The sequence below is a fragment of the Phyllostomus discolor genome, chromosome 8 (genome assembly GCF_004126475.2).
Source record: "Phyllostomus discolor isolate MPI-MPIP mPhyDis1 chromosome 8, mPhyDis1.pri.v3, whole genome shotgun sequence".
Classification (NCBI taxonomy): Eukaryota; Metazoa; Chordata; class Mammalia; order Chiroptera; family Phyllostomidae; genus Phyllostomus; species Phyllostomus discolor.
This window is the reverse complement of record NC_040910.2, coordinates 86,827,368-86,950,427: the sequence shown is the minus strand read 5'-3', so window position 1 is coordinate 86,950,427 and position 123,060 is coordinate 86,827,368. Positions and strand designations below refer to the sequence as shown.

The 123,060-nt window shown below is 39.8% G+C and overlaps 1 protein-coding gene and 1 pseudogene across 1 annotated transcript; one reads left to right on the top strand and one right to left on the bottom strand.

Moving 5' to 3' along the window:
* Positions 1 to 47,490: 47,490 nt before the first annotated feature.
* On the bottom strand, positions 47,491 to 97,593 carry LOC114503806 (ATP-binding cassette sub-family A member 8-like). Its single transcript, XM_028521410.2, is given in 38 exon segments — positions 47,491 to 48,387; positions 48,525 to 48,580; positions 49,908 to 49,987; positions 51,337 to 51,477; positions 51,689 to 51,808; positions 53,547 to 53,641; positions 53,717 to 53,792; positions 54,269 to 54,429; positions 56,365 to 56,456; positions 57,107 to 57,224; positions 58,301 to 58,421; positions 59,496 to 59,587; positions 60,038 to 60,103; positions 60,896 to 61,015; positions 62,655 to 62,768; positions 62,960 to 63,133; positions 66,307 to 66,411; positions 68,449 to 68,586; positions 69,075 to 69,208; positions 71,103 to 71,269; positions 72,557 to 72,755; positions 74,829 to 74,948; positions 76,308 to 76,447; positions 79,781 to 79,871; positions 80,471 to 80,609; positions 80,857 to 80,976; positions 81,435 to 81,610; positions 82,365 to 82,475; positions 83,227 to 83,285; positions 84,999 to 85,167; positions 88,044 to 88,191; positions 89,460 to 89,645; positions 89,954 to 90,095; positions 91,737 to 91,963; positions 92,577 to 92,680; positions 93,745 to 93,909; positions 97,415 to 97,444; positions 97,447 to 97,593. Coding segments are annotated over 38 exon segments (4,689 nt in total). The 5' UTR covers positions 97,541 to 97,593; the 3' UTR covers positions 47,491 to 48,288.
* LOC114502508 lies at positions 52,500 to 52,869 on the top strand (annotated as a pseudogene).
* Positions 97,594 to 123,060: the final 25,467 nt, after the last annotated feature.

The following is a 123,060-nucleotide window of genomic DNA, read 5'->3' as shown; positions in this document are numbered from 1 at the left end:
TCAACCTGTTCCTTAAGACCAAATGTTCCTGGTAGTTATCCATTCCAGAAAAAAGGAAAACTACAAACTGAGGTTTTCACATACAACTTTGCGAAGCAGTTCAGGAACCCAGCCCAAGGACCCACAACTCAGGTACCTATTTCGGCCTATGCGTGAATATGTCTTCACATCATACTCCTTTTTCAAACCATCTTTGATGTGTTTCATAGGGAATAAACAATTCAGGCTGCTATTTTTCCTACTATTTTTGAAAGTGTATGTATTTCTCAGAAGGCCTGAGTCAGTTCGGGAGCCTGTGTCTCACCGCGGACGGGACCTCCAGTCGCTGCGCTTCAACTGTCGGCAGGGCGCCGCCTAGGGGCAGCACTAGCAGTCAGGGTGCATCACAAGGCTGACCGAGGTCCGACGCAGTGCGTGCGGGCGAATTTTGTCCTGGTGGAAGCTCCCGGTCCCAGGAAAGAAGGGAGACTGTCCGAGCATGCTGCGGTCCTCCACCCTGTTGTCAAGAGGGCCGCTGAACGGGGTGGGGGAGGTCGAGGAGGGTGAAAGGGGCATAAGTGGTGATGGAAGAGACAACTTGGGGTGGTGCACACACAACGCGATATACAGAGATGTATTATAGAATTGTACACCTGACATCTGTATAATTTTATTAACCAGTGTCACCCTAACACATTCAATTGAGAGAGAGAGAGAGAGAGAGAGAGAGAGACATCCACTGACTAGAGGCCGTTTTCAGGCACCCAGGGTTCCAGAGATGGATCGAAGCTGCAGATGAGACTGGCCTGGGCATTGGAGCCCTTCGGTTGGGATGCAGAGCCTTGGGCTTGTCCTCTCCTTAAGGATTTGGTCTTTCATGAAGCTTAAGTGCCTGGTAGACAGGGGGGTGTCTCCCTCCTGGGTAAGCCTCCCTCCTATCACCTCTATTCCACCCTGAGAGGGCCTGAATGGGCGAGTTAATCCCGAATTTTCAAGCTCCAGGAAGGAATTTCGTTATTTTGGGGACTCTTTAACCTGGGTTCTTTTTCCTTTGCCTCTTCTTTCCCTTCAGATGTTGGCTTAGATTAAGATGTGGGTCCAAGGAGCTCACTCAGTATTCTGTCTGCGGGCTCAGCGCACAGGCGTAAACGGGGTCCTGGAGGTTTATATGCAGAAAGCGTTCCTCCCAGGGTTCTGGGCCCAGAGCTCATGGCGATAAACAGCAGGGTTTGCCTAGAATGTCTCCTTTGCATCCCTGGTCAACCTTCAGTCATAGTAAGTAGATTGGGGTGCCAGAGCTGGGTTCTCTCTCTTCCTCTCCCAGTCTCTCTTTATCAGAGTCACGGAAAACAACAACAACAACAACAACAACAACAACAACAACAACAACAAAGCCAAACGGCTTATCCATCTGATGGCACTGGCAGCCCAGAACTTTTAGAAAAAGTCCTCATTCTCGGCCCCTTTCCAGAGAGCATATGAGTCACCGCGCTTTGGTAGGAATATGTGCTTCCAAATAAGTAAGCACTGAACTTTTGAAACTGTTCTGTAGTGTAATTGCAATGCATTTCAAGCTGTCGGGTCCCAAGAGACCCTGATTAAATTCTGGGGAAGGAGATGGGCACGGACTTGAGGTGCCCTAACAGCAGACTCTGCCACATTGGTTTCCACATTTGACCAGAAGGTGGCGCAATCTGAAAACTTATGTCCACATCTCGGTCAGCACAAGGGGTTTCTGTTTTTCACACCAACGCAGAACTGGAAGACAACCAAATATTGTAAAAGACCGTAATTCAGATCCTGCAGCTTCATACAACTCTTGAGTATATTTCCTTGGGAAGGCTTGGGAAAAAAACACGGACAAAAGAAATCTTATTTGTACATTCTGGGAATTTTAGAGATAGTTTCCCATGTTCTTTTAGAGAAAGGTACAAAAACAAGGCACTTTTATGCTTTTGTAAATAACGAGCCAGAGTTCAGAATGGGAGACGGACTTCTCATTTCCTTTCTAGAATGAAACAGCTTCATAATTCCAGTTCTTTGACCTTTCTTGCTGCCCTGAAGGAAAAGAAATTTCCTGACTTGTACAATTGGACCATTTGACAATTCTTGTCCTCATGGAATTTAAGAATTGGAAGGGATTGTTGAGAACCTTTGGTCCAAGCTCTCCCCAGCGCAGGAATTGATCTTGTTCATAGAAACGCCATCTGTTTGCACACCTCGCCGGGGTCAATAGTGCATTCCCCTCCGTTCCTTCTCAGACCTACAGGTGACGGGGGTGTTCTGGTCAGGCACTGACCTGGCTGCTACTCCTAATACCGCTTATTGAATCCTTCGTCCACTCAGAATCCACTCATTAAGTGGATATTCAACCATTTAATTGATATTTACCCATGGCTGCACTGAATGAAACAGGTTTCCTTACCTAATCCTATAAGCAATATCTGAGACAGGTACTACTAGTATCTACCATTGCAGGTAAGAAAGCTGGCACTCAGAGAGATTAAGGAATTTATCCAAGGAAACTCAGCTAATAAGTGATGGTGGTCATGGCAGGGGGCTTGTTTTGAATCACATTGACCTGACGCAGAGTTCATACCCCGAACTACAACGCTCTCAAGTCTTCCCAAGCGTGTCCGTAAGGCTGGCCCCTTAGGGATTCCGGCTTCTCTCACCACGTTGGGACCTCAGTTGACCGTCTGCCTTTCACAGCACCTGAACTGATCCTGTGTTCTTCAGCTCCTCTGTCTAAAAGCAGGTCCCTTTGTCAAATGATAATCCTTTAGTTGAACACCATGAACATGTCCTGGCACTCGTTCCACTATTCTTTTTAGACTAAAAAGACCTGGTTTTCTGCTTGTTCCCTAAAAGACATGGCTTGCAACCTTTCAGTCTGCAGCTCCTCATCTGTCACTATCTCACTTTAAACATTGTGCCCAGGATGCTGGGACCTGGCCAGAGAAGAGAGTCCGTGATCATTGCTTCCTTGCTCTGCTTGCGTTCTGTCCAGAGTGTGAGCATGTGGGCTTTGCTATATCTCTGCAACCCAACCAGCCACCACGTGTCCCTGTGCAAACCACTTGATCCCTCGGGGGATTCTGTTTCCTTGTTCATGGGCCTCTTTGTGCCCCTGGTAACCTTCTGAGATTTGCTATTCCTCTTTTGTGGGACATCTGCCTTCCGCATTTGACTGTGCTCTGGGAGGCCAGAGGTCAGGGCTGTTCTGTTCACCCCAGACCTCTGTGCAGTGCCTGGTGCCGAACAGCTGGCGAATTAGTAAAGTAAGGATACTACCACGTGGGGGTAATTATACCCTCTCATCCTCCTTCACAGGGTTGCTGTGCAAAGCAAATGAGAAAATACACTTTGTCACGCTAAAAATAATGCTGCTACCATGACCAACAGACACCATTGCACATACTTTTTTAAAAAAGTCAAACAATTGTTTTGCATGTGACACAAAACTCCCAGGCCTTTTATTCATCAGTTTATTTGGTTGTTATTCATTCTTCATTTATGAAGAGTCTACCCTGTGCTTGGTAAATGTAATTTTGTTTGAAGTCTTACTTACAAGCTAAGCAAATTCTTCCTGTCTCCTCGAGATGCACTATTTTCCTTGTTTCTAATCCTGGCACTTTTTCTATTGTTCCACCTCCTTCTATCACTTACATGTGCACAGTGTAAACCTATTACATGCAATGGATTAATTGGGTTTCGACTTGCATTGGTTAGACACCTAGAAGGTGTATGTGTTTTGCTTGCTGGAAAAATGGTACGGATAGGATAGGAGGGTGCTGATATGCTTTAATCTGTTTCTACTGATGGGCAAAGAAAAAGAAAGCATGGTTTAGGTAACTTACTTACACCAGGGAAAATTATATTGTGATTGGAAGTCGTCGGTCCTCCCGTAGTTTGTCCAGTTTTGGCTGAAAGGAGTCCAAAAAGTAAGGAAAGACTATAGGAGAAATTGTTTCTGGTGATGATGGTGTATTTTTTTTTCATTAGAAGTCATTAAAAGTGGGTGAAATTCCCTTTTGCTTTCTAATGTCCTATACAAATGTGTTCTATGGAACTTTAATTTGATTCTCCACAGAAGACTTGCCTAATAGTGCCCTTCTGGGAGATTTATAATGTATAGTCAGGAAGCCAATGCAAGCTGGCTCAGAAGAACCGAGAGGAGCTAGACAAGCACTGGTCCCATCAGATTGAAGAGAGCACCGCAGTGGTCACCTCGCAGACCGCTGAGATAGGTGCTGCTGAGACGACAGTCGTGGAGCGTATGGTCCAGTCCTTGGAAACCGACCTGGACTCAATGAGGAATCCGAACACCAGTTTGGAGAGTGGCCTGAGCGAGGTGGAGACGTGCTATGCCATGCAGATGGGACAACTCAGTGGGATCCTGCTGCACCTGGAGTCAGAGCAGGCCCAGACCCGGGCAGAGGGGTGGTGCCAGGCCTGGGAGTATGAGGCCCTGACGAACATCAAGGTCAAGCTGGAGGCTGAGATTGCCACCTACCGCAGCCTACTGGAAGAAGGGGAGGGCTTCAATCTTATTGATGCCCTGGACAGGAGCCACTCCTTACAGACCATCCAAAAGACCACAACCCTGAGGACTGTGGATGGCAGAGTGGTGTCTGAGGTCAACGACACCAAAGTTCTGAGGCATTAAAGGCAGCAGAAGCAGGGCATCCCTTGGTGGGGCAGGAGGCCAATAAAAAGTTCATTGAAAGAAAAAAAAAGAAGCCAATATAACATTGTTTGACCGGTTGTATTCCAATCTTGACTGCAGAATCCTTTGTTCCTAGGTTGCCTGCTTATCACCTTGGGACATGCAGGTGTGGAATGATTTCAGCCTGATCTGACTCTAGGAGCCGAGGAGTCTAGCTCAAACTCTCGTGGACTCTTCTGCCTAGACTTCTTTATTCTTAGACCTATGCTCTTCGCAACACTCTCCAGCAAATAGGGAAAGAAGCTAAAAATAAGAGTCTCCTTCCTGTAATTTGAGATGCAACTGTTAGATGAGGCCTCAGGATTCTCTACTACAGCAATAGTTCATATGAAGGTCAGAGCCAGCCCTGCCCATGGTCCGAAGGTGTTCGTTGCTTGGATATCCAGAGGACAGTCCCTGGAGTTCTCTGAGCCACAGAGGCTCTCTCCCATAAATTTGACCAACACAGTAGGGGATGTGCCTCTGTGTGAAGAGCCAGCTGAGCAGAGGGGGAGTTCCTTGCATCCCAGAGATTCTGCTTCAGTCCCTACGCAGAAGGTTGAGGTAGAAGCAATGACCACCCAAGAGCCATGTTACTGAGAAATCTAGATGTTTTCAATGTTGAGCATTTTTACATGCTTATCGACCATTTGTAGACACTGTTTAGAGAAATATCTACTCAAATCTTTGCCTATTTTTAAATTGGGTTATTTATCTTTTTATGTTTGAGTTACAAGATTTTTTAAAACATATTTTTTGGATACTAGATCCTTGTCACGTTTGATGTGCAAAAATTTTCTTCTGTCCTGTGGGTTATCTCTTTACTTTCTTGATAGTATCTTTTGATGCAGAAAGGTTTTAAATTTCAAAGTCCAAGTTATAGATTTTTCCTTGTGATTTTGGTGTAATATTTTAGAAATCATTGCTTAATCCAAGGTCCCTAAGATTTACACCTTTTTTCCTTTTCAAGAGTTTTGTAGCTTTGACTCTTACATTTAGGTTTTCAATCCATTTTGAGTTAATTTTTGTATGTGGGTTGGAAGGGGTCCAATTTCATTCTTTTGCATGTGTATATCCTAGAATATACTCTTACTTATTTATTTTAGGGAGAGAAAGGGAAAGAGAGAAAGAGACAGAGAGAGAGACATCGATTTGTTGCTCTACTTATTTATGTGTTAATTGGTTGATTCTTATATGTGCTCTGACTGGGGATTGAACACTCAATCTTGGTGTATGGGCTGATACTCCAACCAGCTGAGCTACCTGGCCAGGGCCTCTTTGAATATACTCTGGCCTTGTACATTTGTGCTGGGAGAAGACCTAGGAAATCTTGGCATGTATGCAAATTCCAAATCAGAAACCAACCACTTAATTCCTGTTGCGAGTATGTGCAGCTGGAGCTGTGATTTGGACGCCAACTGTGAAGGGACAGAACCTCATTCTAACAAACCCCAAGGGGCTCTAAAATTATCATGATGGTTTTTTCTCTGTAGAATTCTACAGCTTCCAATTAAGTACCAGTGAACGACATTACTGCCCAAGATGAAGACATCTTTTCGGCAGATGGAGATTTTGGGCGTCATAGCATCTGGCTGGCAAGGACCTCGTGGCATGGAGTCCTGGGGCCGAGGATGGACAGTGTGATGACAGGGGCAGTTCATGCCCGATGTCAGGAGGACAGATGGCTTTCCTCTAATGATTGTCTCTCTTTGTGTATGCCATATGCTCTTAAAAATACAAGCCACACAGAACCAGCAAAATTCTAAAAATTTTACCCTTTCCACAAAGGGCATTCAGAGAGTAAAATAATTGGCATACAGAATTTTTATTCCTACTTAGCAATGGATAAACTTTTATTTTTTCATTGAAAAGTCACCCTTCACCCTTAATGAAAAGTCAGGCTTCACGGAGCTGTAGTGGGGATCCCCTCATTTTTTGAGCCATCTCTCCATTCTTAGATTTGATTACTAGTAAGTGTCCACAGATTTAATTAGGATCAATATTTATGACAGTCTCCCTCCATCATTTCTGACCTAAAATTGATACCGGGGAGCTGTTAAAATGGGAGCCCCGCCCCCTTATTCTGGGGTTCTGGCCAAACGGTCTCTCGTGGACAAATCCTTGGAATGGGTTCAGGGGTTATTCGTTGCTCTGAGCTGCTGTGTTTGGTATGACACAAGTGTGGACTGTGCTGGCCCGTGTGCAGGGTACGGACTGGAATGCTGTGTCACCGGTAGGGGACTGGAGTCGGGTTTCAGTGTAATGAAGACTGCCCGGCTGGGACCAAATGCCAGTGCTAAGGATGTAACCTTCCTAGAGAAGGGACTGCTTGTTCCCTTGTTGTAAATAAAGCCCATGCTCTTTGTGTGGCCTTGTGGGCCAGTCTCCAGTGGCGCCGAGGGACTGTGTGCGTACCGCCGTAGGACACAGTCCAGGACTCCAGCAGCCAGGATTGTGGGACCATTCTGTGAGCACAATGGCTTTAAACACTGGCTGGAAGGGGACAACAGAATGAGGGGCCAAGGTTTTTTTTTTCACATGAAGAAAAGGAAGCCCCTGTCACTCTGCATACTTGTCCCTTTGGCACGGAACCTTTTTTTCCACTCTCTGTATCCTGTTCACTTATTTGCTCCTTGCAAGGAATTTAAGGATAACAAACAACCGAGGGGAATTTGTTCCGATTATGGTTTTGAATTCCTGATAGAAAACACAGAATTCCAGCTTCAATAGGCCCCTGCTGGGGAATAAGGGTGTTCATTATCTTTATTTGAGGTACCGTGAGACTCCAGGTCATGGTGTATGGACTTGAATGCAGGGGTTGCCCCAGCCACTCCATGCCTAAAGCAGCAGGAACTACTGTCCTGTTTTCCAGCTGAGTATAAACCACAGTAATGACTTGGACTGGATGTACATTCACTCCCCCTTCCCCTCCCAAGTGAGGTTACTAAAGAATCGTGCTCTGGGTATGGGGCACGTTATTGCAGAACCAGGACACTTACAGGCATCCATGCCCCACAGACCCACCCTGCAAGCTGGGCGAAGCGAGCCTGCACTGTGCCTGTCAGCGCCTTTCCCCCAGGGCACTTGCAAAAAGGAGCCCAGGACCGACTCTTTGTTGATCATATTAGATGTTCACTCCTGACTGTCATTAATTTGTAAGACACAAATCAGAGGTAGTCAGTGATCTTTATGAACTTTTTTTATGCTTTAGAATTTTACATTCTGTGCTAGAATTCACTGCTTTAGAGCCCTGCGGGGCTTGGCTTAACACACAGGCGGCAAGCACACGGCCCTCCACCTTGTTTCATCCGGCCTGGCACCGGGCAGCAGCACCGAGCTCCCTGCCCCTAGTTAAGGAGTAGTTACATTTATACAGTCCTAAAATTACATCTGGCCCTTTGAAGGCAACCACAGGCTGATGTGGCCCCCGCTGAAAATGAGTTTGACACCCCTGGTTTAATATTTATATTTTGTCCACTTTATTACATACAGCTTGAAATACTTTTCTCCCCCACCTTTTTTTTCTCAGATAGATTTACTAAATTAAATTAAAGCAAGTTAAAAAGCAGCTGCCTCCTGGGCTTGTGTGGCTCAGTGGATTGAGTGCTGGACTGTGAAGCAAAGGGTCACCAGTTCGATTCCCAGTCAGGGCACATGCCTGGGTTGTGGGCCAGGTCCCCAGTAGGGGGCACGTGAGGGGCAACCACACATTGATATTTCTCTCCCTCTCTTTCTCTTTCCCTCCCCCCCTCTCTAAAATAAATAAATAAAAATCTTTTTAAAAAAGCACCTGACAATGGAAAAAAAATATTTGAGACAGTGGTCAAGCAGTAATGTCTATGATGATATGTCACTAATAATGGTATTTCCATAGTAAAAGCTTTAAGTGTCCGTGAGTTGGCCTACTTTTATCTTCAGATCTGAGGTGATAATAATGATGGGGATGCTTCCGCTAACATTTATTGAGTGCTTACTAGCAGCCAAATACCTGCCAATAATAGGCTTTCCGGTCATTATCTCACTTAATCAGTGTGATCCAATGATAAGAATGGGTGCTCTTACCAGCCACAGAGCAAATGCAAGGAGACCCAGGCCGCACAGCCTGGGGACTTCCCCCGAAGTGCCCGGGGAGTGGATGACCAGGCCAAGTCATCTGACATCAAGGGCCTGGCTTCCTGACCGCCAATGTCTCACGTGGTTTCCAAACTCTGTAGTTTATAAAACGTCCTCTTCTCTGTCTATGCCCTCCCCAAGGGATGACGTTCAGCATTTTGTAAGCCAGTTTTGGTGAACAGGAACCACACAGGTATTTACCATTCAAAGGATTACAGGAGAGGAATCATTCCAGTAAGCTGTGACGTGTCCTCTAGACAAGCTTCATCTGCGAAGGATGATGGATAAGGACACACACCCGGGCCAGCTCCCCTGCAGCACACTGACGGGGGGCTAAGGTCCCTGCCACCATGGGTAGCAGGAAATGGACTGAAGCTGGAGAGTGTGAAAGTGACATTGGTGTATTAAGTGTGTTCTGTGGAACTTAAAGTGACCCAGTGGCCGATGCATCTCAGGGGTGAGTGGCCAGGCTGGGCGAAGTGAAGCTTGGGCCCCAAATTCGGAAGCATGCCTAGGGGCTGGAGAGGACGCTGGTACTGGTCTCGTGGCTCTCACTTACTCGGGGCCGTGAATGTGAGTGAGCACGTGGGGAAGACATCTCCACACCTGTGAGTGAAGACGTACCAGCAACTTCTGCAGGCTCCAGTGTAGCTATCAGGCGACTGCATTTCCCCGTCCACAGTCCTTTTGGTTTTCTTATCTCAGTCAAACCAGGGCAGAATAGCTTTAATACATAGGCATGTATCTTTTATTTTCCTTTTCTTTCTCTTTCTCTCCCTCCCTTCTCTGCTTTCTCCCTCCCTGTCTCCCTCCCTTCCTCCCTTCCTTCCCTTTATTTTCTTCAAAGGCACAGTGGAAAGATCCTAGACTTTGGGTCCAGACAGACAGAACTGAGATTCGTCTCAAGCTCAGACACTTACAAGCTGTTTACTTTCCTTCTCTGAGCCTTAACTTTCTTCTTTGCTAAGCATGGAATTACGCAAACCACCTTACTAGGCCATCAAAGAATGGAACAAGACAGTACCTGGTGCATTAATTGTGCTTTTCCTTAAAAAAACAAAACCCAAAAAACTTTATCATGAGAAATCTGCAGTAAATAGCAACTCTATTTCATTCAAACGAAGACCATTTAGTTGAACATGTACTGAGTGTCCACCGAGTGTCAGACACTGGGGTTCCAGAGATCCTAATAGTCAGCAGAGAGAGACACAGAGACACAGAGCAGCCAGGTTGTCTTCCCAGCGTGTGATGTGCGTGGGAGCCCAGAGGACGGGGCTGAGTCCCTCCTGAGGGGTCAGGGGTCCTCGTTCAGCGTGAATCACTGAAAATGAGCTGGAGTTGGCAGGGAGTGGGGGAAGGAAGAGGATGAGAGAGGAGGCCGCTGGGTGGAGAGAATGCCACCAGCAAATGCCTGGAGCTCTGAAGCAGCAAGCTGTGTGCTCAGAACGCTGGCAGCTGGAGATGAATGAACACTATTGTCACACTCTCACATCACTAAGAAAAAGCTGCCCCCATCACAAAGTCATGCCAAAAGACGATCACACAAGGCAGGCAAGGGAGGCAGACAGGCAAGGGAGTAGGCAGGCAATGGAGTAGGCAGATCTTCAGCCAGAAGAGAGGGCATGGGGAAGGAAGATAAGCTTCATCAGAGAGAAATATGCGGAGTATATATGAAGTCAAATCCTGGGTTTGGGCATATAGGTTTGTAGACAACTGGAACGGGCATCAGGCCAAAGAGGACCCCATCACGGCAGCCACAGTGGTGCCCACTAAATCAAGTGTCATCATCTCAAGTTGCATGCCTGGCCTTTCATGTAACGTTCCAACATGGGGATTAGCTCTTCTTAGAGTGAGAGTGTCAGCTGTAGCACTTGGAAATTGGCACAGCAAACAGATTAAAAGTGGGCCCGTGAAGACCCCAAATGCCTGCCCCCAGTCATCCAGCGATGGAGCAGAACCAGCCCTGCCCCCTCACCCCCCACTCCCAAAGAGAGGGGGTGCATTCTGTCGTTGGCCATGTGGGGAGACAGGGTTGGTGGTGAAGGGGCTTCTCCTTTCCCACTTTCCTCATTAAAGCCAACTGGGAGAGGGACTCCATGAGAGTCTTTAGTAAAGACGAGGGCTTGGGGGGATGCCTGCAAGAAGGGAACACTTGCATTCTATTCCCTAATTGGATTTCTGCTTGGGCACGGCACCTGCCGACCTGGTCCTAGGGGATGAGCCTGGGAGAGCTGGGAGGGTGGGGAAAGGCGTGAGGGAGGAGTGGCTGCAGTCCCATCCGTTTTGTGTCAAACATGCAGAGTTTCTGGGAGTCCTGTGCTTGGCCACCAAGGAAGGTAACTGGATTTGTGCCATCTTGACTCCCAGAAGGGTTGCCATTGGGGTGAGGGGGTCACTAGCAGCCCAAGGCTGATGGATGTGAGACTCAAGGCGAAAACTGGGTCAGAAATTGTATCTCCTCTGTGAGGGGGCTGGGCCGTGGGGAGGGTCCTGCCTAGAGCTCACATAAGTTTCTGAAGAGAGCCAGCTTGGGAAGACCTGCCTCTCAGAAAGCAGCTAGGGCCCATGTTGGCAAGAGATGCGCCCACAATGAACCAGAAGGGATCTATAGAGCAGTTGGTTAAGTAGAGATATGGGTGTGTCCCCAGTCACCTGAGTCCCTCCCTCCCCGAGGGGCTGGGCTCATACGGTGGTATTTTAGAACAGATCACATTCAGAGCAGTCAAAATCTTAGCTCAACCCTGCATCTGCGTTGGAGGGTTTTAAAGTTTATGAGAGGAAAGGATGAGTGGCTGGAAGAGTTTACACTCAAAGATAGGAGTGAGCTTGACAAGGACGTCCCGTCAGACTCAGTGTAGCACCTTATGGGACAGACAGGGGCACTCGCGGGTTGAGGCAGGCCAGGTTCATCCTAGAGTGCCTGAAACACTCTCCTTTTTAAACAGTGAAGTCCTGTGTCCCTGGAAACACCCCCAGACTTGGTCACCCAATCTGTCTGTGATTCTAGAGTGACCCGTGCCCGAGACAGCGTCACCACCCAGAGTCTGAAATCTTCTACTGCTCAAAACGGGCCAGAGACATCAACTTACATAACACTAGCACCTGGGTCCCTGGACTCCACACTACAAAGTGGGTAATTAAGAGACGAGAGGAAGTTATTTATCTCTAAAGTCTAAACTGTATCAACAGCTGCAGGGAATCAGAAACTAATACCAAACCTCACATCTACCCACAAAGTCCAGGCTAGAAGTAGTGTCCAAAATACTAACTTCTAAGCTCAACATGGAGATCCTGCTGGCCAGATACAAAGACAGTGAACTCATTGGCAGCTGCTGGTCGGTTTCTTGAACTAGATCCTCGCATTTAGATTAGTACGGCATTTCATTTGTTACTCTTGACTCATACTTTTGAGATTCAAACAAGACCTTGCGCAATACTAGATGTTCTATGAAGCAAGAGGAAAGTCAACAGCTTCTGATTGCCGCCCCCCCCATTTGTTTTTTCTCTCTTATTTCAAAACAAATATGTCAATATCACTCCAAGATCCATAGCAGATGATTGAGTAATGTGGGGGGGGGGGGGGGGGGGGGCCCGGACAGAACAACACCGGGTAGAAAGGGCCGGGCAGCTGTCATGCATCAAGGGGCAAAGGGAGGGGGAGAACACATAATGAAGTCTAGCTATGCGGGCTGTTTTATAATTCACCAACATTGTTTTTATCACACAGACTTAGAAGGACAAAGGGCAGAAAAGTGGGGGCGGGGAGAAACTCTCCATAAAACATCTAGGGCCTCATCTCTCTGGAATTCAAATATATTTAAATATAGGGCAGTGAGAACAATCCAAATCCAACTAAGAAGAAGCAGCAAGCAAAAATGCTTTCCCCGTACACCGGGTTGTTGTAAATAATAGTAAGAGGCTAATTTTCTGTTGTTATTTCTATATACATGGTAAACGGAGGCTTTTGTTTGTAGGTGGAAGATTTCAAGCATCGTGTAGTTCCCTCATTTTGTAGTTCATAGACCCCTGAACAAACTTGTTCCCATGATAAATCCTGAAGGAAAACCGAAATTTTAGCTGCACTCTTCGCCATCTCAAACAAAGCTGAGAGGAAAAAAAAAACAAACCCCCTTTTTTTTTGGCTCTACCCGTGTTGTTATCTTTTCTGCGGGCTGAATCTTGGGCTTGGGGCACTTTCTGTGGGAAAACTTGGAGCTGGCCATGCACGTCATCTTTCTGCCTCCCCCAACTTTACTCAAGCAGTCACACCAAGAAAAACATCACAAATCAAAGTTACAAAGGCCAGCCATTCCATGGATCCAGACCCCTTGCTGGTCCGATCAGGCCTGCTGGGAAAACCCTGTTCTACATCTATAGTCCCGGGGACTAACAGAATATAATCAGGTAATGCTTCCCCCAGGTCTCCAGGGTTCTGTGGCAGGTAGTGTCAGCCACATGCTGCCGACCTACGTCCTACGATGGGGTGTTCTATTGTCCTGTGCAGCAGCAGCAACTGATGATGCTAGATTCCAAGATCAATTCAAGGCCAGCCTTCAAGTTCTGTGCCAAAAGAGGATACATTTAATTCTGGAGCTATTTTTGGAAGTAAAGTTTCCTTTTGGTAATCTTAATTTATTTCAGTGGTTCTGACAGTGACAACTGGAGTGAAAAGGACATCAAAATAGTGTTACTAAATTTAAGAATAAGTAATTGGATTAAAAGTTCATTTTACAACTAATTTTTTTGAAAAAGGAAGACAAATGAGTGACTTCTACCACCACCTTCCCACAGTAAGAATGCTAAAATATTGAGTGCTTTTTTAAAAAATGAAAACTTTTCCCCAATTGAGCATGAGACTTAAGCATGTGCATCGTTGATTTATTTTTTTAGAGATAGTTTATGTCCATGTTGCAGAGCTTCCTTCCTCAGATGTGATAAGGGACTCAAGACTTGGGAAGTTTTAGCTTAAGGTAAAAAGTTATGAGTCTAGCAAATAATGTGTATGTTAAAGCTTTTGTTTCAGAAACTACAGATAAGGCCCATCCTGGCTCCTGGGAAAAACAGCCAACCTCCTGGGGCACTGATAGAAGATTATGGCCTGGGGACATCCGAACCTTTGTTCCAGGGAGAGCAGACGACCCCTCCCCCTTGGGATCAGCTAACTGCCCAGGACTGGAATGTTGCAGTTTCTGAATCTCAAAGCCCTCACTGTACCTTGTTTGTCCTCCCCCACCCCCTTATAAAAGATCTGGCCAGAAAAGAGAAGGGAAGATGGTTTATTAGGGTATGAACCCGCCATCTTCTCGGATTGCCAGCCATCTGAATAAAGTGCCTATAAAAGATTCAATCACTGTCATTGCTTATTGAATTTGGTAGTGACAGGCAGCCAGAATGCTGGTGTCTTTTCTGGTTACAAATGGACATTCTTTCTCCTGAATTCTTGAAAGCAGCATGGTGGCATTCCGGCTGCAAAAGGGGTACAGAGGATCCCCATAAGATCATGTTTAAAATTGTACCAACCTATGCAATGGTTCCCCACCCCATGGGATCCAGGTGGACCAGAAGGCTGGATCCTGCTCCCTGACCTGACAAATTACCTGATTCATAGATGAGATCCTGATGTTAAAAGTTTGCAATGCTGCTGTGGCTGGTATAGTTCAGTGGATTGAGCATGGGCCTGTGAACTAAAGGGTCACTGGTTTGATTTCCAGTCAGGGCACATGCCTGGGTTGTGGGCCAGGTCCCCAGTAGAGGGTGCAAGAGGCAACCACACATTGATGTTTCACTTCTCTCCTTCCCTTCCTCTCTCTCTAAAAATAAATAACATCTTTATAGCCTATTTTTAAAAGATTTTGCAGTGCTTAGCTCAGAAATGAAGACCCCCAACAATGTGCTTTGAACAATCTTGGAAGTAAAAATGTTCCTTGACATGTCAAAAAATTTCAAAATGAAAAATGTAACAAAAACCAGAAACATGAATAATCCCATTCTAAGCTACTTGTCTCTGGGTGGATTTGGGTCAAGTTCATGGAGCCTGTGGGGCTGACAATCTGAGTTGTTTGAATGGGAAGTTTCAGGGCTTTGCAAACAAGTCAGCATCGAACTATGACTCAGTGCACAGTGAATTCTTTGAAGCCTTTAGAACTGAAGACTAACAACCAGGAAACTGGCCCATGTTTGTAAGAAAGTGGCCTGGCTGTGCAAACAGCTCTAAAGAACCGCGTTTACCACCGTTTTGTGGGATGTTCCATTTAAACAGTAGGGTCACGGCCCCTGGCCTGCTTTCCCTCCCAGAGTCCTAATTCAAGCTTCTGTGGGTGAAGAGCTTAATACTGCATCAGTATTTTATTTAAATCAAGACTTTTGCTTGGGTGTGCAGAGAGGCCCTCAAGACAGCACAAACACTGAAGGTTGGTTGACAGAAAGGGGAGCATTTGGGACTTGGAAATAACAAAAACCATGGTTTCCCCTTTACATAACAGGGCTTTGTCTGCTTTTCTAAACCAGCGCCCTCCCCAGCGGATCCATAGCCCCAGGTGTTGTCCCTGGGCACAGAAACCCTCTGAGGCCCCCAGGTCAGGTAGTTTCCAGAAAGTCTACCTACACTCTCCCTTTCCATGTTGTTTACAAGAAGAACCCATTATTCTTTCCACCATGCAACTTGGAAGTCTGCAGAATCCTTAAGGGCAGAAAAATAAACGTGAGCAAGCTAGAAAGAATTTGATGGGAATAAGGTAAAGAGTTGGTAAATCCAAAAGCAGGAAAAGATGACAGATTCAGGTCTCAGCTTGATGTCTATACTGAGGCTGAGCCACACAAAATTGCCAACATTGACCGGTTTTGACCTACAAAAACGGCAGTCTCTCATGGTTCAACCTAACACACTCAGGTATAATAAGAGTGCAGACAGTGGTCACATTTGTCACAAACTATCTTAACCAGTGTGGTTATTACAATGATTAACTTCTTTATGGTAAATAGCATAATGAAGGTGGGGTCTTGGCCTATGGGCCTAATCTGGCATGTTTTTGGTCCATCAGCTAAGAGTGATTTTTTAATTTTTAAGGGTCACAGGGAAAAAGAACAAGCAACCAAGACCATATGTGGCCTACAAAGCCAAAAATATTTATGATCTGATCTTTTACAGGAAAAGTTTGTGACCAGTAGAATCCCCAGGAGCAACCAGCACCCTCATGGCTTTATCTCATGTTGTTTTGTCTTGTCTTATCTTATTTTTTGCTTTTATCTTTATAATCAGGACCAAGTATTTATTGAGAATTTAATATGTCAGGCACCATTTGAAAAGCCTATTTTTAAAATTATTTTTTAAAAGATTTTATTTATTTATTTTTAGAGAGAGGGGAAGAGAAGGAGAAAGAGAGGGAGAGAAACAATGATGTGTGGTTGCTTCTCATGCCACCTCCACTGGGGACCTGGCCTGCAACTCAGGCATGTGCCCTGACTGGGAATTGAACCAGCCACTCTTCAGTTTGCAGCCTGTGCTCAGTCCACTGAGATATACCAGCCAGGGCTGGAAAAGCTTTTATGTTCTATCTAATTCTAAGAAAACATTGTAAGTAGGTACCATTATTATCATCTCCATTTTATACAACTGGGAAGAGCTGAAGTGGGGATTTGAACCCAAGGGCCCAACTCTGCCAATGTAATGCAATTTCCTTCTCATGTGATTTCACTCTTTTATCACCTATTGTTCTGACAAACTATATACTAGTAATTTGTAATGTGAGAGCTGGGGAAGGGAGAGAAATGAATTCTCTAAGGACACAAAGTATTTTGAAGCATTTGAATTTCAGTTGCTGTCTCAGAGTATTGTGAGTGTTTTATTCAGTGACTGAACAAATATTTATTAGGTGATTATTTTATGTTAGGTAGCTGGGAGCTTTTGGTTGTACTGATCATTATTGCATAAAAAGATACAAATAATTAAAAACAAAAAATAAAAAATCAAGAGCCCAGCAAAACAATTATCTTAGGTTAAGCTCTAACTCCCAGACTGTGGTTGGGTGTCTTCTCATTAGGAATTCTGGTAGTTAATGGCTCATTTACCACATTTATGTAGCATTAACTTACATTTAGCCTACTTCTGTGCACAGTTTCCAGAAAGGATGAAAGAATAAGCACAAGACCCATCCAAAGAACTACTGGAGGGAACAGGATGAATTTGATAATCAGGAGGCCTCTTCCATACCTTTTATTGGAGCCATAGCCAACCTTGGACTTGGCCAGTGTGACTTTTAGGTGGAAGGAGCAGCTGAACTATGTTTGAAACATGATCAAAATGTTATATTTTCTTCTAACATTTTTATAATTTTTTTGCAAATGAATTTGTAGTTTTTATTTCTAAAAAATGTGAAGTACAGGTCTATATTTACTTTCCCAATGATTTCTGAAATAGAACTCTTCCAGGGAATTTTTCTAGCACCATTTACTAACCACTCTATCTTCTCCTCAAAATGAAATATTCATATTTGTGTAGGAACATGCAAGGGAATGTTCATAAGATTGCATTTGTAATAATAAAATTTGGAATTAAGTTTAAAAGTCTATCACTACTTAGATGTGTTTTTATTGTATTTAGGCTGCCTTGGCTTTGCTAAGGGTCTTAAATCTCGGCTTGATATTTCAATCAGTTTGGGAGAATTCTCTGCTTGTCTTTCTTCAAACACTGCTTCTGCCCCAGCCAGTCTCTCCTTGTCTCCTGGGAATCCCAACTATATGTATGTTAAACCATTTGACTATATCACATGTATTTCCTGTGCTGTGTCATCTTTCTTTTCTTTTTAAAATTTGTGCCTTTGGGTATTTTGTGACAACTTATGTGTGAATGCACTAATTCTATTTTCTGCTATTTCTCATCTGCTATTAAAACCATGGGTGAGTTATTAATTTCAGGTACTACACTTTATTATAAAATACTTGATTTTAATAATAAATCCCAATTCCCTGCATAATTTTCTATCTTGCTTATTTATTCTTTACTTTCTTTAACAAGTCAGGAGGGATATTAAAGACCTTGTTTGGGTATGGATCCAGCCAAGATGGAGGCATAGACACACTGTGCCTCCTCGCATAACCAAAAGGACAACAAGAATTTAAAAACAAAAAGCAACCAGAGCTGACAGAAAATCCAACTGTATGGAAATCTGACAACCAATGAGTTAAAGAAGACACATTCATCCAGACCGGTAGGAGGTGCAAAGACAGGCCTGGTGGAGAGGACTCATGGGAAAGCAGCAGCTGACAGATCCAGTGAGGCAGCAGCTGGTGGAGCAGGAGGTCCCACATTTGCATGCAGATAAACTGGGAGGAACAACTGGAGAGTGAGACAGAACACGCAACCCAGGGCCCAAGCTTGGGGAAATAAAGCCTCAAAGTACTGATTGAAAACACCTGTGGGGTTGAGGCAGCGGGAGAAACTCCCAGCCACACAGGAGAGTTCATTGGAGAGACTCACAGGGTCCTAGAACATGCACAAACCCACCCACCAGGGAATCAGCACCACAAGGGCCTGTGGGAAGCAGGGGAAGTGACTGAAAGCTGGCAGAGAGCAGAGCAAGCACCATTGTTCCCTCATGGACCCGTCCCCCACATACTGTATCACAACTCAGTGACTGGGTTGCCCCACCCAGGTGAACACCTAAGGCTCTGCCCCTCACTACCTACCAGGCTTGTTGAGACAAAAAAAGAAAAAAGGTCCAAATGAAAGAACAGATCAAAGCTCCAGAAAAAACACAACTAAGCAATGAAGAGATAGCCAACCTATCCGGTGCACAGTTCAAAACACTGGTAATCAGGATACCCACAGAATTGGTTGAATTTGGTCGCAAATTAGATGAAAAAATGAAGGCTATGCTAAGTGAAATAAAGGAAAATGTACAGGGAACCAACAGTGATGGGAAGGAAACTGGGACTCAAATCAATGGTGTGGACCAGAAGGAAGAAAGAAACATCCAACCAGAAAAGAATGAAGAAACAAGAATTCAAAAAAATAAGGAGGTTATTAGGAACCTCCAGGACATCTTTAAATGTTCCAACATCTGAATTATAGGGGTACCAGAAGGAGAAGAGGAAGAACAACAAATCAAAAACTTATTTGAACAAATAGTGAGGGAGAACTTCTCCAACTTGGCAAAAGAAATAGACTTCCAAGAAGTCCAGGAAGCTCAGAGAGTCCCAAAGAAGTTGGATCCAAGGAGGAACACCTCAAGGCACATTGTAATTACATGACCAAAGATTAAAAATAAGGAGAGAATCTTAGAAGCAACAAGAGAAAAGGAGGTAGTTACGTACAAAGGAGTTCCCATCAGACTGTCAGCTGATTTCTCAAAAGAGACCTTACAGGTAAGAAGGGGCTGGAAAGAAGTATTCCAAGTCATGAAAGGCAAGGATCTACATCCAAGATTGCTCCATTCAGCAAAGCTTTCATTTAGAATGGAAGGGCAGATAAAGTGCTTCTCAGATAAGGTCAAGTTAAAGGAGTTCATCATTACCAGCCCTTATTATATGAAATGTTAAAGGGATTTATCTAAGAAAAAGAAGATAAAAAATATGAATGGTAAAATGACAGCAAACTCACAGTTATTAGCAACCACACCTAAAACAAAAACAAAAGCAAACTAAGCAAACAACTAGAACAGGAACAGAACCATAGAAATGGAGATCACATGGAGGGTTATCAACAGGCAAATGGGAGAAGGGAGGGGGAAAAGGTACGGAGAATAAGTAGCATAAATGGTAGGTAGAAAATAGACAGGGGGAGGGTAAGAATAGTGTGGGAAATGTAGAAGCCAAAGAACTTATATGTATGACCCATGGACATGAACTAAAGGGGGGGAATGTGGGTGGGAGGGGGTGTGTAGGGTGGAGGGGAGTGAAGGGGGGAAAATGGCATGACTGTAATAGCATAATCAATAAAATATATTTTTAAAAATAAAGACCTTGTTTGCTCACTGTCATGTCTAAATCTTTTGAAGTTCTAGCTTTCTTGTGGGCTCTTTTGTTTTTAGGTTACAGTCAACTGATTCTCTTTTTATCATTGACTGAATAATAAATTACAGGGATCCTGGAAGATGTTTTCCTTCAAAGAGGGTTAAATTTTATTTAGGCAAGAGATTGAGAACCAGCAGTTTACTTTGATCCTGGCTTAGTAAGGGCTTGTCTATTGAAGGTTTGCCTTTCTGGGTTTCAACAGAAAATTCAAGATGTTTGCAAAGTCCTTTCACTTGGCAGACTTTGCAAGTACAGGGTAGCTGCTGAAACTTCTGTCAGCAATTGAGTCCCCTTCTGCTGCTTTCTACTAGATTTCTTGGAGTTTGAGTCTACACATAGTTTTACATATATACCAACTATTGTACTTCAGGGGTATTGGCGTGCAGACTTTGAGGCTCGTGCTTTGTGAATCTCTTCTCTTCAGAATTAATTCCCAGCCATTAGTGAAGCCACGAACTCTGAGATCTGTCTCCTAAATTCAGTGTGACTCCTGCTTTCTGCCGAGGCTCAAGTTCCAGAATTGGAAACTTGCTCCCTTAGGAGCAAAGCTGGATAAACATGGAGCTTGCCTAGAGTGTGTCCCTTCTTTCAAGGGTCATCTCCTATCAGTTATTATATTCTTTGGCTATTCTCTATTGCCTTTGATTATTTCCCCCCAAGTTTTGTTGTTGTTTTTACCAGGAGGGTTACTCCAACATAAAGCTCCTTTGCCATGATGGGAATTAGCACATGCTTTTGTGGATTTAAGTTGTTCATTGCACTCGGAAGAGTAAGTTTAAAATTTGACATGATAAATTATTTAGTGACTCAAATAAATAAGGGAAATTGCAACATTTTGTGTTGGAATAAGCTTCAGATTCCAGGCTTGATGCCATGTTGAATATGTATGAAAGGCTGGAAAGCACATGGCTTAGTGGACTTTCGGTTCCCTTTGTAAAGAGAATTCACTATGGGGCAGCAACCTGTCCCCAGTGTACAGGCTACGTGTATTTGCAAGACATAATGCGGATACTTAAAAGCTGCCTTTGAATCTGCAGGCATTACACTTTTGCAATCCTCATGCTGTTGGAATGCATTTCCAATCAGCACTTGCCAAGAACCTTGGGTCAGATTCTCAGAAGTCTGAGACATTTGATGCCACCCAGGTGGCTGGAAGTAGAAAGCTAGTATTTCCCTATTTATGCCGGGGTCACTGAAGAGTGAGCTTCTAGAAGCATCGAGAGTCCATGGATATTTTTAAAGTCAGACCAAAAGATGGCACCCTTTGAGAATTCGTTTGGCAACTAAAACGGTACAGAAAGGTGTTTTTAAACATGTTAATTGCAGAAGTGTAATGCAGAGCTGGGAAAAGAACAGCATTTTATTAATGACCTTAAATGACATATTAATGATGCTTTGAGGGATACTCATTATTGTTAAATTGTTTTCCGTTTTAAAAAATTGGCAAAGGAATCTCATATACTTTCTGGGAAAGTTGGAGACATTTTACAATGTTCTAAAGAAAGTTGCGAACAAAGCTTTTTTTGTTGATGTTAATAACAGATGGAGTTGGAGGTTTTGGGGTTTTTTTTTTTTTCATTCTTTCTTTACTAGGTAAGAATAGCCACTGGCTAAAAAGGCAGGAAGGAAATAAGGCTCTAAACCCTGAGACTTCCTGCCTCAAGGTTACATGTAGGTGTAACTGACTTTCTGCTACCTAACATTAAGTTTAATTAGTCCTTCCCACCATGCACCAAAAGTGTCCAGGATGAAAATTTACTTAACATCCTGCTGTGTTTAGAAGTGGAAGAGGTAGGAATAGCTTTTACTCTAACCCAGTGGGTATTTGTATTCTGCATCTGTATTTTGGGATATTGGGCTTGCCATAAATTTACAATTTTAATCTGCTGTTCCAAATTTTGGGAACTCACCATCTCAGTTCATAGTCCTCAGAACTCCTTCTCTGCTCCAGGAATGCCCTTGGCTTTGCCTGGAGTATTATCAGCATATGGGGAAAGAGAATCTTAGTGTCTCTGTTATTCCTTCTCTGAATAATTCCTATTCCTTCACCTGTATACCTACCTTTGTTTGTTGCCAGGGAGCATAGAGTTATTTGCTCACAGCCTATAGGATGTGTTGTTGAGAGAGATGGGAGCAAAATCTTATGAAGAAACCAAAACAGGAAGTGGGGCAGGTAATCCAACTTGGCCATTGAGCCCAAAAGACAAGGATGAGAAAGAATGCAGTTATGAGACAGAAGACAGAGTCGGAAGTGGAAAGTAGAAGACAGAACTTGGAGGAGTCCTCTGGGCTGTAGGGACACTTTTCTAGATTTTATCAATTGCCAGGAGCCTTCTGTATGGGGAGGAGGCTCTTGTCTGGCTCAAGGTGTGATGATGACAAGGTCAGTTCATGTCCATTTTTCACCTTCTCTGAGCTAATGCCTCGTCTCCAGCTACTGAGTTTTGTTAGCTACTGGTTCACAGCTACTCTCTTCTCCAAGAATTGCCTTTGGCCAAATGGGGCCCACCTCACCACCAAATGGGACAGCCAGCACTCTGACTAACTCACATGGGGTACAAAAGATCAGCACACTTGTCTCAAACGGCACTAACTCTGCGGGGCAATTTGGTGTCCAGACCTCTTCTCAGAAGAGGCTAAATCTGTTTCCCAGCCTAGAACACTCCTGGGCCCCTGGGTCAAAGAGCCGGCAGTGCCCTTAGCCAGAGGAGGAGAGTAAGTCTCCTCCTCCCTGACCGCTGTGGCCCTAGGGTTCCAGTTCCTAACCAGTACGACAGGGGCAGCCTTGCTGGGGAAGCCATGGCTCCTCACAAAGGCCAGTGCAGCCTCGGTCTGCACCCTCTCTGTTACTGTGGACTTTGCTGCTGTCACATCTCTTCCCCCACCCTAGAAGATATGTAGAGTTCACCCCTGCCATGTGCTGGCCTAAGATCTAATGGCCTCACAGAAACAGCCTGAGGACCAAGTGCTGGTGTCACCTAATACACCTGAGGAAGTCAGCAAGCTCCCTACTAAATGGAAACACCCAATGGAACAGCCTGGACACTGCTTGGCACTCTGGTGTACCCACATGCCGAAGAGCTTGTTCTAGGTTCTGAGGATTAAGGGCCAGCCCTGGTGATCCTGCTGCCATTGTGTTAATAAAAGAGGGATCCTGATCCTAGTGAGGTAGATTGGGACACCCTGGAGACAGAAGCAGCTGCTTAAGACCAGGCCAATGAGGATACCCACCACAGATCTTTCTGGTAACAACTCATAAGCTCCAATCAATGGGAGATAATAAAGATCTAGACACTGAAACTCGAAACTTCCTGTGTCTGGAGAGTCAACATATTTTAAAAACATTTTGTACAGCAGGAGGGAGGTTCATCCTGGCTCTGAGCTATAGAGGCAGCTACCTGGTATTTCCAAAGACTGCAAAATGCATAACCTTTTAAATACTTCCACAGTCCAAGGTCCAAATTCTTCAGAGACACAGGTGACCTGCCCCCGCGCCCCCATGAGGGGCAGGCCCAGGACACATTGTGCTAAATCAAGCAAAGACTGTTGTTATGGATGTTCCCAAGGCTGTAATTGAGGCTTCCAATGACGAGGGACAGTCCAGACCCAAAGGCCTGTGAGCACTCGCGTACACACACACACACACACACACACACACACACAGCATGGTGTATTAGTTAAGCGTCCAAAGCAAGGCCGCCTGGGTCTCCTACAGTTGCCACTCTATGTTTGAGCCAGAACTTTGGATCTCATTCAAAAGGCCCCCTTTTCACCAAACCACTGGCCCTGGTCCATTGTTCAAGCTCCTCCAGGATCCTCACTTGTGACCTTTCTGCTCCGTCTATCGATTCCTTGGATTTAGATCCCATGTCTCTTTTCCCTTGTGATGAACCATAATGTAGAATTATCAATGTTCCTCAACGTATGATGGGTGGATGTCCCGATAAACCCATCATTAGTTGAAAATACGGTAAATGAAAAATATCGTAAGTTGAAAATGCATTTAATACACCTAATCTGCAGAAGCCATAGCTTAGCCGAGGCAACCTTAAACGTGCTCAGAACATGTGCAGAATCCCACAGTTGGGCAGAATTGTCTCACACAATGGCTGCAATGTGGAGCATCAGCGTTTTACCCTCCTGATCATGTGGCTGAAAGGGAGCTGTGGCCATGGCCACTGCCCAGCATCCCAAGGGAGTAGGCATATTGCTGGCAAAAAGTCAAAAAATTGTAAGTCAAGCCATCCTAAGTGGGGACCATCTGTGTATGTAAATATATATGTATATGTATAAACTTAAACAATTGTTATTAATTATATTACATATATAAAGTGTATAGTTATAGTACATATAACTATATAGTATAAGTATATACTATATTAAGTATATAATAAGTATATTATAATAAGTATATTACATATATAGTGTATAGTTAGGTGTATAGTTATATACACCTGCAGTTAAGTATTACATTGTACATAATATATAAACATATGATTTATAAATTATAATTATATCTAATTATACTACTATTAAATGTAAAAATGGATATGCAATTATATATACATTATATAAAACATATATAACATATTTATATAATTCGAAATTGTGGTTTGTTACTAGGAAAAGAGAGATGGGTATTAAGTCTGAAGAATAAAATATAATATATATTACATGTAAATATGTACTTAATCTTAACACAATATGCATAAAACAAGGATAACCTTTATCTGCTTCTTACAAATTTTATGGAATTTATCCATGAATCTATCTAGTCCTGGGTTTTTTTGGGTGGAAAGAACTTAATTATTATTTCAATATCATTAATGATTAGTATCCTATTCAATTTATTATTTGTTATGAGTGTCAATTTTGGTATTTTAGATAATTTTCCAAAGATTTATTTATTTAGTTTTAATTTTTTAAAAATAAATTTATTGGGTCGTGGCTGGTGTAGCTCAGTGGATTGAGGGTGGGCTGTGAACCAACAGGTTGCCAGTCTGATTCCCAGTCAGGGCACATGCCTGTGTTGTGGGCCAGGTCCCCATTGGGGGCCATGTGAGAGGCAACCACACATTGATGTTTCTCTCCCTCTCTTTATCCTTTCCTTCCCTTCTCTAAAAATAAATAGGTAAAATCTTAAAAAAATAAATGTATTGGGGTGACATTGGTTAATAGGATCATATACAGATTTATTTATTTAGTCTATGGTCTCATTCTTTGTTTCCCATGTTGATTAGAGTTAACCCAATAGGCCTGATACATATACTTATTTTCTGCCATCAGTTAAGCTTATCACTTCTGTATCACCAGATACAACTGGGAGTAAACCATGATACTGATCTTTCTCAGGAAGTCCCTCCCCCACTTCCTCCCCTGGCATCCTGAGTTGAGTTCCGCAATGTTATGAATGAATTTGTTGGGGTTATTCCTGCTGATTGAAACAAACAAACAAGAAAAGCACACTAAGTTACTGGCTGCTTCTTACTCTTCAATGGTTTTGGCTTCCTCCAGCACTATTTTTCTCTTCTGGTCTAACACTTTTTCCAAGAACGTTTCAAGAAAGTGTTTGGCAGACTTTGGAAGGTCTGAGATGCTTGAGTGTGGAGAACAGGGCCAACAAAACGGCATCGGTCAGATCAAGACAGCACCAACTGCATAAAACAAAGTGGAGTCACTCGTGTCAACCAAGATGGCTGCCAGTCATCCAGGACACTTTGCTTCAAGAGGGAAACCACCTAAGTCAGAGCAGACACATCTGGCAAGGAGACACACCTAAGATATCTGCATATGTGATCAGAACAGCCACGTCTGCAGAGTGGGACCACCATAGATAAGCTCTTGGGGAAACTCCACACTTGCCATCAGGGGTGCCAAGCAGAACAGCCATGTACCACACACAGGCTCCTGGGCAAATTCCACATTGTGATCGGAGTGGCAAGACACTTATCAAAAGACCCAGAAGGGTGGAGTACACCACTTTCAAGGTGTAACTGAGGCAGATTCTAGACCACTGGGGAGACAGCCGAGCTCCACATACCAGAGTGCTGCTCCATGCCACACTGAGCTCCCTCGGCACTGGCCACCAGGGGCTCTGCCCTGCTGGACTGTGGACTTCATCTGCTCTGCTGCCCACCTGGCTCCGGAAATTCTTCCTTGCAAGATGCTGACCAACTCCCTTGCCCACCTTGCTGTCTCCTGGACCTGCAGACTGAGACCTGGAACTCGGGTTCGTTATCCCTCATTGATTGCTGATTTGGATTCCTTATCCCCCATTGATTACTCTGTGTGTGTGTGTGTGTGTTCTATTTCTCTTAGATTGTTAGAGTGTGAGTGGGACATTAATGTATGCTGATGTTCTACTTTGAGTGAACCCGCATTCAGTAAAAGCTGAGTGAACAGCATCGTTCCTGTGTGTGACTCCTGTTTGTTCTTCAGTGCCGGGCTGCCCAGCAGGCAGCTAGCCGAGCAGTTGCTCAGCTGACTTACAGGAAAGACTTTATCATGAATCTACACTCGTGACACTGAGAAGATCTTAATTTCAGGGTCACATTTAAGTGATAGTTCAGCCAGTATAAAACTCTAGCTTTGGAGTTCTTTTGTTCAATGCAACAAAAATATTACGCCCATCTCACTTCATGTACAATATTCCTTGAAAAGATCCTGAACAATACGTTTTTACACTCTTGCGGTTCATCTGCCTTTTCCTCTCACACTGCTCTAAAATTTTCTTTTTGTATTTGGTGCTCTGAAGTTCCGTGACAATGTGGTTGAACGTGAATTCATTTCTCATACCTCCCCTGTTCAGTGCTTTATGTGCTTTAATTTTGAAGCTTACATCTTCTATAATTCTAGAAAGTTACAGTTTGTAGTCTGGAAATAGTTTCATTCCCTCCATTTATTTTTTTTTCCTGAGGAGGACCCTATGATATTATTTTGATATTTTCCACATTACAGATCTCTCATTTAATTTTATTTTTTTATAGGTTTATTCCTTGCTGGGGTTTTGTGGGAGAGTTCCTTGACTGGACTCATTAGTGAGCACCTGAATCTCCTCTGGGGCTCTGGAGGCAGAAGTCTGAGGTCAGGGTCCCAACCCGATGGGCTTTGGTGCGAGTTCTCTTCCTGTCTTGCAGAAGGCCACCAGCTCTCTCTGAGCTCAGGTGGCTTTCCTTCATGCCTACTTGTGGAGAGAGAGAGAGAGAGAGAGAGAGAGAGAGATCAATCTATCTCTGCTTATGAGACCACCGGTCCTATCTGATTAGGACTTCACCGTTGTGACCTCATTTAACCTTAATTAGCTCCTAAAAACTCCGTGTACAAATACAATCACCTTGACGGTAAAGCTTCTACACGTGAATTTGGTGGGGACACAGTTCACTCGGAGAGCTATCTTTTGTAACACAAGCAAAGGTAGATAATACAATCAGTAAATGCCTTTTACAAAATCACACTATACTAATTCCATTAACTGCTCTTAAAAAGGGATATAGGTCTGCCAAAATGTCATTATTTTGAAATATGCCATGTTTTGTATCAAGCTGTTTTTTTTCCTTAAAGATCACAACGTCAGTTGTTCTTGAGGTTACTGCAGATTTGTAACAGTAAAATGATGTCATTGTCACAGAGAATAATGCTTATCTTTGTATGTGCTAGGGCAGAGTTCATGCTTTACAAATTGCAACATCTGTTCGACATCTGTGAGTACCAGGAAGTGTGAGGGGATTTGAAGTTAAACAATATACAAGTGTGGCTCTGTCGCTCAGCCTCTGACCACAGGGAGAATCTTCAGGAAAAACTTGTTGAGCTGTGCCTCGGTTACTCATTTTTAAAGAAGAAATATTTACTCTTGCTTATTGGGTGATGTTGGTAATCAGATCATATATGATGCTCTCAAGAAAATATAAAATAGTCTACCTATCAGTGGGTAGGGGGTCAGGACCGTATTTCCTGTATCAAGAGAAACTGGAGAAAGTGTTCTAGTGGTGTTTAGTTCCTTCTCCCTGCATAAGATTTTGGTTACTCTCCACATTCAAACACAGAGAGAACACACTACCCTTTCTTAAAGTTTTAGTTTAATGAGCTGGGTTCTGGGGACCCAGCCAAGGGCTCATTGTGACCTATTGCATCATTTTAGCTTTCTCAGTGTTCCCTCAATGTTTTAGAAATGAAGAAAGATAGTTTAAATCAAACATTTTTATAAAACAAAGTGATTCTTCACTAACGTTGTGTCTCTCAGTCTCATCTCTACAGTAACTTCAAGAGAATGAGAATCAAGATATGAGACAAGAGGGCGCAGGCAGCTGTCACAGATCAAGCACATTCTATGTATGTTCCAGATATTTTACATATTCATTAAAAAAGTTAATTTGCTGTAAAATACACACAACATAAAACTTACCATCTTAACCATATTTTGAAGGAGATAAAATTTTAATTTAATTTAATTTTTCTTTGTGATTTCTTTTGTATACACATTTTAAAATATTTTATTGAATTTTTGGGGGGTGACATTGACTAATAAAATTATATAGATTTCAGGTATACAATTCTATAATACATCATCTGTACATTGTATTGTGTTCACCACCCCAAGTCAAGTCTCCTTCCGTCACTGTTTATCCCCCCCCATTCCCTCTTCTACCTCCCCCCAACTCCCCTTTACCTCTTCTGTGTTATTTACAATAATCAAGGTTTGGAAGTAGCCCAAGGGCCCCATCAGTAGATGAGTGGATGAAAATACTGTGATACATGTACACAATGGAATACTCCTCAGCCATTAAGAAGAAGGAAATCTTATCTTTTGTGACAGTATGTATGGCCCTGGAGAGTATCATTTTATCTGTTTTTAACCACAGAGTTCAGTAACATTAAGCTCGTCCCAACGATGTGCAATGCTCATCACCATCCAACCCCAGAACTCTTTCCATCTTGCAAAACTGAAACCCACCACCTATTAAACACTGGCTCCCCATGCCCCTTCCTCCGTCTCGAAGTCCTCTTGAAGTCAAAGGCATTTGGATCCCATGCCATGTGAGACTGGCTTCTTGCTAACTTTGTGATTAGGAGTAAGTCCACACTCTTGCCAAGCCTTGTGTATTTCTCCTTACTTCTTGCTCACCTATGGGGTTGCTATGGGACTCAAATATGCTCTAGGAGCTCTTGTAAATCTTAATATTCTTTTTACACAGTGTTTATAGAAGCAGGAATGTAACCACATAGAAACTTCATTTCTCTAATAAGAACTTTTCTCCTTTCTTTCCTTTTGATTCAATCTGGCCCCATCCAGCACCCTGACTCATCTGCCTCCCTTCTTCTCTGCAAGTCCACTCCCTTAATCATCAGACCCTCAGGGCAATGAGGCCCTGATCAGCACTAAGCAATTTCAGGAACAAAGCCTCTGGTCTGTTGACCACAGAGACAGAGTTTCAGTCAAACTAGAGATAACATCTGGGCCTCAGTTGTTTTTCAGCTTCAGAACAATATTACCAACCACATTCTTGGGAAACTGGAAGAGGCACCACCATGGGTGGCATCAGAACCAGATGCAATGATCAACCAGCCTCCACCTTAGTGCTCACCAATCAGTATACCAATGACTTCGACCGTGACCCTAACTCTCAGTTCCCTATGTAACCTATCCCCTAGAAACCTTCAGGGAGCCACATTAAAAATTTTTTTTATTATTAATTTTTGAAAGGGAGAGAAACATTGATTTGTCTTTCCATTTATTTATGCTTTCATTGGCTGATTCATGTATGTGCCCTGACTGGAGATTGAACCTATAACCTTGGTGTATTGGAATGATGCTCTAAACAACTGAGCTACCCAGCCAGGGCTGGAAGTCAGTATTTTTACCATTAGCTCATTCATGCCTCTGGCCATGGTGCCTCTCCTCCACCCTTACTTTCTTGGCTGCAGACTCCTGCCCGTGTCTTACTGGGCTTTGATGTGCACAGGAAAACAGACCTCTTTAGTCCAGTAACAGGAAGTCATACGTAGCTATGTGCAGTATTTGAAATAAACAAACCAGAGGGCCTGTCTGATAGAAACTAAACTTCATTGTCAAATAGGTTGCAGCTCGCTAAGTGTCCATTCTATTCCTGCCTATATAGAGATTTCAGACACTGGTCGATTGATTGACTAATTGAATTTTCCAGAATAAAAGATCACACTGTTCAGAGAAGAGTAGTAACACAACCAAGATCATAAAACTAACTAGTAATTAGCCCACCTGGGATTAAAACCCAGGTGGGCCTAGGATCAGCCCATGGTCTCCCTGTTACAGAACAGAGCCAAGGGGGGTGTATGATACACTATTACCGAAAGGACCCCCCATCGTTCGCAATAGGTTCGTTATGCCCGTCACCAGAGGAAAGACGTCTCTCAATGCCAGAGATTTGTGAAAAGGAAAGGAAATATTTATTTAAAGCTATACAGACTTAAAGTAGTAACCCAATGTCTTCATCAAAATATTAAAGTCTTTTAGGATACCCACAGATGCACACAGTCCTTCCTTTTCCCTCTGCCCTAATCTGGGGTACCGTATCTCAGGAATACAAGTAGAAGTCCGTGATCCAGGCTCGTGCACCATCAGCTGTGTCACTGCTAGGATCTCTAGTTAATCCAAAGCCATGTGGCATCTTCTCATGACCCACCAGCAAGAGTCCTTTCACCCCTTTTCTTCCAGACAGTCTCTCCTGCTTCCTAAGCCACATGGCAAAAGGGAGCACCCCAAATCCACATGGTTCTCACTCTTGCCAAAGTCAAAGCCTCAGGGTCCCCACTCTGCCAAAGCTGTGTGGTTCTCTCCTTGCATGGCTGCTGAGCCTGGGTTTAAATCCGAGTGCTAATCTTCCTCTGCAGCCCAGTTTCCAACTCCTCCTACAATCAGTTACACCTGCCAGCATTCCTGTATTCTTCCAAGTTTACTGGACTGCCATCGTAAGTCTAGGCAGGTGTGGCCCCATGTCACGGAGCCAATCTTCTCCAAGCTCTCACACAGGCGCTGTAAACAGGGGGAGCTGTCCCCCAGTTATATCTTGGGTGGAAGTCACTTCCATCCCCGTGACTCAGAGCATGGCCACAGCTATTTAACATATCTATGAAACCAGTTAAAGGTTATAGATATGTTAAATGACCACACCAGAGGTTAGCTGCAAAGCCATTGCTGTACAAAACAGCTCTGCATGTTCCTGCTCCATGTGTCCCTTCCTCCAGCTCACACCTGTCGGGGGGAGGGAGGAGGACATACTGTATATCTTTCTAATATGTCCTGGACACCTTGAGTTCTGGACCCCATTCCAAATCCCTATTGGGGCCCCCCTCTGGGCTGCACCCTGTTATGTCTCCACCACCCCACGCTGCTTGGACAGTTAACCAAACACTGAGTGAGGGGACAGGGGACCTAGAAAACCCAGTCTTTCCCCTCAATTTCCTCACAATTTTATCAGGAAGACAAATGATCCTTAGTGCAAACCAAAGAAGAAAGCAGAACAACATACCATCAAAGGTTTCCCTGCCCAGTGTTAAAAACAAAAAACAAAGTAACAGGCCCCAAATGGAGTCATTTTTTCCTCTGACAGCAATCAAAGACTTATTTGCAGTTTCCATCCCTCCCAGGAGTGTGACCATATGACAATCAGCACGAGATTTCCGATAAGCACTAGTGAGGTAATCTGTAAGACAAAACCCCTGCCCTGCCCTTCTCCCCCAAAAGAAGATAGTCAGGTCTGAAAGAATCGCTTACTTTCTTTTGCTAATGATGCCTGTGTGCCCCACCCTCCGGCCCATAGAAGCCCTCTGCTTTGTGCCACCCCTCGGAGCCCTCTCTGTTAGATGGGATGCTGCCCCACTGATGAATCACTCAATAAAGCCAATAAGATCTCAAATTTACTTAGCTGAGTCTTTGTTTTTTAACACTAGAACCACTAGAAGAAGTGTGCCATCAGCGAGAATTTAAAGAAGAAAAATATACTGCAATCCAGACAGAGCAAACAAAGCTTTTTGATAACTAGACATCTGAGGTTGACTTTGAAGAAAACATGTAACCTAGGTGGGGAAAAGAAAAAGATCATCTAGTTAAAGAGAAACCAAAGCGTATAAGAGCTGATAGTAATTCTTCAGTAATATTAAGAAATACTTGTTCTAGGTGTACTACAAAACTAAAGCAGGAAACAAAATTCTGATGTTAATGAGGTTGTAATCCAGGTAAAGTAAGAAAAAAAACGGTGTTCAAAAAACAATTCAGGATCCCATTGCATTACTGAATGTTTTTCTTGGAGGAACGAAGTCCACTTCCTAGTGGACCACTCCGAGAAAAGGGGAATTCTGGCCCTAGAACAACCTTCAAAAGAGGGCTAATATAATAATTATGGCAACAATATGGACTCTTTTCCACTTCCTTACCTCCATTCTTGCACCACATCCCCTGGGAGATACTTTATGAGCTTTAAATAAACTAGGAACTTCATGATGTCTCTGATTTGCTAAACTAAGAAGCCCAAAGAGGCTTTGATAGGGGACTCAAGACTTGGAAAATTTTAGCTTAAGGTAAAAACTTAAAAGTCTAGCAAGAAATGTGTATGTTAAAGCTTTTGTTTCAGAAACTACAGATAAGGCCCATCCTGGCTCCTGGGGAAAACAGCGGACCTCCTGGGGTACTGGCTAGAGATTACCGCATGGGGACAAGTTGGAGGCATCTGGGCCTTTTGTGTTCCAACCACCCTCCTTGGGAACACCTAACTGCCCAGGACAGGAATGTTGCAGCTTCTGAAACTCAAAGCCCTCACCACACCTTGTTTGTCCTCCCCCATCCCCCTTATAAAAGATCTGGCCAGGAAAGAGAAGGGAAGATGGTCTGTTAGGGTATGAACCCACCAACTTCTCTGATTGCCAGCCACCTGAATAAAGCGCTCAAAAAAGATTCAATCGCTGTCATTGCTTATTGGATTTGGTAGTGACAGGCAGCCCGAACACCAGTGTCTTTTCCCGTTACAGCTTGTTCTGCATAAGAAAGGGCAGCCAGAGCTTGTGTGTCAGGGGGAGGTGGGGCAAGGACCTGAGATATGAGAGTGGGAGCCAGGAAGGGTATGGCTGTGGTGACATGGTGATCGAATGCAAATTGATCCTGTACAAGATCATTTTCAGTGCCCCTTTCAATCAATTCCTTCTTTTACCCGCGTGTTTTTCCCGTGCCCAGCGTTTGAGAGAGTGGTGGCTGCACTGTCTGCTCAACCTGGTGTCTTCTCCAACGGTGTTTAATCTTTGTCAACATTTGTCTGAGGCACGAAGACAGACAAGCCACATCCGGACCTCAGCTGGATCATATTTTGGTTGTACAAGTTGAAAGGAGTCAATGGATGAGGATGATCATTGAAAAAATTCCTGTTGGCCACATTTGGAAAAACATGTACTGTGCCATGTATAATGCGCACCCACATTTTTGGCCCAAACTTTCAGGGAAAAAAAATCTTTCATTTTAATTTTTTAATTCATTTTTCTATTACATATAAAACCAATGATTGTATTCCAGGGTATCATTTTGCACATGGTTATCGTTATTGCTTTTGAGAGTTACATTTTTAACTCATATGCATAAATAAGAGAATTAAAAACATTTATACAGTTATGGAATTAGTACTACCCTTGTATAATGTGCATCTTTATTTTACTCTCAAAAATTTGGGCAAAAAACTGCACATTATACACAGCAAAATATGGTAACTGTCAAGGACAGGTAAATTCAGAGGATGCTATGCCAGGAATATTGGTTGCAGACATTTTAGAACAAAGAATAACAGCAAACAATAAATGCTTTCCCTCAGGAATGCTCTAAGAGCCCTGGTCATGTGACCCGAGGATGCCAATATGATCCTGATAGTGTCACTGTATTTTTTGGACTGTAAGACACACTTTTTAACCATGATTTTTGCTTCAAAAATTTTCTTTCCTATTTTCCTCCTCTAAAACCTAGGTGCGTCTTATGGTGCAGACCCTAGACGCACCTAGGTTTTAGATGAGGAGACTAGGGGGAAAAGTTTTGAAGCAAAAAATGTGGTGAAAAGTGCGTCTTACAGTCCGAAAAATACAGTATTTCCTTCAGCACCTTTTAATTTTGTTCTCACTTTCTCTAACTGTGCAACACGACAGGTCATATTTTCTCCTTCCCAGAACAAAACTTTCTTCAAGTTATTTTGAAGCAGAATGGGATGATCATTGTGTTCAACTGCCCTGTTTAATCAAAATGACATAAATTTGGATTTGCAAACTTTCAACTAGCCAAACTGGCTGGAGATGCAGATTTACTTATCACATCCACGCAGCACTGAGAAGCAAAATAAGAACAGGAGGGCAAGACCTCTGATGTTTCCAGCCAGTGTGAATTAGAGATTTTTCAACAGCTGCAGGAAGTCAACAACTTAATAAGAAACATCACAAATACTTAATCCACCCAGGGCGACCACAACGCTAAATTCCCAGATCAACAGAAAGACGAACAAAATGTTTTCTGACCCAAGCAACATGAATCTAAGCAGATGCTAGCCTCTTCCTTTCACAACAGAAATTCAGGGCTCAGGGCCAAGATGAGGCTACTCTTGACTGTGCATCAACTTGGTCAGGTGTCAGAGGCTAAGTAGTTCATTAATTTCTTGCAAGATGGAGACAACATCTAACCATAAATAGTTTCTGAATCCAATAGAACAGCCACAGAATCTTGTGCTCTTCCTATTTCCGTTCCCTTGTTCATATTCCAGACCACCAATGTAAATGGATTCAAATTTTAACAGTGAATAGTAATTGTGGATCGAGTGAGTGTTTAGGTATTTTCTGTGCAATGAAGTATCACATGGTATTAGCTTAGAGATACAAGAGAAAGAATGAGTGATAAGACTACATGAATAACAATAAGAAAATTTTATATATTGGAATTTTTCTATCCTGTGATAATTGGAGTAACTATATTTTATGGGAGCTACTGGGCAACACACTGAGTGAAAACTAGAGATAAAACTTAAGAAGGATCATACCTGATAGTATAATTATTTTTACTGCCTGTCCCAAATGCTTTGGCGATTTTGAGAATTATAAAATTACATTTAATAAGACAGCATGTAAGAACATCCATACTCTCCTTTGATACTATGGACAGTTAGGGGAAAGAGATGGTGGAGAGCAGAGGGGCAAGGGCTCTCAGGAAGCACTATTAGCCACTTCTTTGCTTTCATATGTACTAGACACATTAATTATAGCATCTAGTGTATATATATCTACCCTCACCCAAGGGTATATTTTTAATCCTCACCTGAGGATATGTTTTTATTGATTTTTGAGAGAGAGGAAGGGGATTGAGGGGGGAGGTGGGGGGAGAGAGAGAGAGACAAACATAAGTGCATTGCTACCTATTATCACCCTGACTAGGGATTGAACCCACATCCTAGGTATGTGCCCTGACCAGGGATTGAACTGGTGACATTTTGCTTTGTGGAATGACACAGAACCCATTGAACCACACAGGTCTGGGCATGTCAATGTAATTTGATGTCATGATGTCACAGGTAACCAGGTTCTTGGTGATCGGGACAAAGAATTGAACTGAACACCCAGAGTTTACAGCAGAGTTTGACCTCATGGGCTGGAGGGACTCTATTCTTATAGGGTAGGTTCTTCCTGACTAGTTTTGGTGAGCTTTTACTGTGCATGTGATCTCCCATGATTTTCCCTGATTGTCCGGCCACCAGGGAAGGGGGTCCCACAATGTTACTGAATGGACCCCCCCCTTCTCCTGAGGTCCCCCTGTAGTAGGGGGGACCCCAGGCCCATTCCTTGGTGAAAGGAATTATGTATTCAAGTTATACAGGCTTAAGAGTAATGACTTCATGTCTTCATTAAAATCCCAAAGTTCCTTAAAACATCCACAAACACACAGTCCTTCCTTCCCCCCTTTGCCTGGTCTGGGGTATCGTATCTCAGGAAAAGAAATAGAAGTACATGGCTCAGGTGGCCCCCAGCTCTTCCCAGTAACCTGTGCTCAGCTGGTAGGTCTCCCTTGGTTCCCAGCACCATTAGGTATGTCATCGGGATCTCTAGTTCTTATTCCAAAACCATGTGGCACCTTCTCATAGCCTACCAGGAAGAATCCTTTCACCCCTTTCCTTCCTGCAGCATCTCTCCTGCATTCTTCTGAGCTGCTAAGAAAGAGCTCTGAATCACTGCTACATCTTGTTTTCTGGCTTCCTATACTGTGTGGCGAAGGGAGACCAAAAGCTGCATGGTGATTCTTGTCATAGCTGCCGTGCCTGGGTTTAAATCCCAGTGCTAATCTTCCTCTGCAGCCCCATTTCCGACTCCTCCCACAATTGGCTGCACTTGCCAGCACTCCCATATTTTTCCAGCTTTTCTGGGCTGCCATAGTAAGTCGGGGCAGGAGTGGCCCCATGGTGTGGAGTCAATCATCTCCAAGCTCTCACGCAGGTTCTGTAACCAGGAGGGGGTTGCCTCCCAGTTACATCCTGTGTTGAAGTCACTCACCTCCCCCTGGCTCAAAGCATGGTCACAGCTATTTAACATATCTATGAAACCAGTTAAAACTTATAGATATATTAAATGATCATTCTAGAGGTTATCTGCAAGACTGTTGCTATGCAAAACAACTCAATGGCCCTGCTCCATGTGTCCCATACTCCAGCTCAGACTTGTGGGGATGAGGATATCCCATATTTTTAACATTTCCTAGACACCCTGAGTTCTGGACCCCATTACAAATCCTTCTTTTGGGGCCCCTCTGGCTGTGCCCTCTTACAATGATCCAGGCCCTTTTCCTATGAATGACACCATTTTGGTTAAAGGCCATTCAGGAAGGCAGAGGGGTATGGGTTCACTGACTCTTGCTGCTCCCTGGATCCCACCAGGAAGGCTTCAGATGTAAACACTCCTGTGCCCTTTCGTCCCCAGTAAGTGCGTTTACACATCATACAGTTTACAAATTCCTCTCTGTAGGGTGAGAACCATGTCTTGCCTTGTTCGGTGTCTCTCTATTGACTATACTTCCTACGGGGAATGCTCATGACTATCCTACCCACAGCTCCTGATGCTTAGCTATCTGTGATTTACATACATGATTCTATCCCTCATCCCCACGTGGCCCAGAGCTACCTGAACACCAATGTCGTGCTGGTGCAGAGTGAGCAGTGCATCACAGGATGGGAAATAACAGATGTGTAGACTATTGCTGGCTTCTACGGGCGCTCCCTCTAGTCTCTGTACTTTGGAGGTCAGACAATGATTTGGGCCAAGGTTATGCTCTGGACCAGGGGTATCAAACTCATTTTCACCAGGGGCCACATCAGTCTCGAGGTTGCCTTCAAAAGGCCAAATGTAATTTTAGGACTGTATAAATGTAACTACTCCTTGACAGTTAAGCGAGAACTCGGCTCTGCTGCCAGGTAGAAACAAGGTGCTGGGCTGGATAAAATAAGGTGGACGGCTGGATTTGGCCTGTGGGCCTTGTGTTTTCCACCCGTGCTCTGGATACTCTGAGCCTGTAACCCACCTCCACCCCTCCATCCCACCTGCCCCTGCCCCATGTGAGCTGTGTGAGCAGTGTGTGAGCTAAGGAATGCATTCAAAGTCTTCAGTAGGCTCTCAAGTCTCCCTTAGCTTTCATGTTGTTGCCAGGCTACCATGGAATTCATAGGGACGTAGACAGTCGTGCACATGTGGTGAGCTTATTTTCTCCATCTCTCTATGGCCTACTGACTTCTAGGATCTCTCCACTAAATTTCTAGCTGCCCTGAATTGAGTCCCCCACCTTCAGCAGTAGAACTGTGGGTCTTTGCTGCCAACTGTGAACTGAGTTCACCATTTCTTTCCTCAGGTGAGGCTGCGGGCCCTGCTGCCTCAGCGTGTATGGAAGGCCTGGGGACCCCTCCAGGCAAACTCACCACTGTCCTCCCAAATGTGGTAACATTTTTTTCAAGGGGGTCATGTTCACAATTTATCTTCTTCTGATCATTTTTAGTACCTCAAAATGGTTGTTTTTAACCATTCTGTTCGGTTATATACTTGTTTTCTATGAAGGAGAGTCATTTGATCGCTCATCCTGCTTTTACTGAAAGTAGTAGTCTTACAATTGCTCTGTGGTCTGTGAAAGACAAATAAATTTTTTATGTCAGTTCTTCTCGTATACCAGTGTTTATGTTTTTATAGGAAAATGAAGTTTTTCTCAATAGCATGTCTACCTAATTTCAAGCACTATTTTTTACTGCCCCTTTGTTTTGTGGAATGTTCCAGACTAATACATCTTTCTCCCAGAGGTCTTTTGCAGCTGCAGTATTTTTTAAATGTTCATTTATTGTGAAATCTGGCCAGTCAGATTAAATATTCCTTTGAGATACAGCTGCAGTCATTTTTAATGATAAAAAATTATTCAGTTCTCATTTAAAACCATTTGCAGAAATGGAATATCATTTCACATTAGCCTAATTTTTTATCCATCCCTTTTCTCCTCTCACTGAATGTTTTCTTGGTGGTGGTGTTGTTTCAGTTTTTCTGTTCTTTTACCCTGTGTTAATAGTTTGGTGATATTTTATTTTTGTTGTTTGCTACCTCAACTCCCTTTATCAATATGAGATGACATAAATAATTAATAACCAACAAGAAAATTATATTAAATAATTCTATCATTTAAAAAATCCTTGTACATTTAAGGTAAAGGCACATTCCTTGCTAAAATCTGTTGGATAATCCACATTATCTTTTCTGCATCTGATACTTTAACTGAGAAGGAATAGATAAATACTTCAATCCATGTGTCTCAATTTTTAAAAAGTCCCAGTTCCCTTTCAATATGCAAAATATTCTGTGTTTTTGATGTTAGGTGAAATGTAGAACAAACACAATACAATAATCTTGTCTAACTTAAGGATATCTCAGTCTGTCAGTTTTATATCCTTGACCCCCAAGTGAGGAGAAAGAATTCTAATATCCTCCATTAGAACACTCCCCAACTTTATGTTAATTCACAAATGTAGTTAGGTGTTCCAAGAAAAACATTTTAATTTGACTTGGTGGCATCGAAGACCTAAATGCAGCAAGAATACACTTAGATGGGCAGAGAACTCTGCCCACTGAAGTAACCTGTGACATTACTGTTAACTCTACAATTACCTGTTATTGCAGCCAAAAGGCAAGGAACCAATATTAGACAAAGCCCTTATAAAATACTTGCCCAGGAGCTTCTGGAGCTTACAATTAAGCTCCAAAAAAATAAAAACAAAAGCAATATTATTTTTGAAGTCCTGGTAAGCAGATGTGTTTAACTTGCATGGTGTTTTTGAATGGGTCTTGAATTGAGGCATTTATCCTAATTGCTCTTTCTCACTAGTCTTAAAGGCTCCAGGAGCTTAATGCACTTTCCCAGATACCTTTTCTCCAAACTTCTCAATCATCCTTCTAGAGTTCTGGCAAGTTTTTATTACCTCCCCAAATGGCAGCAGGGCAGGGCAAGCAACCCCCTCTCTAGCTCAGGGTCGCTTGGCATCAACCTTCTCTTCCCAGAGCTCATTTCCTCCCGCTCTGTGTTCTTGCCAACATCTTTCTGCCCTGCTGGGGTTTCTTAAAGAAGCCAGGCACTTCAACTTTCTGAACCACAGAACACAGTTTCTTCGAAACTTCCCATTTTTGAGTAAATACGCAGGCTAGAGTCTCAGAAATCTGTGCTCACATGGAAGTAGCAATTTCCCTATATTTGTTTTAAAGCCTCTCTGCTATTCTCTCTTCCAAGAAAACAAAGGAAGTGGCTGTGCGTAACGGAACCCACAGGGCTGATGACAAGCACAAATTGGCTGTGTCCCTGCTTAGACAGCTGCAACTAAATGTCCAGAAGCTGTGGTTTGCCTTTTGCCACAAGTCCACTAAGATATATTGAATGGCCACAAACCATGGCCATGCCCATTACATAGAAAATGATCAAAGGGCACACAGCTCTGAAAAAAGTGGCCCTGGGAATATTTCCGGTGTCCTCTTCCCAATACCCTCTCCTTCAATTTTCTAGGCAGTTAAAATAATTATCTTACAGTTTATTGGTATTGGTATTCTCCACATTGGAATAGGAACTGGATAAACCAGTGCATGACTCCCTACCATTTCACCTGCTTTTCATTCTTCCCCTTGATGACTTGCCATATTCTGACTCATCCTTTAGGACCTAAGTTTAGGGAAACCTATCCTGGAAATTTTCTTTGCTTCAAACTTTACACACCATCCCAAGAAGAGCTAAAAGTTAATTATGCAATTCTGGTATCATTTTGGTTTTATGTAATCATTTGCGTTGCCTTTGTCATATTCTGTTTTCATTCTAGATACACCAAAATGGTCATGGGGCTTTGGAACGAGATAGACTTGCATTCAAATTTTAGGTCTGCCAACCATGTGATTATGAAATGGGATGCAGAATGAGGGGTCCCCAAAGCCTCCGCAGTCCTTGGTTGGAAGATGAGGGACAGGAGACAATACAGCAGTTAAGATACTTTTCATAACAATGGCAAGCTGATGGTTAGCTAATAGCTGTGCTACCACCACAGGGCAAAAGTTGCATATATGACTTGCAGAATGTATGGTGACTTGTGATACAGCCAGGGGTTTGTACAGTACCTGCACAAGAGGCAGGGAGGCAGTTCTACCTGCAACATTGAGTCACACTTGCCCTGACTAAAGATGGCAGCCAAGAGAATGTAAACAATATGGGAAACTGGCAAATGTAGCTCAGTGTGGGAGGAGCAAATAGGAATCTCCTTAAACTAAGGATGGGCAGACAGAGAGAGGCTGATCTGCTATGAGGGCTGAGAGAGTAGGTAGCAGCTGTGCTGGTCTGTGGTAAAAAGGGCAGCCATGTGAGAGATTCAGCTATGCTGCTAGTAGTGAGATAGGAGCTATGTGGGCGGAGTGGGTATGGAGGAGGAGAAGACATGATGCAGCAGCTGGGCAGTTTGCAGTCAGGGTTTGCCCATGCGGCCTGCTGTAGTCAGAGCCGCATGCTGCTGCTCTGATCGTGCCCGTTCCAGCTGACTCAGAAGTCATCAAGAACTCTGCCTTGCAAAATGCTGACTCTTGGGACCTGGGACATACAGAAAGGCCACCCTCTTGGGACTTGTGCCTTTCCTGGACTTCACCATGATCCAGTGCAACATGGCACATGCTTTCTTAGACTATTATATGGAGAATGAGGAGAACATACCCCAGACCCTGAAGGGGAGAGCTGTTGTGTGAAGATGGCGACTTTCAGGCTTATGAGTGTACTTTCCAGAGGGACTGAGAACCGTTTGTGCAGCTAGCTTAAGATGAGAATATGGAGAACTATTGGGCTTGGCTTTGGCTTTAAGCATTTTGGGGAGCAAGGAAAGTGCTGAGTCTTGGGGAATAACAGAGCTCTGAGCAGGAGTGCTCTTAGCCCCTCCAAGGTTGGAATTTTGTAAATAAAAACCTGCTTCTCTCAACACTGATTGTTGGGTCATGCACTAAGGCACCACATAAATAGGCCCCTGTTTTCTCAGTTACAAATATAGGTGAGTTACTCAAACTCTGAAACTGAGTTCCCTCACCTGTCATCTGGTAGTAATCACCCTTTTAAGATAGTAATCTGAATGCCTAGTATATAAGAAGATGCTTAATAATACGAGTCCTCTTCCTACCCCGTCCTGACGGTGTTTTATTTATTGTGGTATTTCTGTAACTGTGTCAGTGTTTGGCACACAAGGGGTTCAGAAGTGTATAGTTATTGAAGAAATGCATCAGTTCTCTCTATGAGGTGGATTGCACATCATTTATTTTTCACCTTGAAATAAAGCAAACCACCCATCTTGTTTGATCTATTTTCTTTGTCATTGATTTTGTGCTTTCTGTTTGTAGTTCAATTTCCCAGACTTCTTTGGATCTTAGAAGCTCCCAGATTGTAACCAGAAGAATTAGTCACTACTGCTCAAATGTGAATGATCTTTGTCAAACAATATTCAGGTTCAATTTGGCCACATACTTTATTTTAAAGTAAGAACAGTTTATCTTAAATAATCCCAAGCCCCAACATCTTCTTTTGTTTTTAGTTGGAGATGGTATTTAAAGTGATGGTTTGGCCCATTTGGGGAAGTTCCTCAGTTTTGGGCATCTCCCTTGTACACATAGTTGTTTGTGTTTCTCCTATTAATATTTTTATTATGTGATGGGGTCTAGCGAAGAACCTAGAAAGGAGGAGATAAAATTATTTTTCTTCTCCTACACTTCAAATAGTGATCATGTAATGGAGAAAAACCTTTAGAGACAGGTGATTATATTTCATAGTAATAAGTGCTAAAACAGAGAAGCAGGGTTTGTATTGAGGTAGTTGATTAATTTAGTAATTACTTAGTGATTGCCTGTTACGGGACAAGTACTGTTCCAGTCCATGGGAAAACAACAGTTAATGAGACAGATAAGATTCCAGCACTCACGAAGGTTGTCTTTAACTCGGGAAGGTGGTGTGGGGCAGGGGAGAAAGACAGTTTATTCACAAATAAATAAATAAATAAATAAAACTAGATAATTTAAGAAGAATAAAGCAAAGCAAATAGCGAGAGGGACTGGGAGCGACTTTAGATTTGGTGGTCAGGGTGATGTTTTTGATGAGGAGACAACTGAGTCCAGTGAGACATGAGAGGTAACCAGGAGCCAAGCATGTGAATGTCCAGGAGAAGGGTTTTGGCATAATGAAAAGCAGATGCAAGGTCCTGTGGGAGGAAAAATCTTGGTGTTTTTAAGGAACAAAGAAAAAGCCCATGTGGCTGGATTTTCAGAGAGGTGGGCAGAAGCCGCATCATAGAAGGATCTGTAAATTTGAATAGGGAGTTTGAATTTCATTTTAGTGCAATGGTGGATTTTAAAAGGGCTGTGGTGATGTAACCACAGAACCAGCTCAAAATGGTCCTATCCTGTTCAATAAGACACTGAGTTATTTTCAGTGACAACAGACCAAAACCGCATGATATGCAGCTGAAGCATGTGCAGAGTAGAGAGCTTCCATCTCCACTGCACCCGGAACCAAAGTCCCATATTACCTTCCCTGCAAAAATACCCCACAGGGGGCAAATGACCAAGGCATAACTGGAACTTGAACACCGACACCCTTTCAGAAGTGAAGGGTCTGTTGTCCAGGAAGATCTAGTGCTGACACCTTTTACCATAAATGGCCAAGTTCCAAGGTCTTCCAATTAAAACTTGTCCTATTACCATTTCTGTGTACCTGTTGCCCCTAACCCTTGAAAACCCCTCAACCTAGTCCAGAGAGTGTGATGGATTTGAGTTACCAGTAGGTCTCCCATCTTCTCAGTTGAGAATTAGTAAACCTTTCCTTACTTCATGCTCTGATGTTTTGGCTTTTGGCCTTTCAAAGCATGGAGCATACAAACTTGGGCTCAGTAAGAGTGACATGACATAATTTGTGGCTGCTGCATGGAAAATAAAGTACAGAGAGCAAGATTGGATGCAGCTACCATAGTGTGGAGTCTGGTGCAGAAATCCTGATGAGCACACCCAAACTATGGTGGTAACAGTAGATGGAAAGAGGTAGATAGATTTAGGGTACAGGTTGGAGGAAGGTTTAGCTGAGGGGAAGGAGGGAAGGGAGAAATCAAGGATGGCTCCTAGGGTGCCAACTGAGATGGCAAAGGCTAAGGGAAATATATTAAGACTTCTTTTTAAGACATGTTTGGTTTGAGATGCAAACTAGTTATTCAAATGGAGTAATTAGGCAAGTGGTTGGCTATACGAGCAGAGCTCAAGGGAGAGGTCAGGGTTGGAGATATTTGAAAGTTGTGATGCATTTGAAAGATTAGATTTCAATGTTTTTTCCACTCATCTTCCTTGAGTTTCCAGTATTTAGAGGCTAGAAATTTAAAATGCCGGAGTCTGTTCTCCTTCACTTCAGGACCACCCCAACCAGTCCAGGGAGTCAGACTACAAATAATGAAGATAATAAGAATCACTAGCATGTTTTATGCTTCGTTTTCATGAGTTCTCTGATGATAGCAGAGCAGCTTCAGCCTACTCAGACCCTGTCTACAAGCCACCTTTCAGTTTCCAAACCAAGACTTGAATCACTCAGGCTTCCAAAGGTTAAGATTTCAACTTCAGAATCTCTATTTAGCTTAAGTCTCATGTAACTTTTTCTTTGGATGTGAGAGTAGAATGAAAATACATATTTTAAATTACCAGAAAAAAACCTAAGGAAATTCTAGACTTTGTAAAAAGAATATTAACCCTCCCCCATTCTAAATGTTGCTCTTTCCTCTGTATTATGTGATGATAATAATTTCATCTCTCCCCTCAATACTTTCACAGTGAAACGGGGTACAGAGCAAGAGGTCCATGAAGCAGAGATGTTCCCCCACCGCCCATGGTTGGAGGAAAGGGAGAAGGAGATGATATGGTTTAAGATGCTTTTCATAACAATGGCAAGGTGATAGCCATGTGTTTCCTGAAGGGAAGCTGTGCTGCCACCTGGGTAAAAGGTCTACATGACTTTCAGAATGTATAGTGCTGAGTATGAGGTCATGTAGGAAGCTCTGGGTCAGCATTTAAAAATTAGGGTGGCCAGCCATGAGGAGGAGCCATGAAGCAGAGAGTCATGGGGTTTGAAAGGATGTAGAAGGATCCACCCCCCGCCCCCCACCATCTGCCATGAGGCCTGGTGTGAAAGAAGGTGCCATGTAGTTTGGAGTAAGGAGGTGCCATGCAATTTTGGATTAAGAGCTGGAGTAAAATGGGGAGGTCCACTGGGAAACCCACCTGGAGAACTCGGGGGCATGGCAACTAGAAGTTGAGGGAACCTGCCTAACCAAGCACCGATTAGTGGGAGATGGCTGGAATGCTGAACTATGACCGGGAATGCTGAGCTGCGGTCTTCTGCTTTTCTGAAAGATGGTACCTCTGATTGGTGTATTTGGAAACTGGCCTGGTTTGGCAAGGAGGGGCAGGACTATGTGTTTTGGGGTATTTTAAAAGGAGTTGAACTTTATGACAGAAATCTGCCATTATTCTGAATCTGTATAACTTTAAATAAACCCCTTTCCTTTTTTTACCAAACTCTTGCAAGAAGTCACGCTTCTTGGTGGTGGGCAATAGGACCCCACAGCTGTTCCAGAGCAGCATAGGCTGGGGTTCTGTAACAACAGCTGTGAATGGTCTTCTTGTCTGAGGTAGACAAAGGATGTCTCTTGAGGCATTCAGCTCCCACCATTGGAAAGGTATTTCCTATCTTCCCTGTTCCCTTTAGCATCTCTCGTTCAACATAACATAGTATGTGGTGCCTCTGGGATCTTGGAAGGCTGTTCGTTTCTTTTTGTAATTGTGAAAAAAATCCTCCCCCATAGTTTTAATTCAACAAAATCTTGGAAAAGATTTTGGAAGTGTCACAGACCTAGAAAGGAGAGGAAGCACATATGTGAACAGAAAAGGAATCAAAAGCACAGAAACTGGAATAAGAGGGAGTCTGGGACAAGGAGACAGAAGCCATGTTTCCTTGACATTGTACACCTGGTGGAAAAATGAAGATGCTGGTCATTAACCAGATGTTTCTAGCATGCCAACCAATGTATCTTAAACATTTCCCTTAAATATAATTTCATTTAGTCTCTATACAACCAGAGAAAAAGCAAAACAAAGAAGGTTAAAAGAACATTATGTAACATAAGTGAGATGAGTATTTAAAAAATGGATGGATAGAGTAGAACTGACCATAAGGAGCAGAAAGAATGAAATTTTGCACAGCGACATGTTTCCAGTCTTCTGTGGTGTATAACTGTAAGTGGCTGTGACCTGTTGAAGGTGAAATCTACATAGTTAATCTGTGCTTCTAGTTCTAGGTTTCCTCACTGGCCTCAGAAATGTCAACTACTGCCATCTGGTCACCAAGCATTTCAAAGTTTATCATCTTCTATGTAATACCAGGTTTGTGATAATGGATTTCCTTTGTAGAGGAAGGACACCAAAAGTTTTGCTTTTTGAGATACTGATTTTAAGCTGTTTATTAAAGAAAACAGAGACTAAGAGAAAAACTTGGACCCTCCCCCTTTCCTGCCCAAGAGATTCAGATGGTAAAACCTGCTGCAGGAAGGAAGTCTTAGGATGTTCGCCTTAACCTAACTTGAATTAAGTATGGCAAATGGGGAGGCTTCAGGCAGGGGGCCTGTTAGTGAGAAACCCTGGGTCTCATTGTTTGATTCCCTAGCAAGAATTTGCCTGTCCTGTGTGTGTCACTCTTCCTCAACTCTCTGTAAACCCTGTTCTCACTTCTGAAACCTATTAATCCATTCTCCCCCTTCTCTCCCGTTGTCTAAAATAACACATATACCCAATGATGTTGCCTTGCTGTCTTTGCAGTTGTCATGCTAATGTGAATTCCCTGTATGCACATACTAAAATTTGATTTTCTCCAGTTAATCTCTCTCTGCTAATCTGATTATTAGCCCAGCTAGAAGAATTTAGAAGATGGGAGGAAAAGTATTAATTTGTTTTAGCCCCTACACAGATATGTTATTTGAAGCCAACAGCAGACTTTGGTCCCACATGGAGCCACATAAAGAATTGGGCAGGCTTTTCCTTGCCAAAGAGCAGATGAAAACCCAAGGTCAGGTTTGACACAGTCGTCAGTTTCATTTTTTTCCAAAGGTCTGGTTGTCTGATATGAAGGCTGGGTCAATCCACAGGCTGAATAAAAAGCCACTTGAGAGCTAAAACTCTGCTTGTCCCAGGATATCTCTCCGACTCACCTGCCAAAAAGCTTAAAAAAAATCAGACAAACCTGAGCTAGTTTGTATTATTTCTTTGGGTTACAAGGTGAAGTCCTCCATTAAAATAAATCTGTTTAGTGTACTATTTAGATACCTGCTCTGGCAATGGGGGAATTTTGATGTGCCCTTGAGAAGTGAGGGGGTAGGAGAAAGAAGGGGGCTGGCCAGGGTGTGACAGAGCCTCTTGGAATCCCTAGGCACTGGTAAGAGCCAGGCAGCAGTTGGGGGCTGTTGTTGCCTTTGTCACTCTTGGTCGTCACGGTAACCCTCTGCCCTGGGTACTGAGATCTCCCTTTCGCAGATGAAGAAACAACGTCTGCACGGACAGTACATTGTAGATCCAAGATTGAATTTAGGACATGGGCTGAATCACTTCGCCACCCAGCTGCATTCACTGAGGGTAGGAACTGAGTGTGATTCTTCTTTTCTTCTCAGCACAAGGTGAATAGACAGGCCTCCCAAGAGCCTGGGCAGTCAGTCAGTCAGGGGAGAGGTGCCCTCCAGAGCAGAATTATTTGGGATGCTAAGAATTTTCTGAAAGGGATGAAAGGGTATGCAAAGAACGCACTGTTAAGAAAGCTCAGAGAGTCATCTCACCACTCGGAAAAGCTTACATTTTATGCATGGTAAGCTCAGCCAGTCGTTGTAGGTGATTTTTCTAGGAAACATTTCCGCTTGCCACCACTTTTTACTTCCTTAATCAGGGTGTGGTGTTTTCTTCCTTTAGGTTTTGGTAGCACATTGATGAAAGCAGCAAACTCGCTCTTATATTAGAAATGATTTTCAGTTGGATTACAATACACTTGTAAGTTGGAGGCCAATGAGTTGAAGAAAAGGACACATGAAATTAAAAAAAAACATTTCTAAACTACACATATAAGATTTATTTTATCTTTTCTACCAACATGGTCATTTGACCTATTTATGATGTTTATCAACCTTCTGAGATGAAGTGGCAGATATCCATAAAAGATCAGTTACAATATAAGCAACTTTAGTAAAGATTTAAAAATACAATGAAAATAGGATTTTGCTGGTTTATAGAAATAAGAAAAGTATAATAAATTCCTAATAGCCAGTTTGTGGTCTTCCAGTCTGTGTCTATATGATTGATAGTGTTACCAGAGGATGTGTTATCAAATATATTGATATCAGATATTACAACCAATGGTGTTTTAATATTTTTAGTCATAAGAAAATACATTAAAATTTATTTCAATAAGTGTGGTACTTTTGACACACAGTTACTTAAATTATTACTTAAATATCAGCTTTACAAAGTAAAGCCAAGAGTAAATATATGGATTTTTCAATCCATGTTAGAAAAAAAAGCTTTTACATCTTTGACAAAAAAATTAAAATTTGTATATCATATTCAGAGACTGAAACTATCTTATGGAAGTAAGTTCATTTGTTCAGCATTAGGCAGAAAAGTGGGGTGAGGGAGACCTGCAGAAATACAGAGGCTGGGCCTGGGAGGGAGATGCAGCCAGGCCCCAGTCCCTGCTGTCACTGTGCTTGCCTAGTGCTCAGCCTTACCACCACACCCAAACCCGGCCAGTGTCTACCAGGCAGGTTCTAAAAGTAAACATTGGTGCTAGAAACAGAAATGTCTTAAAAAACAGCCACAGGCTTGGACAGTGACACAAGGCACTTGGGGCTTCAAGGCTCTTCCTGCAGCAGGAGCTTCTGCCTCAGAGAAGGGTGAAGTTCCTCATCAAAATTCTCCAGCTCCTGCTCCTTGGACAGCTCCAGGAAAACCTGAAAGGGGATAAGAAATAGAGAGAGGGCATGGGGGGAGTCACACTGCCTCCTGTAGTTCCAAGAGAGTGAGAAGTGTATCACTTGTTGTACATTTATACCCCATGGAGGACATAAAATCACTAAAATGGACCCACCTGCTCCAGGGTGGACTGCGAGAGGCTGTACTCCTCCAGGTCGAAGGTCTGTTTAACTGCAGAAGGATGGACATGCATGAGGGGTTTACATGTTTTTATACACAGGTTGTTTTAGAAGTCAGCACAGAATACAAATAACGATTTTTAAAAACGTTCAATAAAAAGATTAAGACTAATTGCTGATGGTTTAAGTACAGCATCCAGCTAAAAGAACTCCAATGCACTCATGAAGGTTTGAGGAAAAGGTGCTGGTGTTATGCCTGTATGTTGCCCAGGTTTTGAGATCTCTGTGTAAGGGAGAAAGCTGTGCTGAGAAGGCTTCCTTCCCTGCAGGTGAGCCAACATTTTCCACGTTCCGCACAGGAGGAGGTGGAAGACAGATACGTTTTGAAAAGGGTCACATCAGAAGATTATAGAAAAAGATGTCTGTGGTTTTCTAGGAAACAGGTCATTCTCAACTTCTTTCCATCAATACAGTGTGAACCAAATCGAGTTGAAATCCCTTCTCCTTGACCAAAATGGACTGGAAAGGATACTTAGAGCCCCAATAAGAGCCCAGCAGACTGGAAATATGCCACCAACAATACCAGATGGGAAATATATCAGAGAGGGTACTGGCTAGTACTGGCCACAGCGCCAGTCTGGGGAGTGCTCACATGTGGGGGGCGCTCTGCTCAGGGAATGGAAAGAAGAGGTGTCACTGTGATCACAAATGCTATCATCAGGAGTAAGAAGAGCCTCCTAGAACCAAGAGACTTGAATCTCTTCCTGAGGGAAGGTGATTAGCAAGCAAAGATGTTGCTGAGCAGTGACAATGAAAGAATTCAGGGAGGAAGTTCCAGCTAGCACAGGGGAGAGTGGCAGAGGTCATGGGCCTAGGTGGCAAGGACAAAATGAGCCTGGTGACGACAGATGCAGTGTGGTCAGGTTTGAAGTGCAGCAGACCTAAGTAGATAATCTTAATGACCAGACAAGAGGTCAGTTTCTTAATATAGAGCCCAAGACAAAAAAATGCAAGTCCACATAAAATTTAATTTTAAATATGTGAGCACCAATATTCCAAAAGAAAGTATTCTTCTTAAATGCACATATGACTAAGGTTTGATTTAGCCTGTACCAGTACATATACAAAAAGTCATGGAAAAACCCCAGAAAGCAAGAATAAAACCCCAGATAGCAAGAATAAAAGTCCCATTACCCCAACCCCACAAACACTCACAATTCCTCCACTTCCTTGATATCATGCTCCTAAAATTCCATTTGAGATTTTAACTTTTGAGTTTAACACATTATATTACATTGAGTTTTTGTCATGAAGATGGATTATTTTATGATTTGAAATTATCTGCTTTTAGGCTCTATTTTAAAGCATATCACTCTTACCCTTCTCTAATTTGAAGAAAGCTTGGGCTAAAGGTCGCACGTCTTCCACCGGCAACTTATAGACCATCAGAGACGAGTACCTGGGGGAGGGGAGGAGACAGGCTGATACCACCTGTGACAGGTGTGAACGGACTCAGACATCTCCCTGGTCTTTATTTCAAGTTTCCCAACTCGGGTGGAAATCTAAGTCTATTCTCCAGAGAATTCATACCTCTCTCTCTCACCTTCCCCTACCACCTCCTACTCAAACTGCTTTCCTAATGCAGGATAACATAATTGAGTCTCTGATTAGGAAACTAGAAATCTCTAGGAATTCAAGCCCCAAAGAATGTCCAACGACCATTTTTAAAATAATTTGTTTCTTGGATAAATTTTTCTTCTCATCAGGAAGATTTAGACTTCATTTCAGAAGGTAGTATTTCATATATTTATGGAGCAATCATTCTCATCCATCCTGCTCATTCCTTATGCCTCTGTGAGATATTTCTAGTTAGTCTTGGGCTGCACATTGAGTTATAGCATTGCTTTTATATTTATACTTCACTGTAGATTTATATTTTTTGGGCTTGATATCGTGGCTTATTTTTCTTTTCTGTTTTCACCCCTAACTCATAAATTATCTGTCTTCTGCAGTAAATTCCAGGTGTTAAAAATAACCCTAAGGTTAACCTTTGCACTTTTCTAGTGTACTACGTTTATGAGGATTGTTCCATGATCAGATTCTACATAAAATCGGAAATATTAATATATTTGAGATAATCAGTTTTACATCCCTGTTCTGCCACTTATTAGCTATCATGTGATCTAACCTATCTACCAATTTCCTATCTATAAGGGTAATAATTCCATTTATTAAGGTCCTTGTAAAGGCCAGACTATCACAACACCCCCTTTTTAAAAAGATTTTTTAAATTGTTATTCTATTACAGCTGTCCCAATTTCCCCTCCTGCCTCCCTCCGCCCACCCCCCCCCCACCCCCCTGACAATTCCCACTGTTGTCCATGTCTGTGGGTCATTCATACATGCTCTTTATATAGTCCCTTCCCCTTTTTCCCACCATTATCTCCCTTCTGGTCACCATCAGTCTGTTCCCGTGTACAGGCATGGAAACATGGAACAGGGTGACGATGCCCTTTTGAAATCATCTAATTTTTCACTGGAATACAGAATCTACTTTAGAAAGTCTCAGTGAGGATTAAACAAGATAACCTAAGACCAGGACAGTACCCGGCACACAGTAGGACCACACCATGCAACATCAGCTTTTACATCAGTTCTCTAGTTTACTTTCTGCAATATCCAACAAACCATTTATTTCTTTTAGGCTTCCTTTTGGGCCATATGCGGATTCAAAGGACTACAAATCAATGAGCCTGATAAGGAAAAGTTAACTTTTGATACCAGATCAAAGTCAGCCACCATCTTTACCTTTCCTGCCGAGCAGCCTGGGGGAAAAACCTCAGAATTTCCGAGTGGAGGGCCTCCACCTGCGTGGGAGTCTTCAACTTCATCTCTAGCAGGTAATCTTTGCCAAATTTGCTCTTCAGGTGCTGAATGGAACCGATACATCTGGAAAGAAGGAGGAGGTCATAATAGAAAGAGAAAAAAGACGCAGGATGCTGTGTTTGAGATTGATGATTCGCTGCTAGCGCTGTCTCAGGGCTTCACTGGTAGACCCTGGTGATGTGGTTCCAGTTATTCACAGTGTCCTCTCTGCCCACAGACAAACTCTTGCAGCCGTGCACCTGGGGGTCAAGGGTGCACTTGGGCAGACACCCACCTCAGCCTTCCTGACACCATGATGGCCACACGGTCACACACGGCCTCAGCCTCTGCCATGTAATGGGTGGTCAGGAGGACGCCCCTGTCCGTGTTTTTAACAGTAGTCCGGATCGCCTGCCTAAATTGCCAAGAGAATATTTGCAATTAAGGAAGTCATCGAATTAATCAGGGAAGAGAATTTTCAAGTGGCATGAATGTGAACAATTAGCAAAAAGAGATTAAGCAAGGACAGGTGGGAGGAGGAAGGGCAAGCCAGGTGAGAGCTGTTACACTGGAGGCAGGCATTAGCAGAGGGGAGTTCACTGAACGCAGTATTTATCATGAGGTTGTGTTGAAGGAGAAATGCTGAGCAAGAAACTGTTTGTGAAAAGGCTGTGCAGAGGGGGACAGAGCTGTTATAACCTGGTAGGGAAAAAGTGCACAAGGAACATACATGAGGACTTCAGGAACCCTCCTTCTGCCCCCACCTGTGCATCCTAGCGAGAATTACCATCCTCATGAGAACTATGGGGAGCTGTGTGGTTGTGTCATAGTGTGTCACAGAGATGCACCAGAGCTACCTGAAAGATCAGTCGAGCGATTACAGTACTCAGACTGAGCATGCTGGAGGCCTGACAGCGATTATTTTTCCTTTAATGAGAAATGGTTGGGAAGTATTATCTGGGTAAGATTTTTTCTTTTTTGGCAAAGCATTGGTTATACTAATGATAGTGAAGTTCTATTAAGAAATAGTTTAAGGGAGCAGTGGTCGCCTTGCTTTCTGGTAGAGGTGTGGCGTGGTGGCTGCAGCCTCTGCGCTGGGGTGACCCATGCTGTTGGTGGGAGCCATAGCCAGCACAGGGTGAGCAGGCGGACCGACCACTGCTGCTGCGGGATTTGAGGGCCTCTATGTTTCACAAGCCATGAAGCACATGGAACCTCAAGTTGAAGAAGTTTTTCCAAAGTCTACCAAAATCTGCCTTCAGTGGTGGCTATTACAGAGATGGGTTTGAACCCAAAATGACAAAATGGGAAGCAGCGTTAATGGCAAGTCTAAGTTCTCTTGCCAATAAAGGAAAAGTAAGAGATGCTGTTAGACAAATTATGCTTTTAAATCCCCCAGACAAGGGAGGATCACCTTATATAGAAGCCAAAATCAACAAAGCTAAAGATTTACTAAAAGATCAGGCTGAAAAGTGAAGTAAATGTATGATGGATTTTAAATTCTTTTTAGTTATACATATGAGCACCAGCTTTTTATAGTAAGATCTTTTGAAGCTACAAATATGTTTTGAAGTTTTAAAGAGGACTCTGCAGAAACTAAGTTAAAGCCTTGGTATAAGCTCCTTGTTTAAATTTGAGGATTTAAAATCAGATTATAGAATATTTGAAGATTAGTGCTTAATAATACAGATAAGTACATGCTATTGAAGAGAATATTGCTCATTACTCAGTTGGCAGATACTTCGGTCCTTACTTCAAGGCACAGTGAACATGAAAGTCTCAGCTCTCAAGGAACCCCAGTCTAATGGGGGCCTGACGAACCAACTGGTAATTAAAATACAGTGTGACAAATATTATGATGGAATCAGCACAGGCTGTTAGAGTAGTCTCATCTCATGGGGAGGAAATGCTGTCAAGGTGCAGAGAGCTGGCTCAGCTGCTTGGAACTGTGAATTTAAAAGTGAATGTAGCCACATCTTTGATCTAAGAAATGGATGTAATCAGTATGTGTATCATCGATAAAATTCAGATTCCATACATTAAAAACTCAATAGAAAAAAAACAGTTTAAGGGACAATTTTTACTGTAGTAAAACAATTCACAGATTGCCTGCAAGGCATCCACGCTGGCCCCAACCAGGTTGGCCTCCTCACCACATCTGCTGCTGCCCCTCGGGGTCCATGCCCGTGGACGGCTCATCCAGCAGCACCACCGATGGGCATCCCAGCATGCTCAGCGCGAAGCACAGCTGGAACGAGAGGAACAGTGTGTGTCTGGCCCCGATCTGTGGGCCGCCCAGAGTAACACTGAGCCCCACCCCTACCTTTCTCTTGATTCCCTGGGATAAGGTCCTCACGGGCCGCTTCTGCTGGTCCTGCAGCTTGAGCACCTCCACCAACCTGCAGGAGACACAGTGGAGCCTTATGGGTGTCTTGACGATGAGGAAACTTGATGGGAGAACGGGGCCATGCAGGACCAAGATGGGGAGCAGAGTTCAGAAATGTGGTTTTGAAAATAGACGCTGGGCCATGTTAAAAATGGCTGGTTTGATCCCACCCCCCAAATCAGTTTTTCTTTAAAAAAAAAAAAAAAGTTTAAGCACATTTCATGATATCCGAATAGCTGTCTTATGATAGCTTATACTTAAATTTTAGTATTTTTGATAAACTTACCTATGAATGCTTTTCCATATTTAATATGAGAAAATAACATAACACTTTGAAGTCGGGGAAACTGGATGCTAATTGCAAATCTACCCAGTGTGGTCCAGGTCAGTGTTGACAGTGTCGGGCCAAATCCTGAGTTTCCCGAAGGTTGTCACTCCTGTCTCCCGGGACCCCTCAGGTAGAGAACAGGTGCGTCTCCCCCCACGCACCGTGTGATGGCGACTTTGGCATCCGCCTTCTTGAGCCCTTTCACCGCAGCGAACACCTCCAGGTGTTGCCTCACCGTCAGGTTGGGCCACAGCGCGTCCTCCTGAGGGCAGTACCCCAGGAACTTGGGGGTGGCTCCTTCGCTGCTGCCTTTTAGCAGCACCTGCGGAGAAAGGTTCACCCTCAGACTCTGACCTGCATTGCTTCTCTGAGTTTCCATGACACCTTTCTCCCTACAAACTGAGAAAACATAGAGAAATCCTCGGGTCTCACTGAGTTTAGTCACCTGCAGCCATTTTGCACTGGAGGGAGGCTGTCGGCGTGCACATATGTGAAAACAAACATGTGCACAAACAAATCTAAGCTGAAAATCAAATATCTCACAATTGTGGTGCCTTGCCATCATGGCCAGCCATTCACATCCAATTTTTAAATCGCACTCAGAAAAAAATACGTCCACTTAATTACTTGCTATTGAGCTTCACTCCCTGCGGAGGTAGCAATTCCTGCACTGCCTGCTTTGGGTGCAGTGAGCAATGGAAGGGCTAGGGTCTCAATTACTTGGCATTTTCATTCTATTGAGCAGATCAGGCAGTAAATAAGAAGAGAGTAAACAATACTGACAGATTGTAAGTGGTGCAGCGATGGAATTATTCAGGAGGCCGGGGTGGACAGTAACAGGGGAAGTGACTTTGAGGAGGGTGATTGGAGAAAGCCTGTCTGCTGAGGGACTATTTCAGCAGAAGGGTGACAGGGCACCTGCGGTGGAAAAGGCCAGGAATTTGGGGCAGGGCAAAGCCCTGTGGAGGGATGATGCTCAATGTGTTCTTAGACCCTAGGCAAAGGTAGGGGACCTGGAGCAGAGTGGTCCAGAGGAGAAGAGAGAAACGTAACAATAGGGATGGAAATCAGCTCCTGACCAGCAAGGGACGTTTCCTTCCAGACACAGTGCCATGAGAGGTCATTGGGTATTTAAGCAGGACAGTGACACTGTTTATAAAGATGACACTGGCCCTGAATAAAGCTGATTTCATGACACCCAAACAGGTGTTGGCTTTATAATTAAGATCTCTTTTAACCTTTAAAAATGTTTCATTCCGATACATCAATGAATGGTTATCTCTTTTTTTGCCCATGCCTTAGGAGAAGTAAAATACTGATTTAGGGTTCATGTGGTGATTGAATTAGAAGGTGGTCTCAACTGAACTAAAGAGTCCAGCTAGGGTCAGCTGAGCCACCAATGCCACTGAGAGGCCCCCTTCAGGAACACCTGCTCTCACCTAGGCTTCAGAGTGACTGGGCATATGTTTTCTCCTTCCTCTGTGCTGGGATACCTGTCAGTCATGTTCCTGGCAGTCTTTCCCTTTGTGGGCTTGACCACCATGCCCTTTCCCATGGTCTGGCTCCACAGCCTTCTGCCTTAAGATTCTGTTCTTCACCTCCCTTGGACGTACTTTCCAAGGGAGTTCTTAAGGTTATCTATCTTCTGCCATAGAATTTTGGGGAAAAAAGTTTATAACTCACGTTGTCTCTCTCTCTCTGATAAACTGAGCTGTTTTTCAGTTTGCCTGGCCTCCTTATGCAGTTGAATTGCATGTACAATTCTGTTGACTTCATATCCCTGCTATTTGGCTTGAAGGCATTCCTTGAAAACACTCCCCTAAAATAGGGGATTTGTATGAAAATATGTGTTCCAGTAAATAAGAACTTTTTGAAAGACAATGGATATGATTGCTTAATAAAGATTGTTTTATAAAAAGGCATTTTTATTCATATTGGGAGACAGTGCTCATTGAAAGTGCAAATCCATGGGTTTGATGGTACTATAAATAGAATTTATATGAATTCTGAAATTGATTTCTGATCTGATACTGGACAGTCCCACTAAATGCCTTTGAAAGCATGGATAATTATCCCCTTTCACTGATTAATTTTGGTGTGTATTATTAATGTGATAATTTATGATGTGTTACTCTGCCACATTAATTACTTCATTCACCTGATGAGTAAATGGGATTTTACTGTGTATACTATTTTAACATCTTATAAACTTATTCTGAGCATCACTAGGTAACTATTCTCATCAAAATTCACCTACCTGTCCAGCAGTTGGTTTTGAGTCTCCAGTTATCATCCTAATGGATGTACTTTTACCAGCTCCATTGTGTCCTAGTAATCCTAAAACCTCACCTGAAAAAAAATGGTTACACTTAATACAGATTGATTTTAATAGTAAAATTAAGAATAAGACACAGTCTGAAGTTTCACTATGTGACAAGTGTTCTATGGGCTTTATACATAGCATTTCATTTAATTGTCACCATCCCCCTGAGAGGTAGTTACCATAATCCTTTCTTTCATGTTTGGGGACAAAAGCTCAGAGGGATGAGGTTAGTTGCTCAAAGTCACACGAGGGGAAGTGACAATACCACTCTCGGGAGCTAGGTGTGTCAGACTCTGTCTCCTGTGATACCAAGAACTGTGCCATAATGTCACAAAGTGAGGTCATCTATCATCTGTGGGCACATCTGTTTGTTTTCTTGTGAAAAATAATGGACATTAGGCAATTCATTGTGTTCATTAAAGAGAAAAGTCATGGTTGCAATGGCTCATTTCAACAGAGTGCTTATGGTTTCCACGTAGATGTGACTAAGCCCCTCCCCACAGGCATGAGTTAATTAATTTCTTTAGAGATGAGTCACGGTGCAGGAGCTGTCAGGGCCACCTGCTGATGGTTCTGTGTATGAACCAAGAGGTGGTGTACAGAATGATTCACCTCAAGAAACATAAAGCTGAAAGAAGGGGCCTGAGCCCTGAGTGGAAGAGCCTCCATGCCCAACCTTTTCTAACACAGAAAGAGACATTTCTTGTGGCGATTTTCTTCTTCATCTTAGAAAAGCAGTGTTTCCTCTTCCCTACATACTCCTTGCGTAGACAGCTGGCAATAATTACTGGTTTCTGTAAGTGACAGAAAATTGTGTCAGACCTTAATACTGTCTATTGACCTGGAAAAAGCTCTATCCTCCCAGTGGGCCGGCCCCTCCCTGTACAAGCCATGCATCAAAGAAGACTTTCTACTAGGTGACACGTTCATTAGCTTATCCTCTTGTCTTAGCACTTCTTTATGGAGACAAGAGACTATCGTTTTTCTTTCCTACAAACACATTTACTTGGGAACACATTAAGGGGCACACATTAAGTGGAACCTCGGTTCTCAAACTTAATTCGTTTTGGAAAATTGTTTGAAAAAGCAATTTGTTAAAAAACTGAATATCCTTTGTTTGTTGTCTGAGAGACATGTGACTGATCACACAGGTATTGGCATGAAAGGCGTGCCAGGTCAAGGGTCAAGAATCAACACCCAAAGTTTTGTTACACCACCAAGGCATTTTTTCCCTTGAACAACTTTTTTGAGAACTGTTTGAAAACCAAGACGATTGAGAACTGAGGTTTGAATGTATTTTATGCAGCCAGCCCATCTCTCAGAAAATAAGCAAAGAGATTTGGAGAAGCACCAAATAACCCTCAAAGGACAAAACAGCATGCTGTGGACTGGACTTTGCCCTGAATTTTTGTACAGTGTAGTTTCTCCAAGTAGTAGTGACTTATAGTACTTTGCTCAGTTTCTAAAATTCACAAGTTCTTTCTTGGCTTCTGTAATTTCAAATTGACTCCACTTTTTGTTTTTTTATTCTAAGAAAGACAAAGCAAGTTAACATGACTTTTTTTTTTTTATCCTTACCCAAGGATATGTTTATTGGAGAGAGAGAGAGAGAGAGAGAGAGAGAGAGAGAGAGAGAGAGAAACAGATCAGTTGCTTCTTGTACATGCCCCGACCAGGGATTGAACTCTTAACCTTTTGTGTAGGATGACACTCCAACAAACTGAGCCACCCATATGTAGATGTAAAAATAATTAATAGTTTATGATACTCATTTTTATAAATTAGAGAAACTCAAAATCATTTGAGAATTCAACTTTAACTGACAAACATATGTATTATTTAATGAAATAACTACTCTGCATGTTTTTACCTCATCAAAGTTGGTGGAATTCAAGGAATTTGTTGTTCTCACTCTTTCCATCTGCACATCTTCATCCTCCGTTCCTGGATCTTCTGGATTTGGGCATACATTGCTGCTTCTTGGAGAAATTCTGGGAGTCAAAACCATACATTAATAACTGATTTTGGGTTTTTATCCTGTATCAAGAACACTGCATTCTCTAAATATTACTATATTTAATGACCAAAGCTTCCTACATAGATTTCATTCTACTTCCCTATGGAAACATTATTTTTAGAAATATCAATAGGTAACTTAGTACCTGGTATATGACAAAAAATTTTACTATCATAGCTTAATGAAATTTTTTTTTCTGGGCAGCCTAGTTTTGACATCAACATGCCAGCATTATTATTTTTTCATAGGGAGATAAGGTCAGAATATCTGATGTCAGGATATGCCCCCACCAAACAAAAAAAAATACAAGTTAGATGCTTTATCTCCTATTAAGCTTAGCCATTTCTTTGGAATATATGCTAGATTCACTCTTCTCCATTCTTACTCTGTCTCTCATACTTAGAATATAATTTCATTCTATTCTCCCTTCAAACTAAGGTCCCACACTGATATTAGAAGATTTATCTAATGTGTTCTTTTATCTTGGAAGTCTCTCATCCAACTATCTGTGATAGTTAACAATAAAACGAATGTGGTATGGGAGACACAGAGGGAATAAGATGCTTATGGTTGTGTCCTTGAATGGTGCAAAAAAAGTCTCATGTTTTGAGTCCCATTGATAACTGAACCAGTCTATGGTCCACTGGTTGGACTTCTTACTACCACAGGAAAAGAGCACAGTTATTGCTGTCTTTGACTTATTGATCATTCTGCTCTTCCTTTCTGGACCAACAGAGTTACTTCAACTGCTGATCTATTCAAATTAACTGCTGTTTAAACTGAACTAGCCATAGGTAACCTTCCCTAGTGTTCCACTGCACAGTGTCAGGGAGAGTCCTCAATCTTCAATGCCTCAGATCTGTTTGCTCCATTATTTATCATACTTGATTTAGGTACCTAGATCTCTATTATTTGTATTGACACATGGTTCCTACCCCAGTCTATTCTAGCACTTGGCACTTCTTTGTTAGTGGGTTAATTTATACATGAAAAATATTTTAAAATATTGATCACTGAGATGAAAGAATCCAATTTAATTTTTCCCAACCTAAAGAAGGGATCCCTTCTCATTGATTTCTTTCCAAACTTCCATTCCAGACATCGAAGAATAAAAAGGAAGATGATAAAATGAAGCACAGGCTAGGAATAAAGAGATACACAATTAGAAACACTAAAAGAACATCATTTCACATTAGAAGTAGGAATAATGAATTAGGAATAATTGGGCTTCTGCAAAGATGCATTTGGCAAAATCATTACCAATTTCCAATAATCTATTCATCAAATTGTGAAACTATCAAATTCACTCTCAGTGGTGTTTACAGATACATAGGCAACAAATGTAATTATGTGATATCATTACTTTAGCCATTTCCTCTAATAGTTGCACAGAGTTCTTAAAAATTGGGAAGCATATTACCTGATTAGTTGATCTTTATAAAAATGTTGTATTTTTTACACAATTCTATCTCTATGGGCTACAGATACCCATATATCCACCTTAATAAAAAGTTTTCCATGTTTACAGAAATTAAGATGGTATAGTTTAATAAAATACATGATAAATTTTAAAGAAAAATGTTTTCTTACAATTAGGACTACTAGAAAGGGCTGTATATCATCTGAATCATCACGAAACATAGAAGACATTATAAACTGCAAAAAGAAAGATAACAGTTAGACAGAAAAAGTTTTGTTTTGTGAAGTTTAGCAATATAAATATGATTTGGCCCATTGAACAACCCCACTGGCATGTTCCCTGATTTCACCCAGAGTATTGACTAAGTGTCCATTCCAAAATGTGTAGTAAGAGGCTGTCTTCCTTCCTACCAAGGTCTATGAGTCATTGTGCTTCAATCTGAAGCAGTAGAATATAGCAATTATTCATCGTCTGCTAAGAGAATCTTGGGGTCTATGCTAGCCTCTCCGAACACTGAGAGAGAAATAGGACTTATCTTCATTACACACACCTCCACACACCTTCCTGTGCCCACTGTGTCTTTCAGAAGGCCCCTTCTTTTCCTTTCCCATGGATACCTCTTCACTCACATACTGTACCCTCCTTCCATTTGTAGAAGTATGGGTATCAGTCAGCTAGGAAAAAAGAATTCTATTCATATTGAGAGCTTCTCTAGAATCCTGAAATCCCTGAGATTAGGAACATTTCATCTGCCTCCTTCTAGAGCTGAACATGCCCAGGAGTCTAGAAAGCCCAGAGTGTAAAAGCTGTCTATTCTCACCATCCACTGTCCTTCATCCCCACCCATCAGTTAGGGCCAACTCTTCAATTACAGTTCAGCTGGAGTATATTGTCTTATCTGGGAGAAATTCACTTGGAATCCATGGAGTAGAAATCTTCAAATGTCATGCACATTTAACATGCTGCAGAGTCCCAACCCAGAGCCCAGCTTTCCCCACTGGTTATGAGTTCCAGGTGGTGTTACTTACATGCCAAAATATGAATATACAGAGAAGTAGTGTGCTTTGTGGTACTAACAAGGCTATAATATACATTGTATGAGGTCCCAATAAACTGATCATTGTTATAAACACACAGGCGTTGGTGATCTAAAGAAAATACAAACATGTATGTTAACCACTCTGAACTTCAATAGGTGCTTCATAGGGGCTCATCTTGGGTCCATTCCTAATCTATACTTCATCCTCGAAAAACAAGTTGAAATCAGCATATCTCACTGACACTTTCTTTTGGTGATTTAGCTGCATTCCTTTGGTCTAGAGTATCATGAATGAGACATCACTGGATAAATCTAGAATCTAATATATAGAGCATCTTATTATAGAAAAGGAGAAAAGCTGGTGTATATTGTTTTTGGAGATAAAATTCAGAATGGTAGATAAACAATAATCATAGACAAAAATTGAAATTAATATCCAATAGGAATAAAGCAACAATGAAAGGGAACTTTTGTTAACTAAAGCAATTTAATTATCTCAAAGCATTTAATTATCTGGAGTGGCTTAGCAGAAGTACTAAAATACAAAATTCAGGGATAACAGAAAGTTTTAAATACATCTGATGTTCCCAGGCTTTTTTTCTAAACTATTACAATGCCTTCTTAAAAGTTTTGGCACTTCAAATTTCTGTCTGTTACAAACCATCACTTTTATGGCTTCCAGAATATTCTTCCTAAAAGTGTGTCTTTGATCATATTTTTTTTCTGCACTATACACCACCCTGGCTTCCCACAGTCTGTGGAATAAATTTTTGAGCACATCGCTTAAGGCCTGTCATGGACCCAACCATTATGTTCACCATAACTAGGCGCATGCGCAGGCTGCAGCTTGCTTTCTATGGATATTCATTGTCAGATTATTACCAGTAGCTAAGCCTTTCTCCTATCCTGGACCTTCTCCCCTTTGGGTTTCTGCCTATCCATTGTTTCCTGTTTGCATCATCATTCCTCTCCAACTGTTGGAATTTTACTCTTCTTCAGGGTTCACTTCCTAAAGGAAATCACTGCTCTTATTTTTCTGAATGATTCTCTACCATTTTCTGATTTAATAGACCTCTTTATTACTCAGTTGTATTAGACTTCTAATGATGGATGACATCTCAATCATCTTTGCCTTATCTCTGTTTCAGTAAGTGGCTGTGCACTCATCTGTTTATCCTCTGAGCGCTCCCTCAGTGTTGAAACTATTTGTCTCTGCCTTAGTTTGTGACATATTGTTGGAAGCCACCAATAGGTTTGTTGAGCTAACAATTTACTTTTTGGCATCCCCAAATGACAGGAAATTAGAATCGATGCTTATGGATGACATATGTATTTTTATATATAATTTATATAAAGTAATCATTACTTTATGGAATTAATTCCTAGTAGAGAGTTAGAGAACTTGTTTCTAGCTTTAACTATGCTAGTAACTTGTGTAACTTCATGGAGATCTTTGGACTTATTTCTTTTTCAGTAAAAAGAAAATACAGATGGCTTCTAGGTTTCCTTTTATTAAATATTTTATAGTTAGAAAGAGTTTTGGCCACTTTTAAAAAAAGACAGGGTAGAAATAGGAAGAGAAAAAGATGCAGACTTTTGAAAATGATCCATATATAATGCAAACACAAAATATTTTACCCTGTATTACCCTGTAATACTAATTTATCCTACCAAGGGCAAATTTTTAAAATATTAGCTCAGAATCCTATGTTAAACATATAAAATAAATGCCCAAAAAACATACTTACAATAAAGAAGCACAGAGACCAAATGCCACTGTTTTTTCTCCCCTTGCGACAGATGAACGAAATTATGTATGTAAAGAAGATAAGGGACATGGAATAACCAATAGCACTTGGGATCTGAAATGAACAGAGGTGTCATGTTCAGTGAAAGGCAAATGCCATCTAGGAGAACATTTTGGATTCAAAACATTGAACAGGGTTTTATAGTTATTAACAATTCCTGATGGTGAAAATGAAAACAGTTTGCATCTTTAAAGTTTCTAATTAAATTGTACAATGACATTTGTTCTATGAATATTGTAACTTACTTGTATAAAATTATTTAAAGTGGAAAATATATGCTCTGGAGAGGTTAAAAGGGAATCCACTAAAAACATAAAGAGGAACATCAGCCAGTACAGTGGAATGTCAACCAACGCTTGCCCAAGCCAGTAAGCTGAAGGGAAGAGCCCCGAAATCCGTAGCTGGGACCAAGCTCTGCTCTGAGTAGGAGACAGCAAAAAAAAAAAAAAAAAATACAAATGGCACTTAAATTTGAGGTTTAAGAAAAAGTGGATTATGTAAGAAATATTCAAACAAGACATCCATGTGTAATAATTCTGCATCACATGTTATCTGGACCAAGGGATATGAATTGTTCCCAACGTAAGTGGTCAGTTTGCTGCTTTAATGAACAACATTGATGTTCATCAGACCCCTGATAGAACACATGGGAAAGAAGATCTCAGAATAATCAAGGCATCAACCCTCAGGTAAACAATATGGCGATTAATGACTTATGGGCCAGAGTGGGATAGTTTGTCTAAGCAGCTTTTTATCAGGGACGTGTCTTTGATTCAGTATGAACTATGCTCTTGCTGTCTTTTTCCTAGTACTGTATTTAAATATATACTTATAGATATGCTTTTAAATATATATACATTTGCTTTATTCTTTTAATTTAAGTAAATGACATATTAGGGTAGTTTTGCCATAGCACACATTCAAATATTAATTGCCCGTCCAAATATTTGTGTATGTGTACATAAATATAAATTCCTTCACAAATATAAAGGTATTTTATATTCCTTGTATTCCTTTTGTATTTATTCTCTGAATAAACTACTAAGTTACATATTTTAAAAACAGCTTATGTGGTGATGTGGTTTGGAGCACAAATTATCCTTTAAACCTAGTAATTTTGAACATTTTCTTCTTTTAAAGGTATTTACATTCATTTGTTGATGGCCACTGATTAGCTAAATAACGTTCCTGTCTGAGACATAATTTGACCTAAAGGTTCATATCAAAATCCCCACACAGATCCACTCAGGTAGTACAAATGAAAAGAATTTGGGGAATCTACTCAGTATGTGGGTGAAACTCCGAGAGAAATGAAGGATGTTTTCTGATGACTGACAAGATAATGCATCAATGCAAGATTGATGCATCGTGCTGACATTTTTGGGGACAAAAAATAGGAAGTGGAACACATTTAAGAATGTCATACATTTAGTTTGGAAAGGTGAGGTTTGAGAGTCAGTGAGGCCTCCAACAGAAAAGCTGGGAAAGGAGCCTGGGTCAGCATTGAAGGTGAAATCGCAAATTAGAGGTCTGAGCTAGAGTCCAATCCATGAGTGACCAGGTAGTAGAGGGAATTTGGAGCCCTAGTGTTAGATGAGCTTGCTGGGGAGAAAATGACATTTAACATGAGAGTCAAGGAATTGAGACCTGAGGATTTCCAAAATTTAGAGATGAGATAGAGAAATAAGAAACTTTGAAGGAGGGAGGGGGGGAGGGAGAGAGAAAGAGAGGGAGACGGGGGGTGGGGGGGGGGGGAGAGACAGAGAGAGAGCGCGAGAGAGCGAGCGCAATGTTAGGAGACACACGGTGAAGGCAGGACATCACACAGCCTGCAGAAAGAAAGCATCTCTGTTTTCCATGGGTGACGCTTCAAGTTGGGAGTACGTTAATGCTAAAGTGACTGATCGTTCCATCAGGCCAGCACATGGCCTTTCCCTAGATTCCTGGAGATTCTACACAAGAAAGGGAACATTACATGGATAATACTCTTTCCTTGGGCAACAGAATTATTTTGGGCAGGAAGTGACACTGATGGAGATGGTAGTAAATAAACAGATGCTTATGCAAGGTTTCATGGATTTTGCCTAATAAAATTACACAAATGTAGCTATTAAAGGGTATCCTATTAAAATGTGTAAGTAAAGCTAATGCAGATTGGTCTGTATGGATTAGTCATATAAGCTCACCACCCTGTGATTACTACTCAAAATTTGTCTCCACTTCAGAACTACTGAATCAGAATCTTCATTTTACCAAGATACTCTAGTAGTATAATTTATAGATGCATTAAAGGGTCATTTGGATTCATGAAAGAGTGTAAAAGGAAACTTATAAATAGATTGTCAATTAAACATTGGGATTTTCTTTTTATTTTTCTGAGTTCTCAACATTTTCAAAAAATCATTTCCTTTTACTTCAACAATTTCATTGTTATTAACTTTTTTAAAATGTAATTTTTGAACAGTAAAAAGTACCCATATGAAGTACACAGTTGTGTGAAGTTTGATGAATGTATATGTTACTATATTGCAATCATAATCAAAGTATAGAACATTTCTATTCCTCCCTCCCACCAAATTCCCCATGCTTCTTTGCGGTCAGTAGCCTTCCTTGTTACAAGAAACCACTGGCCTGCTCTCTGACATTAACGATTATTTTACCTTTCTGAGTACTTCATATAAACGAAAAAATTTAATGTTATTTTTTTGTGTCTCAATTCTGCTGGTAAATTTATGAGTTGCCCCTTGTTTTGTATGGCTGAGTGGTAGTCCATTGTATGATTATACCACAGCTTATCAGTTCACAGCTTGATGGACGTTTGGGTTGTTCAGGTTGTTAAGAATTCTTTATGTTGTTGATGTTAATCTTTTCTTTACATAAGTATTGTGAATATTTTTCTCTGAGTCCACAGCTTTTTATTTTCTTAATGGTGTTTTACAAAGAACAAAAGGTTTTAACTTGGAAGAAGTACAAGGTATCATATTCTTATGTGGTGTACACTTTCTTTGTCCCAGCTAAGAAATATTTGCCTACCATCAGACAGACCTATGATTCATTTCAAAATAATTTTGTGTATGATAGGAGGTGCATATTGAGAACATTTTTTTATAACAGTATCAGGTTGCTTTCATACAATTTGCTAAAAAGACTAACCTTACCTCATTTGAATTCCCTGACAATTTTTATTGGAAATCAATAGGTTATATATGGATAGGTTTATATCGGAAGTGTTGACTTCATTTTACATATTTATATGATTATCCTTAATTAATACAACACATTCTTGGTACAACAACTACAGTAAGCCTTGAAGTCAGAAGCACACATATTCCAACTTTGTGTTTTTTTCAGAGTTATTTTACTTTCAGTTCTTTTCAAACTCACATAAATTTTATAATCATTCTGTATAGCTTATTTATCTATACATTTATGTTTCCACTCATACAACTTCCCTTTATTTTTACAGCTGAGGATTTATGTCTGAATTGGCCGCTCAATTAAACATTTATAAATAACCTCTTGAAACTGTAATTATATTACATTCAACATGTAATCATACAAAGTAAGGAAAGGTACAGTTGCTCATTGTTACCTTATAATCATCAATGCTACTCATGGCAATATAAGGAGCACAACAGGATGACAAAAGCAACCAGAACACAGAAGGTATCAGGAATCCCAAAGAACTCTGCATTTCCTTTTGAAAAGACAGAATATAATGAGCTGAATGAACAAATTCAAAATTCATTTTCTGGAATGCATTTTTAAAAATATTAAACAGATTACGTATAACCCTGCCTTATGCCCCTTTTGTTACCAAACTCTTTCACTATCCAATCAGTTGTGAAGCTTGAGTTTGGGCATGATACCCATATTTATGGATAAAGAAAGTGATCCAAAGAAGGTGGATGAATTGCTAATATTACAGAGTTGGAAAGCAATGAGAGTAAGATCTTTCATTTTCTTACTTTATGCTTTTAAATGGAGTCTGATGCTAAGTAATAAACTGATAATTCACAGCTGAAACATTCAATTTTCAAACTGATCTTTATAATTGTTTTAAATGTAATAGCTTGACTCAAAAGTCATATCGCACGTTTGATGGACACAAGGATAGTAAGTTATCTTTTAGGCACACCGTGAGACAAGGTAGGTATTGGTTGAGGATTCAAAAGCAGAGATGAGCTACTAGAAGGGAAGTAAAATCTCCAGGGAAAATTTACGTCCTTGGTTACACATATAGCTGCTCCTGTTTACAACCATCTTTAAGGACAGAATATTCACAAACCTTCTTGGAAACAGTCCTCATTGTTTCATGATTCACAGAGTGGAGTCTGAGCAAGCACATTACTAAAAAGAATCATAACCAGAGTCGTCTGTAGCCTGGACACCAGAGACACACTTGCTATGCATGGAAAGGTGGGATTTAAATTTATTGTCAAAATCTTCCCAGAACACCTGCATTCTGGGTGGGTTTAATACTCTGCGGCAAATCCATTGCCTTTGGGCAGGACAGAGCGAGGTCTGAAATTACTGGTGCAATGAGTAGGTGAATTTGAATAGAGTATAAAAAAATGAATTGCCAGAGATGCTGGGCACATACATATATGGTTAACTGAGCTGGTTGATGTCGTCACGCTCACCCTAGCTAAACAGGACATTTTCACAGATGAACACCCAAGGCTACATATTGGTCATTATATCCTCCCTCAGAAACCGGAACATTGAAAATACTTTCATAGTTATATAGGAGGGGGACTAAATAAAACATACTATATATTCTAAAATTAATTAATGTTTGATGGATGACTGAAAGTTTTTGCTCTCATGATTAGGTTTCTTACATCCCCTTACTGAAAGGAAGGATTTCCTGAACACACAGGGAGAGATGTGAGAAAATAACTCAAGGTCTTTCTGGAGCATGTGAATATACTGGTGGATAGATCCATGGTCCATTTTATATACATATGGGTAGATGGTTGTTAGCCATAGACATTATCGTAGAACCTTATAGTTGAGTGGGAAATGGATAATTTTCTGACCTCTGGTATTGATTTATGTATTTAACAAATCAGGAATTCAGGGCTTTTCATGTTCCAGTCTCTATCCTATGCACAGGGTATTATATGTGTTAAAAATACATGCCAACAGAATGCTTTAGAAGGAAGAACTATATTTAGTGAATAATCAAAAAAGAATAATTGCAAAGTCTGATAGGTATTCTGGTTTCCAAACCTAAAGGGCTCTGTACATTCCAATCACCTGGGCTTTTTTCAGAAACAGGATTTTTTTTTTACCTTTATGAAAAAGCTGCTTTGGTCTAGAGTGGGCCTTAGGAATGAATACCTTTGACAAAGAACTGGGATCATTCTAAGGTAACCAGTCTCCAATTCTAGCCTGAATTTGTTCTATTTTTTCTTTTGTAGCATTTATAAAAGTAATAATAAGACTTCTATTTTTTCTCTCTCTTTCCTTTCTCTCATTATTTTTGTAGTCACAGTGCTGCATGATTTCACTTTAATTTCCTCATATCTTCTTTGAAATTATATTTTGTTGGTTCTATTTTGCATTAAAAAAAAGAGAAGCTCTGAAAATCACATCGATTTCCCAAAGCATGAATCCAAATGCTAATTTACCATGCAGTAGTTTACTCAAGGAGAATCAAATTCCAGCACTTAAAAGCATGATCTGGGAGATTCTTGATAGAGGAGAGTCACTCAGATTATATACTTACCGCCCCAAATGTAGTTCTGTCAGTTTGGATGAGTGCTGATGGCTTAACCATTTTAAGTAGCCCATTACTAACAATATGCATAAGAACTGGGAAGCAATTCAGTCTTTTGACATTGCAAGCTAGTGAAAATCTGTAATTCTAAAATATAGAAAGCAAGGTTATAAATTCTCAGAAATCTTCATGTTTCTTCTAAAGAGGTCAAAATTCAATATTTTATTTTAAAAAGTCAAGTTTTTAAATAGTGTTAAATAATCAGAACAAAAACAAATACTGTGTAAATAAACCAAAACATATGCATATAGGCTGTATATGATTTTCAGGATACAAGGTATCTGCCTTATGGCTAGAACAAATATTATTATTGTTTAAGAATAAAGCAGATGTTTCAGAACATACGTACTTGGCAGTGTGTATTGTATAGTATTTATTTTGCTAATGTACACAGTTTGTGTCAGTAGACAGTGCTTGGTATATGAATTATTTATTGTATTAATGACTACAATTAACTAAGTAATAAATGAAAGCAATATTTGTTTTTCATTGTGCTTCTTAAGTTAAAGGCCTGAGCCTATTGATAGTTTATTAGGTTTGCACACCTTGAGAAAAAATTACTAAGACCAGCATACCTTTTCATGACCAGACACTATGATGGCTCCATTATAAGATGGATCATCTAGGCCATTTTCAGTTCCAGATACATCCACTTTCAGAGCTATGTTCTGACGCTCCACGGAATGTATAAAGTCATCAATGTTTGCTCCTAAATGGCAGTTAAATATATTAGGTATCACAGAAACTAAGAAAACCAATGTCAACTTCTGCAGTGAAATTAAAATTAATGACCTAATGGAACGCTTACTGGAATATGGATTGTGAGGACATTTTTCCACATGATATCATGCCTGCTACTGTGAATTTAAAAATTTACTTACTTCTTAAGGAGTTTACTTTATGTTTGTTTGCTTATGATTATGGTGGGTTTGGAATAGATTTTTTTTTCTAGAGTATTTCAATGAGTGGCCATACCAATATGCTTTTAATGACACAGATAATTTCCACTAATTAACCACCAATTTGTTAAACCTCTTTTCACTATCGTGAGATTATTCATTGATTTTCAAAATATTTCCCAATACAGGAAGACAACTTGTTGAATGGCCATTTTAAACAGCAAAATCACCAAGAAAAAGCACCAAAATATGGAAAATGTGGCACTAAATAGATTACAGAAAGGACATTTGTTTACAGTGTTAGATATTTGTTAACAGTATTAGAGCTGTAAGAGAAGGCAGAGTAACTAACACCTTGTCTAACCTTAGCTAGAAGTGTGTGTATCAGGTGACACGATATTTTTACATCTCTGAGCACATCTGTGAATGGCCGATAACATGCCATGGGTATTGGATTTGAGTTCGGAAATAAATTTTATTGAGTAGACAAGTTTGTAAAGTATATAATTGGTAAATAATGAGGACCTGTTGTATCTAATAAGAGACTCGTGTCTAGAATATATAAAGAACTCTTAGGACTCAATAAAAAACACATAAGCCATTTTTAAAATGGGAATACAAGACATTTCCCCCTAAAAATATTCAACTGGTCAGAAAACACATGAAAGGTGCTCCACATCATTAGCCACTAGGAAAATGCAAATCAAACCACAAGATACGACTTGACACACACGAGGATGGGTCTGATAAATAACAAGTGTTGGCAAAAAATGTGTAGGTATTAAAATGCTCACAAAATGCTAGTGTAAATGTAAATTGGTACAGTCACTTTAAAAAATAGTTTGGCAGTTCCTCAGAAAATTAAACATAATCACCAAGTAACATAACATTTCTGCTCTTAGGTTTAGATCCCAAATAATTGACAACCCCCCCCCCCACACTCATTAAAAACCAGTACCTGGATGTTTGTAGCAGTATTATTCATAATAGCCAATTGTTGAAAAAAAGTCCCAAATATCTACCCTCTGATGCATGTGGTATATCTATTTGATAGAATATTACTCAATAATTAAAAAATGAAGCACTGGTACATGCTGCAACATAGGTGAGCCATGAAAACATCATGCTAAGTGAAAGAAGCCAGGCACAAAAGATCATGTATTGTATGAATCTACTCATGCGATGTGTCCAGAGTAGCAAATCCATAGAAATAGAAAATAAAGTTGTGATTGATCAGAGCTGGCAGGGCAGAGTGAATGGGAATAATTATTAACGAGTATGGGATTTATTTTTGAGACGAAAATACTCTGAAATGAATTATAGTGATTACACAATTATGTGAACACACTAACAATCATTGAATTGTACATGTTAAATGAATAAATATGGTATTTGAATTCTATCTCAAGCTGTTAAAATGTTTTTTGGGGGTACAAAGTCTTTTACTTTGCAGAATGCCATCCTATAATTTATTTCTCCTTGGCAAATACTTTTTAAAATTTTTATTTATTTATTTTTGTGGCCAGTACTTTCTTAATTCCTGCTCCATTTTGGGCTTGTATTTTTATCATCTCCCAGCCTCAAAAATTGTTTTGAACATATGCTGAAGAAGTAAAAATTTCATTTTTTTCTCTTGTGTTTGTTTTCTAAGTAATACTCTGAACAGTGAATGTTTGGGAAATGCAGCATTCACCATATTATTACCTGTTTTATTGATGATTAATAATTGAGTGAGAGGATCATGTGGTTGCTGTCCAGGAGCAAGGAAGTATAAATGAGGAGTAAGTTCCCAAGTATAACTGCTTTCATATAATTCAGAGACGATGAACTCCCAAAGAAGAGGTATAATTCCAATTCCTAGAATCGATAGCCTACACAGAAGAAAAGTGCCAATGTGAATAAATGCACAATCATTTCCCAACCTTTTAAAACTATCTAGGCAGATTATAATTTAATGAGATCAAGAAATCATGGAAATTAAACATATAGCTCTCTGACTCATTTATGGAATATTTTGTTCTTTTTTTTTTACCTCTAAATTAGACACAATAAAATATAGATATATCTTTTTGTTAATTTCTTGTTCCTCTCTGGCCATTAGCACAATTTCATGGGATATGTGTCCTTTAACTCTATGTTCAGATTCTGCCTCCTCCTGGAGTTCCAGTATGGTATTAATTCATCAACACTTCACACTCAACTCCCTTCATGTCCAATCCTCTTCACATAGTCCCTATTTCTCCTAGTGATGACTGCATGATTTCTTGAATCTCCAGGCTTGAATTTTCAAGTATTTTTTTACTCTTTATTTTCCTGTGTTCTCCATATAAGTTGAAAATTTTTATTATGCTTTCATTATATCTTATTTTGGAATCTTTCCCCATTCCTAATTTCTAATTTTACAATATTACATCTTGCGTCAATTCTTGCTAATTGGCTGGCATCTCTCAAGACACTTCTGCAATGTTGCCAGATTAGTCGTAAAGATTCTTCTTAAATTATGCTAACCTCCTTGTCAAAGATTCTTAGTGAATTCTCATTACTTATTTATTTAGCAAGGATTTATTGAAATTCTATGATGTACCAAGTTTCCTGTTTCTTTGATGCTTCATGAATGTATTCATAGACAAGGCATTGACGGAGAGCCAGAGTTCTGTGGATACCAGGGTGCTAATGAGAAGTGCTATCATTCTTAGGAGCAGGAACTGTGCCCATTATGCAGGCAGCAGGTATGGAGAGTGAGCTATCGGCACTTAAGAGGGCTGGAGGGAAGCCATGACATCTAGGTTAGAGCAAGTAGGATATAATGGGAGAGTCAGGACTTCCCACGAAGAGTCAGTGGCATGACTAGACAACTGGCATATGAATACTGGGAAAAAAGATCTATATTCCAATGTGTCCCTCGCCTGCCATGGAAAATCTAAAGGAGAGCCAATGTTACATTACCTTAACTTTCCCCCTAAAATTGGCCCTGAGATGTTATACATTCTGCCTTCTACTCTGCTAGTAGATAAAAACAAGGACCATGAACTAGATTATTATTCTTTATCTAGTTTTGTAGATGCAGAAATTTATTTTGATTTGTTTTCTCTTGTTCTTAGACCTTAATTTCTTTTAATGCATTGACTGAACAAAGGCTATGGCACTCTGATACTCACAGTGTTAAAAGGGCTTTTCTTTCATGCTTTAGCTTTAAGAAGCGGACCCTTGCAATTGCCAGGATTTGCTGTCCCCACAGAGCCATGCCACCTACTGTATCTTTCATCTCACTAAGTGAAGAGAGAACATGTTCCATGTCAACAAGTCTTTCTGTGTCTCCAGCTCCTTCTGCCTGTACTTCTCCCAAAGGGGCAATATCTACAAAACACAAAATAAGTAATGTATAAAACCCCATTTCAGATCGAGCTTACTATAGGCATTTGTTTTACCAAAGACATCACAGGTAATGTCTTCCACAGAACTGTAGGCATTGTTTGGTATTATTGGCTGTTGCCACGAATTGGGTAAACAGTGGAAAGCTTCATTTCTTGAACAAAAGGATTAGAAAGGTCTTAGATAATTTAGATACAGATAATACATTAAAGAGGTTAAGATAAGTATGCAAATAAGATAAGTATCATCATAGTGCCTAGGTGTGGCTTGGAAACTTGTCAGTTGAAAACAATTATCTTAGGTATTCATCTGGAGAAACAAGCAATTGATGTGTTACCAACTGATGTGTCATCTGGGGGTTAACTATAAAATAAACTACAGCAATAACCACATTAAAAATAAACAGACTAAACAAACCACTATAAGAAACATTGTAAATGTAATAAAAAGCAAAATTCGATGATGTGTTGAATTTAAGTACAATGCACAAAGAAGTTAATTTTTAAATTGAAAGTACAAGTGGGTTGAAAAAATTGTTTAAAGAGGCAAACACAAATTGCATTAAAATTAAAGCAGTTGCATTAATACTAGACAAACTGGGCTTCAGGATAACTGCCATTACTAGAGTTTAAAAGGGACCTTTCATAATGATAATGAAGGCAATTAATCAAGAAGACATGCTAATCCGAAATGCATATGTGCTTAATAACATTGAAAGTACATGGAGTAAAAATTTACCTAACTGAAGGGAGAAGAAGACAAAAATAGACACATCTAGAATTATAGTTGGAGATTTTACCACCCCTCACTTGTAAATGATAGAAAATATAGGCAATAAAAAAATCAGTACGAACATAGAATATTCAAATAACATTATCATCCAATTAAACCTAATTGATATTTATACAACATGCCTTACAACTGCAGTTCTATAAATATGTCTATTCACAGCACAACGTCACCACATTGACCAAACTGAAAACGACCACACTGAGCAGCCCTGCCAGAGGGTATACATTCGTATAAACACACACACACACGTGTTTATATGTATGTATGCATTAATGTTTTTAAATAGAAAAAAATATTCACCAAAAATAGATGAAATACTGATTTAACAACATACTTGTGAATCTTTATGTATGGCAATAATGTTTCACTAAATAGGGCATGCCAATAGAGATGTAAAGATGATTGAAAATAACCAAATACAAATTTTGTATTTGAAAAATATAAGAACTAAAAAAAAATGTTGAAAAATAAAAGCTCAACAGATTTCATCTGGTGGAAGAGATGATTAATAAACATGACAAAAGAGAAATTGAGATTATTAAGTCTAAGGAACAGAAAGAAAAAAGAATGGAGAAGAGTGAAATTTCAAAGAAATATGAGATACTATTAAGCGTACTAACATATACTGCTGCATACAATGATGGGAGTTCCAGAAAGACAGTGGAGAGAGAAATGGGCAGCAAGCATATTTGAAGAAATAGTGTCTAAAATCTTCCAAATGTGATGAAAAACTAATCTATACATATAGGGAGCTTAACAAACACCACATAGGATAAATTCAAGGGTGTCTACCACTGAGGACATCGTTGTTGAATTGTCAAAGTCAGAGACAGAAAGAGAATCTTGAAAGCAGAGGAGAAAAACAAGTAACCATACAAAGAAATCCTTGATAAGATGTAGAGCTGACTTTTCATCAGAAACCATGGAGGCCAGCAGGCAGTGTGATGACACATTGAAAGTGCTCAGAGAGGGCAATTTAGAGTAAGTGTTTTATCTGAAATTGCCCCTGGAAAAATGGGATATGATGAAGGTTATGAGCCTTGGGTAGAAGAAAATGGGCCATCTTTAATACAAAGGCAGTTGGCAGTGGAGGTAACAAATGTGACAGGGATGCATTTCACCTTAATAAATTCTTGTCTAAGAATGGCCTTAATTGTGGAACCCAACACTTTGTAATCATGTCTTTGGAATGGTCTCTTCTAGAAGTATATACTGCACTCGATGTTATGAACATATTTACATGATACTTTCATGCATTTCAGTTACCTGGTTCGTCAATAGTTGATTCTCCTTCTAGTTTCAGGAACACCTCATTCAAAGTTGTCATAGAAACACCATAAGTCTCAATTCCCAGGTCAGAATGGAGATCAAGATTCTCATAAAGTTCTAAAAATCACATACACAGTAGCAAATCAAAACAACAAAAATCACAAGTGAACTGAGGACAACTTTTCAAACTCAAAAGCATAAAAAATATATGAAATTACACTTGTCAGACACTTTAAAAACTAACATTTTATGATAACATTTTCAAATCTATATTACTCTTCTGGTATTGTGTTACATACAGCCCATACATTAACTTCTTTTGATCAAATATGAATTCATATTTATTTATATTTCTATTAAAATTTCATTTTAGGTTTTTTATGACTTGCTTTTAAAATTTAATTAATAGTGGAACTTCAGATTTTTCAACTCCAAGCCTAATTAACTGAAGAGTCTTTTTCAGAGAACAGATACAAAAGGGAGCCAACAAAGGGATAGAACTAATTTTGTGAGAATTAGTTGGATTGTGTAGAATTTTCCTCAGTTCAGAAAATATCTGTCAAAGGAAGTACACAGGATATAAATAATTTTTAAAAACTGCTTTTGACTGTAGAAGAAAAATTCACAGGATCTCATAGACAGAGAGTGAAGAAGCAACTCAGGATTTTCTTGGAAAAGTGAGAAATTGTAATAGCATTCTCTGTAGCAACTCTGTATCCATTCGTTCTTTAGTTCATTCACCAATGATAATTTTGCATCCATCATTGTTCTTAAAACAAGAACCAATGTCTCTGTCTGCATAAACTTGCATTCTAATTTTTAATTAAATGAAGTTTAAATAAAAGTCTAATTTAAAATCCTGGTGTGATCACAGAACTCCTGTGGCTTCAACCAGGAGCTTATCCCTGGGCAAAAGGCTATGTTAAAAAGCTTTTTTAAGTTAAATTTATTGGGGTGACATAGGTTCATAAAATTATACAGGTTTCAAGTGCACAGCTCTATGATACATCATCAGTGTATTACATTGTGTGCCCATCACCCACAGTGAAATCTATTTAAAACTTTGTATTGATTAGTGTCATATACAGAAACATGGAGAAGTAAGATTTAACTGCTAATTAAGTATTATGCATCATTCTTCCATTTCCCTAAAATTATACAAACCTCCTCTCAGTGCTAACTATTATTAGTTTTCAACCACTTTTGTTTATGAATGATTACGAATGCTAGCATATTCTGCTGTACAGTATAAAGGGAATGAAGACCTGAAAAAGCACCTTGAAATGCCCAGGCCTAATGCAACCATTGGAATATAATATTTCCCATAGTAGGTAAAATAATGTAGTTATTGTACATCATGTTTTAAAAAACTGAACACATGGTAAGTCCTCAGTAAATGTTAGTTATAATAATTATCACTGATATTATTATGAATAATATTTATATATTTCATTTCATGATGCTCATGTACATTACCTGGAAATTTATTTGTTCTTCCCAAGGGCAATGTATAGACAAGTTTTCCTTCACTTGCTGCTGATAATTTGGCATCAGGTATGTGCTGGATAACAAGGGATGTTATTTTTTCTTGAACACACATTTCATTCAACTGCAAACTTAGGTTCAAAAAATATATATGTTACTTGACATCATCTTCACTCACATGAAGAAGATTATTAGTTTCTATGAGACAAAGAAAACTCAAATAAAATCTAATGCAAGAAATAGGTCATCCAAACAAGAAAAATGAAGATGAAACAATCAGATTATATACATGTGATGGGGGAAGTCAAAGAATGAGCTAACCAGAATTATGGGTCAGGTTATTCAGAGATGACACTCAGAGTAGGTCAATATTGACTGAGGTCATTCAGGGCAGAATAGTTACTGAGATACCAGGGACACAACACAGCCAAGTCAGCACACTACAAGATGGAAAATGTTCAGGATTTTTCAAAGGGAGTTTAAGTTGGCTAAACAGGATTGTGGGACTGGGCAAGAACAAGGGGCTTTTGATAGGTAGGGCTAGGCACAAAACAGGTTCAGTTCAATTTGATTATCCAATGCAAATCTGTGAAGTTCTTAGCATGTGATAGAAAAGATCCTAAAAGCTGAGGGTACAATGGTGAATAAAACAGCATTGTTCTCATTATCCTGCTCTTGTGGAGTTTAATTTCTAATGGGAGTGACAGAAAGAAAAGAAGTAAACAAGTGGATAAGTAAAATAATTACCAACAGTGGCTAAGTGTTATAAAGGGAACAGGGTTATAGGCAGAAAAAAAATACGGGTAAATGTGGGTTTGGGTTGGTGGGATAACTAATTTTTCACTTTAGTGCTAACTTTAGAGCTTTGATTAAGAACAAAGTATCATTGAAAAAATCAGTCTACCCATTTAAAAACACCAGGGTAAAACCCTGGCCAGCTGGTTCAGTTTGTTGGAGCATCATTCCAACTACGGTAAGGTTGCAGGTTTGATTCCCAGTCAGGGCATGTACCTAGGTTGTGAGTTTGATCCCTAGTTGGGGTGCATACAGGAGGCAAACAATCGATCTTTCTATCTCACATGAATGTTTCTCTCTCTCTCCTTTTTCCTCTCTCTAAAAAATCAACAAACAAAGCCCTGGCTGGTGTAGCTCAGTGGATTGAGCTCGGGCTGAGAACCAAAGCATCGTAGATTTGATTCCCAGTCAGGTCACATGCCTGGGTTGCAGGCCACAGCCCCCAGCAACCACACATTGATGTTTCTCTCTCTCTTTCTTTCTCCCTCCCTTCCCTCTCTAAAATTAATAAATAAAATCTTAAAAAAATCAACAAACATATCTTCCAGTGAGGATAAAAGGAAAATACCAATGTAGAAAAACAAAAAAAAATATTAATCAAGGTTATAAAGTATACAGTAGATGAAATAAAGGCAGTAATGACTTTGAAACTTGGTTTTGCAATTTGAAATGTGTTATTTAACCTATTTGAACAGTTTCCTCATTAGTAAAAAGGAATAATGATAGCTAACATCTAGGGTTGTTCTAAGAAGTGGATATTAGTGATGTTTGCACTTAACAAGACTTTCAAAATTGTAGCTATTTTATTTGATCGAATGCTTTAGTCAAAATTATTCTATTTACTCATAAGGTATTATAAACATATAAGAACAATGGCCATTTGTAGAAGCAGTGAAATCCATTGATGGAATGAAACAAAAAATATTACAGTTGTTCTCCATGATGATGGTGTCAATTCACAAAATATTTCCTGGCTGTTTAGAAGAACTTGTGCTGGGCACTAGAGAGGACTACATGAACAGTACGAGTTTATAGCTCAGAAGAGGGGGTCAGCAAACTTTTTCTCTAAATAGCTAGGTAGTAGGTATTTTAGACTTTGCAGGCCAGTGGATCTCTATTGAAACTACTCATCACTGCCCTGGTTAACCTGGAAGCAGCCCTGCCCAGGATCTAAACAAGTAGGCGTGGCTGTGCTCTAAACTTCATTCACAAAAACAGGAAGTGGGCTGGATTTGGCTCATGGGCCATAGTTTGCTGATCCAAATTTAGAAGAAGAAATAAGGCAATTATACAAATTATTGTCCAGGAGACTCATGACTTGGTCAGAGATCCCGGCCAGCATTTTTTAGTTTGAGAACACGTTATGTTGCCATGCAGTGTGCTGGTCACCATCTCATTTACTTTTCTACAACCTTTATTTTCAACTAAGAATTATTACTCCCACTTATAAGAGAAAACTGAGTTTCAGAGAGTTTATTTAATTTCCCAGAGGAGATTAAAATAGAGTGCTTAAGAAATGAAAATATTGGGACAGTACACAGAGATGTAAGATTAATAAAGGCTACATGAGGTGGCACTGAAATAACTCTTTAGGACTTGAATAGGTTGAAATAGGCCCAAGAAAATGCTGGATTTGGGGAATAATTTCCAACAGTGAGAAATGTAGGCCATGCTATGGCATGTGCAAGGAATAATGACTATTTCATTTTAACGAGAGGGTATGGAATTGAGCAAGAACAAAGGATTTAGAGTCAGGATAATGGGCCACACCAACAGCATTTGGTTATGTAGTTTGGACCCTGGTTGGTAGAATCGAACCACTGGAGATTTTTGTTTGCTTTGTCTTGTAGTTGTCATATGTTTGGTTTGTTTCAGTTTTCAAAGTGTAGATGGTATGAATCAGAGCTGCATTTTAGGCTGACTGGCCAATTCATGTATAAATTAAAAAGTAATTTAAAATATGTATTTGGATAGTAAGCTTGAAATTAAAACCATGCAGGTTCCATTCCTGATTCTTGCACTTACTCACCTAGGGAACCTGTAGTTTCACCTATAGTGTAAAGGTAACAACAGTTCTTATCTCATAAAGTAAAAGATTTAAGTATATTATCTCTGAATCAATCAATCAATAATAGCTAGAACATGCTACTTTTTAAAAAAATGATAAAAATAAAATGAGTACGATGGAAAGGAGAGAGCAAGAAAGAAGAGGAGGAGCTAGGAGAAGCAGAAGAACCAAAGAGCCTACTTGAGAGATTATGTTAAAATCCTGACTGACAGATGACAAGGCTGTAAAATACAATGTCAGTTGAAGAAGTTCCCTCAACACATATCTTCCTTAGCAAATAATGTTTGGAGGACATATTTTCTATCACATTCATCTAAGCTTTTTTCTTAGGTTATCTTTTATTCTTGATCTCTAAAATCTACCAATCAATAGCTCTCATATCCACACACTAACTCCATATATCTGTATCTCTCTATCTCTGTGTATCTACGTCTGGATATATATCTCCATGTATGCATTGGTGTAAATGTGCACATGTATATACAAACACCTGTATAGAATAATAAAAGGTTTCCTTGTGTGTTGTAATGTGTTGCTTCAAGCATCGTGCCTTCTTTTACCCATTTCTCATTCTTCAGCCTTCTCACGCACGCAGCTGTACCTTAAGTGATATCCAATCCCCCATTTCTTCTTTAGAAACAGGGACGAGCCTGCACACTTCAGCTTCCCTTTGGAGAGAAACACTTTCCTGTCTGAAAGGGAAGAAGCAGAGCAGAACGTTTGTTGAAAAGGCGCCCATTCTTTCCCAAGAAAAGACAAGTCATTGTCTATGTGACCCAGCTATAATTCAGCAACTCCTACATTTTCAAATGCAGGCTTCATAAAGACTCATTGAAGTAGATATATTTTAATCTTATTTATATACTTTTGGCAGTTTTTCCTTCCAACCAGTCAGAGAGGTTATGTGTATAACTTCTAACATAGAATATAGAGCATCATCACATCATACATATTAATGGAACAAATATCAAAATTATTTTAATATGTCAAGTTGATTTACTTTGATTTGAGTAAAAGGATTAATGCCTTTGAATATGGACTCTAACTTCAAAAGAAGTGGGTTTCCTGGCAGATCATGCCCCTGTATAATCAAATGATTCAAAATTCTAGGAGATACACGGAAGTGGTTGGAAGTAAGAGTCTTGGGCCCAGTTTATATCATTACCAGCTTTTCAAATGGCCAGACATAACTAGATAACCAGCCAACAAAATACAACTGCTCAGCAATCATCCACGTTTTTCAAACCTCATAAAGTCTTCATCCTGATACTTAAGGGAAATCAGCAATTACCAGCCAGGATGTCAGCCTCATCCATGAACTGAGTACTGAAGAGGATCACGTGGTCCATTTTCCGCTCCTTCAGCAAATTCCACACTTGATGCCTTGAAAAGGGATCCAGTCCAGCAGTTGGTTCATCTAAGAGCAAAACCTGAAGAAGAGAGGTGTATATAAACAGGTCTTCCAATAAGGTATATAGTTCTCCCAGAAAACATGTTGAAATCATACTGTTTTATTTTAAAGGGCATTGTGTTTAGGATTTTGTTTTTATATTTAATGTCCCATCATAAATATTTTATCACAGATGTCTTCTACAAATAAAAGGGTTGAACTAGTACCCAAACCCAAAAGTTTCATTTTAAAAATTTGAATTCATCACTAAATTTCCTCTGACTTACCTGGGGGTCTCCTAAAATGGTAATCCCAATGGTGAGTTTCCTTTTCTGTCCGCCACTTAAGTTTTGAGCAAGGACATTCTGAATATTTTTCATTTCCAGTTCCATCAAAACTCTTTGTACCTAACCAAATAACAACATTTGTGTCACAAACCAAAAATTTCTTTTTTTTTATTTTTAAAATTTGTGAATACAAGAGTGTAACGTGTAACAGTTAAAAGCACGGATACTGATCCAGACTGGCTAGGTTTGAATACCATTCCACATTAACTAGCTGCATAGTCTTGGTCAAGTTACCTGTTCTCTTGGACCTCAGTTTCTGCACATGTGAAATGGGAATAATAATAGTATTTACCACATAGAGTTGTTGTATCAATTGAATTATTATATTTAAAGTTAATAATGCTTAGCATACTGTAAGTTATATGTAAATGCTACATATTATCTAATTATATTTCTTTGTCCAAATTTCATGCAGTGATTTTGCTCAAAGATAATTTAATAAAAGCATAAATATTCAGTGGAAATAGAGTTAATGATTTCATTTTGACCAATTTATTAGTTCTAATATATTCATGTACCTCTTTTTCCACTCCCTGTGGCTGAATTCCTTTTATTTTAGCAAAGAGCCTGAGGTTTTCTGTCACAGTAAGGAAGTCAAATTGCACATTGAGCTGCGGGCAAATTCCAGTGAGCTCGCTGATCTTTTCTAGGTCAGCCACTTCCGAAAGTTTATTGTTATACATTGTGACTAAACCTATAACAAAGATTAAAAGTGAATATCAGATTACATTTAAGATTTTTCTAAATGAAAATTCACTATATAGTTATTAATTACATTCTAGACATACAATTTTTATCTTCAAGGTTTAGACAATACAATTCAGGCTATATATTATAAACTTCCATTTAGTTGTACGGTGTATAGCAGGGAGACAGGTCCTTTCTGCAGCTTTTCGCATTAAGATATAGGCTATTTATCCACCCCTCACAGTTAGATGTGGCTGTATAATAAATAAAATGTTAGTAAATGTAATATAAGCAGAGGTGCCTCTATCCTGGGATTACCGTCTTTTTGCTTCTGAGATAAGGGACATCAATCACTGGGTAAAGAATCCCTAACCAACTTCCTGGAGGATGAAATGCCATGTAGGGAGGGAGGTGCTCTGGTCCTAACTAGAGCACCATGTACATGAGTGGGGCTATGCTAACGTGTCCAGCTCTAGCCACCTTAGTCCAGACAGAAAAACTGACAGGCAACCCACAGAATCATGAGAAATAAGCAGATACTTTTATTTTAGGCCATTTGTTTCAGGGATGCTTGTCTTGCCACAAAAGCTAACAGATACAATGGTAACTAATGCTAAAAACTTCATACCATTATAGCATAGTACTGCATCAGTTAACTTTCATTTTTCCCTGGTAATCTGTGTTTGTGATTAAAGATCAAAAGAACTTTATGTTAACAGCTGATTTATTTGTCAACGTGACTTTGGAGTAAAACCTCTTACCTTTGGTGGGAACTGATAACCCACTAAGGATGTTTAACAGTGTCGATTTTCCAGCTCCACTGTGACCAAGTATTGCAGTGATTTGGCCTTCATATATGTCAAATGTCAGATCTAGGAAGGAAAAGTAAAAGGAAGAAGGATGGTAGAAAGGAAAGAAGGAAAAGAGGTAGGTAGAGAAAGAAGACAATTAAAATTACAAGTTGATTGTGGAGGTAAATTTGTTTGCTTTTTTTTTTTGTTCCCTCGAATGGCTACATTTTATAAATATGAATGTACTAGGTTATTACACTCAAAATTAAAAATATACCCTTTAACAAATTGGGATGTTGATCCTGTTTTGAAATTTTAAAATTACTTGTTTTAAAGCCAGGAAACATGTCTCATACTTCTAGGCTCACTGACATTGCCTGGTTTATGGTAGGTGGATGTTAATATTTATGGACTTAAAGGATAGATTAATAATTCAGTAAATTGTTATGTGGATAAAAATCCTTTTATGTATGACTTGTTTTGCACAAAGTAAAAATAGCAATATCAATAGTAGCTCTGGAATTACAGAAGAAAAATTTGAGTTTGTAGAAAACAACCTAGAACAGCCTTAGTATTACAGCCTCAGTATTACACAGTGTATCCTTCATATATATATTTAGCTATATATATATATAACTAAAACATACTCCAAGTTTTCTAACTTTTGTGTGGTAGGAATAATGTGTTAGAAAGGAAATTTTATCATATGGCTAAATAGCTAATTTCAAATCTGAAATACCACCAGCAATTTTTCACTGTGAGCAAAATCAATCAATCAATAAATCAATCAGAAAATTAAGATCAATATAATAACTAAATATATATGTTTTACCTTTTAAGGCTTTTATTTTATCAGGCTTTCCTTTATATTCTTTTGTAACATTTCTGATTCTAAAATAAAGAAAAGAGACTTTGAGTTATGATTGTTCTTCAGCTTGTACCTCTAGGTTTGGATGTAATTCTACATTTGAATGGACCTTCTCTTCATGGTGTAGGAAGACCTGGGATTTTACTCTTGGGCAGTCATGCTCATGTGAGAGAACCAGCGAGAGGACTTCCTCCTGGCCTTGGCTTCACTTGCAAAGGTTTTAAAATTTACCTATGCTTGGAACCCATCACCAAATCTTATGATTCCAATGACTGAGATGTAATCTGACACTATTATTGAGAACCAGAAAGCTAGACCAAGAGATATAGACCATGGGCATCGGATCCCGAAGGACTCATTGTGAACCACTAACTCGGGTTGGGGATATCTTTGGTTATACTGAGTCAAGGTTGGGGTGGGTAAGGGAGAGACGCTAAGGTCGTAATACAAGAGCATAGGTTTTACAGTTCTACCTAACTGAGTTCATCTCATCTATACAATTTAGTAGCTCTGCTACCTTAACCAATGTATGTATTCTAGGTAAATTTCAACTTTTGCAAGCTGAAAATCTGGAGTGCTTCAGGGTTATGTTGAAGGGTGAGTGAAATATTTCATCTTGCATGCATACTGCTTGGTTCTTGGTAAATATTCAATGATGATTATGTTAATAGGAAAGAATGGAATTAACATGTTAGGTGTTATTATAGCTCTGGAATCCTAGGCATTTTATCTATTTTGTTTTATCGGTAAATATATAATCCATAAACTGAATCAAATGTATATTTCTTATTTTATCATCTATTCATCAGACAATTCAGGTTCCATTCATATGAACTGTTCAGATTTTCTCACTTCTGTTTTAATCCCATTTTACCATCATTCTATAGTATTTATAGTAAGAGGTGGAGCTAAATAGACAAAAAAAACTTATAACCATATAAAGTAAAGCCATTGGTTTGCTTCAAGCTGATCTGCTGGAGGTTAAACCTACCTTTGGTCACAGGACGAATATAAGCATGAAAGATACATATGGAACAGATTAAAACAAAAAAAAATATGAAATAGTTCTAGAGGCCCAGTAAGCTGGGGTAATCTGAGACAGTTCACAGAGGACTGACTGACATATGCTGGCCACTGATGGATAAATAAGATTTGAATAGTCAGGGATGTTGAGAAATTTCTTCTTCCTTTTTAATGAGGAAATAAAATTACCAGAGTCAAACAAAACATATTCTAAAAGGCACAACTCCCTCAATTCACTTTGTGACTATCTCTGGGACATTTTTTCCTTCTTCTTCCCTAGTCTTCTCCATCTTCTTGAAAGGGCAATAAATAGAAGAGAAAAGAGAAATTAAAAAATTGAGAGAAAAATAGGAAGTATGATAAATGAGGTGGAAGAAAAGTATGAATAAATGAATCCAGGCAAGGAATGAGTGAGGCTGAGGCTAAGGTTGGAGAATACAACAGATAAAAGACTGAGAATCTAGACAAGGGTTTTGTCGAAGTATCTTTGTGGGTGAAATCTCAGTTTGTATTTAATGCAAGTGTCAACAACATAACACAACCCAGGGTAAAGGAGTATTTCTTTAAACTTGACCTGGGAAGTGATGGACCAGCATGGATGAGGTTATGTGCGAGCCATCTACAGGGCATTAAAGAGAGCTTTGCTTGTTTCAGGTGCAAACTAGTAGCTCTTCAGCCTTTGGCCTGATTTCCACTTGCAACCTTGTTGTTACCTGATAGCTTCTTTCCCATGGAATTCTGGAGACACTGGTTCAAAAGAGTCAATAGATGAAGGATCAGAATACATTGCATCTTCAAGGGCCACATGACCAGCATTATGTTGTCTTGACCAAAATGAGGACTTCAGGAAAAACAGGGGCGAATGTTGATGTCCATGTTCATCTATATCGCCAGGAAACAAATACTGGGTCAATTGCCATGTTAGGGGAGAGAGTCACCTCAGTGCAGCATAGCAGTGCAAACTTCTGCCAGTAAACCTGGACACATGGCTGATGCAAGGAAATACATGTTTTGATCTGTATAGCCTCATAAGGAAAAAAAATTAAGATGTCTCTCTATGATGATAATTGTTCCCAAAGAAAGAAACTGAAGCTGTGACTTTAAAACATTCCAGAGGAGCTTAAATAAATGTTAAGACCCTTCTTAACCTCAAGAAAGCCAGATATTGTGATATAAGTGCAAGATATGTGGGGCATGCTGAAGTCTGTCTAGGAGTCCAGGTATTACTACACTGGCAAAGGAAGAAGAAGCTGAGAAGTGGCTATTGGATACATAAAATCAATATTCTGAGAGAAAATAAAAGAGGATTTAACAAAAATAAGTAACATACTGTAAGAAAGGGAGAGAATGGGACGAAAGGATTTATTGAAATTTAACAAAGAGAGGAATTTTAAAAAGCTAATTTGCATTTACGCTTTATCTCATATCTAAATTATAAATTTCTTCTGAGGCAAATTGGTGATCTGCTTTTAGAACATATAGCTCATGAACCTTTTCCATAGTATGTTTGCACTTAATTATCACTTCTGCTTTCCTACATGTTAAGAGACATTATGAAATGGAAGAATTACATTTCTCTAATATTCTATAACTGACCTCCACTGTAAAGATTGATAGGTTTTAAACTTCTGTTTACTTTTTATATGTTCAGTCATTGATTCATGCAATAAATATATACTGAGCATTCTTTCAATACCTGGCATATGGTATATTATTAGTTAGTATCTATCTTTTCCCCTTGATTAGGAAGCCTAGCAAATAAAAGCTGTAATTGGATACATTCTGTCATGAATGCTCAGAATGTATGATCACTTGTGATCATGATCATGATCATACATGATCATAATCTTATTTTATATAGTTAATTTTCCTTTCTATCACTCATACTTCTTATCTTTAAAAGAACTTTTTAATGAAGTCACCTCATTCAAATTCAAGCTTAATTAAGTACAGGCTTAATGAATGGATGATACAAATAATTCCAATGGTATAATAAATGTATGAGCCCAGAATTGTAGGTCCTGGCATCTATTTTTCTGGACTCTTCTCAAAGGCAGACGTAGTTACTGTTCCTAAGGGATTGTCTAAAAAAGACGACACGATCCAGTCGCTGCTTCCAGACCTTGCTGTGTGTCTTTGCTCTCACTCTTTCCCCTTCTTCCCTTCCTACAAGTGTTTAGTCAGTGATGACTTTTTGACCTGCTCACTGTGTTTGTTTCTTTAGTGAGTTTCATAATTTTTCCAGATTTATTGAACTATGATTGATAAAAATTGCATATATATATTAAGGTATATGATGTAATGTTTTGTGAAATAATTACCACCCACAAGCTAACTGACATATCCATCACCTCACATAGTTTCCATTTCTGTGTGTGTGTGTATGTGTGTGTATGAACATTTGAGGTCTATCTTAGCCAATTTCAAGAATATATTATATTAACTATAGTTATCATGTTGTACATTAGATCTTCAGATCTTCATTTTATAATATTTGTGAACTTTGGCCAACATCTCTTATTTCTTCACCCATCCCTACTCCCAATCCCTGGTAATCACCATTTGACTCTCTGTTGCTGTAAGTTTGACTTTTTTAGATTCCATCTATAATTGAGGTGCCATGTTTGTCTATGTCTGGCTTATTTCACTTAGCGGAAGGTCCTTTAGGTTCATCCATGTTGTTGCAAATGACAGAATTTCCTTCTTTTTTAAGGCTGAATAATATTCTATTATAGGCAGGTAGATAGACTGACAGATAGAAGATAGATAGATAGATAGATAGATAGATAGATAGATAGATAGATAGACAGATAGATAGGTGACACATTTTCTTTACCTATTCACCCACTGAGGAACACTTAGGTTGTTTCTGTGTCTTGGCTGCTGTGAATAACACTGCAATAAACATGGGAATACAGATATGTCTTTGAGGTAGTGATTTTATTTCCTTTGAATATATACCAGAAGCGGGGTTTCTGGATTATTTGGTATTATAAAGGTCCTTGGTGCTCTGTTTTGAATAGGAAATGCAGAAGTAGAAACACAGACTCTGCCTTTGATTATAAAAGGAGAGAGAAAAAAATAAACCAGCATTTCAGCCACAAGTATTCCCTGAGTCCTTAGCATGCACCAGGCACTTAGGTGCTTGGGGTCCATCTGTGAACAAAACTGATCCCTGCTTTTGTGGAATTCATATTCTTTTATGTTGTAAGGTGATAAAAATGGAAATTTATCACCTATGGACTTTCCTATTGTGAAACCACACAGAGACTTTTAAAACTATAGATGTCCTGGTCCCACTGCTAATTAAATGAACCAGAATCTTTTGGAGTTGAGCTGGGATTTGGAAGTTTTTTAAAGTTCCCCAGCTGATTCTGATGTACAGCCAGGGCTCAGAAATGCTGGGCAAAATGGACAAAGCAACAATAAATTTCCATATGTGTCAAGCCAGACCCACTTAGGAAATAGCTTTCTAAGCATCTCTTCAAAAAGACACAAGCCATACACTTAGAGGAGAGTGAAGTTCAAACAAAAGTTAGGAATTCTATAAGCGAAATTCAGCCTTTACTTCTGACCAGTCAAATAGCAAGAGAGAAATAAAGAACTAGTTTGTTCAGTGGCAACGAACTTGCTTATGTCAATGACCTTGATGCACACAGTAGTCCTTAAAACATACAAACCAGACATGTGTCAGGAAATTCATTTTAGGAAATAAAATTGTTGAAATGGTGCTCGATTTTAATTGTATCACTACTCACTTGGCAAAACTTTTTCAAAATAAATCATCAGTGCCAGATAGAGGAAAATATCAAAAGCCAACATAAAATTTGTTGCTATTATTTGATTTGAGTAGTCCGATGAATCAGGAAGTGCATTAGAATTCAAATCATAGTCTACACGTAGGAGCTGAAAGTTAAAAAGTAATTCATTAAAGGAAGTTCGGTATATGATACATTTTAAACAGGTTTAACATAAAAATAAAATCACTACTCTTTGCCCCATACTGGCCACACAAAGTTGAACGAGATTGCCTACTTAACAATTCTCAAATCCATTGGAAAGCATGCACATGCCACCAACTATAATGCAGTTTCGTAACTGCAATGGTTTAAAATATGTTCCAAACAAAAGGGGAGCATTAGGAAGAGGTGGGAAAGTATGGGAAAAGATGACATTTGAGCTGAGCCTTAGATAAATTTTTATCAAATAGAACAAGGGGAAAAAGTGTGATGCTCCTTGAAAATGGCTCATGAGAGAGAATTTACCTTCTTGGAAAAATCACTGGTGTGTTTAAAAAGAATGAGTGGCAGAAGGGGACTGGCCTATATATAATGTTCAAGCTAAGGAGTACTTTATAATGAACAGTGCTTCTGTGAAGCACTAAATAATGGACATGAAATGATCGGTATGGCCACTTAATTGGAGGGATGGCCAAGTAAGGTCAGTGCAAGACTCATAGGAAGAGAGATGACATTTTATGAACAGGTATGTAATGTACGACTCAATGCATTTTCAAGGCATTTTTAATTTTGAATTTTCTTTTCTTTTACTTTATGGTTTTTACAGTCATGTGTGCTGGTCAATGACTCAGTCAAAATAAGAACTGGATTTGTTTAGTATTAGATTTGTAACATCATGTCCATATTTAATTAGTAGCCAAAGAGAAAAAACACTGTAAAGAATTATATATGAGCCTTCTATTTTTTTTCACATGCCCCATGGCTTATTTTGCTGGGGTAAATACTTCTAAAGCTTTTAAAGCTTCACAATAGTTTTTATTAGAATTTTATACCTTATAACGCTGACTATGGAAATGACCAAGACAATTAAATTCCAGAGAAGAGACAAATATAGGGTTAATACATGGTAAAACAATAGTTTATTTTTATTTAAATTAAATTAATTTTATTTTATAACCTCATAGTCTGAGATTCAACTTATTCCTATGCCTCAGTGCATAGAGCATTATAATTATCGTGTTTAAGGTAATTATTATACCTAATCTCACCAGGATATTGTTTGAAGACACTTATCTATGATTGTATAGCAAATGTAACCACGATTTAACATGCTGGTGTTTTGTTTTAATAAAGTAAATAATGTAATACAAAAAAATTTCAGAGAGGAAAGATGGTTCAGAAATGTCATTAATAAACAATTAGATGGCTTCTCACCTGGACCATTCCAAGCATGAAGGCAAACGGGCTGAAGCAACCTAACAGCCACTCCAAGGAAGCAGGAAGGTGTCTGTATAATACTGTGAATCCTAGACTCCCCCAAAAGACAGTGAGAAGGAACACAACCAGGCCAGTGCGAAAGGATTTCTTTATCAAGACGCTCATTAGAAAAGCCAAAGCTATCTAAAATGAGAGAAGATGCAGTTGGTTTATGTTTTTCCACAGATCATTCCTAGCATAATAAAATAGGAAATTGAATATACAGAATCAGAGTTATATAATATTATTAGCCTATGTATGAAATGCAAAACAATGATCTGAAATGTGCACTACCAGTTAGCGTTACAAAACACTACAGATCAAATGCCAGTCTACAGACTTTCTCATGAAAACGCAGCAGGCAGAGGAGTAAAGGGATGTGGAGGCTAATAACTGATTTGGTCCTTAGGATAAGAGTTAGATGGGGAAAAATATTTAATTCACCAACTCACCAATGACAATCCATAGAGGAAAAAGTGGGTGAAGATCATCATGAAGCCAGCCCAAATCAAAAACTGGGCAGATTTTACAATAAACGCCAAGAAAAGGCTAGTAATGAAGATGAAGCCAGCATAGAGCAAACCCCAGGAGAGCCTGAAAGGGGAACAAAATGTTATTGTAGTGTTTCATGTTCAGTTGGAAAGAACCTACCATGGATTCTAACATCACCGATTCATTCATTCTAAGCACACACTCAGTTATCCAGCAGATATTTATTGAGAGTTTAGGATAGTAAATACTAGGTAAATGTTTTCGGAAAAATTCCTAAGAAATTAAGAATATTCTTTTTCCTACAATTAATTCCAGAAACACACACATACTTACAGGCCCATTATTATGAGAACAGGAAAGAACAGGCTTCTAGTCTCGTAGATTTTGGTTCTATATTTTCTCTGTTGCATCCTTACTCTGTGACCTTGAATACACTCTGTAACCCCTCTAAGTCCTTTGATTGTCCTGGACATTTGGAATAACACTACAGTGAGGACTCAAGAGAAGTCGTATCTATGTAGGACCCTGTCCGAGTAAGCAGTAGCCTCTCAGTGAATCTCAGATCCTTCTTTCTTCTTTGGGGGTGAGAAGATTTCTGAATTTTCTTGGAGATAAAAAATTTCTTCCTTATGTGTAATTCTACCACTTCATTTTCCAAAAGCTGTTTTGTCTTTTCTCTGAGTGTGTACACCAAACAGTCTCCATACTTGCTTTTAACTTTGTTCACTTTCTGTTATGCTAGGATAGTTTACTTTCCTGTATTCAATTACTTTATCTTGTTTATTAGTATTCTTTGAAGAGCATAATGAAATAATGTTAAAAACAAAAACAAAACAGCAGCTGAACCAACAAAATAATAGCTGACACATTTACCAATTATTCTGTGCTGGATAATGTTTTAGGAACCTAGAGAATATTAAATCATTTATTCTCACAGTTCTGCAATAATGCAGAAATACCATTATTTTCCTCATTTTATAGACAAAGAACTGACTGAGCAAGGATGCTAACAACATTTCCAGTCCAGGCATTTTGGCCCTGGAGTCTTAGATTTCATTGTTTCACTATACTTCCCTTTATTGACTATTAATTTCATAAAGAAGTCAGTTTTGATTTGTAGGTTTTTCTTCCAGCCTCTGGATTTGTTTCCATATGCATAATTCACCTGGCTCTATTACCTCTAGGTTATTTCACTTCCTCCTCACTTTAAACATCACCTCTCTGCCCCTTCAGTCAATTATTCACAGGTTCTCACACAGGACCCTGTCCATACCTGGAATTACTAAACTTCTGACATTTTACATTCAAGTTACCCAGCCTCTATTTACCATCCTGTTCTGCCAGTTTGCTCCGTCAAATATGTCCATCATCCCTGATCTCCAAAAAAGAGCTTCTGATCCTTGATCTCTTCTTTTTTTCCCTTTGAATCTCATCCTGGCTTAAATCCCACTTCTGGCTTAGACACCAGTGCCTGTCATTTCTCCGCATTCTCACCTGTAGGCTCACTGGCCATCTCCCATTACCTCTGCTTTGCAATCACCCAGAAAACACAAAACCTGATCTTCTTTCTTCAGTCAGAGATGTATAATCACCCCCATCCTTAGCCTGGTAAGCATGATAGTAAGGACAATTATTCCACTCATAGGAAAAAGGTAGAAAATCATTGTTTCAATAGTGATGCTTTGAAAAAGTCCACTTTCCTTGAATTCCTACATTTACTTACTTGTGCTACACTTTACTCACCAGAATGCTGCATTTCGCAGACCCATCATTGTCATCAAGCCCTTCATCCTTTTCCTCTCTCTTGTAACATTAAGAGAGGCATAGTAAACAAATGGGGAAAAGGAAATAATGCAGAAGAAAATGAAAAAGTCAGTCATTAATCCATCTTGACTAACGTAGGGATGTATCTTCATATTTTTGCCAGTAACTGACATCAATTCCTCCATCACTGAGTGATTTGTTGTGACCTGAAGAAATACATTGATAGCCATGTTTGTATAATCATGAATGACAGGCTCTGTTTTCTTTCATCTCTTTCCTTGTGACCACATAATGGGCCTGTGTGCATCTGAGGCCAGCCCACATTTTCACTTCCGTGTTCTACCACTGGTCCATGCGGAGCCTCCACTCCAGGCATCCTGAGCTACGCACTGTTCCCATCATTTGCTCTGTGTTTTGTCACTTCCCTACCTAACATTGCCTAATGATTTGCTTGGCATGTCTTTGTGCCATTATATATTCAGCAAACCCTTACCTCAAGCTTCAGTTTTAAATGTCATTTTAATTAGGAATGCTTAGCTTGTTTACGTATAAGGACATTATTAAAACCTCTGTGATAACCTACTCTCCTCTTCTAATAATTTTCTCATTATTAGAAAATTTCTTCTTTGAGGAGAAAATTTCTCTTCTCTTTATATATATCCCATGTGACATGTAGAACTTAAGTAAACTCTGTTGTAAAGAAACCATTGAGTAAAATGAAAAAAAAAACAAGGCAATCAATTTATATTTTCTTTGATGAAACTTTTGATGCCATTAATCTACATTGAACATTAGTTTGCATTGGATATTTGTACTCACTTCTATAATAGCAGCATTAATGGCAGCCTGAAGAGTCACTATACCGTTTTTCCAGAATTCTGTAACTGCACAATGAATGTCTCCATAGGATTCATAACAAGGGTCTTTAAGGGAAAAGGAAGCATAATTATATGGATTGGTTCCATCCTCATGATAGGAAACAGTGGACTTTACAATGGCCCTAAATTCCAACTGTTCTTATTTTGACTCAGGACTTGTGAAAACAAACTACAGTAATGAGTCTTATAGAGGGGCAGGAAGAGGACTCCTAGGAAATGGCATGCATCAAGTAATAATATACACGCTAACTTGCTCACATTCTCTCTCTGCTTCTTCGCCTCAACAAGTTGAGGCTGTGTTTTTCTTTAGAAGATTTATAACCTCTTTTGCTAAGCACCCCAGTGCCTGAGCAACCCAGGTTCACTTCCTCTATACTAGTTGTTGGAATTTCTCAGAACAGGCAGTTGGGGTGGATAAGAATCCCAACCTCAAGGGAAGGTGGGCTGAGAGCTATGGATTCTCCTGGAGGGGGTTGCTTTTTGTCATCCAAAGGCCATGATAAGACAAACAAGCTTCCTTTTGTTCTTCCTTTGTCAATAGGTAATTTTTTTTGGTCTATTCTTTCACCAAGTATATAGCCTCTCCAGGTTCCAAATTCATACAGGAATCTTCACCTCATGTAAACTCACTTGTCCTTACGTAGCTACTGAAACCTAAACCTCTGGTTAGTGAGATCAGCAAAATCATAGGGCAGTAATGAATCCTTCTGAATTTGATGCCCTCTTCATGTTGTCCCCCTTGGGCGTTTTCTTTACTTCCATGTACACTTGCTCAGACATTTAAAGAGAAATTTATTCTATTTTATTCATAAACAACTTCATCTTCCTTTAACAATGATATTTTACACGTACTCCTTTGTATACATGTATATGTATCTATACAGTTATATATGTAAATATGAACATATATATATATATATAAAACCATTATATAATATAATATTGTATACCCCAAATCAATGCACATTTTTGAAATGTGTTGACTGGCCTTTTGACATCACCATCACAGATAAAGATTTTAAAATTCACTGTACTAACATCTACTCCTATGTATGGCTTATGACATACTTGAAATAGAAAGCAGTGGAATTGTATAGCTAGGAAGTTACCTATATGGTCCCCGTGTTCCTTCTGTGTTGAAACTGCATATCTAAGCATGAATTTCAAGTGATATGAGAATGTATTAGTAAAGATGACTCTTATTACTGGCCCAAAATGATAGTGTGCGAATTCTTCAGTACTTTCTTCATCAGGCATTCCAAAGATTCCTTTATCTGCCATTACAAGAAGGGAATATTATTGTTAGTAAATTACTAGGTGATTATCTTCAGGTTTCGTGTTCAATTGATTTTACTAAAGTTCTTTATGGAAATAAAATTAAATCAAATATTGATTTGGAGTAAGTCAGGCACAATAAAAGTTGAGGAGAGACATTTGTAAAATTTTACCCAGATAGTGTATAATCAGAAAGCATACATGAAAATTAGTTATTTTTATGTTGAAATTATTGAACCCACTTCAATTACATATAATATGCCATATCAATTTAACTATTCACAGAAGAATGAGCATAATAGTAAATCTAAATGGTAGCATATATATATATATATTTTTTTTTTAATCACAATTAAGTACTGGTTTATATCAGGCGGAAATAACTATATAATTTCATTTTTCTTTAACAACCCTCACAGTATGGTTAATATACCAGGAAAAAAGTAAAAACTTAAAAAATATGTCAAGTGACTATGTTGATATCACTAAAATAATCCCTCATTTTCATTTTTTCTTTTTTTCTCCTTTGTTTTTATTAATCCCTCTTTTTGTTAATATTGTGTTCAATGCCATGCAAATGCTTTATTAAGACTGAAAAATGAGAAGGAATACATGAGAATTTCTAGATTGGGGGTGAGAATGTCAAAGATAGAAGGGGAGGGAATACCAGCATGTATTTTGATATAATTAACTTTTTTCCCTTGAATCTATTCCTTAAATATGTACAATCATGAGCAAGTCACTTAATCTTTGTTATTCAATTTCCATATTTGTAAAATAAACATAACAATATCAATGGTTAGTAGTAAAGAATATTAATACATAATATAGATATAAATACAAAGTAATACTATTATTATTACAGAATAATACTCTATTACTATAAAGTCTCTAAAAATCTAGCATACAGTAACATTTAATGAATATTTATTGTCATAATTGCAATTGCCTTGCTTGTAAAATAAAGATAACACATTCATTGTAAAGACAAACTCTATGTAAAGATCTTGCACACAATAATCATTTAATGAATATTTATCATTACAATTGCATGTGACTTTTAACAAAGAGATTTAAACAGTTGAGAAGCACAAGGTCATGGATGGCATTGGGGCCCTCAGGAAGACACTGTGAAACAGGGTGAAAGCAAACACATGTCAGGAGACTGAGTGACTAGGCCTTAGGTGAACAGTCAGATCAGGTTAAGATCTTGAATCAAAGTGGATTCAGTATTTGCAAGGAAGATGCACACTGTAGACTCTTAGACTCAAGTGCAAGTAATGGTGTGACTTTTGGAGAGGTACCATGGGAAAGCTTGGGAAGTCTACATCCATCTACCTGGCCTATGTGCAGGGAAGCAAGGCCAGGAAGGAAAAGTCCCACATAATCTGGAACTGTGGTCACTGAAACTCAAGATGGCAAGAGCCTGAATACAGATTATAGAGTGGGTGGACATTTGGATACCGAATTCAGATAAGGGGTCAGAATCCAAATGCAACATTAATGGTTACCTAGGCTACAGTGGGATCATGGACAGAGGCTGACAAAAAAAAAAAAGACACATTATATAACTTCCAGTGATTGGGTGGAGCAAGAATCACAGGTTTCCCCTAACAATAATACTCTTGGGTAGGGAATCATGGTGCCTAATGGTAATACTGAGTACCTTCTAGGTCATGTTTTTAAATTCATTTAAAAATTGAGATTTATCTCACCTTTAACAGGAACCTAAAGGACAAAACAAAGAAACAAGCAAAAGATAACCAAAGACACTGAAAAAGAGGACAGGCTGACAGTGACCAGAGGGGAGAGAAGAGGGAATTTCAGGGGAGAATGGAAGGGTTTACAGGAACAAATTTAAAGGGACACATGGACAAAAACTACGGGGAGGGTGGTAATGGGAGGGAAGTGGGGAGGGTTGGGTGGGTGGGCTGGATTGGGCATAAAAGGGAGAAAACTGTACTTGAACAATGATTAAAATAAAAAAGAAAAAGAAAAAAAATTGAGATTTAATTTCATGAACTTCATCCTTTTACCCTGGTGCAATTTCATGGTTTTCAGTATTATTCACAAAGTTGTGTAAGCAGTTAGCCACTTTTAAATTATAACTCAGTTCACATATATGGGGCAATCACCAAGACTCCCTTTGAAGTATGCATTTGTATTTGTAAGGACAACAAAAACTTGTTCTTTTATTTGCCTGACAGCCAGTCCTCCTTCTGGTAAACACTCTAAAATTCATCCAGGATACTGCCCCTCTTCCATTCATAAACCATGTGGTTTGAATGTAATTCACAGGGTGTCCTGGGAACCCAACCACTGAGCAATGACAATACTTCATCCCTCTATCCAATGAGATTAATTCTTGAAGGACCAAGATGAAGACTAATCTAAAGTAGATCATTTGTTTCAATGGGTGTAATCTCTGGAATTATTTTGAACTGTTGGGAAAGATCTGTATTCCTTTCACTGGAGTTGTTTGTGTGGTAGGTCTTAAAACTAGAGATTCTGAAGACCAACTCTGCATCTGTTTGGGGAGAGCCAACCTGTGAATGAAGGCAGCACACACACATCACTATAGACCTGAGAAGTAGACATTTCTTCCTTTCTTGTTGACACTCCTCTGCCCAGCTGTGCACTGATAATTTTTTTTTGTTAAGCTATACAAAAGATGCCCCTTTTCTTTAAGACAAGATGACTTGGGATTCCTTCACTCTCAACTGAAATACTCATGAAAAATACAGTATCAATAACCTTATTTTGAATATGGTGGTTATGAGACTCAGACAAGTTGATGCCTTGTAAAATGTACTATAGACCTAATTCAGAGCTACGTTAGCCAAGGGTTCTCCATCCAGTTCTCTGGGCTCCCTCTCATCAAATTTCAGGAAATCATCACAGACATGATCGTGACAGTAAGAATGCCCATCTTAGTTTTCACTGGTAAGGACTGTAACACTGAAGGGTGAAAACTTGAAACACAAAATATTCTTTAATAGAGTCTTCAACTATACTAAGACCACCTTTTTGTTAGTAATAGGTGAGGATAAAATTCCTATATTCAAACTTAAGAAGAGAAAACACTGGCTGTTTTTTGTAGATAATAATAAACAAATACTAGAGCCACAGTCTCATTCTAGTAACGAGGCTTCCACAGCTACAAGTCAACAAATCACTAAACACCCGTCCTTTTCATCGTCTCCCAGTTTGTGTATGCCATGCACCCCCCAACCTTACACAAGGTCAGCGGATTTCTTTTTGAAAGACTGTGTGCTCCAAGTGGTAATCCCTTGCTTGGCAAGAAATATATTCACAGTTTTGATTTTGATATTGAGTGATGACTTCTTTTGACAAAAGAAAAATACATTCACATTACATATAATCTAGAAATTGTGGCAACTGACAAGGTTTATCAACTGAAATGCAAATTTAATGCATGCTTCTGCAGTCAAACAAAGCAAATATTGACATCAGAGATTCCTCTTAGGTTGCTAGAAAACTCACCATTTACAAAGGAGGCTGAAGCAACTTTATCATTATCTGTTGGATTGTATTGGTCATAGGTGAGTATGCAATAGTAAAATCAGTTAGGTTAAATGAATCTAGCTGTTTCAGGTCCATGGTAGGCATTGAAGAAAAGTCATTAACTTCATGAGTAATAGGATATAGGTACAAAGAAAAGTAGTAGGAGCAATGAGCACATCCATTCCTATAAAATTCAAGAGAGGAAAAAAAAAGGATGATTTCAAATTAGTCATCCACAATTTAATCATATATTTGTTGGGTTCACTTTTTTAAATTTCAATATATCCTATGTCATAAACCATTTAACATTTGGACAGCACAAATTTCAGCCGTCTCTGCAACTCTAATGAACTATTGATAGGAATTAAACTTTTTTGATCCACAGCACCAGTCTAAAGCATGCACTGATCATGAAAATAGGACAGGCAATAGTGGCAAGCCACTGTAGATTATTATCAGCTGTTATTACTGTGATGACTGTCTCATGCTATACAGATAAACCTTGCTTTATTCGGTTCTGCTTTATTGAACTTCACAGATGTATCGTGAAACTAAACAACACACTTCTGAACAACCACTGGGTCAACTTTTTTTTTAACAAGTTGAAGGCAAGGCCTTCCACCAGCAGAAACATTATGACTAGCTTTATTGTGATACTCACTTTATTACAGAGGTCTGGAACTGAACTTGCAATACCTCTAAGGTCTGCTGTATTTGACTGGATTCTGCGAGAGCTTATGTGTTGCAAGAGACAGTTTCAAAGCATTGTTCAATTAGTGGTGATATATTGGTTTTGGGCCAAGATTTCTAGTATTGGAAACTTTAAAAGCATCTGAGAAACACTGTCTTGCTTGGTTATCGATACTAGTTTCTTAAAAACTTCCAATAAGAAATCATTCTATTCCCTAAATACATGATTATAGGAAAAAATTCACAATATACAATAAAATTCCAACTTAGTAAAAATTCTACTTATCTGTACCTATCTGAATTTAAAAGGCACCAAAGTTTAACCCATATTTTTGTTATTTGGAATGATTACAAGTTCTTTTTTCCCCCCTTATTATGCAACTTTTTAAAATATATTTTATTGATCATGCTATTACAGTTGTCCCACTTCCCCCCTTCTCTCCCCTCCACCCTGTACCCCCTCTCCCACCCACGTTCCCTCCCTTTAGTTCATGTCCATGTGTCATACTTATGAGTTCTTTAGCTTCTACATTTCCTGTACTATTCTTACCCTCCCCCTATCTATTTTCAACCTACATTCTATGCTACTTATTCTCTATACCTTTTCCCCCTCTCTCCTCCTCCCACTCCCCTGCTGCTAGCCCTCCATGTGCCCTCCATTTCTGTGGTTCTGTTCCTGTTCTAGTTGTTTACTTAGTTTTCTTTTGGTTTGCTTTAGGTGTGGTTGTTAATAATTGTGAGTTTGCTGTCCTTTTACTATACATGTCTTTTCTTTATCTCTTTTCTTAGGTAAGTCCCTTTAGCATTTTATAAAATAAGGGCTTGGTGATGATGAACTCCTTTAACTTGACCATATCTGAGAAGCACTTTATCTTCCCTTCCATTCTAAATGAGAGCTTTGCTGGATAGAGCAATCTGGGATGTAGGTCCTTGTCTTTCATGACTTGGAATATTTCTTTCCAGCCCCTTCTTGCCTGTAAGGTCTCTTTGGAGAAATCAGCTGACAGTCTGATGGGAACTCCTTTGTAGGTGACTGTCCCCTTATCTCTTGCTGCATCTAGGATTCTCTCCTTCATTTTTACCTTGGCTAATGTAATTATGATGTGCCTTGGTGTGTTTCTTCTTGGGTCCAACTTCTTTGGGGCTCTCTGAGCTTCTTGGATTTCTTGGAAGACTGTTCTCTTTGCCAGATTGGGGAAGTTCTCCTTTATTATTTGTTCAAATATGTGCTCAATTTGTTGCTTTTCCCCTTCCCATTCTGGTACCCCTATAATTCGGATGTTGGAACGTTTAAAGGTGTCCTGGATGCTCTTAAGCTTTTCCTTGTTTTTTTGAATTCTTATTTCATCATGCTTTTCTGCTTGGTTGATTCTATCTTCCTTCTGGTCCACTGTATTATTTTGAGACTCAGATTCCTTCCTTTCACTATTGGTTCTCCTCCGTATATCTTCCTGCATCTCTTTTATGGTACCTGCATCCTTTCATCTAAATTGCGCCCAAATCAACCAATTCCGTGAGATTTCTGATCACCAGGTTTTGAACTGTGCATCTGACAGGTTGGCTATTTCTTGGTTGCTCAAAAAGGATGAGTCCTGGGAGACTGATCTGTTCTGTTGGAAACATATGTCTTTCCTGTCCTAGTCCTCCTTTTTTTTTTTTAATTCCGGTCTGGTTGCTCTTGTTATGGTGGGGGGGGGGGCGGAGCCTTAGGTGTTCACTGGGGCTGGGCACCCTAGTTGCTAGATTGTGACGTTATATGTGGGGGTGGGGGGGGGAGCAGGGATGGAGGGAAACAATGGTGGCAGTTCCGTTCTCCTGGGCTCAGACCCTTCTCTGGGATCCCGGGCTGTGAGCTCTGCCTGGTCCGCAATTGCTGCCTCACTGGGTCCACCAGCCGCAGCTTGCATACTCAGGGATCACCCGCTGTGTTCTTGCGCCCCAGAGGGCTGTCGCGCCAATTTCGCGCCAAATTTTCCCCGACCTCCGCGCATCGCCGACCCGCGCCAGCCCGTGCCCGCCCGGCTCGTCTTCTCCTACCAGTGTGGATGTACGGGTCTACTTTAACTTCTTGGCTGTTCCGACTTCCATTCAGATAAATCCTCTGTCAGTTCTGAGTGTTATTCTATCTGTAAATTGTTGTTGTTCGAATCTGGTTGTGCGAGGAGGTATGGTGCATCCACCTATTCCTCCATCTTGCCAGAAGTCTGAATGATTACAAGTTCTAATACTAATTTTCTTCTTGACAATAATCACATTTCCAAATTATCTACTATTTTTAAAGAGAATGATTTACTTTTTTAAAAAGAGAAAGGTTCAAAAGAGGAAATGCCAGTTGTCCATTTCTATGGGTTGATTTGTTTACCATGTCTTCAGATAACCAGTATCTTAAACTAAGTATCTATGCATGGGAACACGAGTAAGAAGTGTCACCATAGATTATAAAGCATTTACTGGAGTTTCTGTTGCTGACCAGTTTTAGTGGGTGTCAAACCTCACATTACCAGTTTGTGTAAGGAAATACCTTGAAAAAGATATGTGATTGAGCAAAAGCATTTCTAGTGTATAAAGTGCTTTGTTTTTTGAGATGGAAATTCCCAAGGCATGTACCACTTCCTTATCATAAATATGAAGAGAACACAGATATTGGATCCGTACCATTAAGGAATCTCTTTTCATTCTCCATTTTTTACGAAGGTTCTTGCATAAATAAGGCCCAAGTTTGTTGACACACACTTATCTTTTCTTATTCATTTTGCCCTGTTTAATTAGAAAAAAAAGGGAGAAGGTTAAGTAAATGCAAAGATCTTAATGAGAAGAAACATCCTGTAACACAAAAACAAGTAGCCTGATAACTCAGGTGTTCCAAATAAGTGCTTAGCCTCTGAGTGTTCCACAGTTAGCATTTACTACTAGTATCTGCTTTCCCTTTCTCCTCCACTTTACTCCATGATTTTTTTTGTACCACTGTTGCCAGTTACCATTGGCTCTCAGCTCCCAAATTCTCCCTTGAATTTGGAGCCTGCTCTATGAAGATGGATCCGGGTCCTGTAGATATTTTTCTTCGCCAGCTGGCATGATTTAAATTTGTCAGGAGAAGGAACTGGAGAGACATCAGGAAGAAGAGATCTTCCTGGTATCAGAGTGGTTCATTTGCCTGGTACCTAGAGAATGTATTTTTTTTCCCCTCACTGCTCAGACTAAATGATTCTCCAGTGCAAGTGCCTGAAGACTGCAGGTTTTACTGTGTGTTTTCTCTAGCTCTTGGGTCAAGGAGAAGTCATCTTTTCTAACCATAATGGTATGAAACTAGACGTCAACAAGAGGAAGAAAGCTGGAAGACTTACAGATACGTGCAAACTAAACAACACACTTCTGAACAACCAATGTGTCAAAGAAGACCTCAAAAGGGCAATCAAGTGACATCTTGAAACAAATGAAAATGCAAACACAGCACACCAAAACCTATAGGATGCTGCAATGAAATTATAAAAGGAAGTATAGTGATAAGCATTTATGTTAAGAAAATCATCAAATAAATAACCTAACTTTATACCTTGAGAAACTACAAAAGAAAAAAAATAAGCCAAAGTTAGCAGAAGGAAGGAAATAGCAAATATTAGAATAAAATAAATGAAATGAAGATCAGAAAAGCAACAGAAAATATCAAGAAAACTAAGAGCTTTTTTTTAAAGGATAAAAAAGATTGACAAACCTTTAACTAGACTAAAAGAGAGAGAGAAAAGACACAAATGCATAAAATGAGAATGAGAGAGGAGACATTACAACTGGTACCAGAAATATGATCATAAGAGACTACTATGAACAACCATATGCTAACAAATTGTTAGCTAACAAATAACCTGGAAGAAAGGGGTAAATTTCTAGGAACGTACAACCTACTAAGGCTGAATCATGAAAAAATGGAAAATATAAAACAGAACAATAATGAGGAAAGTGATTGAATTAATAATCAAAGACCTCCCAACAAAGAAAAACCCAGGACGGGGTGGCTTCACATGGGTGAATTCTGCCAAACACTTAAAGAAGAATTAATGCCAGTCTTTCTCAAACTCTTCCAAAAAAATCAAGGCGAGGAAACATTCTCAGACTTATTCTATGAGGTCAGCATTACCCTTATGCCAAAGCCAGATAATGACACTGTAAGAAGAGAAAACTACAGAACAATATCCCTGATGAATATAGATGCAAACATTATCAACAAAATATTAGCAAACTGAATTCAATCACACATTAAAAGGATTACACACCATGATCAAGTGGGACTTACCCTTGAGATTCAAGGATGGTTTGACATAACAAAAATCAGAGTTATATACCACGTGAATAGATGAAAGATAAAAATCATATGATCATCTGACCATATGATCAAATGCAGAAAAAGCATCTGACAAAATACAACCCTTTCATGATAAAAACCCTCAAGAAGTTAAGTACAGAAGGAACATACATCAATGTAATAAAGGCTATACACAACAAACCCACAGCTACCATCATGGTCAATGGTGAAAGGTTGAAAGCTTTTTCCCTAAGATCAGGAACAAGACAAGGGTGCCCATCCTTATTCAACATAGTGGCCCCAATTGGTCACCTCGACTTGTGTCAGACACCCTTTGGTAACTTTGGAGTTCCTTCCATAAAGGTGGAAGGCAACTTTGACCAGTGGAAAGAGGTGGGAGTGAGGATGTTCATTTCTGAGCCTAGATCTTACAAGGTTTTGAGTGTATCTGCTTCTTTCTGTGGCTCTTCCACTGCTATGAGAGCTAACTGGGCTCTGGAGGACAAAAGGTGCATGAAACAGCTGTCATCCCAGTCACCCCAGGGTATCATTATCCACATCAAAGGACAGAGAACCAAGCCCCCAGGGAAGGGCAAGCCTGTGCAAGATCAGCAGAACCTCTTTCAAATCACCCCAGGCATCTGAGCTATAGATGCTCATTGTTGTATGTTATCTGTTGCTTTTTTTAAAAAAATGCAACATAAATGTCGCTATAGACCACAAGTATGGATAGACTTAGAATTACCTATTGATGTTTCTTTGGTTTTAACAACTATTTATTTTCAAATTCTAACTTAATCATGTTGTAGTCAGAGGAACTATATACTACTCTGTGAGACACTATTTCTCTGATATTCCTTGAGATGTTCTTGGTGGTGCAGCCTATTTTAATATTTGGAAATAGTCCATGTATACTTGAAAATGTATATCACCTTGTAGGTTGTTTTGTATGAGCTATTCAATTATTTAAATTTTTTCTTCAAATTTTCAGCATCCTTTTCTTATGTTACATTTATGAGAATAATCATTTTATAACAGAATTGTATTAAATTTTCCATTCTGGTATGGGTTTGCCAATTTCATATTCTATCACTGTTAGGTTTTAGATTGTGCATTTAAAAGCTAAGTTGTGAATAAAACATTGTTTTATTGCAGAGACATGAGGTTTCTTCAGCTTAAAATGCCCTAATGTAGCAATATTTGTTCCTTTATTTTTAACCTTTTGAATTTTTAAATGATTAATGTATAGAAAATTCATTGTTACTATATTTTTAGAAATCAAACTGATAGATACTGTATTTTTAAGAAGTGGATTTAATCATGTGCAAATTCCTGTTTTTGAGCATCTTTCACTGTGTTTCATTCTCATGTTAAACCTGCTTTTCTTTGCTTCTAGTTTTGTCTAAACTAGACCTTCTTACCTTCTATTGAACTTTATCAAGTTTTCTTCCTTCATCCATATTTTCCTTCCTGTCTGTCCAAAGATATAACAATATTTTTATTTTTTAAATTGTGACTTTTAAGTTTGGGACTTTCCTAGGGAACTATCTTTTCTTTTTAACGAAAACTTATCCATTCATGGAAACGAAGACTTTCTAGATACTTTACCTCTGCTGAATTCTAACCCTGAGCATCCTGGTTATTAGTGAAATTTGGTTCAATCTTTAATTTAAAGGATACATAAATTACATATATTTTTACCATGTATGTAGTTAATTAGATTTGCCAGTAGATTATATAGGCTCCTATGGCGAGGTTGTCATGTATTTGAACTTGAGCTTGAGATAGAGGGTAGATATCCCATGTGAACTGGGTGGCCTTGGATAGCCTTTAGCTAGATTAAACACCCAGGGCTCTGCCTTGTGTGTAAGCTAGATCATTAAAAATGTTCCACGCACTCTACCTTAAATTGTCTGTGGAGGGCAGTGTTATTCTTCTGTAACCACTAAAAGAATATAAATAATTTTTATACCAGGAGTACAGTGGCAGATCACAACCTGGTACAAGCAGCAAGTCACAGTTTTAGCATATTCAGCCTTAAGCAAATGCCATATACATGTGTGTCTGTGTATGTCGGAGGAGTTGTGCTGGTGAGGATTAGGTAGGGGAATTTGGACACACTTTTTTTTTTAATGCCAAGGGCACACAATACCTCCCCAAAAGGAGATGTCTTAGTGCATACCAATAATACCACATCTTTCCATAGCCATAATCAAGCACTATTACACAATATGATTTGCTGAGCCTGTTCTGAAAACTGTGGGACTTATGTGCTTGCAAAGATCTTCATTGCAGGAGGAAACACTGCATCTAAGTTGACCTGCAGAAAGTAAAGAGATTCTGGAATGATCTCCAGTTTTTTGGGAGGCATGCCAGGTGACTTGGAAGAATGGGTCAGAACTTTTGAGCAGAGAGCAGCATCTCCACTCTGAATTTGGCTCTTCAGTTCTGAAATTGGAGCAAGCAGTCTCCTCTCTCTATGTGCATACCATGTGGGCCAGGGATAGAAACCATGTGGTTGCTGTGAATTCCTTCTTTGTGGTAATGAATGGGTGTGCCCCTGCCTGAAGCTCTCATTCCATTCATGAACAAGATGATGCTCATATTTCCTAGAGACAAAGCTCAGGAAATGGATTGGTCCAGAAGCCAGTTCCAATGGGAAGCATATTGGCCAAGACAGCCTCAAAGAACACTGTCCAAGGAAGAACCCACACACAGCTGCTTCATGAGGCCAAGAGTCAAGTCTATTCAGAAACAGACTGAGGAAAAAGCTTAGAAAGTCCATGGAGTGACAACTGGAGGGAGGAAGAATTTCCAAGGGAAAAAAAAGCATTAGGTCAGGGTGTCTAGTAAGAGGGGGCTGAGGATCCTCATAGATTGTTCCTAGTGCAGAGAATTCAGAGTAGTCACTTTTAAGGGGACTGTGGAGGGCTGTGCAGGTGGGTACACTGATCAAGCAGATGATCTCCTGTGTATGAAGTCAGCCACAGCCCAGAGTAGCGTGAAGATGTCAATCTGGCTTCACCCCCTTATGTTTTCCACTGGGAATCAACATTGCCTACTCTACCTTCCCTGAATTCACATGGTGTTCTACAGTTTATCAAAAGGCTAACAACCACATGAATTCCTTTTTATAATTGTAATGACTCTGATTGTTATCCTGCCATATGGCTGTTTAATTCAGAACAAAATGTTTATACTGTAGGAGCACGAATGTCCTGTTTACTGGGAAGCAAGGTGTGTCTGAAAAAACATTGTGTTAAGGAAAAACAACATATTCACATTCTGACTCAATACATGATGTGAAGAGTTAAAAAAATCCTGAGGACTTGCAGTCAAGATGGCAGCATAGGCAGACATGGCTCACTTTTTCACAAACCACATCAAAAATTACAAGTAAAATATAGAACAACCATCACTCATAACTGTCAGAAATTGAGTTGAATGGAAGACTGACAACCATGGAATTAAAGAGATCACATCTATCCAAACTGAGCCAGCAAGCTGGTACCATATCTGAGGCTCCATTATCCTGGCTAACATGGTTTGATCCATCATGGAGATCCCCAGAGACTCTGCCCCACCCCACTTAGGGGCCCCCCAAGCTGCTTTTCCATATGAATGGCTGGTCTTGGCTCATGCTTCACAACCTCCTAAATCCTATCAAACAACCAACAACTGCCTGCAGTGAGCCCCAGGCCAGGCACTAGCAGCAGCCAGCTTAGATTCACAGCTTGGATTTGTCTGGGAATCTCCAAGCCCAGCACAAACAGCAGCCATCTCTGATGGCTTTACAGCACAGGCAGGGTGGCCCTGGGAAAAACACAGGTGGGGGCTGACTTTGGCCTGCCCCACCCAGGAAACTGCAGGACCAGCAGACCCAGTGGACAGCTGCAGACCACATTGGAGAACCTTCACTCTGCCCCTGCACAGCTGATCCTACGCAGAGGGCAGAGGTTTGTGGTCAGTGGTCACAGCCAGTCCTTACAGCTGACTGACCTGGGTAAATCCCTCCCATTGATCTGCCAACAGCAACCAAAGCCCAACTACAAGACAAGGGTATACTCAGCTCATACAAAGGGCACACCTTGAGTACCCAGCTTGAGTGATAGAGCAAGCTGTGCCAGTGGACCCTACAGGACACCTACTACATTAGGCCACACTACCAAGACAGGAAGTCACAGCAGCTCTACCTAATACATAGAAACAAACACAGGAAGGCTGCCAAAATGAGGAAACAGAGAAACATGGTCCAAATGAAAGAAGACATCAAAACTCCAGAAAAAGAGGTAAACGAAATGGAGATAAGCAACCTATCAGATGCAGATTTCAAAACACTGGTTATAAGGATGCTCAAGAAACTTAGTGAGGACCTAAACAGCATAAAAAAGATCTACTCAGAAACAAAGGACACACTAATTGAAATAAAGAACAATTTACAGGGAACAATAGCAGAGTGGATGAAGGTGAGAATTAAATCAATGATTTGGAACACAAAGAAGCAAAAAACAACCAATCAGAACAACAAGAAGAAAAAAAAAATAAACAGACAACAACAACAACAACAAAATACCCCAAGAATAGTATAAGCAACCTCTGGGATAACTTCAAGTATTCTGACATTCTCATCATAGGGGTGCCAGAAGAAGAAGAAGAGAAAGAGCAGGAAGTTGGAAATTTATTTGAAAAAGTAATGAAAGAAAATTTCCCTAATTGGATGAAGGAAATAGACATGCAAGTCCAGGAAGCACAGAGATCTCAAACAAGATGGATGCAACGAGGTACACTCCAAGACATATCATAATTAAAATGACAAAGGTTGAAGATAAAGAGAGAATCTTAGGAGCAACAAGAGAAAAGAAGTTAGTTACCTATTGGGGAGCTCCCATAGGAGTGTCAGCTGATTTCTCAAAAGAAACTGCAAGCTAGAGGGAATTGGCAAGGAATATTCAGAGTCACGAAAAGCAGGGAACTATTGCCAGGAGTACACTATCTGGTAAATCTATCTTTTAGAACTGAAGGGCAGGTAAAGAGCTTCCCAGACAAGAAAAAACTAAAGGAGTTCATCATCACCAAACCATTATTATATGAAATATTAAAGGAACTTATTTAAGAAAAAGAAGATCAAAACTATGAAGAATAAAATGGCAAAATATACATACCTATCTACAATTGTATCTAAAAATTAAACTAAGCAAACTAGAAGAACAGAGACAGAGTCATGGATACAGAGAGCTTTTTGATAATTGCCAGATGGGAGTGTACTAGGGGAGAATGGGTAAAGAGGTGAGGGGATTAAGTACAAATAGGTAATTACAGAATAGCCATGGGGATGTAAAGTACAGTATATGAAATGGAATAGCCAAAGAATTTACAGGCATGACCCATGGACATGAACAATGGAGTGGGGATTGCCTGAGGGAGTAGAGAGTGCTTGGTGGAAGGGGGCGAAGAGGGAAATATCAGGACAACTGTAATAACATAATCAGTAAAATACAATTTTTTAAAAATCCTGAAAAGCATCTTTCATTTCTAAAAGTCTGAGAGGCTGAGAGTCAGAAACAGAAACAGTAAACACATGTATTTCTGTAAGTGTTTTTGGTAAACAGTCTCAAAGTTAGAGAAATTTTATCCAGAATGACCCCAAGTTATTGTGCAAAAAAGTAAAGAACTTTAAAACAATGCAGGTTTGGAAGTTAATGCTCAATATTCTTAGTTCTTCACAACCTATTAGCAAATTTCAGTTTATTCCTACACTCAGTTTCTGGCTTAAAATTGTATAACAGTTGCATAATTTTTAAAACTTATGTTTTAAATCAATGCTTTCATCTTTACAATATTAAATACCAGATGTCCAAAAAACATCCAAATAGTCCATTAATTTGCAAAGTAATTTCTCCACAGATGGTTGGCATTCAATTCCTAAAAGCTTATTCCTAATTTTGTGATAGGAAAAAGGAAAAGGAAAAAGAACCTCCACCCCAAACAAAACAGAAAAAGTCAATGAACTTACCTTTAAAAAATTTGAAGCACGTAATCTAGAAACACATTTTATCCACTGGCCCCCTTATTTAGAAGAAAATGCTTCACATTTTTTTTCCTGGTCTCTACTGCATCTCTAGAATTTTAGAATGCTTTAGAATCTGTAGAATGCTTGAACTGTTTTGACTTCTGCTTTCAGAAGAGGTTATGATCTCAATTCTGTTCACCATGCCAAAAAAATCACATTCACGTGATTACCCTTGGACTATTTGTCTCCCTCTTTTTTAATTGAATAATCATATTTACTTATAAATCTAGAAATCTCAACCTTTTATCTTCATTGTCATTGTTTCGGCTGAGCTAATATAAGCATGAGAGTCTCAGAATATACATATTTTTACCAAGTTGCAGACCAAAGAAAAAGTTAAAAACATTTTGAAAGTCTATGTTCCCAACAGATTATCCTATTTAAAAATTGATGCTACCTCACAGGTAATATTCATTCTATGTGCTCAAAAAGGAATAATTTTATACATTTTTTTGTTAGAACTAGCCTCAGACTTTAATAGTAATCTCTTGTTAGAAAATTCTGATTGCACAATAACTCCCCTTTGTTCCACTTTCCACTAGCTACTGACCCCGTAGAAGAGATAGAAAGCATACTTCTTATTTGAGCTCAATTTAACACTTCAAGATCTAATGAAGGATTTTGAACAAAAACAGAAATATAGCAAATTACTTAGCTAAGTATGCAATCACTTTGAGATAGAAATGGTATCAATGGAACAGTTAATGAAAAACCAGACAAACTATTTCATGCTTGCACAGAGATTAAAGGTTCATCTGCCCTGGCTGGTGTGGCTTAGTGGGTTGAGTGCCAGCTTGGGAACTGAAAGGTTGCTGGTTCAATTCCCAGTCTAGCCACATGCCTGGGTTGTGGGCCAGGTCCCCAGTGGGGGTCGTGAAAGGCAACTGATTGATGTTTCTCTTGCACATCGATTTTTCTCTCCTTCTCTTTCTCCCCTCTCTAAAAAAATTAATAATACCTTTAAAAAAAGGTAATAATCTATTCTGTAATTAATACTTTGTTTCACTACTTTTGTCCAACATGGCTTTAAAATCATTTAGCTAATGAAAACTGGTATATCCACTCTATAGTAGGAAGTGCCATGAAGGGGAGCTGACCTGGAATTGCAGTCCTACCCTTTCTGTGCTCACTCATGGACCAAGTGGCCAAACAGTGCCTTGCCATATTCCCCACACCCACCCCTGGCAACATCAAACTGCCAAATACCACCCAGGAATGGATTTTCAGTTTTGTCGCTACAATGCATTATCCTGTTTCCTTACTATCTTGCCAAACTGGTTTCCCTCCACTTACATTTCTGAGACATAATACGGCAGGCAACAGGTCTATACTGCTTGTATAAATAGACAACTGGGTCTTGTAGTGGATGAGGAGGACCAAAAGCCAATCGTCTTGTTTCTTCATTTTCAGTTCTTTTTCTTTTCAGTGTATTGCCTAAACTTTTTGGAATCCCCAGGAGGTTGTCTTACCCAACCGCAGTTCTTTGTGGTTGAAAGAGTGCCCCTGTAGTGGTATTGTACAGTGGTTGCATGACAATTGCAAGGCAAAAGATTAGCAGTTTGGGAGAGAAAACGAGAGCACAGCACATTCAATGGAAAGTTTAGCTTTTGCCTACCTGGCCAATCAGAAAACATAGTCAGTAACAATTAGCATAGTCTCTAGAGTGTGTTTCCAGGTACTGTGAGGGCTGGGATCTTGGAGTTGGTATTCTGAGTGAGAGTGTGGGTGGTTGAAGCCCTGTAGTTCAGTTTCAGAAGATTTCTATCAATCTAACCAGAGTTGTGGAAATGCAAAAGTCTCCACCCATGCCTCAAATTATCTGTCTACCCATAAAGTCCAGAATTTCATGTTTAAATGTATCATTCAGTCACTGATTTATGTGGTAAGGTTAATCGAGAAATAACTGTCAAACTTGGTGAGTACCTAGGGATAAAAAGTGTGTGTGTCTTTTCATTGATATGGAGCCAGTTCCTGCAGAGCGGTGGCACTTATACCTGGCTGCCTGCCCGTAGCATAGTATAAAGAGCAACCATATCAAAATTGGAAGCACTGCCTTTACACCATGAAAAAGGAAAGAGTTTCATCAGAGAAAAGCTCTTCTCTATACAGAGCTCCAAACTGCCTGGTTGATATTATCATCTGGGGAATCAGGAGTTTTCAATCTTGTTTCTCATTTTCATTCAGTCTCAAACAATTTCTAATCTCCCTTGAGATTTACTCTTTGACCCAAGCATCATGTAGAAATATGTTGTTTCATTTCCAAGTGCCTGGAAATTTTCCTGTTATCTTTAGGTTATTGATTTTTAATTTAATTCTAGTATGCTGAGAACATTTGTTTTGTTTGTCAAATTTTTAGGACTTGTCTTATAACCCAAGAGATGGTCTATTTTGGTGAATATTCCAAATGCACTTGAAAAGAGATGCATTCTGCTATTGCGTGAGGGGAATATTATATTAATGTCTATTAGATCTAGTTGGCTGATGTTCAGTTTTTCTGTGTTATTGTTGGTTTTTCTGACTACTAGTTCTGTTGATTACTGAGAGAGGAATATTGAAGATTTTAACAAAACTTAGAGGCTTTTTGTTTTCCTTTCAGATCTCACAGATTTTACTTCATGTAATGGGAAGCTATGGTATTGGGCACATACACATTTAGGACTGAAATGTCTCCTCGGTGAATTGGCCTTTTTATCATTATGTAATGTCCATCTTTATTCCTGGTAACTTTCTGTGCTCTGAAGTCTATTTTGTCTGATGTTAATATAAGGGTGGGTCCCAAAAAACCAGAATTATCATTTGAAGGTGGGTCCCTAGGAACCCACCTGTATCAGTGTACCAGCTGGCATGGTTGTGAGAGGTTGTGCTCGTTTCAGTGGATTTCTTTTGAAGACTCTTTCAACTTATTTGCCCATCTCATGATGGATGATTTACAGTGCACCTGCCCACACCAAGCTGAGTGTTCAGCAGTTTTTGACCAAAAACGGCATGACCCCCATGTCTCATGCTCCTTATTCACCCAATCTCACCCTGAGCAACTTTTTTTTGGTTTGAAAGAAGTCCTCAAAGGGAAACATTTTGCTGCTGTGAAAGAGGTGGAACAAAAATGGCAGGAGCACTAAAAGGCATCAAAATTGATGAGTTCCAAAACTGTTTTGAGCAGCGGAGAAAAGGTCTCGATGGGGGTATTGCATCGGATGGAGAGTACTTTGAAAATGACCGAAGTTTAAACATGCAAGAATAAATACACAAATTTTTATAAATTAATTCCATTTTTTGGGTCCCCCCTTGAATATCCATTCCCCACTAGCTTTGATCAACTGGCCAGATGATTTCTCTGTCATTTCAATATTCCTTGCTATAATCAGATTTCCAGTAGGCATGTTAATCAGAACGTGCTACAGTTCATTTGCTTTGATTCTTTGTTTTCACATGCATAAATGATTTACAGATGGTTGAGCCACTTGGTTCTTAGTACTGTGTCCTTTTGCAAATATTCACAGACCCATGAACTTCAAACAGAAGTTGGCTTCTGACTTGGGATAGATGTAGCAGATTATGTCGGATCAATGTTTCTACCACAATAGCTACAAAAAAGCCAGGTAAATTTCTCACTCAAAACCATGCAAACCAATAGCTAATGGAGCTGCATTATTACAGTAAAGAAATTAGTTCATTTTGATTTCTAATCAAAAAACTATCTACCAAAAAATGAAAGACAAAATAAACACTTTTCAGAAAAACAAAACTGGCTGAGAGAATTTGGCACATTGCAAAATATAAATTGTTAAGGATACATAATGTCAACCCTAGAGTAGCAGTAAAAATAATAAATACATACATAGAGAAGTACAAGAATAAATAAAGCTATTATGCCAATAGTATAAAGTGGAATACCAAAGCTGTAAAATGGTACCTCTAATCCAACCATTTTCATAACTAAACAAAATACACAATAATCAAAACACTCCAACTATAAGAGATTATTAGACTTAATTTTAAAAGTGTGATATAAGCATATGCTGTTAACAAAAAGAAAGTCTACTTTATTTTATTTTATGTTTATTTATTGTGTTTATTGACTTGAAGAGAAGAAGGGAGGGAGGTAGGGGGATACAGGGGGGAGAGAGAGAGAAAGAGAGAGAGAGAGAGAGAGAGAGATTTGTTTCACATCATTTACACATTCACTGTTGATTCTTGTATGTGCCCTGACCAGTGATTGAACCTGCAACCTTAGTGTATCTGGATGATGCTCCAACCAACTGAGTTACCTGGCCGGGGCAAAAGAAAGCCCACTTTAAATTTAAAGATTGAAAGATGAAAACTAAAACAATGGGAAAAGATATACCATGGAAACAGGAAAGCTGGAGGGCTATATTAATATGATACAAACTATGACAGGAATTGTTGCCAGAGATAAGGAAGAATATTCCTTAATAACATAGGGGTTAATTCATTAAAAGACATAAAAAACCTAAATGTATCTAGAACTAATAGAAGAGCTTGAAAATTCATGGATGAACAACAGAGCTGAAAAGGCCAATTAATGAATCCAGCTATAGTGGGAGATTTTAACATTTATATCTCAATAATTGATAAAAATCACTGTTCACTCTGGCCCAACGTCCCACAAGTGAATTACCCTATAATATATTCTGTTACAGTCTATGGCACAGGTGGCAAACACGAGGCCCATGGGTTGAATCCAGCCCTTCACCTTGTTTTATCTGGCCCAGCACCTTGTTTCTACCCAGTGGCAGCACCAAGCTGTCACTTAACTGTTAAGGAGTAGTTACATTTATACAGTCCTAAAGTTACATTCAGCCCTTTGAAGGCAACTGCGAGACTGATGTGGCCCGCGGTGAAAATGGTTTGACGCCCCTGCTCTATGGAGTTGCTTGCTTTGGTCTGAAGCTACATTCTCCTTCTGGGGGTCATTAACCTTTGCCCCACCTTAGGATATGTGTGCATTATGGTTGAACTATTTCTCTGCTTTGAAAATTCACATTAAGACTTCTATTTGGAGGGAAACTGTGACTGCAATTCTCTTGGCCGGAGAACACTGAATACAAAATTAGCTTTTGAAAATGTTCCAGTGCTGATTAGGTTACCTAGAAAAACACGCCGATCCAAAGGCCCAGAACCCCACTGGTGGAGATAAAAGACTTTTCTCTGACTAAGCTGTTCACTTGCATACTATTTAAAGACAGTAGGATTTTTTTGGTTGTTGTTGTTTGTTTTTGTGGCATTTTTTTTTTGGTCAAGATAGTGTTTTATATTTTGAAACCAGCCACTTTTTTCAGAGACTTGGAAGACCACATGTTAAAGTATTAGAATCCCTCTGTAAGATACCTCTTTGCAACATGACAGAGTCAGCCCACCAAGCACAGCTGGGGGGCAATGAAAAGGCAATTTGGCCAAGAGTAATCAACGTTGAAATGCTGATTCAGGTCAGCTAATCAGGGTTTGAACATTTTGAAAGGCAAATTCTGGATTCCTTCTGTTTCCCATATTACATCTTCCTTCCCTATTTTTAAAAAAAATTCTCAGGATAATGCTCCAGAAAAAAATACAGAAAATCCCTTTGTCTAGCTTTCCCTCCCTCCCCCAACATCACCCTGACACCCAGCTTGACCTCAGGGTAGTAAAATTACCAAGCCGTTGGTTTAAAGATGCATTGTTCTAATGCAATCGGGGTGATTTGGGCAACGTGGGAGATGTCCATTGCCACACTCAGGTGCAATTGCTACTACGCTGCTGAAAAGTTCACAATACACAGAACAGCTCCTCCTCCTTCCTCCCCGCCCCAACAAGAAATTATCCAACACAAAGTGCTAATTGTGCCAATGTTGAGAAACTCATATCTGGTATAAAGAATAAATAAACCTAGTATCATTAAAATTACTTATTCATAATCACTGCCATGTTTTCATTCATCTAGTCCTTTGAATAAATTATTCTTACCTTCTACTTTAAACACTGCCAGCATTTACTCAAAGTACATTTTGTATGTCCAAATTAGGCCATCTTTGGAAGCTGAAATTCTGGAGGGATATTTCAGCTGCCGGTGGGTAAGGGGTAGGGATGGTTATCCCGAGAAGTGTGGGATCTAAACTCCAAGCTGAGCTACCCACCCTACAGCAACAGAGCCTGAAAGGAACCCAGGTAATATCCGGCTGTGAAAAGCCACAGGGTTTCTCTCTGCCAGGGAGAAATGGCTGGAGACGCCGAGAGTCTCTTAAAGGGCCAACACCCAAAATTTCATTTGTAGCTGGTAGAGGGAGGGCTCCAGTAGAAGGAGGGCAGAGTGGACTAGAGACCCTTAAGGAGAGTCTGGGTCTGATGGCTTGGAGGGGAGAATTGAAGGAACAGCTACAAGGATCTCTGTATGAATCAGTCACCATAATGCAGAAGTCATCTTTCTCAGGCAGAGTATATCTCTCCAAATGGCAGCAGCTAGAAGGGGAAGCCACACTTGCAGGCCTTACTCTGCCCCATCCTGTGGTACTTAAACCCAGCTTCTGGTTACTGCTTGATTAGATTAGCAACTGAACGGTTTGACAGCTGATTAGCTTAGCAGCTACAGCAGAAAATACAAAGAAGCAGCCAAAACGGGGAGAGAAAGAAACAGACCCCAAATGAAAGAATAAGAGAATTCTACAGAAGAACTTGATGAAATGGAGGCAAGCAATTCATCAGATAGAGAATGTAGAGTCATGATTATAAGGATACTCAAAACCATGAGAGAGACATAGAAATGATAAAAAAAGTCAGAAATAAAGAATGCACTATCTGAAATAAATAATACACTCAAAGGAATAAGTAGTAGATTAGAAGAAGCAGAGGACTGAATTAATGATTTGGAAGACAAGGTAGAGAAAAACACCCAGGCAGAGCAGCAAAAAGAAAAAAAAAATTAATGAGGAGAGCTGTCTTGCAGCCTGTCAAGGTGAGGCGGGTTCACTGGGGATTTGGACAGATGGAAGAAAATTCATGGAGCCTGGGAATGCCCGACGTGCCTTTATTCAAGGGTGTGACAATCCATGCTGCCAAAAGCTGACTGTCACACAGTGGGAAGTCCCAATTCCCTTATATGCTAAATGTACACAAAGTTGGCAGGGTGCCAAGATATTGTATCACACAGTGTGATTCTGCACATGTGGGCCTATTCAAGGCTATGGAAATACTGTTTACCTCACTCAGTCTCAAGGCTATGGGACCACAGCTCATCTTATTGCCCAGACATCTGAGTGAGGGAGACTGACTGACTCTGTTTGCACTACAAGAACTTAAGAAACATTTTGGACAACATGAAGTGTAACAACCTCTGCATCATGGGAATAGCAGAAGGACCAGAGAGCAAGCAAGCAAGAGATTGAGAACCTACTGAAGAAATAATGACTGAAAACTTTCCTAATCTGGTAAAGGGAAAAATCACACAAACTCAGGGAGTTCAGAGAGTCTCAAATAGGTTGGACCCAAAGAGGCCTACACTGAGATACATCATAATTAAAATGACAAGGTTTAAAGACAGGAAGAGAATTCTAAAAGCTGCAAGAGAAAAGCAGGTAGTAACCTGCAAGGGAGCACCAATTAGACTAGCATCTGATTACTCACAGAAACATTTCAGGCCAGAAAGGAATGGCATGAAATATTCAAGGTGATGAAAAGCAAAGAACTACAACCAAGGCTACTTTACCCAGCAAGGCTATCATTCAAAATTAAAGGAGAAATAAGGAGCTTCCCAGATTAAAAAAAATGCTAAAGGAGTTTCTTACCATCAAACCAGTACTATAGCAAATGCTAAAGGCCTTGCTTTAAGAAAAGAAAAAGAAGAAAAAGAGAAAGAAAAAGAGAAAACGGTCTAACAGTAAAATGGCACTACATACGTATCTGTCAATAATCACCTTAAATGTAAATGGCTTAAGTGCTCTGATGAAAAGACAAAGGTTAGCTGAATGGATAAGAAAATAAGACCTATATATATGCTACCTCAAAGGGACCCATCTCAGATTGAAAGATGCACACAGACTAAAATGAAAGGGTTGGGCAAAGATATTTCATGCAAATGGAAAAGAAAAAGAAGCTGGGGTAGCAGTATTTATATCTAACAAGATAGACTTATAGTAAGAGACAAAGAGGGACACGGCATAATGATAAAGGAGCAATCCAAGAGGCTATAGCCCTAGTAAACATTTGGACCCAATATAGGAGCACCTAAATATGTGAAGCAAATCTTGATGAACAAAGAGGGAGGGATCAACAGAAATACAGTCATAGTTGGGGATTTTAACACCCCATTGACTTCAATGGATAGATCTTCCAGGCAGAAAATCAACAAGCAGACCGTGGCCTGAAATGACACACTAGATCAAAAGGATTTAATTGATAACTTCAGAGCATATCACCCCAAAGCAGTAGAATATATGTACTTTTCAAGTGCACATGGAACATTTCCTAGAGTTGACCATATGTTAGGACACAAAACAAGTCTCAATAAATTTAAGAAGATTGAATAATATCAAGCATTTTCTTTGACCACAATGCTAAGAAATTAGGAATCAATCACAAGAAGAACACGGAAAAACACTCAAAGACATGGATGCTAAATAACATGTTATTAGACAATGAATGGGTCAACAATGAAATTAAGGAAGAAATACAAAGACACCTGAGACAAATGAAAATGAGGATGCAACAACCCAAAATCTGTGGGACACTGGAAAAGCAACCCTAAGAGAAAAATTCATAGCAATACTGGCCTATCTCAAAAAACAAAAACAGGAAAAACGTCAAATAAACAATCTAACTTCACACTTAAAGGAACTTGGAAAAGAACCATAAACAAAGCCCAAAGTGAGTAGAAGGAGGTAAATAGTAAAGATCAAAGCAAAAATAAGTAAAATAGAGTCCCGCCAAAATGATACAAAACATCAATGAATCCAAGAACTGGTTCTTTGAAAAAATAAATGAGATTGACAAACCTTTAACCACACTCGTCAAGAAAAAAAAAGGGCCCAGATACATGAAATTAGAAATGAAAGAGGAGAAATAACAACTGACGCCAAGGAAATACAAAGTATTGTAAGAAAATATTATAACAATTCTATGCTAACAAACTGGACAACCTGGATAAAATGGATAAATTCCTACAAATATACCATATTCCAAAAATGAATCAGGAAGAATGAGAGGATCTAAATAGGCAGATACACCAGTGGAAGCAAGCGAGAAAGATGGGGATGACTGGGAGTGGGGGGAGTGGTGGGGAGCAAATGCAGACAACTGTAATTGAACAACAATAAAATAATAATAAAAATAGACAGATATACCTAATGACATTGAAGCCATAATAAAAAAACTCCCAACAAACAAGCCCTGGCTGGCATAGCTCAGTGGATTCAGCACGGGCTGCGAACCAAATTGTCGCAGGTTTGATTCCCAGTCAGGGTACATGCCTGGGTTGCAGGCCATGACCCCAGCAACCACACATTGATGTTTCTTTCTCTCTCTCTTTCTCCTTCCCTTCCCTCTCTAAAAATAAATAAATAAAATCTAAAAAAAAAACCCCACCTCCCAACAAACAAAAGCCCTGGACCAGATGCCTTCAGAGGTGAATTCTGAGAAGAACTAACACCCCTCCTTCTCAAACTATTTCATAAAATTCAAGAGGAGGTAAGGCTCCCGAACTCATTTTAGGAGGCCAGCATTAACCTAATTCTAAAACCATATAAAGATACTACAAAGAAAGAAAATTATAGGCCAATATCTTGAATGAACATAAATGCTAAAATCTTCAACAAAATATTAGCAAACCAAATATAGCAATGCATCAAAAAAGGTCAGAATGGTCATCATAACCAAATCAACAAACAGCAAGTGCTGGTGAGGTTGTGGAGAAAAGGGAACCCTAGTACACTGTTGGTTAGAATACAGACTGGTACAACCACTGTGGAAAACAGTATGGAATTTCCTCAGAAAACTAAAAATGGAACTGCTTTTGACCCGGCCATTCCATTGCTGGGACTATACCCTAAGAATCCTGAAACACCAATTCAAAAGAACCTATGCACCCCAATGTTCATAGCATCACAATTTACAATAGCCAAGCGCTGGAAGCAACTTAAGTGCCCATCAGTAAATGAGTGGATCAATAAACGATGGTACGTTTACACAATGGGATACAATGCTGCAGAAAGAAAGAAAGAAGGAGCTCCTATCCTTTGCGACAGCTTGAATAGATCTGGAGAGCATTATGCTAAGTGAAATAAGCCAGGTGGTGAAAGACAAATACCATATGATCTCACCTATAAGTGGAACCTAATCAACAAAATAAATTATCAAGCAAAATATAACCAGAAACATTGAAATTAAGAACAAACTGACAGTGACCGGGGGGAGGTGGGAGAGGATAAGGGGAAAGGGGTTTTGAGGCACATGTATAAAGGACACATGGGCAAAGCCAAAGGGGAGTAGGATTGAGGGTTGGAGGTGTGTATAGCTTGGGGGGGAACTGGTGGGGGGAAATGGATACAACTGTACCTGAACAACAATAAAAAAAGATCATACACCACCAAGTGAGATTTATTGCAGGAATGCAAGGTTGGTACAACATTCACAAATAAACATGATTCACCACATAAACAAAATGAAGATTAAAAACCACATGATCATATCAATAGATGCAGAAAAAGCTTTTGATAAAATCCAGCATGCATTTATGATGAAAACTCTCAGCAAGGTGGGAATAGAGGGAACACATGTAAATATAATAAAGGTCATATATGACAAACCCACTGCTAGCATCATGCTCTATAGGCAAACACTACAAGTGTTCCCCTTAAGATTGGGATGCCTGCTTTCACCTCTCTAATTCAACATAGTACTGAAAGTCCTAGCCACACAATCAGAGAAGACATAAAATGTATCCAAATTAGAAAGGAGGAAGTAAAATTGTCTTTATTTACAGGTGACATGATACTGTACATAGAGAAGCCCAAAGATTACACCAAAAAACTACTGGAACTGACAAATGAATTCAGCAAAATAGCAGGGTACAAAATTAATATCCAGAAATCAGTTTCATTCTTATATGCAATAACAAACTAACAGAAAGGGAAATTAGAAAAACTAATTCACAACTGCTTCAAAAAGAATAAAATGCCTAGGAATAAACCTAATCAAGGATGTAAAAGACATGGAAAATTTTAAGACACTGAAGAAAGAAACTGGAGAAGATACAAATAAGTGGAAGCACATACTGTAAACAAATATTTCAAAAATTAATATAGAACCACAAAAGGTCCCACATGGCAACAGCGACCCTGAGAAAGAAGAACAAAGTTGGAGGAATTATGCTACCTAATATCGAACTCTACTACAAGGCCATGGTAATCAAAACAGCCTGGTACTGGCATAAAACAGTTACATAGATCAATAGAACAGAATAGAGAGCCCAGAAGATCAGAGTAGTGGTTACCCAATACATAACTCCCTCACCCCACTACTTTTGCACCTGCTACTTATCTCAGGGACAGGAGGCCAGAAGGGGCGGGGAGATGTGAGGCTCCACCCCTAGTATGTCCCGCTGGACTGAGCTTTTCCTCCTTTGGTAACTTTGGGTATATGGGTAAGTTGTAGATGTCGACACAGGGGTGGAGTCTAGGGGCTCTGAGGCCTGCTAGGTTCCCCCTGAGAGACAGGTGGGGACCTCCGAAGGGGGTCATCTAGAATGTCATTGGCAGACCCTGAAGTAGACATCCTTTGACCCAGAACAATGAAATAATACAAAGAAAGCTTGTACGTAGGGAAGCTCCAACCACTTGCCTAGCTTCTGGCAGAATAGATGTAACTGGAATACAGTATTGTAATTGATACTCCCGTTTTGGGGACATATTTCCTAATTTATACTGAGGCCAGGCTATATTACACAAGAAAATTAGCCTCTTTTTCTTGAGAGTTTCAGGGTCAAACTTATCCCACTTCCTAAGGATGTGTCCCAACAGGGATCTTGAGGGGATAGAGGGCGTATTTCCCATCTGGTCCGTGCCACATCTAGGAAGAGAAAACAAAGACCAGAACTTCTGGGCTCCCAAGAGGTATCCCCCTTGACTACCCCAAAATCCTACTAGTGGGTTACAGGGCGTTTCCCATCGTCCCACTATAAGCTACCAGACATCTCTGGTAACACCAGAGACTGAGAAACAGACTAAGAACTAAACTTATGATGAACTTGTATCTCCTTTGCTGTTGGTGAAGTCGACAGCTTTGATTCAATTGTACCCTTTCTGCAGATCTCAAGGCTTTTTTTGAGTTCGGCTCCTCAGGCCCAAGGAGCTGAAAAGAGGGAATGGCACTAGTCATTTGGTGTATTTCCTGCCAGGGCTGGAGGCCAATATGACATTGTTACAGAACAAGAGAGATTCCTCCTGTGGTGAAATATTTGCCACCTATGTGACCCGGGCTTGCTCCAGTCTTGGAGGTCTATTGGATTAAAACACAGAAGGTATCTGAGGAGGAGAGGCAAGCCCATCTCTGTAAAATGCTAGGGGGGAGGGGGAGTGAGCTGGGAATTCAGAGTGCCCCTCTTCCTGCTCTGAGGCTAGAGAAGGGGAAAAAATGTTCTTGGTGACTACAGTGTTCCTTCAGTGTGCTCAGAAGTGGGCTATTTCAGTACCTAGTGACCTTGGCAACCTTTACTGAGCTGAGGGAAGAGGCAAGGGAGACGCCAAGCTTGGCACGTCTTGTTCCTGGGACCGCAGCTCCTGGGCCTCCAGAAGGAGAATTTGGAGTGTTTAAAAGACTCACTGTTCTTCCCCAGTTTTACTGCCTATCCAGTGGAGTCCCTGATGGAATCAAAACCAAGCCACTCCCTTTTCAGAACAGAAAATGAAATCTGAAGCAAAGACAGAGTTTCAAGGACACTTGCCTGAGAGTCGTATCTCATACCAACCAGTACCACAAACAACCCTGATGAGGTCCAAATGCACGTAGCCCAGATGGTGGACAGAGAAGATTCCTGGTGTATACAAAACAGCAAAGATCAAACCAAGTCCCCCAGAAGATAAGAAAGCAAGCAAAGGATAACTGTACTTGCTCCTGTGAGGAACAGAGGCAAATTTACAATATATATAGTAAATTTTTGTATATATATATATATATATATATATATATACACACACACACACAAATATATATTATATATTTTTTATATATGCCTTTATATATATGCCTTAGTTTATAAATATATATATAAATATATGCCTTTTTTATTCTGTGGTGGCTTTTGGTCTTCCTTCTCCCTTTATTTGCACAAGAAAATTAGCCTTGTTTATTAAAAATACTGATGGCTATATCTGTTAGTTGCTCAGTGGGTGAATGTATTTCTAAACTGCTCGGCCCTTAGTAGACTTAAGTTGATGTTTATACTTTTGTAAGCCTTAGTTAATCGCCCCTGAAAAAAAAAGGTAGGATTTCATTCTCCCCTGCTTGTTCTTCATTTGTCCTCTTTGTGTTATTATTCTTTATCTACAGTGTAGCAGTGGGAGAAAACAATCTGTAAGTTAGTAAATGAAAGTGTATCAGGCTGAGAAATCAATTCATTTGTCCCCAACTGTCGTTTTCGCCTGCGGTAAGGCTAGCTGGCCCTAGAGTAGCCTCAGCGCCGGCCTCTGCTCTGCTCTGCTCAGGAATCTGGAGAAACAAAACAGTTGAGCAATCAGGCTCGGGCCTCAGGCGACTGTAAGAAACAGCTTGAGTTTTCAAGTGTTAGTTCTTCCTCTGCAGTGGAAAGACAGGCACCTGCTGGTCCCATATGCTATAATGAGTTTGAGAAATTTGCGAAGTTTCAAAGACTTACATGCGTATTTTCCCTGTTTGGACGCAGCCTTCTAAAATATGGGTAATAAGTTCCTAAAACTTAAGGCTGATTAGCTTGCTTCCTTGGAATTACCCTATTGTTCTCAGGACCTGGTAGCTCCTAGGTCCTGAACTTTATGGTGTTTCAAAGACTTACATGCTTACTTTTCCTCCTTATTTCTTTTCTGCTTCCAATGTCTTTCTTCCCTTGTCACACATGGATGTGGCATACATCTGTTTCCTTTATTCCTTCTTACCCTTCTCCTTCATAGCCCTTCACTTCCTAACTCCTCCTTTCTCCTTCCCTCTCTTTCACTTTCTTAATTCCTCCCTTTTCCTTCCTTCCCCCTACACAATCTCTCTTCAACTTGCACAGACCTTCTGTGACTTACTTGAACCTCTGCAAGGTACATACCCAACATTCTAAAGTGAGCATAATAAACCTTTATTTATTTATTTATTTACTTACTTATTTATTTGCCTTTAAACTTAAGCCTGATTAGGCTGCCAAACACTTGTCCTACGGAGTATATTATGAAATGAAGAGGGAAACTTATGAATGAGGCAAATTTGAGTGAAGAAAAGCACAACTAAGGGGGGAAATGGGACAACTGTAATAGCATAATCAATAAACTATATTAAAAAAAGAAAAAAGAGAGAGAAAAGCAGAAAAAAGGAGAAAAAAGCAGAAAACTAGGAGAAAAAAACCTGGAA